Source organism: Anabrus simplex, chromosome 2, assembly GCF_040414725.1.
Source record: "Anabrus simplex isolate iqAnaSimp1 chromosome 2, ASM4041472v1, whole genome shotgun sequence".
Taxonomy (NCBI): Eukaryota; Metazoa; Arthropoda; class Insecta; order Orthoptera; family Tettigoniidae; genus Anabrus; species Anabrus simplex.
Genome location: NC_090266.1, coordinates 1,150,042,388 through 1,150,186,566, shown reverse-complemented (window position 1 = coordinate 1,150,186,566; position 144,179 = coordinate 1,150,042,388).

Genomic DNA, 144,179 nt, shown 5'->3' with positions numbered 1-144,179 from the left:
ATTTCCGTGTAACATGTTAGGTGAATAACCCTGTATTCGTAACAATTTGACTACAATCACGCAAGCGACAAGCATTGCATAATTGAATTGAACAATAATAATAATAATACAATAATAGTAATTATACAGATAAAATAACAATAATACCGACACAACAACAACAACAACAACAATAATAATAATAATAATAATAATAATAATAATAATAATAATATCACAGATGAAATAATAATAAAAATACAGATATCATCTTGTAACGGGATTTGAACCGTTACACACCATAGCTTCTTCACAGACATGTTATTGTTACGATTGTCGTTCAAGATCAAAGAGTTTAGATCTACAATCCACACAGTTACCAGTACAAAAAGAAGAATGCAACAAAAAACACTAGATTAATCCAAAGAATAATACACATGAGCACTATAGTTACCAACACGTAAACTTAATATAGATTTCCTCGACCGACTGGATACCTCGCTGCGCTCCTTATACCGGCCTTGTCAATCGCTTGTGAAGCCCAGCATAAAACTGTTATTGGAAAGCTTCACAATAATGCCCCTGGAGCGCTGGCCACCTCTAAGTCACTGGCAGGAAGCTGTGTACCGCAAATGACCACATTTACAGTTTCATTTATGTTGTTTTGCTGTCGTAAGTGTTGGTAATGTGTTCGTAATGAGGTATTTGTTGGCTTGTTATGTAGAGTTGATAGTTATGCGGGAATTAGTTTATTTTATGTTGTGTAGTGTGGTGATTTGATATTTTAAAATTGGGTTTACAAACCTTGGAATATGAGATATTGTTGTGCGCCTTTTTTATAATTCGAACAGAAAGTTTCTGCAAAAAAAGAACAATTAATGTAATGAGTGGCTCAAAGTGATATCTCACCGTAACTTCGTCCTAAACAAGAATTCTAATATATGCGCTAATTCGTTTTTTAAATATTGTGTAGTGTAGGGATTTGTTTTTCTTTAACTATGTTTGGAAATATTCGAACATGTATTTCCTTGTGCCTTTTTGTACTTCCAACAGGAAGAAGAGCAAATGGACTCTATCATTTCACGAATTCCCTGTAGACCAGGACAAAACTAAGGAGTGCCTCAATGCAATTTCTCGCGATAACAATGTCCCTAACTAATTCTGCTTCTTCTTCTGTTGTGTGTAGCCTTCATTTCAAAGAACGTGATCAAAGAACGTGATTATTCCATTGTAGGTAAAAGTATAAAAGTACTAAAAAAAAGGTTTTGTACGATCAGTGTTCCCTAACTATCCTAGTTATGAGGGGACTAGTACCAATTTTCCTCGAAGAAAAATGTTATAACCGCATCACACTCACCCAAGAAACGCAAAAGAGTTGAAGCTGCTTATCATTTTCAAAATCCTGATACAAGCTGTTCAACAGCCAATAACGAAGGTGCAGGCAATTTTTCAAATGTCAGTTTCACTGTAGAAAAACTAGCGTAAAGTGATGATATGCCTGAAGCAGAAATGACATTACAAGCACAAGGATGACTGGAACACTTAAGTTTGTATTATTGCTTCCTACAACCACCCTTGAATTAGTACCTTCATCTTCATCTACTATTTAAAATTATAGTGCAAGGCATGAATAAAATGTTATTTGAAATTATACATTGACGTTCAAATTAAACATGTTTGAGTCAAAATATTTATGTTATCCATACACCGAAGGAAACAGAACGAAACTCTTAGAAAAACTGGATGCCATGATAAAAGGAGGAAATGAAATCATATCAGATGTTAAAACATTTTTTACTTTCAACAATTTGGAAAAAAGGGATGGAGTAACAAGATCACGAGAGATTACCCAGACAAATGGGGTTTTATAAGGAGAGTCAATGAGTCCTTTATTTTTCAATATCGCAACTGCAGATATTACAAAGATTTTAGAGGCAACAAAATCAGTATCCTTATATATGTATGCAGATGATATGGTTCTGGGCTCATCAAACAGGTATGAACTACAAGAAACATTAAATGCTTTATATCTCTAGGCTGATGAAAATGACTTCACCATCAATTTCACCAAAACATTGAACATGATCTTCCGAAAAGGGGGAAAAGCCTCAGCAGAAGACAAAGTGACCCGAGGAAAAACATACATTGAGACTGTAAATTCATATAAAAATCTTGGCATTGCCATACAGACTTCATGTAATTAATTCCGGCTCTACATAAAGGAGAGAGCTACAGCTGCTATCAGAGGGATATATACTATTAAGAACATTACCAGATTGTCTTTACAAACAGCCCTAACGCTATTCCACGCAAAAATCTCCCCAATACTAACATACGGCATGGAATTGATTTTAACTGATTTAACAACACTGGAAAAAATAAAAGCAGCATGCCTGTAAAGAGTGTTGGGAGTCTCAAGAACAGCATCTTCTCGTCTAGTTTATGAACTGGCAAGAGAACAATTCTATTTAGAAGATCTACAGCTGAATGTACCACTACCTGCTACTATTCTTGCAACTAAAGTGACTGAGAGAAGAAAACAAAAACGTGCAGAAGTACCTCAAGACTTCTACGTTACTGACGCAATGATTGGCAGGAGATGGACGAACGAAAACCAGCCATTAAGATCTGTTTTAACGAGACTCGCAATTCATGACTTTCATCTTAAATTGTGTACTAATAAGAAATTGCATGAGCCAAATATTGAGTGCGTGTATGTATTATGTGGAAATCACTGTGACAAGTATCATATAACTATTTGCAGCAAGAGAGTCAGATCGATAGTCGACTACAGTAAAGACTGACTTACTGTACATAAATTGTACTTGCATATTTGTGCGCAATGCCAAATACATATAATAAAAGTGATTGCTATTATTCCTCACAGTTATGGAACGTCAGTTGGGCTACTCCATCTCTCCGCAGTTTCATTTCACAACGTTATTTTGGCAAATATCAACGAAAGTAACCTTTAGGATTAATCATTTTAACAGTATTAGTCAATGTAACATACTCCTTCAATCCTCTCAATTAAGATAAATCGGCAATCAAAGTCAATATAGAACGTCAGCTGGACTACTCCATATCTCCGTAGTTTAATTTCACGACGTTATTTTGGCAAATATCAAAGAAAGTAACCTTTAGGATTAATCATTTTAACAGTATTAACCTATGTAACATTCTCCATACCTCTAAATTACGATAAATCGGCAATCAAAGTCAATACCTTTTCCATAAATGAGGCATTTCTACCGCGAAAACTTAGGCAGCCAGCGCCGCGTGTCGAGCTATGAAGCTACTCCTATTACAGTGCGTGGACGCCATTGTCAAGGCTGGTAAAGAGCTAGCTAGAGCGACGCATCACGTCGGCCGTGATATTTTTTACAACTATAATCAAATACACTATAGAGTGTGTGCCGGGTATCTCTCTTTGTTAATGTTCTTTTTTTGTTGTTGATAATATTCGTTTAACAAATGTAGTTCAGGAATAATGGTGTGTTGAGTGTAAGATATTTTCTTTTTTTTTGCTAGTGGCTTTACGTTGCACCGACACAGATAGGTCTTATGGCGACGATGGGATAGGAAAGGCCTAGGAGATGGAAGGAAGCGGCCGTGGCCTTAATTAAGACACGGCCCCAGCATTTTTCTGGTGTGGAAATGGGTAACCACAGAAAACCATCTGCAGGGCTGCTGACAGTGGGATTCGAACCCACTATCTCCCGGATGCAAGCTCACAGCCGCGCGCCCCTAACCGCACGGCCAACTCGCCCGGTAGACATTTTCTTGTGTCTGTCTGTCTGTCTGTCTGTCTGTCTGTCTGTCTGTCTGTCTGTCTGTCTGTCTGTCTGTCTGTCTGTCTGTCTGTTAGGTTGTCAGCCCAGAGGCTGGTTGGATCCTCAAATAGCACCACCAAAGGTTATGCGGTTATAAGGAAACCCCAAAAACCAATGGCAGCACCAAAATGAGGCGTACTAGGCAAGATGAGGAGTGAGGTAGTTTGCCATTGCTTTCCTCACTGGGTCAGAAAGTACTATTGCAGCATGGCTGACCCTGTGAGCAGCACTTTTCATAACACTCAGATGCACTAGTCGTGCTCTGAATGTCATTACTCAGCACCACCCATACCCCAGCAGCTTCTATATTGTCACAGCCATGGATGTTGACTGGGACTTCGGTGGAAGCTACACTTTACTCTGGCCTTGTACCAAATATTAAATGGCAATAATTCTTCTAAATTTTTGAGATGGTTTTGACATTTCAGCTAAGACTGCATTATTTGGAGAAGATGTCATAGCTCCAATAATTATTTTGATAATTTTTATCTGTAGGTAGGTAAGGGTTATTCTGCCCAAAGGCCGGTCCGAACCTCCGCAGAGGTGTTCCTGAGCCGGAGTTTACGTGCGGTAGAGTGGCCAGTTCCTTTCCGCTCCTCCATTCCCTTACCCCCCACCAACAGCGCGTGGCAACCCATCCAACTCCTGACCACGCCCAATGTTGCTTAACTTCGGAGATCTCACGGGATCCGGTTTTTTATCTGTAAATAATCTAATTTATTTTTATCAAACCCCGCAGCGGTGTCTAAGAAACTACTGCCAGAAACAAAGATAGACCTAATGATATTTTTGTACAACATTAATAGGATAAGAGGATCAGCTCCCCAGCTTCCTTTTGACAACGATTTAAATATATTACAGTTTAGAATGATTTTTAAGCCAATTTTATCTGTTTGGTGTTTCCGTAATAATTTAGTATCTAAGAAGATTCCCAAATATTTAGTTGAATTTTTAACTGGGATCTCATCCCTGCCATATCGCAATGGAGAATTGTCGTAATTACGATGGTTAGTGAATATGACTGCAACTGATTTTTTGAATTAAGTTTTCAAACCATGATTCAAATTCTATATCTGTGCTCTCTCTGATACTTAGATTATTGTTTGAAGTGATTGATCTACTGATATATGTGGAGCATATATTACTATATCATCTGCGAACTGAATGATTCTGGCATGCTTACTTACTAAATATTCTAATTGCAAAGTATATAACTGTTGTGTAGTGGTTAGCATGATTAACTGCCACCCGCGGAGGTCCGGGTTCGATTCCCGGCTCTGCCACGAAATTTGAAAAGTGGTACGAGGGCTGCAACGGCGTCCACTTAGCCTCCGGAGGTCAACTGAGTAGAGTGGGGGGGGGGGGTGCCGATTCCCGATTCCCGCATCATCCATCCTCGAAGTGGTGTTCCGTGGTTTCACCATTTCTCCTCCAGGCAAATGCCGGGATGGTACCTAACTTAAGACCACGGCCGCTTCCTTCCCTCTTCCTTGTCTACCCCTTCCCCCTACAAGGCTCCTGTTCAGCATAGCAGGTGAGGCCACCCCATTTGTATCCCCCGACCCAAAGTGTCACGCTCCAGGACACTGCCCTGGAGGCAGTAGAGGTGGGATCCCTCGCTGAGTTCGAGGGAAAAACCAATCCCGGACTGTTAACCGATTAAGAAAGAAAGAAAGAAAGAAAGAAAGAAAGAAAGTTATATAATAAATATAAAATAGAACTTAAAATATCGCCCTGTGGGAAACCATGAGATACGAATCTTTGTTCCGTTATGTTATTACTATATTTTAAGTATACCTTACACTTAGTAAATAGGCTTTTTTAGAGATTAATAAACTGTGCCGGTAACTTCCATATTAATAATTTGTTACGCAGTATGTTTAAATCTACATTATCATCCTTTTATGTCTAGAAAGGCTGCTGTTATTATCTCTGATCGCGCTTTCGCTAGCAGAATGTCTGTGACTGGAATATTAATAGCATCTGAAGCACTTCCTCCCTTTGCAAATGCAAAGGAATAAAATTATGATATTCTAGACACCATAGTAGTCGTTGTAGTAAAATTCGTTGAAATATTTTCCTTATACAGGAGCTTAAACAGATGCCTGTATAGTTGAGAGGATCCTGATAGTGTTTATCTCTTTTAAGAATGGGGATTACTATAAATTCATTCCATGAAGGAGGAATGTTTCGATATTCAGGGATTTCATTAAATTTCTCATGTATGTAATATTTTGCTATCTGGGGCAGAGCTTTTAACATATTGTAAGAAATGTCGTCTTGATCGGAATAAGAATTCTACATAGAATCCAATTCACTCTCTGTTATAGGAATTAATCATATTAGAAAAACTGTCAGAGAAATTGAACAGTTAATAATGGAAAGAGGGTTCGACGAAATCCGGTGCGATGTTTCGATGACACTGAAGTAATATTAGGCTATTGTATAAAAGAGACGGGTTCGAATCTATCAGATTATGACTATATTTCTAATTGCTCCCCAGATTTCTCTTGTTGGTGTTTGCCTATTTATAGGTGTTACGTACTCTTTCCAGGAATTTCTGCGCTTAAAAAATACTTTGGATTGTCGCTACTGAATCTGTATATGTTAAGTATGTGGTAAACGTCCCTTCTCTTTTGTAATTTTTACAAACCTGTCTTCTATTCTTAACTAAAGTATCACATGCTTTGTCGCACCAGTTAATTTTGTCACGGGTTGCATTAGGTTTTGTTCAATGGGATAATACGTGTTTAAATACAGCTGTATCATATGTAATACATCCTCATATATAAAAGTATCCTTACTTCGAAAAAGTCATGATTGATCCAATGACCGAATATTTCTTACTGCTTGAACTAATCTTGATTGATTACAACCTGCTCTGTTCATATCAATGATAATAGGAAAATGGTCACTTTGGCACGTATCAGTAGTGACCCTCCATGTTATTTTATGCATAACATCTCAGTACAAACGGTTAGATCAACTGCGCATTTTTTAACATTGGGGGCATTAAGTCTGGTGACCCATCACTTAGTAAAGATAGATTCCGTTGAAAATTTATCAATCCTATATTATTACCTTTCGGACAACAACTCCACTACTCCAGATAGTGTTATGTGCATTGAAATGTCCGCGTATAAGTGCTGAGTGAGAAAACTGGGCAAGAAAGGAATCCCATAGTTGGTAATTTCCCTTTATCCATGGCGGATGGTATATAGATGCTATAGTTAATCCATTAATTTGTACGGCCGTCATCTGAGTGTCTGGTATAGTGTGCACTAATTGTATAGGGTTATAAATTAGGAATTTATGAATGAAAATGCCTGTACCCCCTGCACAAGCACCATCTGCCCGTATGAAATGTAAAGTGTGATTTCAACCATGTTTCATTTAAGAGAAGTATTTGTGGATCAAACATTTTTTGAGTCCTGTTAATTCATGTCACTTGCCTAAGATACTCCTACAGTTCCACTGTAAGATTCTCATGTTTCTGCCTCAAATGACTGTCCTAATAATTGAATAAATAATAATAATATTTGCTTTACGTCCCACTAACGGTTTTTGGAGACGTCGAGGTGCCGGAATTTTGCCCCGCAGGAGTTCTTTCACGTGCCAGTAAATCTGACGACGCAAGGCTGACGTATTTGAGCACCTTCGAATACCACAGGGCTGAGCCAGGATAGAACCTGCCAAGTTGGGGTCAGAAGGCCAGCGCCTCAACCGTCTGAGCCACTCAGCCCGGCAATAATTGAATTATATTATCGTGTAGAGTCTTAAGTAAATGTGTCCATTGGCTATAATGCCCAAGCTGCTCCATTAAGAGCTCGCATTTCTTGGTACATTCGCGATGTTGCGGATTTACCACCTTACTTTGACTAACAGGGTGTACAAGATTGATACTCGGTGCTACATCTGGAGTATAATCACCCCTCCCCCGACCTCCCTGCTCTAGTAATATTACTGAAGGTGACGCTGTTAATTCCAAAGTAGAATGTACTCTTTTATTTACCACTGTGCTGTTATAATTTTTTTTTGCTAGTTGCTTTACGTCGCACCGGCACAGACAGGTCTTATGGCGACGATGGGACAGGAAAGGGCTAGGAGTGGGAAGGAAGCGGCCGTGGCCTTAATTAAGGTACAGCCCCAGCATTTGCCTGGTGTGAAAATGGGAAACCACGCTAAACCATTTTCAGGGCTGCCGACAGTGGGGTTCGAACCTACTATCTCCCGAATACTGGATACTGGCCGCACTTAAGCGACTACAGCTATTTATTTTGGAGTTGCTAAGATGTTCTGATACGCCTGTCTGTCATGTCCTGGTTTCATTGGTTGTGTGAGAGGACTGGTTATGATTAGTGTAAATTTCCTTTTCCTACTAGAATTTTCTACAGTTTTAATAGAAGAACTACGAGGGAGGGGGGATTGTTGCGGAACATTTAAGGGATTAAACTCCTGGTTTGTAAATAAATCCGATTGAAGTATTGGGGAGAAAGACTTGTTTTCAGTGCTCATTGTTTTCTGCATCTCTCTTTGCTTTTGGTGCTCCGAACATTTTTCTGCCCCAGACAGGTCATTGCCCTCACAATGGATGCATTTGAAAAAAATATTGAGAACAGTCTATTGTATCATGAGATAAAGAACATTTTGCACAACGTGGTTCCCGAGGTCGTAGCATCTCTTACATAATAGTGGCATCAACTTCCAAACTTACATTAAATATACACGCTTTTTATGGTAGTTTATTGACTTTGGTGGAAATATTTCTGTTTAAACATTTAACAGCTATGACAGGGAAAGGGGACTCAATATACTGCAATATATCTCCTTCAGGTCCGCCTCTGTGGTGTAGTGGTTAGTGTGATTAGCTGACACACCCGGAGGCCCGGGTTCGATTCACGGCTCTGCCACGAAATTTGAAAAGTGGTACGAGGGCTGGAACGGAGTCCACTCAGCCTCGGGAGGTCAAATGAGTAGAGGTGGGTTCGATTCCCACCTCAGCCGTCCTGGAAGTGGTTTTCCGTGGTTTCCCACTTCTCCTCCAGGGATGGTACCTAACTTAAGGCCACGGCCGCTTCCTTCCCTCTTCCTTCTCTATCCCTTGTCTATATTCCCATCCGCCAGCAAGGCCCCTGTAGATCATAACAGGTGAGGCCGCCTGGGCGAGGTACTGGTCATCCTCCCCAGTTGTATCCACCGACCCAATGTCTCACGCTCCAGGACACTGCCCTTGAGGCGGTAGAGGTGGGATCCCTCGCTGAGTCTGAGGGAAAACCAACCCTGGAGGGTAAACAGATTAAGAAGATATCTCCTTCAGTAAGAGAAGATTGAATACCTCGAATGACCCCCATTCTATTCACTCTAGAAGAAGGAATAAATGCCTTTATTTTATTTTTTTCCGTTAGAATTGAGTGATCCAGAAAATCATTAGCAGCTTTCCTGCTGTTAACAGTTCTCTTGCTATTGTTTCCACTGAACCTGAGATCTTGGAGCCTCAGTGGCTCAGGTGGCAGCGCGCTGGCCTCTTACCGCTGGATTCCGTGGTTCAAATCCCGGTCACTCCATGTGAGATTTGTGCTACACCAAGCGTAGGCAGAACAGTATTTTCTCCGGTTACTCCGGTTTTCCCTGTCATCTTTCCTTCTTGCAACATTCTCCGATATCATTTCATTTCATCTGTCAGTCATTAATCATTGCCTCAGAGGAGTGCGACACAATTGCTATCCTCGTCGCTAAATGGGGCTTCATTCATTCCATTCTTGACCCGGTCAAATGACTGGAAAAGAGCCTGTAGATTTTTCATGACATCTTAGAAATAATCTGAATTATTTCATTCCCAAAATGTAAATGTTTAAAGTGATCTAGATTTAATGTGTTCTTTTCTGTTTTGTAGTGCTGTATTACATTGCTTCACCATATTAATATTATGCAATACTGTTTTCTTTTGAAGTAATTGGAATTTTAATGAAGATGATGATGATACTTGTTGTTTAAAGGCGCTTAACTTCTAGGTCATCGGCCCCTAATGGCACGAAATGAGACGAAATATAATGACCGGGCGAGTTGGCCGTGCAGTTAGGGGCGCTCAGCTGTGAGCATGCGTACGGGAGATAGTGGGTTCGAACCCCAATGTCGGCAGCCCTGAAAATGTTTCTCCGTGGTTTCCAATTTTCACACCAGGCAAATGCTGAGGTTGTACCTTAATTAAGGCCACTACAGCTTCCTTTCCACTCCTAGCCCTTTCCTGTCCCATCGTCACCATAAGATCTATCTGTGCCGATGCGACGTAAAGCCAAATGTAAAAAAGAAATATAATGACAATTTAAAAGTTAAAAATGCACGTACCGACCTGAATTCAAAACGTGATGATAAAGAATGAATGGATACATCAACATCATCATCATCATCTGTTTACCCTCCAGGTTCGGCTTTTCCCTCGGACTCAGCGAGGGATCCCACCTCTACCGCCTCAAGGGCAGTGTCCTGGAGCTTCAGACTCTTGGTCGGGGATACAACTGGGGAGAATGACCAGTACCTCGCCCAGGCGGCCTCACCTGCTATGCTGAACAGGGGCCTTGTGGAGGGATGGGAAGATTGGAAGGGATAGACAAGGAAGAGGGAAGGAAGCGGCCGTGGCCTTAAGTTAGGTACCATCCCGGCATTCGCCTGGAGGAGAAGTGGGGAACCACGGAAAACCACTTCGAGGATGGCTGAGGTGGGAATCGAACCCACCTCTACTCATTTGACCTCCCGAGGCTGAGTGGACCCCGTTCCAGCCCTCGTACCACTTTTCAAATTTTCGTGGCAGAGCCGGGAATCGAACCCGGACCTCCGGGGGTGGCAGCTAATCACGCTAACCACTACACCACAGAGGCGGACATGAATGGATACATAAGAATTTAAAATAATCAGCGGATCCAACTCAAAATTTTGAAAGTTAAAAATAATTCCAAAATTAATCCACTGACTTAAAAAAAAAAAAAAAAAAAAAAAAAAAACGATGAACAATGGTTATGAACTTAAAACAATCAGTGGATCCGACCCGCAATGCCCCACCTTTCCAGAAACTGTGTTAAAACAAAAGCGTATACTGACCAAGGGGCTGCTTCTAAAGCACAATCCTGAATCTTTGATGCTTGTTGTCAAAAAGGTACCAAAATCGAGGTCAACGGCCCCTCATAATGATACTTATCGCTAGAAAAGTAGAACTACTGTATTTCTCATGTAGTGGTACAGTATGCGCCAAAATATACAGTACTGGAAATGTTAGTGTTATTGCCATTACCTTACTGTCCGGCTCCATGGCTAAATGGTTAGCATGCTGGCCTTTGGTTACAAGGGTCCCGGGTTCGATTCCCGGCAGGGTCGGGAATTTTAACCTTAATTGGATAATTTCGCTGACACGGGGGCTGGATGTATGTGTCGTCTTCATCATCATTTCATCCTCATCACGACGCGCAGGTCGCCTACGGGAGTCAAATCAAAAGAGCTGCACCTGGCGAGCCGAACTTGTGCTCCATTGCTCTGTAGACAGTGTTCATAACGATCACGCAGATTTTCCAACATATTCTGGAACATAGGTTGCTGCAGAGTCCCGAAGAACGAGACGATCTTCTGACGTAATGCAGACACAGTTTTGGGTGGATCTGGACAATTGAAAATTTGTTCCTTTAAGATTCCCCCACACGTAAGCATCAGGTGGTGTGAAGATCGGGGGAACGTGATTGGTAGCGGAACTCAGCCCCGCGGGAAATTACTCGTCCTGAAAAGGTTTCTTGCAACATAGCCATAGTATGTCGAGCGGTGTGGCAGGTCGCCCCGTCTTGTTGGAACCACTGTCTATTCATCTGCATGTTCCTGGCACGACAAAACCTTCTTAGATCCTCAATAAATGGCCTGATCACCGTGTTCCTATAGCGTTCCTGGTTAACAGTAAGAGGTGCAGCATCATCATTCACTATGGAATACGGACCTAGCACACCGTTTCCTGACACTGCACACCAAATCGTCACACGCACACTATGTAGCGGTTTCTGGACTATAGCGTCTGTCCTCTCGAAACCAAGAAAGCGAGTTGTTTGGCGGTTGATAAAACCGTCCAACTGAATGTGACTTTCGTCGGAGAACCACACGTTGAACAAGAAATCTGGATCCTCGTACACCATGGCCAAAAATCGTGCACAATATTCCACCCTGACATGCCTACATGGTACTATTCACAAGTAGTCTCATAGTTATAATTCAATTATCCTTTGATCGCCCCTTTTAGTCGCCTCTTACGACAGGCAGGGGATAACGTGGGTGTATTTTTCATCTACGTCCCCCACCCACAGGGGGTCTGTGAGAGAGAGAGAGAGAGAGAGAGAGAGAGAGAGAGAGAGAGATCTGACACTTCGAGAAATGAAGTACCGGAGGCTTCGAATGTTCTAATACCGTCGGGGTCGGAAAAGAACAAGAGTTGACCAAGGGAGGTCGGGCAGGATAGTGAAAGTGAGTAGCCTGGCACAAGCATTTGTTTCACGACGCACCGACACAGATAAGTCTTATGGCGACGAAGGGATAGGAAAGTCCTAGGAATGGGAAAGAAGCGACCGTAGCCTTAATTAAGGCACAGCCTCAGCATTTGCCTGGTGTGAAAATGGGAAACCACGGAAAACCATTTTCAGGGCTGCCGACAGTGGGGTTGTCCAACTTGTATTCGGTAAGGAAATCCACCTATGTCTTTAAACAATCGTCGAAGTGACGTAGGGCTGATGTTTAATTTCAGGGCTGTTCGCCGAAGACTTCGCTTTGGAGACTGCAACACCTGATTGAGGACACGTCCATGATTTTCATTTGTGGACACAGCTACTGGCCTACCAGACCTTCCCTTGCGTTGACACAATACACTACCCGTACGACGGAATGTTTTAACAATAGATAGCATAACTGTGTTGCTAGGTGCTGGCTTATTGAAGTGTTCACGATATTGTTCCGCCACTAACTTTAAACTCGGCCCACCTTGATAACCGTTTCCGTACGAGCGAAAATAATACTCCACTATAAACACTTTTGCCTCCTTCGCGAGACCCATTGTCACTTCCAATCACAATTCATCATGGCGATGTAACAACACGCAGACGATCAGGCGTGCGCATGTGCACTGCGCGAAAATGAGTACTGTATATTTTGGCGCATACCGTTCTAATCTCAAGTAACGTAGTACTCACGGTGTTCCACACATTGTGGTACTACTCACAGGCAAGGCAAACCCATGCGTTTCCTTACTTTGATGTACTAATCACAGGGACCCGAACTATCCCGTAGTGTTCCTCACATAGTGGGTACTACTACTACTAATAATAATAATCGTATGGTCTCAGCTACCGTGTGCAGACATTTCAATTTGACGCCATCTGGCTGTCTGCTCGTCAATTTCGACGTTCCGTTTTACTCTAGTCCCACTAGATGGCAGACCGAGTAAACTGAAACTCTCTTGGGCGTCTATGGCTGAGATTTAATGAATTTTGTCGGGTAAACACCAAATGTGTCACCAGAGATCTTTTACATGCCGACATCGTACGACATGGAGTGTCGAATGAACTTTTTTCCGCCCTTCAAAAATCCGACTACCTCTGCCGGGTTTGAACCCGCTAGCTTGGGATCCGGAGGCCGACACTCTACCACTGATCCACAGAGGCACAAGCAACGAAGACCCACTGTGCCGCTCATATAGGGGTACTAATCACCGGTACTGTAAACCCATAGTGATCCACACACTATTGCTACTAATCACAAACCTATTGTGTACCTCACATAGTGGTACTACTCGCAAGTAAAGGCTACCCATGGTGTTCCTCGCGTCATGGTACTATTCACAAGTAGTCTCATAGTTGTAATTCAATTATCCTTTGATCGCCCCTTTTAGTCGCCTTTTACGACAGGCAGGGGATAACGTGGGTGTATTTTTCATCTGCGTCCCCCACCCACAGGGGGTCTGTGTGTGAGAGAGAGAGAGAGAGAGAGAGAGAGAGAGAGAGAGAGAGATCTGACACTTCGAGAAATGAAGTACCGGAGGCTTCGAATGTTCTAATACCGTTGGGGTCGGAAAAGAACAAGAGTTGACCAAGGGAGGTCGGGCAGGATAGTGAAAGTGAGTAGCCTGGCACAAGCATTTGTTTCACGACGCACCGACACAGATAAGTCTTATGGCGACGAAGGGATAGGAAAGTCCTAGGAATGGGAAAGAAGCGACCGTAGCCTTAATTAAGGCACAGCCTCAGCATTTGCCTGGTGTGAAAATGGGAAACCACGGAAAACCATTTTCAGGGCTGCCGACAGTGGGGTTCGAACCTACTATCTCCCGGATGCTAGCTCACAGCCACGCGCCCCTAATCGCACAGCCAACTCGCCCGGTGGAAGCAATGCCAAGACTCAGCTAAGGGCACCGTGGTCGCCAACTCACGCTCCCAAGTAGAGAGTCCTTGGGGCCCCTTTTAGTCGCCTATTACGACAGGAAGGTGGTACCGTGAGTGTATTCTTCGTCTGCATCCCCCACCCCCAGGGGGTATGAACAATGATTTGATGGTGTTTGTCTTTGTGAAGCTTTTTTATTAAAATTCGGGGATGAAATGAAATACTTGGTAGGAGGTATTTGTCACGGGGGCCCCAAAGAACTGATGATGATGATGCTTGATGTTTAAAGGGGCCTAACATCGAAGGTCATCGGCCCCGCCCAAAGAACTCGACTGCCTATGGGACCATATAGGGTTTAATCCGGCACTGTATAAGGTGCACCTCTGCAATCTAGCCATCAGTACAGATGTCTTTGTAAATAACATGTCGGAAAGATTTGTGAACCATAAAGATATTTTAAAGAACTTTTCGTCACTTTTACCTACAGAAAAATCCGAGGAGAAAGAAACAAGTTCATCGATCTGGCAACATTTTACCAGGGTGGTCTTGGTCACGGCAGCAAATCCACTCTTTAAGCTCAATTTGAACTACGTCACTTGTGTCAATAAAGCGAAGTAAAGAATAAGAGCTCAGAATATTACTTCATTTTTTAACATACGGGTGGGCCTTATTGGGGGTCAATTATGGGTCTTATTTGGATCAGATGTTTCTTATAAGGCCCATTAGCATTAGTTATTAATTTATTTTACTGCGGATATACACTGACTGACAGAGCAAATGCAACACCAAGAAGGAGTGGTCAGAACTTTATGCCAATTGCAGGGTAGACTGACGTCACTAAGGTATGCTCATGATGTGAAATGCGCCGCTGTGCTGCGCACGTAGCGAACGATAAATGGGACACGGCGTTGGCGAATGGCCCACTTCGTACCGTGATTTCTCAGCCGACAGTCATTGTAGAACGTGTTGTCGTGTGCCACAGGACACGTGTATAGCTAAGAATGCCAGGCTGCTGTCAACGGAGGCATTTCCAGCAGACAGACGACTTTATGAGGGGTATGGTGATCGGGCTGAGAAGGGCAGGTTGGTCGCTTCGTCAAATCGCAGCCGATACCCATAGGGATGTGTCCACGGTGCAGCGCCTGTGGCGAAGATGGTTGGCGCAGGGACATGTGGCACGTGCGAGGGGTCCAGGCGCAGCCCGAGTGACGTCAGCACGCGAGGATCGGCGCATCCGCCGCCAAGCGGTGGCAGCCCCGCACGCCACGTCAACCGCCATTCTTCAGCATGTGCAAGACACCCTGGCTGTTCCAATATCGACCAGAACAATTTCCCGTCGATTGGTTGAAGGAGACCTGCACTCCCGGCGTCCGCTCAGAAGACTACCATTGACTCCACAGCATAGACGTGCACGCCTGGCATGGTGCCGGGCTAGAGCGACGTGGATGAGGGAATGGCGGAACGTCGTGTTCTCCGATGTGTCACGCTTCTGTTTTGTCAGTGATAGTCACCGCAGACGAGTGTGGCGTCGGCGTGGAGAAAGGTCAAATCCGGCAGTAACTGTGAAGCGCCCTACCGCTAGACAACGCGGCATCATGGTTTGAGGCGCTATTGCGTATGATTCCACGTCACCTCTAGTGCGTATTCAAGGCACGTTAAATGCCCACCGCTACGTGCAGCATGTGCTGCGGCCGGTGGCACTCCCGTACCTTCAGGGGCTGCCCAATGCTCTGTTTCAGCAGGATAATGCCCGCCCACACACTGCTCGCATCTCCCAACAGGCTCTACGAGGTGTACAGATGCTTCCGTGGCCAGCGTACTCTCCGGATCTCTCACCAATCGAACACGTGTGGGATCTCATTGGACGCCGTTTGCAAACTCTACCCCAGCCTCGTACGGACGACCAACTGTGGCAAATGGTTGACAGAGAATGGAGAACCATCCCTCAGGACACCATCCGCACTCTTATTGACTCTGTACCTCGACGTGTTTCTGCGTGCATCGCCGCTCGCGGTGGTCCTACATCCTACTGAGTCGATGCCGTGCGCATTGTGTAACCTGCATATCGGTTTGAAATAAACATCAATTATTCATCCGTGCCGTCTCTGTTTTTTCCCCAACTTTCATCCCTTTCGAACCACTTCTCCTTGGTGTTGCATTGTCACTGTCAGTCAGTGTACTACTTAAGTTGGACAACTCTTGATGCTTACATTTAATGTCGCAAACACCGGAGTATATTTTACTGTTTTTTCAAAAAATGTCGTCTCCCTTGGATGAGAAATAACAAGCGGCTAAACGTAAGGTACAGATACCTTTATTATTATTATTATACAGAAAACTACCCTATTGTACATGGTATATTTTTTACAAGAGACACTATATACTTTTACCCAAGATTCATCATCATCATCATCATCATCATCATCATCATCATCATCATCATCTGTTTACCCTCCAGGTTCGGTTTTTCCCTCGGACTTAGCGAGGGATCCCACCTCTACCGCCTCAAGGGCAGTGTCCTGGAGCTTCAGACTCTTGGTCGGGGGATACAACTGGGGAGCATGACCAGTACCTCGCCCAGGCGGCCTCACCTGCTATGCTGAACAGGGGCCTTGTGGAGGGATGGGAAGATTGGAAGGGATAGGCAAGGAAGAGGGAAGGAAGCGGCCGTGGCCTTAAGTTAGGTACCATCCCGGCATTCGCCTGGAGGAGAAGTGGGAAACCACGGAAAACCACTTCCAGGATGGCTGAGGTGGCAATCGAACCCACCTCTACTCAGTTGACCTCCCGAGGCTGAGTGGACCCCGTTTCAGCCCTCGTACCACTTTTCAAAATTCGTGGCAGAGCCGGGAATCGAACCCGGGCCTCCGGGGGTGGCAGCTAATCACTACACCACAGAGGCGGACTTACCCAAGATTGATTCTTTTAATTTACGTCAAAGGCTCGAATTTCAAAGGTACCGAGCTCGATAGCTGCAGTCGCTTAAGTGCGGCCACTATCCAGTAATCGGGAGAACGTGGGTTCGAGCCCCACTGTCGGCAGCCCTGAAGATGGTTTTCCGTGGTTTCCCATTTTCACACCAGGCAAATGCCGGGGCTGTACCTTAATTAAGGCCACGGCCGCTTCCTTCCACTTCATAGGCCTTTCCCATCCCATCGTCGCCGTAAGACATATCTGTGTCGGTGCGACGTAAAGCAAAAATAATAATAATAATAATAATAATAATAAATCAAAGATAGAAACATTCCAAATAATGCTGCTGTAAATTGTATTAAATAAGTTTTTACAAGGTATAACCATTACCTGTAGGCCGTCCTGGGGCCTCAACTTTGAGGCACTAAGAGTAATTTACCACACAGCTTTCATACCATTGCTTCTTCATTCCGCTCTACATTGGATAAGAAGTGGGCTCAAAGAAAACTGATGCAACTTCAACGGGGTTTCCTGATGCTTCATTTGTCATCGCAGGAATTGAGCCTCTATTTCTAACTGCAATTGGTAAAGCTGAGCTGGCACTACTCAAGAAAAATAAAACATCACCGGCGACAAATGTCTCCGGTCTAGAAAGCCAAGAATAACGGCCGAGAGGATTCGTTGTGCTGACCACACGACACCTCGTAATCTGCAGGCCTTCGGGCTGAGCAGCGGTCGCTTGGTAGGCCAAGGCCCTTCATGGGCTGTAGTGCCATGGGGTTTGGTTTTTGGTGCCAAATGTCGAGATTACATTTGAAAAAAATGCAGTTTTCTTCAATCTGGACATCCTAGCACTTTCTGAGCTGTTATTCTTTACTTCGCTTTATTGACAAAAGGTAAAATAGATTAGCCTTAGAAATAATTTTGAAAAACGCAAAATCGGCATTTTGAGCCCTTGACGTAAATTAAAAAAAAAAATCGTGGTTAAAAGTATATAGACCGGGCGAGTTGGCCGTGCGTGTAGAGGCGCGCGGCTGTGAGCTTGCATCCGGGAGATAGTAGGTTCGAATCCCACTATCGGCAGCCCTGAAGATGGTTTTCCGTGGTTTCCCATTTTCACACCAGGCAAATGCTGGAGCTGTACCTTAATTAAGGCCACGGCCGCTTCCTTCCAACTCCTAGGCCTTTCCTATCCCATCGTCGCCATAAGACCTATCTGTGTCGGTGCGACGTAAAGCCCCTAGCAAAAAAAAAGTATATAGTGTCTCTTGTGAAAAAATGTCTTGATTTATTTATTTTAGAACGAACAACAAATTTACAATGCTTCCGTAAAATATATAGGAAGATAGAAAATTACCATATCTTAAATGAATTTTCATTTCACGAACACCAGTCACCGGGAGAGTTGGCCGTGCGGTTAGGGGCGCGCAGCTGTGAGCTTGCATCCGGGAGATAGTGGGTTAGAACCACACTGTCGGCAGCCCCGAAGATGGTTTTCCGTGGTTTTCGATTTTCACACCAGGCAAATGCTGGGGCTGTATCTTAATTAAGGCCACGGCCACTTCCTTCTCGTTCCTAGCTCTTTCATGTCCCATCCTCGCCATAAGACCTATATGTGCCGGTGCGACTTAAAGCAAATTGTTACACCAGTCAATAATTCTCTTATCACTCGAGAGACACATGAAATTTGGAATTGCGTCCTTTCCTGCTATTCCCACCCATTCTCCATGAACATATTTTAGCAGGTTTTACAGATACTCTGTCAGATAATGTGTCTCCACAATAGATGTGGAAAAACCAGCTTAATAATTTATGCTTCACCCCATTCGTAGACTGAATAAACTCACCTTGATTGGTGTTACCAAGTTCTCCTTCGTGCTGAGTTTTCTTGAGACCTTTCTCTTTTCTAGAAGTGGTCAACATTTCTTTTTTGAAACTAACGTTCTTAGGATTTATCTCAAGATCTCTTTCACCAGAATTATGTCTAGTTTTGTCACCGGTATTTGCATTACGCTTTGGGATTTTGTCACCAAACAACGTCTTTGTGACAACTTGAGGCTCGTGAGTGTGAGTTTTCCTCTTAAATTCAGGCGTTTCCAAAATATCTCGGAAAGAAGATTCGAGTTTTTCCTCCTTCTCCTCATCATCATTGGAATCTATATCATTCGAATTGTCGTGAACTGAACACTGTTCACTCACGCTTGAGCTGGAATCGTTTCACTTGTCAGTAGGACGTCTCCTTTTGCTGGAAGCAGCCGCTCGTTCTTGATTTCGCGAGTTTTCTTCTGGCTGAGGTTCAGTTTGCAAGACTTCTGGCGGAACACGTTCCTGCGTAGGATGTTTACAACTTGCTTTACTTTGCACGGACACAGGTAGATCTTATGGCGACGATATGACAGGAAAGGGCTAGGAGTGGGAAGGAAGCGGCCGTGGCCTTAATAAGGTACAGCCCCAGCATTTGCCTGGTGTAAAAATAGGAAACCACGGAAAACCATCTTCAGGGCTGCTGACAGTGGGGTTCGAACCCACTATCTCCCGAATACTGGATACACGCCGCACTTAAGCGAATGCAGCTATCGAGCTCGGTGAGCATAGGATGCGATGGAGCGAAGGCACTTTCAGGAATTATGTTTCCGTCAAATGGAAATACCTGTTGCATGGAACCTGGAGATAACATTTGTTGGGGGCACTTCTTTCGGCCACACTTTACTGAATATCTTGCCGAACACTAGGCTGCTGATTGCTTTATTTTAATCTGCTTTGCTATTTTGGACGAGGGGAGATGGATTTCGTCATCCCAGTGTGATGCTTGTTGTTTAAAGGGGTCTAACATCTAGGTCATCGGCCCATAATGGTACGAAATGAGACGAAATGGTATGGCAATTTAAAAATCCAGAATCCTCCACTGACCAGAATTCGAAAACGTGAGGACGAAGAATGAATGGAAGGATATGAAGTTAAAACAATCAGTGGATCCGACCCGCAATGCCCCACATTCCCAGAAAGTAGCGTTAAACAATAGTATTACTGACCAAGGGACTGCTTCTAAAGCACAATACTGAATGGATGATGCTTGTAGTCGAAACGGGTCCAAAATCCAGGTCATCGGCCCCTCATAATGGTACTTATCGCTAGGAAAGTAGAACCATGGTATTTGTCATACTGCGGTACTAATCAAAAGTAACGTAGACTCGCGGTATTCCACACATGATGGTACTATGCACAGGTAATGAAATTCGTACATGTAACACAGACCTATGGTGTTTCGACACTGCGGTGCTATTTACAGGCAACGAAAACCCATGGCGTTCCTCACAAGTGGACTAAACACAGGGACCCGCACTATCCCGTGGTGTTCCTCACAGAGTGGGTACTAAGCATAGGCAAGGAAGAACCATGGTGTCGCTAATCCCGTGGTGTTGCTCATATAGGGGTACGAATCACAGGTATTGTAAAAGCTGGCAACGCACTCTATTGCTACGAATAACAAACCTATTGTCTACCTAACATAGTGGTAGGCCTACTACGCGCAAGTATATGCGACCCATGGTGTTCCCCGCGTGGTGGTACTAATCACAAGTAGTGGCATTGTTCTAAGACAATCATCCCTCGGTCGCCCCTTTTAGTCGCCTCTTACGGCAGGCAGGGGATACCGTGGGTGTATTCTTTATCTGCGTCCCCCACCCACAGGGAGTTGTGTGTGGTCCGCGAGAGGTATTTTATTTCCCTCAAGTCCGCCGGCAAGCCGGTTAGGACCCCCTATCCGCCACCTGGAACGCGCCACGTGGGAGTATCACCTTTCCCCCTGCTACGCCAGCGTAGTAGGTTCGTGGTCATCCCAGTGTGATTCAAGTGGTTTGAACACTGATTTGTCCATAGGTGAGTAGTGTTTCTGGGCAAGCAATAGTGTCTGATGTCATGTTCATGAACAGCATCGCAAATATCTGGAGCTAAATGCGATGACGTTCCATCGAAAATCAATAGCAATTTACCTGCAGGCTTTTACTTTGCAAAATGACGCAACCATTTTATAAAGGTTGCAGTGTTCATCTAATCCTTATCTGTTGTTCCGGGTTTACGGCGTTCGAGGTTGACGACGGACGGACTTTGGCTGTAACTGGATAACCTACTGTACTTCCGCAAGACGAAAAATCCTCTGGCAAAGTTATTTTTCCTGTGCGTGATTCAAACAAGCTTTCTGTCCTAGTTTCTTAACAGCATCTCCAGAATCAACATGATTGCATAATGTTTGCCTGGGGATATCAAAATCCTTTGATGCTGTCCTGACAGACATTCCTTCTGGAACAGCCACCACAGCCCTCTTCAAATCATCTTCACTCAAACATGCACGTATTTTCATGAGTGAATTAATCTAAAATAAGAAGGATTGTTCAAATTCACAAACGGTAACGGTTATTTAATAAACGTTACGATAAAAAATTATGCTAAATTACCTTTTTCAAATTTTGTTTGATCCCCATGACCCCCTCCCCCACCAGAAAATTAGTTGAAATGCCCTTTTACCGTAATACCGTGGGTTAAAAACACCAGAATATATTTTAATGCTTGAAAAGACTATACATATCTAACAAGGCTCACCCGGGCCTTATCTGGAGTGTGTGCTATGTGTGGGCCTTAATGGGAACTACGAAGTTTGAATATAGTTGCAACACAGTAAATTTTAAATGAAAACTTATTTCAATAACTACTGTAAACCCACAGTCTTAAATGGCATAATTTACTCTAGTGCTAGACATAATTACAACGGCAACACTTAAATGAAATCGTGTGTTATGAAGTATATAAACATACCTTGCAAATAAGAACAGTGCTCGTCTTTGTTGAGTGCTGTCACAAAACTGCCGATGAAGTGACCGGCGAACGAGGTGTCTTGGAAGTAGTTCCTGCCGTTCTCAAAAGGTGTCAGGAGCTAACGGAGTTGCGAGGAAATTTCGTTGTAGTTCCATTCACGACGCCAGGGTGGTGGGGTGGGCATTATATGGAGGCGGGCCTAATTTGGTACAGATACCTTAATAATAATAATAATAATAATTAGGGCTCGGATGTTTAAGACCTAAAAATAGCCCAAATAAGCAAGCAAATATGACCTCAAAAGTGATGAAATATGACGTAAAAATGACAAAATATGACCCGAAAGTGATTAATCTAAATATGGCCATTTTAAAATAAGTTATAAATCGAAACGTCAATTCCTTTGATACGTATTTGTTAACTAAATTCTTTATTCTTACTTTCATATTAATTTTCTGAATATACACGTTTAGCAGTTATTCACAGTGTACTGTCCTTGATTTACTTATCAAACATTCGTGAATACATACCTAGAAAGTACTAAGTTCGCTAAGATTATAGATCACACAACATTTTAAAAGTCAAAATATGTTTGTACCCTTCATTGGTGGTTTGAAATACGAAGAAAACTAGAAATCAATCTATTTTTTAAAAAATATTTTGAAACGTTTAAGCCCAGGTTACATTAATATTACTCAAATGCGTTAAAGTTTAAATTGAGCACCACGAAACCAATTAAGTAGATGTCTTTCGATACATTATGGTAGGGCGACTCAGCATATAGTGCAAATTCGCATAACTTTTTCATCCTTCTCCGCGGGTGGTATTAAAGTGTATGACAAGATTCATCTTCAAAGCATCAGGCGCAAAAGATCTCCGATTATCACTTAACACATTCTTTAAGAAGGGAAGCTCCTTTCTACGTCACAAGACGCTGTTGGTGCATATTTGAATAATATGTATGCACTCATCTTGAAATGCACTGGTACATTCTCCTCTAAGAACATCATTTATCTTGCACGCACAGCGAAAACCGTCACTTTGATTAAGCAAATTTTAAAGTTTCCATATTACACTGACGCCAACTATTCCATGTGATTGTTGTGCTGGAAGTTCAACACTTCTCACAATTTCAATACTTGTATGTATTTCTAAGCTAGCAGATTCTAAGCGAGTAATTGCACTCGATATAATTCTAAAGTTCGACTTGATATATGTCCGACTTGCTGACAAACTGTAGGAAAACAATTCCTGCGCAATCTTGACAGATGAGTCAGAGTATTCCATTTGATACCGGAAAGGAGTTTTGTAAATACTAATTCTCATTCGTAAAGTTGACGATGACTTTGCACAGCTACAGTTGTCGCCAAACCACCGAAATATGACCGAAATATGGCGTTTCTACGAGAATAGCTCAAAATATGACCTTATGACAAAAAATAGCCAAAATATGCATTTATATGACAAATAAAAATCACTTAATTGTGACTATAATCACCTAATTTGCACCAAAATCCAACCAGCCAAGAAAATAGAGACAAAGAAAAAATATGACTTTTCCTAAACATCCGAGCCCTAATAATAATAATAATAATAATAATAATAATAATGATAAATTGTTGTAAAGAGCATTCATTTCCCAAAGTGTATAAGTTGCTGACAGCCTGTTTATACGAGCACCATGGAACACCCCTTTTCATTACTTTCTCGAATCAAGATGTACCTACGTTCGGGAGGGGGCTGGGTAGAATATTTCGGCATGGCCGCGGGAAGGCGCTCCAACGATGGGAGTGATAGAATACTCCCACGGTATCCTCCGCCTGTCGTAAAAGGTGATTAAAAGGGATACTTGGGGCTCTCAATTCGGAAGCGTGGGTTGGCAACCACGGTTCATCTAGCTGAGTCTATCATTTCTTACTTATGTCAGGCTACTCACTTCCATCGTTCTTATCCTACCCGACCACCCTTGGTCAACACTTGTTTTCTTTCGACCCCGGTGTTAACAGCTTTGCAAAGCCTAGCAAGTTTTTCATTTTCACCCCCTTCGTCGTCCGCCCCCGTAGCGTAACGGTTAGCACCAGTGGCGTATCCTGGAATCTCCACTGAGGCATACAACTAGTAACCATGCAGTAACACAATTTATTAAGTAAATTTCATTTCTACTCGCCCTAATTACATGTAGGTGAACTCGACCCTGCGATTCTTTTTGCAGAATTCCTTGATGATGTCACTATAGAACTCCCCACGTGTTTTCATCTCAACAAGAAGATCCTTTTCTATAGACATCATTCTTAATGCAGAGACGACTTTGAGAATTGTGGATGAAAGATTGTGTTCGCCTTAGGGCCGAGATATAGCGTTCTAAAGATGAGTATAGCGGGAATAGTTGTAATCAATGTGCACATCTTATAAAGCTCGGGAAGACCGCTGTGGAGACCACTGGTCAATAGGAATTTCTGGATCTGAGTCTTATCTTAGAAGTGGTCAGAAGTGAACATTGCTCTCAATTCGGATTAAAGTCGTACTATATCAAAATATTTTCTATAAACTTTAATCGATTTACTGAATTGCTCTTCAGGAAAATCACTAGAAAAAAATGAAAATTTCTTACAATCAAGCATTTCAATGAAGGACAGATCTTCTACTGAACAGAAGCGATATTTTAAGTGTGTTAGAATAATATCTTGTACCGGGCGAGTTGGCTGTGCGGTTAGGGGCGCGCAGCTGTGAGCTTGCATTCGGGAGATAGTGGGTTCGAACCCCACTGTCGGCAGCCCTGAATATCGTTTTCCGTAGTTTCCCAAATTCACATGAGGCAAATGCCTGGGCTCTACTTTAATTAAGGCCACGGCCGACGTAAATCAAATTGTAAAAAAAAAAAAAAAAAAAAAGTAATATCATGCACTTTCAGGTAAACCCTCCTACATTCATCTTTAACCGAAAATGAAGTTTCTTCCATTCTTCTCTTCCTTGGTGGATCAAATTTCTTTTCTGTCCCAGATGTTAGCAAATCTACTGTTTCGCGTTATAGATACTTTAGTTTCTAAAGAATTCACCTCTCTGGTGTAATATGCAATGTCTAGGTTCCTAGATTGAAGGATGTTATATGTAACATCAATCAATGAAAATATTTCATTAAAAACATTCAGAAAACATTGAACTGAAATACCATTAACTTCGCGAGAAACCCACTTGCCTCATTAAGTGTATTGTTATCCCAGTTCCCAGGTTCCTGCGAAATACTTTCGTAAAGTTTTTGTAGAGGAGCACGATATTCCGCGATGGTCTGTACTAAACGGTTAGAATAGTTCCACCTTGTTGGAGCTAGCTAAGAAAACCTTTTCTTGAGGATACTATCTATCAGGCTAGTTCTCTTAGAAGATTCGCTAAAAAATGTCGCAAAGCCACTCATCGTTGCGAAGAATATACGACATTTTTTTGTGCATGACACGATTTGAGAGAGGACTAAATTAAGCTTGTGAGCGTAGCAGTGGGTGAATACAGCCTCAGAAACTACTTCTTTTAATTTAGCTTGCACACCATTCAGCTGACCTGCAAGCACCGCCGCTCCATCGAAAGTCTGCGCAACTAAATTTTCGCGGCAGTCAAAGTTATACTTACACTCAATCGCAAGTCTCACCAATGCATTCGCTGTCCTATCAGAACTCATATTATAGAAACCAACAAATCTTTCAACAACATCACCATTATGAACGTATCTGAGGACAATTGATAACTGTGAAAAGTTCGAAACATCAGCAATCTCATCGATCATTATCCCTACGAATTTAGCTTTCCCATCCTGAATCTTTATTATTTTCAGCGGTCATTACGGTGCAGATAATTTGAATTAAATCGTTCTGAATGGGTGGAGAGAATCCTGTAAATACACTCGCTGCTGTGAAGTGACTCTAATTTATCAAAAAACTCGGCTAACAATATTTAATTAGTTCTGTGTAATTCCCTCTGTTGTTGGACTCGCTAGTCTAATTGTGCTCACGGAATAGTAATTCTTGCTTTCCAAAAAAGCATGTCACCGTAATCAGCCGTTTCAGAATTTCCCTATTTTTCTTAACGGCTTCGTTGTTCCTTAGAACATTTTCCTGCTTCTGCTTACCCAACTGCAAATCTATTCTAGTTTTGGATATCCATGCGTGGATATGACAATGTGATTTCTCATGCCTCGCAATAGCAGTGAGCAGATTGTTTAGATCTGCATATCCACGTTTCTTGCTGTTCCAAGGGGAATTTTCAGCAACAAACAATAAACAAGGCCAACAGAATACTTCGCTTAGTGACTCATAGCCTCAGAGCCAAATAGTGTTACTGTAAGTTTCTGGATTGAACGTGCGAACACAATTCCTCTTTTCTGTTTTTAAATTTGCGAGGGAAGGGAGAGGTCTCCCGGCTTTAACTATTTGTATCTTTTCATCAAACGAATGGCCAGTACATGGCTTTTCAAACAGATTTACAATTATGTCCATTTTAGACTCGTCTATCGTTAATACCACATATGCAAAACATATAAGAAAACACCGAAAACGACGAAAAGCATAGTATCAGAACACAAAGAATGAACTCAGTAATCCGCAAAACACAGAATGAATGAACTCATTAGTCAGCCACAACTCAAGCGCTGGAGGTAAGTTACCCCAGAGGCATTGGTCACTTTCGTCACGGTGGGTTCTCGCTACGGGGTAATCCGTGGGTCCCGTTCGCTGTAAACTTGGACATGCCGACTTTTTCCAAGTTGCTAATAGATGGCAGAGGGTAGCACGTGTAATGGGTGACAAAGTCTGACCAAGTTTCAATTTCAGCGAGATCATTCGGAGGGTTTCAGAACTATGTCTGCCACTGAATGCAATTTTAAGATTGAATGCAACGAGCTAGAAAAAGGACGGCGAGACTACACCAGCACCACACGTAGTCAAGCAACGGAACTAGTACAGTTGCGCGGAAATTCTGAACTTTCGAGAGATGAAATCGTTAATACTTGTCTTGAAACAAACTAAAATCGTACTTCAGACAATTCTTTGCGTTTCATAACGCATACAAGGAAAATACGCCACTGGTTAGCACTATTAGCCGCCGTCCTCGGGGGCCCGGATTCGATTCCCGGTACTAAAAGAAATTTAAGAATGGCAGGAGGGCTGGTATGTGGTGAAAATGGTACATGCAGCTCACCTCCAATGGGGGTGTGCCTAAAATGAGCTGCACCTCTTCTGGGCGAGGACACGAGTTCACTTTTTTTACCCCCTTCGTCGACCTTTGTTTTTTTGCTGATACCTTCATTCTTCTAAGGTCGAGCATCTTCTACGTTCCTTCTGATTAGTGTAAATATAGGCTGGTTGTATTATTATTATTATTATTATTATTATTATTATTATTATTATTATTATTATTATTATTATTATTATTATTATTATTATTATTATTATTTGTTCGTATCGGCCCACTAAGGACAGTAGTTATTTTTGGGGGGTTTTGCCTCCACCGCCACAGCCGGCCCCCTGGACAAGGCCTCTACCTCATGGAATGTGCTGACTAAGACTGCATGCTTAACCTCACATGACCTTATTTGGCGGGCGATTTGAAAAGTAAGGCGGTTGGCTAAACTTCACCCTTAACCTCACTACGTGTTCGGGCTTAACCTCACAGACCTCGGATTCGACCCTAGGCCTAAGGGCCTAATACCCAAGTTTGATGCCAAAAAGTGCAAGCTGAACCCAACTGCTAACGTAATTATAGTCAAGAGTATAAGCTTAACCTAACAAGTACGGATTCGACTCCACGCTTAACCTCACAGGTCCTGGATTCGACCCTAGACTTATGGGCGTTAGCTTTACATTCCCATGTTTGATACCCAAGAATGCCAGCTTAACTTAACTGCTAACGTGATTATGGACAAAAGTGCTAGCTTAACGTAACGGGCATGCAGTTGACGCCAGGCTTAACTTTACAAGGGCGTTACAGTCTCAAGTTTGAGATTCGATCCCAGGCTCAACCTAACTAGACAAGATGCGACATGGTTTAGGGGGTTTTGGAGCTGAGCTTGGCACAAGATGACGGCTGCACCTAGGACTAGGGATATGGATAAGGCGTAATACATATGCTTTATTCATAGGGGTGTAACGTTGGAAGGCACCCTTAGGGGGCTTGGAGCTGAGCTTAGCACAAGATGGCGGCACGGGACTACGGAGATGGTGTAAGGTGTAATACATATGCTTTATTCATAGGGGGCGTAATATTGGGAAGCATCTCTGAGGCTCTAAAACGGAGATCGAGATTGGGTCTGCCTTGAACTCAAATAGAACTACTGCGGGACTAAATTCCGGCACTTCGGTATACCTCAAAAGCAGTTAATAGGGAACAAACATTATTAATAGTTGACCAAACACAGAGATCGAGTCTGAGAGGACCTTTTGCTGCTGAAGTCAAGTCGCGACAGGAAATGCGTTTTTAGCAAAAATTGACTGCATGACCAAGATGATTATTGTTGGAAATACTTGTTGGAAGTATTTGCTGAGACATGAAATACCAAGTTAATTGATTTTCACATTTAGCCTAGCATGCACATAAAAAAAAAAAATCTAACTGCAAGTGCAAGTTGACTAGCCTTGGAAGTATTTGCTGACACAGGGAATACAAAGTTACTTATTTCCACAAGTTCGCGACTTAGGTACAATCACGCAGGAAGACCCAACCTATCTTCGTACTGAATCCTCAATATAATACCGTACGTAAAAATAATGTGGTGCCGGAATTTAGCTCTGCAGGATTTCGCGTATTATCAGAATTCCCAAATAAAGAATAAAATCCCCGACCCAGCTGGGAATTACAAAATCTAGAATAAAGGCGTATTTATCACTCACATTGTTAGAGACCAAAGCGGTTACTGTGTTGCAACTACAAGGCTCGCAATTATACTAACAAGCAAACAGGAAGATTGATGTTACAGCATTCTCGGACCTTGCAAGCTGGATGCGCGCAGGAATCATCGGCACTGTTAGAAAAAATGTGCAAATGTAGCTTTTTGTGCAGATGTTCATCTAACTACAAGGCTCGCAATAATGCTAACAAGCAAACAGGAATTTTCATGTTCAGCTAGCTTTTTGTACATGCCATTGTCCAGTCTGCACGTGGAAAAATGTATTGTTTGAACTTTGGAATGCTCTTTAAGGTCGGGGGTTATCAACCGCGCGTCTGTCAGTACTCTAAGGAAAGTTGATAAGGTAAGTTATTCTTCTTATTATTATTATTATTATTGTTACTGAATCATGTTTGACGTTTCTCAACATTACGACTGCGACTAACTCTTTACTCTTACATTTAACCTCTAATGATAAAATGTTGATCTCTTCTATCTTGAAAGTCGCGACGATGTCTGACCTCTATTGGTCAAAACTTGGTTTCTTCCGATTTAACTTTCCAACTATGTTTGACTCTTTACTCTTACATTTAATCTCTATTGGTAAATGTCGGTCTCGTCTAACTTCAAACTCGCGACAATTTCTGACCTCTATTGGTCAAAACCTGGTTTCTTCCGATTTAAACTTTGCAACTATATGTAGCCCTTTAATCTTACATTTAATCTCTATATTTTAAATTGTCGGTTTCTTCTAACTTTAAACTCGCGACGATGTCTAACCTCTGTTGGGCAACACTTGGTTTCTTCCAAGTTTAAGTTGGCAACTATTGGTAACACGTTTCTCTTACGTCTTATCTATATTGATAAGTTCTTGTTCTCTTCATACTGGTTACCGTATCTAATTTTCGTTTTTTCTAGTTTTTAACCTTGCGACTCGACAGGACATTCACCTGAAGAGCGTCAGTTAACGAGTTAGCTGAAGTTTTCACTGCGGCGACACCCTTATCTATTGTTATCTTCAAGAGTGCTTCTACTTTGTTAGGTATGGAAAATTAATCTCTGTTGGTAAATTGTTGTTGGCGTCTTCTAACTTCAAACTCGCGACGATGTCTGACCTCTATTGGTCAACACTTGATTTCTTCCGATGTTAAGTTTTCAGCTGTGTTTGAATCTTTACTCTTACGTCTAACCTCTATTGATAAATTGTTGTTCTCTTCTAACTTCAAACTTGTTACCATATCTGACCTTTATTAATCTAATTTTCGTTTCTTCTAGTTTTTAACCTTGCGATTCGACAGAAGGACATTCAACTGAAGAACGTGAGTTAATGAGTTAGCTGAAGTTGTTACATCGTCGACAGCGGCAACACCCTCATTCATTGTTATCTGCAAGAGTACTTCTACTTTGTTAGGTATGGAGAATTAATCTCTATTGGTAAATTGTTTTTGGTCTCTTCTAATTTCAAACTCGCGACGATGTCTGACCTCTATTGGTCAACACTTTGTTTCTTCCAATTTAAAGTTTGCAACTATGTTTGACTCTTTACTTTTACGTATTGATAAATTGTTGTTCTCTTCTAACTTCAAACTGGTTACCGTATCTGACCTTTATTAATCGAATTTTCATTTCTTCTAGTTTTTAACCTTGCGACTCGACAGAAGGACAGTCAACTGAAGAATGTGAGTTAACGAGTTAGCCGAAGTTGTTCCATTTCTGACAGCGGCAACACCCTCATCCATTGTTTCCTGCAAGAGTGCTTTTACTTTGTTAGGTGTGGGAAATAATATAAAGTGTTTTATTAAATACCTCTTTCATGAGGTAGCCTACGAATAATCATTTAATTTATTTATTTTTGCAGAAATTCAACAAGCTGTAGCAGTTAACTGAAGTACTGATATTAGCATCTACTATGTTTAAACGTGATCTATGTATTAAGGGCTTTGCAAGGCGTGACGCTCTTGCTAGATATAAAGATGCTGAACATAGTCACACTATGTTCCCCCGCGAGCAGTGCGAGGCTACGTTTAAAAGACAGGATTACCGCACACATCATATTAAAGTCAAACATCCTAGCATTACATCTGCCTTATGTGAAGTTTGTGGGGAATATTTTGCTAATGTAGAACAGTACCAGGCTCACTTACTAGAAGTACATCAGCAAGCTCAGGCATCTACTAGCCCTCAGGTTATGCGAAGAAAGCGTGTAAACTCTGATGTAGGTGAAGAAAGCTGTAGTAAGGAAAACCTAGGAAAAATAAAGTAGAACACAGAGAAGAACTTCAACACTGTAACACTAATGTACAATCTTCACATTTTCAGGGCCACTTAAGAACTAATGCACATAACAACAATGCTTGTAGAACTGCAGCTAATACAAACATCGAAGTAATTGACAGTGCATTCAGAAGTAGGATTTGAGTTGCAGAATTCATACTAGTGAGAAGTTTCAAACAACTGAAAACTTCTTTAATTGCTTTAAACCAGATGTGCAACAGCTTCTTAACAAAACATTGTCTGATCATAATTTATTGAACATTAATTTTGAACTTTTGCGTTGTATATTAAGAGCACAGATGAAAGTGAAATAACATATATTAAATCATTTAATACTAAGAATATAGTTGTGAGTGAACTGAATTTAGTAATATTTTTGGAGATATCTCAAACGTTAATTCAAATAAAAGTGAAGAGTAAAGTGGGCTTTAGTTGAAATTTTGTATCTAAAGGTTAATATCAATAAGTACAATCCATTTCGAGAATCTTCGTACATCGAGCTACCGACATGGATTAAGCATAAAAAAGCTGTTGTAAACGTCGAAAACAATGACGGGGCGTGTTTTTCATGAGCTGTTGTGTCGGCTTTAAACCCTGTGAAATCGAATGTAGCGAATAGAACATAATCGTATCCTCACTATTTAACACAGCTAAATTTAGATAGTATAGAATTTCCTGTGCAGTTCAGGGACATTAAGCGCTTTGAACAACTAAATAACATTAACATTAATATGTATGGCGTAGATAGAAAGTCTGTGGTAGGACCTCTGTATTATACGAGTGAAAAGAATGGCACACGTGTTAATTTACTCTGTGTAGAAAATAGTGATTGGATTAAAAATTTGAGTACACTTGTTAGTAGCCAGTTGTCAAAACATTAATGTATGAAGTGGCTATGTGATGGCTGCTTGCAGTATTGTTTTGAAATTTACAAATTATAACAAGCAACTGTGGGTGCCTTTTGTTATCTACGCAAACTTCGAAGCCATCCTCAAACCATTTAACACATGCGCGCCTCATCCAGACATCTCTTTTACTAATAATACACACATGCATGTCCCGTATAGCTTCGCGTATTATATCAAGTGTAGTTATGATAGTTCGCTTAACACGTTAGAGCTGTACAGAGGACCTGATGCTGCTAAAGTATTTTTTGAAAGGGATGCAGTGCGTCTTAGCCGTATTCTAAATCCTAAATTTCCTAGGAAACCACTGACTGAAGTTCAGTTACAAGAACATAAACGTGCTACAAAATGTAGTATTTGTGATGGTGAATTTTCAGAAAATAACACTAAAATTTTCGATCATGACCATTTAACTGTCTTGTACAGATGTCCAGCGCATACTAGCTGCAATGTTAAGTACAGAGTTCTTAAATTCATTCCTGTAATTCTGCATAACTTATCTGGTTACGACTCACATTTTATTATTACAGAATTTGGAGCTTCAGATGAAAAAATAGATCTAATCCCTCAGATCAAAGTGCATTTACAAAATGCGCAAAAAGCAGATGAGAAGCATACTAAAAAATTGAGATTTCTTGACTCGTTTCGCTTCATGGCGAGTAGCCTTGATAAACTTTCAAGTAATTTGCAACCAGAATAATTTACAGACATTCGACGTGTTTTTCCGGAAGAAAAGCAGTTTAATTTAATTAGGCATAAATGTGTATTCCGTTATGAATATATAGACTGCTTAGAACGTCTCGAAGAACGCTCCTTACCATTAAAACAATCATTTTACAGTTCGCTGAATTCAGATGAAATTAGTGACGAAGACTATTTACATGCACAACGTATCTGGGAGCAGTTCCACATTCAAACGCTAGGCTAATACTCTGACTTATATTTAAAGACGGCTGTACTTTTGCTAGTTGATGTTTTTGAAAATTTTCGCTGTGCATGCAAGAAAACATACAACCTTGACCCATGCCAGTATTTTACAGCGCCTGGGTTAAGTTGGGACGCTATGTTAAAATATACGCAAGTGAATTTGGAACTGCTAACAGATATCGATATGGTGTACTTCATAAAATCATCTATTCGAGGTGGCTTAAGTCTCAGGCAAATAATAAGTACATACCGAGTTTCGACTCTAGTCAACAATCTCAGTATATTGCTTATCTTGATGCTAACAATCAGTATGGGTGGGCAATGAGCCAGCATCTACCGTTAAATGGCTTCCGATGACTACCTCAATGCGAGATTGACGATTTACAGCTGCACATCCTTGACGATGAAGCTAATAAAGGGTATATTCTTGAAGTCGACTTACATTATCCTAAAGCTTTACACACTTCTCATAGTGACTTACCGTTCTGGCCTAAAAATACGAAGTCTCCGTACATCACATCAATAACAAACATGCTAATCGCCAATTTGTATGACAAATTTAATTATGTCATTCATTATCGGAATTTAAAACAGTGTTTGCAACATGGTTTGAAGTTAACAAAAATTCATCGCGTACTAGAATTTCATCAATCACTGTGGCTAAAACCATATATCATTCTCAACAATGATTTAAGAACAAATGCAGTTAACGAGTTTGAGAAAGATTTTTATAAGCTCATGAATAACGGTGTGTTTGATAAAACAATGTAAAATGTTGACAAACGCGTTGATGTTAAATTGATTACAAATTGGGAAATATTCGAGAGAAATAGGGCGCTAACAATTTAATGAGTAAACCTAATTTCCATAGCTGTACTATTATACATGAAAATTTAGTCATTATACAGAAGAATCGTGTTAAGGTCAAGTACGACAAAACTACCTACGTTGGTTTTGCTGTACTTGAATTAGCTAAAACGTTGATGTATGAATTCCATTATGATTGCATGATGAAGTATGCCGATAATGTAAAATTACTCTACACAGATACCGATTCATTTATTTACGAACTCAAAACTGATGACGGTTACAATGATATAAAGCCAGACTTGGGTAGGTTTGATACTAGTAGCTATCCTCTAAATAATGCCTATAATCTACCACTGGTCAACACAAACGTTCCAGAGAAAATGAAAGACGAACGTGTTGGAAATATCATAGATTCATTTGTACGCACTACTCGTAAATCTAAATCATATTGCATAATGCCCTTAAATGAAGAACAAATAAAGAGATTAAAGGGTAATAAAAAGAATGTAGTTCAGAATGAGCTAAGTTTACAAAATTATGAAAATTGTGTACATAATAATCCACCTATTTTACATAAGCAAATGGCTGTTATTAGAAGTAAGAAGCATCACTTGTACACTCATTTAATTAATAAAGTAGCACTTAAGAATGAAGACTGTAAACGGTTTGTCATTCCAAATTCTACCAACACTCTAGCCTGGGGCATAGTAGTATTGATAGGTACTACTTCACATTACGCAGTTGATCTAAGTGTGTGTGTGTGTGTGTGTGTGTGTGTGTGTGTGTGAATAATCTTTGTAAATATTACGCTAGAGCTATGTACTTCGTAGTAAACGCTAATTTTAAGCTGTCTTAATTAAGGATGACTGTATATATCTTGGCATTTAATACATAATTTTGTAAATATACTGTATATATTAGGGGCTGCCTGGCCGAGGCGGTAAAGGCGTGGTCGGTTCGCCCGGAAGGACGTGGGTTCGAATCCCCGTCAGAAAGTCGTAAAATTTAAGAAACGAGATTTCCACTTCCGGAGGTGCATATGACCTTGAGGTTCACTCAGCCTACACCAAAAATGAGTACCAGGTTAATGCCTGGGGGGAAATGCGGTCGGGCGTAGAGCTAACCACTCTACCCCATCACGTACCGCGGTTAACAATGGTGGAAGCCTTTACCTTCCACTCCTCCAAGGGCCTTCATGGCCTGTATGGAGGTGACTTTGTCTTTGTTTTGACTGTATATATTGCATAAAAGATCCGTAAAGATAGTAAGCTAGTGCTACTATACTTTGTAGTAAATGCCTTTTTTTGTTGTATCACAGTTATTATAATATATACTGTATAATAAACTAAAACATTATTAATTTATTTCTTTGTTCCAATAAGCCTATCCGTTTAATCACCACTCCCATTCCCTCAATTGAATTTCTACTTTCATCAACGAACATATGTACAGTTATGCAGAAATAATTTTCTCACTGTGCTACAGGTATTATTCCATGCAGAAGTTTTAAAAGATTAGCCTGGCATCATATCCGTGCCTGTTAGGTTAAGCTAGCACTCTTACCCATAATCAGTTTGGCAGTTAGGTAAACCTAGCACTCTTGGGCGTCAAACTTAAATCTGTAAAGTCTTTACAAGGTTAAGCCTAGAATCGAATCCAGGGCCTGTAAGGTACAGCTTATAGTCGAATCCGTGCCTGTTAGGTTAAACTTGCACTCAGGAGGACGATAAGATAGTCATACGCTACTAAGTCTATGAGGAGGAGAAGGTGGTGGAGGAGGAAGAAGAATCACTTTGCAGTCGCTCAGCATCAAGCCCCAAAAATGCTTCCCAATGTTACGAGGTTAAGCTTGGAGACGAATCCGTAGCTGTTAGGTTAAGCTTGCACTTACTGTAGGAGGAGGAGGAGGAGGAGGAGGAGGGATGACTCCACAGTCGCTTAGCTTCGTACCTTAAAGATGCTTCCCAATATTACGCCCCCTATGAATAAAGCATATGTATTACACCTTACACCATTTCCGTAGTCCCGTGCCGCCATCTTGTACTAAGCTCAGCTCCAAGCCCCTTAAGGGTGCCTTCCAACGTTACAACCCTATTAATAAAACATATGTATTACGCCTTACACCATATCCATAGTCCTATGTGCAGCCGTCATCTTGTGCAAGCTCAGCTCCAAAAACCCCTAAACCATGTCGCATCTTGTCTAGTTAGGTTGAGCCTGGGATCGAATCTCAAACTTGAGACTGTAACGCCTAAGCCTGGTGTCAACTGCATGCCCGTTATGTTAAGCTAGCACTCTTGTCCATAATCACGTTGGCAGTTAGGTTAAGCTGCCATTCTTGGGTATCAAACATGGGACTGTAAAGCTAACGCCTATAAGCCTAGGGTCGAATCCAGGACCTGTGAGGTCAAGCGTGGAGTCGAATCCGTACTTGTTAGGTTAAGCTTACACTCTTGACTATAATCACGTTAGCAGTGTAGGTTCAGCTTGCATTTTTTGGCATCAAACTTGGGTCTTAGGCCCTTAAGCCTAGGGTCGAACCCGGGGTCTGTGAGGTTAAGCCTGAACACGTAGTGAGGTTAAGGGTGTAGTTTTAGCCAACCTCCTTACTTTTCAAATCGCCCGCCAAATAAGGTCATGTGAGGTTAAGCATGCAGTCTTAGTCAGCACATTCCATGAGGTGGAGGCCTTGTCCAGGGGGGCGGCTGTGGGGGTGGCGGCAAAACCCCCCTAAAATAACTACTAAGGACCACGTTCTTCTCTGGGCTTTGATCTTCGCCCAGTGCTGCTTTATTCGTTGCCGGCGTTGCTCTTTTCTTTCCTCCGTCCACGTATATCTCGTCTTCAACTTTGTCCTTTCTTGAAAACCCTGGTGGTCTTTTGGTTTCCCCCTGAGTCGGCTACGTTCTTACATCTTCATAAGTTATCCCCATTTCCTGGAGGTTCCTTTCCACCTCCGTGAACCAAGTTGGCTGGGTCTTCTTATCTTCAAAATAGGTAAAGATCTGGTTCCATAATCGTTTTGGTTTCATTCTCGATAGCAGCAGTCGCTTAAGTGCGGCCAGTATCCAGTGATCGGGAGATAGTGGGTTCGAACCCCACTGTCGGCAGCCCCGAAGATGGTTTTCCGTGGTTTTCCATTTTCACACCAGGTAAATGCAGGGGCTATACCTTAATTAAGGCCACGACCGCTTCCTTCCCACTCTTGTCCCTTTCCCATTCCATCGTCGCTATAAGACCTATCTGTGTCGGAGCGACGTAAAGCAAATAGCAAAAGAAAACCTTCAGATCGACACCTGTCGCTAGCCACCAGCATCAGTTTTAAAACCAAGTGCAATCAATACGTGATGACAGCTTTGACGAGTCCCATGGTGCTGCTGCTGAACGGACATGTTTCAATTAAATCTACTTATCAGTGGTCCGCTTGTGTGGTGTAGTGGTTAGTGTGATTAGCTGCCACCCCGTGGAGGCCCGGGTTCGATTCCCGGCTCTGCCACGAAATTTTAAAAGTGGTCGGAGGGTTGGAGGTCCACTCAGTCTCGGGAGGTCAACTGAGTAGAGGTGGGTTCGATTCCCACCTCAGCCATCCTGGAAGTGGTTTACCGTGGTTTTCCACTTCTCCTACAGGCAAATGCCGGGATGGTACCTAACTTAAGACCACGGCCGCTTCCTTCCCTCTTCCTTGTCTATCCCTTCCAATCTTCCCATCCCCCCACAAGGCCCCTGTTCAGCAAAGCAGGTGAGGCCGCCAGGGCGAGGTACTTGTCATCCTCCCCAGTTTATCCCCTGACCCAAAGTCTGAAGCTCCAGGACACTGCCCTTGAGGCGGTAGAGGTGGGATACCTCGCTGAGTCCGAGGGAAAAACCGACCCTGGAGGGTAAACCGATGAAGAAGAAGAAGAAGAAGGAGAAGAAGAAAAAACCTTGCAAAAAATATCTTTCGAGATAATCTGAATGATTTCCTTGCCAAAAAAGGAAAGATAATGTTTAAAGTGATGTTCGTCTGTTTAGATTTAACACGTTCTTATCTGTTCTGTAATGCTGTATTATATCGCTTAACCACGTCAATATTATGTAACAGTGTTTTCCTCTGAAGTAACTGGAATTTTAATGAAAACTTGTAGATTTAATAATGTTTGGCTTTGTTAGCCGTTGTATTAAAATTTGGAGGTGAAATTAAATACTTGGTAGGAGGTATTTGTCTAGAGGGCGCCGAAGAGCTCAGCTGCCGATGCGCCGGCACTGTTTACACTACTTTTGCGGTATATCAGAAATCGCGAGCTGAAGCGGCTGTGTGTATCACTTCCAGAAGTCTAGTTAACACTGAAAGTGAAGACATGTATATGTGCGTCTCTTTACCTCTCACCTTTGTTGGTTTCTACCACAAGCCATTTGACATTACTAAGGCGACTATCATAGCAAGTCCACTCAATGTTACCAACCAAGGGCGGATCCAGGGTGGAGGTTAAACACCCCCTCCCCCGAAATAAAAAAATGGCATGTCAAATTTAAACAGCACACATGGGTTTTCGAAAATTGAACCCATTAAATCGAAACTACTAATTATGAAATCAAGAATTTGGAAAATAAAACAATTGAATATTTTAACCTATAAAACTGCGCCATCATTCAATTTCTCTCTATGAATATTTGTCAACTTAACAAATTTGCTGAAATTTTTAAATTTTGATGATATTTCTTTCGCAATCAGTTTATCCTCCAGGGTTGGATTTTTCCCTCGGACTCAGAGAGAGATTCCACCTCTACCAAACCAAGGGCAGTGTCCTGGAGCTTGAGACTTTGGGTCGGGGGATACAACTGGGGAGGAAGACCAATACCTCGCCCAGCGGCCTCATCTGCTATGCTGAGCAGGGAATCGAACCCACCTCTACTCACTTGACCTCCAGAGGCTAAGTAGACTCCGTTCTAGCCCTCGTACCACGTTTCAAATTTCATGGAAGAGCCAGCAATCAAACCCGGACCTCCGCGGGGTGGCAGCTAATCACACTAATTTGGTGAGATTGGCTTGTTTTTAATATTTTTAGTACATTTTGCACTATCATTCAATTATTTACACTTCATGTTATTGTTATCTAAAATGTTCGCTTGGGCCTTTTATTAGCGCCATATATAAACACATAAAACGGAAAATATGAGGCATATTGCTGAAATACTTACAGGTATACCTGAATGGTTATATGCCTAGAGACTTACGATCATCTTCACATTTTGATGCATTTGTTATCAGTTCATCAGGATCATGTTTCCGATATACTTAAGAGATTCTCGTACTTTCCTGGTCTTTTCCCCAGTCATCTGAGATCGCTACTAATGTGGATTAGGCCCTGTTTTATGGATACCGGATATCCTTCCTGAAGCCACCCTTATGTGGGCGGATTACGTGTGCCAGACTGAATAGCTCGGACGGTAGAGCGCTGGCCTTCTGAGCCCAACTTGGCAGGTTCGATACTGGCTCAGTCCGTTGGTATTTGAAGTCGCGCAAATACATCAACCTCGGGTAGGTAGATTTACTGGCACTTAAAAGAACTCTTGAGGGACAAAATTCCGGCACCTCATCGGTTCCGAAAACTGTAAAAGTAATTAGTGGGACGTAGAAAAACAATATTATAATTATTATTACTTTAACGTGTTGGTGTGGTGGTTGGTAGTGTGATATATTGTGTGTAGGGGAAGATAAATCAGGACGATTACAAAAACCCAGTCTCCAAGCTAGAAGGACTAACCAAACGAGGTTAATATCCTCGGCCGGCCCTTGAAATGAACCATGGGATATACGTCAATACGCTGACAATTTATCCTGGAAGCCGGGCCTTTAGATACAGTATATTTAAAAGCCTGAAATAAACATTGTTAAGATAATTTTCGATAATTTATAGCAAAGAATTCAAAAACTGATTTGTTGTTTGTAACCAAAATATCCTGTTTCTAATCTCAAATTTTCCAGGGTCGTATTAGATTTCGTCCAGAATAGTAGCCGCCTATTCGGGCTTATACATAAATATTAATTACTTTTAAACAGTTCGTGTTATCACTAAACCACATAATAATTTGGAATTTTCCTTGGAACAATTGCATTTTGTAAAACCCTTACTTGTGTCAGCCTATTAACAAAAGGCCAATCCCTGATACAGAAGCAGAAAAATTGAAACTCGTATAGGGAGCCCCTTGCCTGAAGGAAACAAAAAAGAATTGTGCAGGTTCAGAGCTACAAAAATTGGAGGAAGAACCTAGCCTAAACTTTTTAGTTATTTTTGCTTTCCCCACCTGAAGGGTCACGTTTTCAGTAAATGGAGCGAAGTTAATTAGTCTAAAATCATATTCGGACATCACAAGTCTCACCGTCGTATCGTTCTGACTGGCAGTTCACTTGTTGATTGTTAATAGTTATAGTTTGATAGTGATCTCTCGAGTTACTTATTCTATTTGGTGGGAATAAAAGTCATTGTAAGCCCACCGGACATAAAACTGGTCACCCTAGTGCGCACACACAGATGGCGCAGCGAACGAGTCCCGTGTACGGCCTCTACGTGAGCGATCAGTGGGACATCGATGTTTCAAGCGAACAGTGTATGTCAACATGGGTAGATGTAAGGATGTGACAGAGTGGTAGAAAGGGGCAACAGTGTTTGACCGTGCCCATAGCCATACGGTGCGTGAAGTTGCTGGAGTTGTTAGTGTTGCGCAGCGAACTGTTCAACGTGTCTACAAGCAGTGGTGTACTACACGTGGTCACGAGACACGACATCAGAATTGTGGTCGGAGAAAGATCCTGACTGAGAGGGACCGGAGATGCGTTTCACGGCTTGTGAATCAAAATCGCTTCGAAACCCGACGGGAATTGCTGCAGCCAACCTGTCAGAGAGGGGAACTGCATGCAATGAACATTTGGAGTCTGTCACCTTGTAAGAGGCCATTGCTCACACAGGCACATAAAGGTGCGTGTTTTCAATGGGCTATAAATCATCGAACGTGGACGGTAGCTGACTGGCGGAACATAACGTGGTCTGATGAATCACGTTTTTGCCTGCATTTCAATGACGCACGTCGTCGAGTGCACCGAAGGCCAAATGAAGCATTTCATCCTGAATGTGAGCAAGGTCAGGTACAAGCCGGAGGTGGGTCTGTGATGTTTTGGGGGTGTTTTTCGTATCACAGGTTGGTCCCGCTCACTGAGGTGACCATTGACATGGACTAGCATGTTTATTTAAACATTCTGGATGATTAGGTAGCCGGCCCCGCGGTGTAGGGGTCCAGGGTTCGATTCCCGGCCAGGTCAGGTAGTTTTACCTGGACCAGAGAGCTGGTTCCAGGTCCACTCACTCTACTTGAATAAAATTGAGGAGCTGTCTGACGGTGAGATGGCGACCCCGGTCTAGAGAGCCAAGAATAACGGCCGTGAGTATCCGTCGTGCTGACCACACGACACACCGTAATCTGCAGGCCTTAGGGCTGAGCAGTGGTCGCTTGGTAGGCCCAGGCCCTTCGGGGCTGTTGTGGGGTTGGGTGGGGGGTGATTAGGTGTTGCCTTTAAGTCAAGATCGGCATGATGAGTATGCTACTGAAAATCAAAATCCACAGCCTGATTCCAGTCATTCGACCGGGTCAGGAATGGAATGAATGAAACCCCCATCTAGCGGTGAGGATAGGCATTGTGACGGCTGCCGAAGCTTGTCGCACTCCTCTGGGGCAATGATAAATGAAATGAAATGATATTGGAGAGTGTTGCAGGGAAAACCGGAGTACCCGGAGAAAAACCTGTCCCGTCTCCGCTTTGTCCAGCACAAATCTCACATGGAGTGACCGGGATTTGAACCACGGAACCCAGCGCTGAGAGGCCGGCGCGCTGCCGCCTGAGCCACGGAGGCTCTAGTATGCTACTGATACCCCGATTTTTCAAGATGACAACAGCGAAGTTCATCGGGCTGGACGCATATGTAACTGGATGTATGAACACTTCCCCACCCTATTACATCTCGATTGGCCTGCAAAATCACCTGACTTGAACCTCATTGAAAGTCTGTGGGACATGTTGGAATAGCGGGAAAGGGCCGACATCAGCATCCCCGTAATTTGGTGGAATTGCGCGATCAAATCCTCAACGTGGATGTGACGTGTCTGCACGAGCTTGTAGACTAACTTCCTAACCGAATCCCAACGATTATCAAGTCCAGAGGCGGAGTTACACGGTGTTAAATGATGCTTGTAATGATTTCTCCACGGAAGACTAATTTTTTGTCCGGTGAATTCATCACCATTTAGAACGCCTGGAACGTATGCATGCTTCTTAACGGCATGAATGTTCAATTTGCCCACGTAACTCCTAGCTAATTCAGTGCAAGGACATCCGTGTTTACATTTTCTCTATGTTAATAGGATAGAAGGTGTTAATCTACCAAAGTAAACTTTATTTCAGTAGACTGTCGGGGAAGCAGTTAAAAGGAAACACAAATGCATTTATTGACATCTACATCAAGGTGTAAGCAAAATTATTTCCAACTCTCTAAGTCGGTATTATTTCATCGCACAAGTTTTATTTTGTACAGTACTCCACATGTTGGAACATGTAGGAAGAGACAGACAGGGAAAAGAAGATATAATTGGCTCCTATAGTTATGGAAACCAAGATGAAGAAGGAGATTTGGTAGTAGATTTTTGTAGAAAGAATGGATTAATTGTTGTCAGTACGTGGTTTAGAAAAAGGAACTCACAAAATATAACTAGATATGGTTGGGGAGACAGAAAAACAAAGACAATGATCGATCTTATTCTGGTGGAGAAGGAGAAACGTAGACAACTGGAAGATGTGACAGCAATGCCAAGAGCAGATTTCGAAGGAGACCATAAAGTGGTGGTAGCCACATTAAGACCTGGTAAAATAATGAAGTTAATAGAAATAAGGGAATGAAAAATAAAGGGATGGATGTTAAAAGAGAAAGAAATAAGGGAAAAGTTTCAAGAGGGTCTGAAGAAAGAAATTCCCAAAGATGACTTGACATACCAAAAAGATGGGAAGAATACTTCTCAGAATTGCTAAATATTATATACAGTGAACTGGTAGATGGGAAGGAGCAAGAAGAAACAATGAGGAAAGAAGAAGAACAAGAACAGGAGATATCGATGTTAGAAATAGAGGAAGCCATACAAAAGATGAGCGGTAAAGCAGCAGGAGTGGATGAGGTAACTACGGAAATGATAAAAGCAACAGGACCAATAGGGCTACAGTGGATGTATAGATTATTTAGAATAATCTGGAGGAAGAAAGAGATCCCAGAAGAGTGTTTAACTATCCCGATATTTTAAAGAGGTGATAAAAAGGAACAATAACTACAGAGGGATCACCCTTATTGCTCATGTAGGTAAGATATTTGGGAGAGTATTGGAAGGAAGACTGAGGAGGAAGCTAGAAGGAGAAATGGAAGAAGAACAGTGTGGTTTTAGGAAAGACAGGTCAACGTTTGACCTGATCTTTACTTTAAGACATATGATTGATAAAAGATGGGAGTTTGGAAAAGACATAGTAATGACATTTATTGACATTGAGAAGGCTTATGACAGTGTGCCCAGACAGTTGGTATGGGACACATTAAGGAAAAAATAAGTTAACAGTGTGGAAGTGCAAATGATAAAAGCTATGTACAAAAATTGTGTTAGTAGTGTGAAGACTATTATAGGAAAAACAAAATGGTTTAAAGTTGAAATTGGTCTCCGACGGGGAAGTGTACTATACCCCATACTATTCATCATAGTGATGGATGAAATTCATAAGAACATTAACCAGATATTCGGAGACAGGCAACAAAAGCCTTGTTGTTTGCAGATTATGTTGTGATATGGGGTGAAGATGAGACGGAAGTGCAAAAACAAGTAGATGTATGGAATTAAGAAATAGAAAAATTTGGGATGAAAGTAAGCACAGAGAAAAGTAAAACAATAGTGATGACAAGGGGAAGGAAGGAAGGAAGGAAGGAAGGAAGGAAGGAAGGAAGGAAGGAAGGAAGGAAGGAAGAGGAAAGATAAAAGTGAATGGTAAAATTCTGGAAGTGGTTAAAAGTTACAAATACTTGGGAAGTTTGATCACAGAAGATGGAAAGATTACCGAGGAAATTGGAAAAAGAATACAACAAGCAAACAACTTCTACCAGAGTGTAAGGGATATTTTGTGGAACCAAGATGCCCCGAGGAAATGTAAGAAAGTATTATATTCAACCTATTATGAACCCATACTATCCTTTGTAGCTGGATCGTGGACTACAACAGAACAAGGGGAGAGTAGAATACAGGCAGCGGATAAGAGGTATCGAGGGCAAGACCAGAAAGGATAGAATTAGAAATGAAGAAATAAGGAAAAGGATAGGAATCTTGAAACTTAAAGACAGGATAGAAACAACAAATCTAAAGTGGTATGGGCATATGATGAGAATGGGAGAAGAGAGAGTGCATACAAAAGCTTTTTTCAGAGAAGTTAACAGGAAAAAGACCACGAGAAAGACCCCGAAAGTGGCGGACAGATTCAGTGCGGGAGTGTATAGAGAAGAGGGGAGGAAAACCACAAGATGTACTTAAAAAAGGAGAAGAGTGGTGGAGAGACAGGCAGCGATGGAGGTCCTTGATTCACAACCCGACCCGGGAAGCTGGAAACGGGAAATGAAGACGATGATGACAGTACTCCCCATTATTATTAAGGATTTTGCCATTTTCCGGGTAGCTTAAAATATCAGTACCGTGCGAGTTGGCCGAGCGGTTGGGACGCGTAGCTGTGTGCTTGCATTCGGGAGATAGTGGGTTCGAACCCCACTGTCCGCAGCTCTGAAGATTGTTTTCCGTGGTTTCCCATTTTCACACCGGGCAAATGCTGGGGTGGACCTTACGCCGACGGCCGTTTCGTTTCCACTCCTAGCCCTTTCTTATCCCATCGTCGTCATAAGACCTATCTGTGTCGGTGCGACGTAAAACAATTTATATGTATATGGAAGGATATATACATACCAGTTTTCCATAAAGTTGCAAGTGTTTGTTGGATGAACAACGGTTCGATGGTTCTTTTGCTGTTGTCCAACGAAGCAAGGCGTTTACCATTCAGAAAATTCTGCAGAGATAGAACCAGATGGAGAGATATCAGGGCAGTAGGGCGGGTGAGTTAACACTTTCCAGCCAAAAGACCACAACTTCTGACGAGTCGAAATGGACACGTGTGATCACTTCACTGTTTGTTAATTCTGTCCGTTTCTCTTCAATGGCTTCTTTCAGATGGTCTAGCTGAGAACAATATCTCACTGAATTGATGGTCTGTCCATTAAGAAGCAACTGCAAAGCAGTGCTCTTCTGGAATGGAGACTTAGTTTAGCAACTGTCAGTGGAAGTTCACCTTTTATTTGCCATGACTTACAATGTTGTCAGATATGATCCACTTGTTTAAAAAATGGATCATGTTCATTGCGCCTTGCTAAGGAGTCACAAACATACACGCTATGTACCAAATTCCGTTCACTGAGTTCATGTGGCATCCAAACATCGAAACAGAGTATGTAACTAAGTCCTTCGGGCGTTTCCTCACATTACGGGGCGATATATTCAGCACATGAGTTTTTTTTGTTGCTATTTTGCTTTACGTCGCGCCGGCACAGATAGGTCTTATGGCGACGATGGAACAGGAAAGGCCTAAGAATAGGAAGGAAGCGGCCGTGGCCTTAATTAAGGTACAGCTCCAGCATTGCCTGGTGTGAAAATGGGAAACTACGGAAAACCATCTTCAGGGCTGCCGACAGTGGGATTCGAACCCACTATCTCCCGAATGCGAACTCACAGCTGCGCGCCCCTAACCGCACGGCCAACTCGCGCGGTAGCACATGAGCTATATCTCCCTCTGTCATTCTTGGGTTAGGTTCAACCAACTCCTTGAGTCTTTCTTCGTCTGTAACAGTGGGTCCTCCGGTACGAGGTATGTCCTTTCAGGAAATAATTAGAAAATAGAAATTTAGGTAACCATTTCTAGCATGGACGATCGGTTACCGCATCTTCACCGTAAGCAGCACAAATCTTCCTCCGAGTTTGCAAAGCATTTTTTCCCTTGAGATAGTAAGCACATAAGGTGTTTAAAATGCTCATTTCAACTTTCCGTAGACTATTGCACACGAAGTGCAGCAGACGCTTGCGAGGTACTCACTGAACAGCTGATTGTGGATCATTCTGCTCTATCGCTGCTGTAGAGTGGGTTGTGGCCTACTCAAGCTGCTATATCAGCGGCCCGCGAGGGCTTAACAACATTATTTTAAGAAATGTGAAGAAAATTTACAAGAACGATTTCATAGCTCGTTCAAGAATGTATTAATTTCTATATCGTTTATAGACCCAAGTCAGAACTAATTAATTCTGTTTTTAAGTATTCACCTGGGATGAATAGACTATTTTTAATTTAAAAAATTAAAATCCAAGCTTCGGCGGAAAATGAGCGCTCACAAATGCCAGTGCTAGGTCTTAACCGTTATAAAAAATGCGTATGGGATCCATACCAATTCTTGAATTCCATGCCGACCTCAATGTGGACATTTTATGCAAAAATTGTCCTCCTTTAAGTTTTGTTTTCACTACATTATTAATTTGAGTTTGTCATTCGGTATTTTCTTAATTTTTGCTTTTTGTCATTTGTCAAATATTAATTCAAAAGAACTGACAGTGTTTGGAGCTCTTCTTCAAAATTCAATTGTCCTGGATATAATAGTGTTTATTTTTAATTTCACTCTTTTATGCAATTGTAGAATAGTGTTTTAAGCAATTAAAACGGTACCGGAGATACACTTTCTCCGTCCAATTGAACTGCGCGCCTTCCAGAATGCTATCTGTGTTGTGAACCCTGAACTGTCCATCTGAAGAAACTTGGAACTTTAATCTTCAGAGGTCTCTACTATCGACTCATGTGCACCCTCTGGTGAGAGGACGGACAGTTGAGGGGTTGCCGGCAAGAACCCCACTAGTAAAAAGAAAATAATCGAAAAACGAGTTATAGGCGCCATGTTGTAGTGTTCAGTATTACCAAATACAGTAGAGACAATACGCGACACTCTGCGAGATATCGAGTGACAGCTATTAGAGATCTCTCTAGCGGATTGACCTGAGAACTACTGATTCTGTCATAAGAGCACGTGTATTTGTGTGCGAAGTTTTGGGTGTTATTTATGCGCTTTCAGTGAGTTGACATAATTAAATAGTAGCGTGTGTCATTTCTTGATATCTCCTCTCAACATGAGGGGAAAGGTATGTGCTGTGTTTGGCTGCAGTAACTATGAAGTAAAGAAGAATGCGCGGTCTTTCGTCCGTTTACCTCGTGACAAGAAAATGTAAGTAATATTGTGTTTGCATATATATTCTTCAAGTGACTAAGAGATTTTTATAGTACTTCATAAAGTTCTGACCTGCTTGACTCATATTTTAACTGGCTTAAAATATAATACGCATATTTTATTGTATAGTGCAGCAGTTAACCTTCAATACCGATGCGTTGTTGTAGGTGTGATCTGTGGGTTTGATTTAATTCAGGAAAATACATATGCATATGAGTGTGGCTGGTTGTGTTCCAAGTTACCCCATTTGGAATGCCGTAATGCGTTGTCAAGCACTAAAGAAAATATGGGTGATATGGGGGAGACCTAGCTTAACAAAGGGAAAAAATAGGTTAATATCCATTCGATTGTTATATATGCTACAAACGTTGATCACAAATGCTGCACATATCCCAGGATTGGCATGCTTCCTGGCAACCAGAAGTAACTTCAATAATGTCAGAATTTTAAAAATGTTAATATTTTAAAATAAAATGTTCAAAATTTCCCGCCTTTTTAACAATATATCACTGTTTCCCTTATAAATTCCAAGTGTATAAGAATGTTCATACTTTTCCTTTTATAAAGTGTGTATCAAACTTCCAGCTACAAAATGAACCTCAATCACTAACATAGACTCTGATTTGGATTTTTGTCGGGTTTTTATTCCGAGCACCAAACAATATTAATACTTTTGTAAATAAATATGTTATATAAAATCTAATTTAAATCCTATTGATGTGAACGAGGTACAAATTGTAGTACAACACTATGGGAGGAAACTCTGAAAAAATCATAATTATCCGTGAAACAGTAAGAGAGTTATGAAGGAAACCGTGATATATTGTTAAAAAAGTGGGAAATTTTGAACATTTTATTTTAAAATGTTATAATTAGAATTTTGACATTACTGAAGTTGCTTTTGATTGCTCTGAAGCATTGCAAGCCTGGGATATGTGCAGCAATTGTGAACAACGTTTGTAGCATATATAACAATCGAATGAATATTGGCCTATTTTCCCCGTATTAAGCTAGGTCTCCCCCCGAAATGTATATATTTTGTTGAAACAACTTGATGATACAAATTTGCTTTACACTAATGTAATGGCATTATGGTAAGTATTACTTGTACGGAAAGTTTGAATGTTTTTGAGGCAAAATTTATAGATTTTCTTTCTGTTGGTAGGCTTCAAGTTAAAAGAAAAATTGTCCAGCTCTTAAATGTAAATTTATTGAATCATGTGTGAAAGGAATGTGCCGATATTTTTGTTGACAAGTGTTTTAATATGATGATACAATGCTTTTAAATGAGAAAAAAGAACAATCTAGCCGTGCACGTTCAGGCAGGAATTCTAAAGCTAAAAAAGTAATGCATAAATGAAAGATCAAGCCCTTTCACAGCAGTCCATTTCACATCTTGATTATATGTCTAATTTCAGTCTTTAAATAATAACCTGTTAAATAATACTTCATTCATTTATCCAGAATTGCTTTAGCAACTTTGAAGTTAATATCTTAGTAACACTTTCTTTCTAGACGTAATTTATTTATCAGTTTCCGTATATACATTTCCATTGATATTTGAATTTAGCGCGAATTTTCAGGTTAAGTCACTAGGAGCGCCACTTGCGACTTGTCTCCCATTTAAACAAGGCTAAATCCGGAAGTGTCGCGTATTTTCTCTACTGTATTTGGTATTACGCACGTGATTACACAATCGATTCTGTCAAAAACACCTCAAGTCGTACTGTATTAGCCTCTAAACATACGGCGATTCGGCAAAACTCCCACAAGTCTGGACTGTTGCTAGCGAGAACACCACAGGTCAGTGATACTTCAGGCAGGTGCTGCGAGAGCGGTCTGCTCAACTCCCAATAAACCACTGATAAGCTACACTTTCGTTCACTACTGCCCGCGTTCCTCTAGGTTGTATTCCTGTTCTCCAAGGTTTTACGTTAAAATGGACACAAATGGTCCAATGAGGTTATCTCAATGCTGCTACATTTCATAAATAGCATCCCACACTCCGAGTTAACGGATGAGCTGGTTTTAATACGTGACAGCTGTCCTGGGCAAAACAAAAATAAAACAATGGTTTACTTCCTCTTCTGTGTAGCGCACATTCTCACACTTTTTAAAAGGGTTACATACTTTTTTCCCGTTCGTAGTCATAGCTACCTACCAAACGACCAGGACTTTTCACTTATTTCTGCTCAACGCAGGAAGACTAGCATCGCCGAAATTCCTGAAGACTGGGATGAAAGAATGCTGAAGACCCGAACGCGTCCATGTTCATTAGGTTTGGAGATATATTCACCCGCCGCCTCTGTGGTGTAGTGGTTAGCGTGATTAGCTGCCACCCCCGGAGGTCCGGGTTAGATTCCCGGCTCTGCCACGAAATTTGAAAAAGTGGTACGAGGGCTGGAACGGGGTCCACTCAGCCTCGGGAGGTCAACTGAGTAGAGGCGGGTTCGATTCCCACCTCAGCCATCCTCGAAGTGGTTTTCCGTGGTTTCCCACTTCACCTCCAGGCAAATGCCGGGATGGTACCTATCTTAAGGCCACGGCCGCTTCCTTCCCTCATCCTTGCCTATCCCTTCCAATCTTCCCATCCCCCTACTAGGCCCCTCTTCACTATAGCAGATGAGGTCGCCTGGGCGAGGTACTGGTCATACTCCCCAGTTGTATCCCCGACCAAGAGTCTGAAGATCCAGGACACTGCCCTCGAGGCGGTAGAGGTGGGATCCCTCGCTCAGTCCGAGGGAAAAGCCGAACCTGGAGGGTAAACAGATGATGATGATGATGATGATATATTCACCCACCATGATTTCAAGGATTTTAAAAAGCAACTGACTGTTTTGTAAAAAAACCAAAGCCAGCATTCAGGCTTCAGTGTGTTCGATCTATGCGGTGTGTATATTTGCAACAAACGTACCGTGGTCCTTGGAGCCGTCACATCATCACAGATCCGAACTTCAAAACTCCTGACACAATCAACTTACCAGGAGCTTTCCCAGCCCCTCCTGCAGTGAAACCTGCGAAGGCTAAGGACGTATTAAAACTTGCCGAATACCTCGCAAATCCTGCAAGCAAAGAGTACTGCTCAAGCCTCTTTGGCACAGCTGCATCAGTGGAAGTACATACAACCAGTTGTGACTATGAAACAGACAATGAGGGCAATAGTGCTGGATGTGAATAGTTGTCATTGTATGCTGTATATCACATTTTCCTCCACTTTATTTAATAAATAATCATTTATATTTATCATCATCATCATCATCATCTGTTTACCCTCCAGGGTCGGCTTTTCCCTCGGACACAGCGAGGGATCCCACCTCTACCGCCTCAAGGGCAGTGTCCTGGAGCTTCAGACTCTTGGTCGGGGATACAACTGGGGAGAATGACCAGTACCTCGCCCAGGCGGCCTCACCTGCTATGCTGAACAGGGGCCTTGTGGAGGGATGGGAAGATTGGAACGGATAGGCAAGGAAGAGGGAAGGATGAGGCCGTGGCCTTATGTTAGGTACCATCCCGGCATTCGCCTGGAGGAGAAGTGGGAAACCACGGAAAACCACTTCGAGGATGGCTGAGGTGGGAATCGAACCCACCTCTACTCAGTTGACCTCCCGAGGCTGAGTGGACCCCGTTCCAGCCCTCATACCACTTTTCAAATTTCGTGGCAGAGCCGGGAATCGAACCCGGGCCTCCGGGGGTGGCAGCTAATCACGCTAACCACTACACCACAGAGGCGGACATTTATATTTATATCGTATATAAATATAATATTATTAGGCATTATCTTAGTGGTGTTGTATTGAATTCTGCACACACAAAAAAAAAAAACACTAGTCCAATCCATTTTCCTCCTTCACATCCAGAGAATATAATTTGGTATCACTCAATGAGTACTGATAACATCCCTGATACCTACAGAGTATTTAGACAAAACCAAAAAAAATACCTATTTATGGGGCGAATATATGCGGTTTTGTCCGCCTCTGTGGTGTAGTGGTTAGCGTGATTAGCTGCCACCCCCGGAGGCCCGGGTTCGATTCCCGGCTCTGCCACGAAATTTGAAAAGTGGTACGAGGGCTGGAACGGGGTCCACTCAGCCTCGGGAGGTCAACTGAGTAGAGGTGGGTTCGATTCCCAACTCAGCCATCCTGGAAGTGGTTTTCCGTGGTTTCCCACTTCTCCTCCAGGAGAATGCCGGGATGGTACCTAACTTAAGGCCACGGCCGCTTCCTTCCCTCTTCCTTGCCTATCCCTTCCAATCTTCCCATCCCTCCACAAGGCCCCTGTTCAGCATAGCAGGTGAGGCCGCCTGGGCGAGGTACTGGTCATACTCCCCAGTTGTATCCCCCGACCAAGAGTCTGAAGCTCCAGGACACTGCCCTTGATGCGGTAGAGGTGGGATCCCTCGCAAAGTCCGAGGGAAAAACCGAACCTGGAGGGTAAACAGATGATGATGATGATATATGCGGTTTTTCTTGTTTTCCCACAATTGTGATTTTCTGACTAGTGGGGTTCTTGCCGGCAACCCCTCAATTATTTTTTTCAAAGCAAATTTCTATTCTATATGGTTGTAAACATTATGTGTACATTTTTTTTGTGTGCTGAGATTGTCAGCACTACTACGGCTTACTTCTTCCTTATGTTATGGACCAATCAGCAATTTTTGTATATATTTTTGCAGCCAATTAAAATTGGAATCCGGCCCCGCGGTGTAGGGGTAGCGTGCCTGCCTCTTACTCGGAGGCCCCGGCTTCGATTCCCGGCCAGGTCAGGGATTTTTACCTGGATCTGTGGGCTGGTTCGAAGTCCACTCAGCCTACGTGATTAGAATTGAGGAGCTATCTGACAGTGAGATAGCGGCCCCGGTCAAGAAAGACAAGAATAACGGCCGAGAGGATTCGTCGTGCTGACTACACGACACCTCATAACCTGCAGGCCTCCGGACTGAGCAGTGGTCGCTTGGTAGGCCATGGTCCTTCGGGGCTGTTTCGCCATGGGGTTTGGGTAATTAAAATTGGGGGTGTGTACAGGCATTCTGCCTCGGTCAACAGAATTCGGTAACCTTTCCCCTGAGTTGCTGTATAAGCTGGGCGCTTTAGGGCCGTTTTGTCATCTTTATCGCACCGATCAAAGTGTGTACTGCATAATAGGGGGCAGGGGCAGCCTTGCCCGTCTTCGGAAGGCCCAACAGCTTAAGGTAATGGCAGACATCTTTTAATATGTCATGGCTCCAGGCAGATAACTTGAGGGGAAGGTTTCACACTTCTTTCTCAATGTAAAATTCTCAAGTTTAATATCACCTTTTAAATGTAAATTTTCAGGCAAATCTAAAGACTCTATTCAAATCCCTGCTGGGAAATATGTAACTTACGGAATAAAGAGTGTTCACCCTCTATTAATTCCCATTCAACTTGATATGGGGTGACTATGATTTTCTGAAACCCTAAATCCTTGAAACCATTTTGGAAGTTAATTTTTCGCATCTAGTCGCCCCTCTGTAGTGCAAGTGTTTCGCCTCCTAGCAGTTTGTTTATGGCCGACTTCTTAAACCTCTTCTTTTGTACACTAAGGCCATTTAGAATGGGCACTTACTGCCCCTGTTTAAAGTGTCATTAGTTATTGACGAGTGTGCATTAGACTGTTGAGCTGAAATGGCAGTAAACACTGTTTTAGAGGTTGTCTAGTGTAAAATTTGACAGAAAACTTGTGCATCTGAGAGGCTGGACTGTAGTAAAATGTTGGAATGTAAGTGAGTGGAACAAATGTGCTCTTTGCAATAGTGTAACCTTAGAGCTACAAAGCTCATTTCTTGTAAATTATTGTGTCGATAATTTTCTATATTATACCTCATTTTTGGACTTATAGTCCACTCTTTTATCCGAGCTGACGAGCTCTTTAACTGTTACTTGCTGTTGCTGATTCAGATCATCTATCGATGTCCGACTCGTTGGCTGAACGGTCAGCGTACTGGCCTTCGGTTCCGAGGGTCCCGGGTTCGATTCCCGGCCGGGTCGGGAATTTTAACCTTAATTGGTTAATTTCTAAGCAACGGGATCTGGGTGTATGTGTTGTATTCATCATCATTTCATCCTCATCACGACGCGCAGGTCGCCTACGGGCGTCGAATAGAAAGACCTGCACCTGGCGAGCCGAACCCGTCCTGGGATATCCCGGCACTAAAAGCCATACGACATTTCATTTCATCTATCGATCTTTAGTCAGACAAAAAAGGAAAGAAATAAAATTTCAGAATTTAGTGTTTTAAATTATTCCTTGATCTTTTCTTTATCCACCCATTCACCCTAGCACCTTTTTACACCTCTGTAAACCACGGAATTCCCGTAACAAAAACTATTAAACCTTCATTTCGATTGATCTATGCATACTATTTTATACAGGTAGCTCTGTTCTATACGTATACGTATTTAACGAAAATTATTTTATTATTAAAGTCTTGCCCGCGATCATGCTTAAGGTGGCCCTCGAGTCCTTACAAATTGGAAACCCCTGTGCTATATGAATTAAAACGTGAAAGGACTTCTGTCCCCACCAGAAAACATTACAACACAGTTTTACGGAAACGTATTATAAACTATAAAACATGCCATATTAAACATAGTTTATAGTTGTTTATTTCCGTGAAGTTCTACACTTTATTGGAGTGTAAAGATAAATTAATTTTAAACTGAATTTATCCTACAATATACATACTGTATGTAAGTGGAAGTAATGAAACGGTTAAATTTGCTGCATAATAATATTTATACGTTTATTTTCGTAAACGATTAATTAAATATTAAAATTTTCTTTACTAAGTTTCTTCTATACGCAGAGAAAGTGTAACCTTTCCCATTTAAAAATACGTATTATTGAATATATTTACATACATCTCAAACTATATGAACAAATTATTATTGCTTACTAGAGTATGTCAAAGACAACATTTGGTACTTACAGGGAAAGAAATGTCCTCATCTACACATTTTTTTGAAGAACAATTCGTGACGGATAGACTCTTGAAGAATCAAGTGAAAAAGGTAATAAATGAGTCAAAATATGTGAATTGGCTCCCATTTACACCAACATTATCGAAATGCAAAAATGATATTTCTCTCTTTGATTCCAACACTTCGTAAGGGTGTAGTGGCACCACGCGACAATCCTTGTGGTGATCTGCCTCCAGGGCGTGGTGACTTGCTTGCTGTAAGATCATCCTGGTCGTAACAGTGCACGTCATCTAGGCCTTCGATCGTCGACTTTTCCCTCCTATGTATTTCCATTGCCTCCTGTCTTCTGGCAATGTCTGTCTGTTAGGTCATCAGCCCAGAGGCTGGTTGGATCCTCAAATAGCACCACTAAAGGTTATGCGGTTATAAGGAAACCCCAAAAACCAATGACAGCACCAAAATGAGGCGTACTAGGCAAGATGAGGAGTGAGGTAATTTGCCATTGCTTTCCTCACTGGGTCAGAAAGTACTATTGCAGCACGACTGACCCTATGAGCAGCACCTTTCGTAACACTCAGACGCACTAGTCGTGCTCTGAATGTCATTACTCAGCACTACTCATACCCCAGCAGCTTCCATATTGTCACAGCCATGGATGTTGACTGGGACTTCGGTGGAAGCTACACTTTACTCTGGCCTGTGCCAAGAGATGGATACAAAAGTACTGTATCCATCAAGAAATGACAGCAGGCAGCTTCTGGCAGTATGACCAACATATCTGATTTGTTTTTGGTTGATAAGTGTCGACAGCCTTGTTCTGATGCCGAGCTGTTGTAGGATCGATTCATTAGTACGGTGTGCAGTCCATGGTATTCGCAGTAATCTCCTCTAGCACCACATTTCTAGAGCATCAATCCTGCGGCGATTTAAGTAGTAAATGATGAACATTAATATTTTGGCAAACATACTTTGTAAATTTAAAATATTACAATAATTATAACCGGGCGAGTTGGACGTGCGCGTAGAGGCGCGCGGCTGTGAGCTTGCATCCGGGAGATAGTAGGTTCGAATCCCACTACCGGCAGCCCTGAAGTTGGTTTTCCGTGGTTTCCCATTTTCACACCGGGCAAATGCTGGGGCCGTACCTTAATTAAGGCCACGGCCGCTTTCTTCCAACTCCTAGGCCTTTCTTATCCCATCGTCGCCATAAGACCTATCTGTGTCGGTGCGACGTAAAGCCCCTAGCAAAAAAAAAAAAAAAAAAAACAATAATTATACGCATATAGTTTCTTATACAGTGCTTAAAAATGTAAGTGCAAGTTGTAAATTAATGAAATTCGCGTACAATATACACTATAAACAAGAACGAATGATTAAATATGATACACGGGTGGCATAATTTTCAATAAATATACAGAAATGTGTTCATGTCATCGAGCCGCTGTATGATTTTTCAAATATATCAAAAATTTAAACATCTTTAATAATAATTATAGAGTAAAATAATTGGTTTCCTCTATTTTTAAACAAATGGCAGAACTCTGTCTCGTGTTGCACGCTCGCGATGTAGCGTGCGCAGCGTACTAGACCGCAGAAACTTTGCTGTATACTTAACCCGTTGAGTTGTCAATGCCATTGTTCTAAAAATATTGTCCGGCTCCATAGCTAAATGGTTAGCGTGTTGGCCTTTGGTCACAGGGGTCCAGGGTTCGATTCCCGGCAGGATCGGGAATTTTAACCATAATTGGTTAATTTCACTGGCACGTCTTCATCATCATTTCATCCTCATCACGACGCACAGATCGCCTGCGGGTGTCAAATCAAAAGACCAGCATCTGGCGAGCAGAACTTGTCCTCGGACACACCCCGCACTAAAAGCCATACGTCATTTATTTTTTCTAAAAGTATTTAACCATTTTTATTCGATAAAATCTATTTTATAACTAAACATATAGCAGTTTTTTTTGCTGATGGTGGTGGTTATTACATTAAGAGCAAGTCCAACCGTGCAACGTCGAAGGGCGCTGACTGCGGGGTGCTACACCACTCGAGCACCCGCCAGACATTTTCTGGACGTGATAAGCCCCCACTCCATGGCACTACAGCCCTTGAAGGGTCTTCGCCTACCAAGTGACCGCTGCTCAGCCCGAAGGCCTGCAGATTACTAGGTGTCGTGTGGTCAGCACGACGAATCCTCTCGGCCGTTATTCTTGGCTTTCTAGACCTGGGCCACTATCTCACCGTCAGATAGCTCCTCAATTCTAATCACGTAGGCTGAGTGGACTTCGAACCAGCCCTCAGGTCCAGCTAAAAATCCCTGAAAATCCCGAACCCGGGGCCTCCGCGTAAGAGGCAGGCACGCTACCTCTACACCACGGGGCCGGCGATAAGAAGCCCCCACCAAGAAAACAGAGAGAGAGAAGGATAAAAAGAGATCATATCAGAAGAAAATATTATTTCGCTCGTAGTTTAACGTCGCACTAACACAGTGAAGGTTTTCGGCGACGCAAGGATTTGGAAGGTAGCGGCCGTGGTGTTCATTAAGGTAGAGCCCTAGCATTTGCCTGGTGTGAAAATGGGAAATCACGGAAAAGCATCTCTAGGGCTGCCGACTGTGGGATTCGAATCCACCATCTCCTGAATACAAGCTCACAGTTACAGTCAACTGACTTGATCGGTGAAGAAAGAAAGAAAAGGAGGGAAATCTGAATTCATCGTCGTATTTCTTAACACTAGCAATACCATGGTATTTTTGTCCGTGCATTACCAACGGCGAGGTCTGAGGAGCCCACTAAGATATGTGTACCGTATTTACTTTATTATTATTAATTAGAACTGATTCATACAAAACTTCATCAAGGTTAACTAATTATTTTGTAAAAGTTGTTTTATATCACGCCGACACAGGTAGGTCTTATGGTGAAAATGGGACAGGAAAGGCCTAGGAGTGGGAAGGAAGCGGCCGTGGCCTTGATTAAGGCCTGGTGTGAAAATGGGAAACCACGGAAAACCATCTTCAGGGCTGCCGACAGAGAGATTCGAACTCACTATCTCCCGGATGCAAGCTCACAGCTGTGCGACCCTAACCGCACGGCCAACTCGCCCGGTTGTGACGGAAGCGACTGTGGCCTTATTTAAGGTACAGCCCCAGCGTTTGCCTGGTATGAACATGGGAAACCACGGAAAACCACCTTCAGGGCTGCCGACAGTGGGGTTCCAATCTGGGGTTCTCCGCGTGTGGAGAAATAATTTTTTTCCATTTTTATATTATTATTTCCATTTATTTTATTTATTTGTATGCAAAAGGCATATAGGATGTGATTTTTTTTAATGCGCGCACAATTGTAGAAAATTTGGAGTTGCGAACTTTCCCAACGTGTTCAAACATGTGGTTTTTTTTTTTTAATGTCCCCTCATTGGGAAATGTGCCGTAAACGTGAATAGTCGTTTCGCTGTAAGATTCGTTTTCAGATGACAAGTGAAGGTTGCTCCTGGCGGCTGTTCACAAACAATAGATTCTTGGCGCAGGTAGGAAAAAAGTCTGACAATTAAATCCCAATTTACCGGGCGAGTTAGCCGTGCGCGTAGAGGCGCGCGGCTGTGAGCTTGCATCCGGGAGATAGTAGGTTTCGAACCTACTATCTCCCGGATACTATCGGGAGATAGTATCTGCCACTATCGGCAGCCCTGAAAATGGTTTTCCGTGGTTTCCCATTTTCACACCAGGCAAATGCTGGGGCTGTACCTTAATTAAGGCCACGGCCGCTTCCTTCCAACTCCTAGGCCTTTCCTATCCCATCGTCGCCATAAGACCTATCTGTGTCGGTGCGACGTAAAGCCCATAGCAAAAAAATCCCAATTTTTTACCTTGTCTATGCCTTTTGCGTATAAATAAATTAAATAAAATGAATTATTCACCTCTTTGCTTAATTGGAAAATTAATAATATAAAAGATGACAGAAAAAACCAGTCTCAACAGAGGGAGTTGAACCCACGACCATCGAATTACCAGTCCGAGTTCTTACCGCTACGCCAACTGCTCGGCGTGCGCAGTAACGTAAGTGGCTTATACAGTGCGAGAGCCGCGTCAACATTATTATTTTTATTTTTATTTTCTATACGCTTGGCCATCTGGTATTCTCACTTTGGATACTTTCATTTCTAGGCAAGCCCTGCATGTTATACAAATTTGAGCGAAATCGGTGGTGACGAGTAGGGAATGCCCCCTTGTTAGATTACTCCTAACAACTCTTTCAAATACTCCTCATGAAGGGAGTTTCCAAATCACACGTCTTCCAACTAAAAATACCTTAAAAAAGCTTTTCTTCAGTTTATCCCAGGTATTTCTAGCGTCACTGGAGCCATGCAAACTCATTTTGGTTTTGACCGGTTATTTTTAGGCCGAGTGAACTTCCTGACACTACATAATTTTTGAGACGAAAATTTCAACTCGGAATCGATGGGGATTCGAACCCTCAGCCTTCTGGGGGAGGGGAGGAGCCAGCAGCTAACTGCAGTGGTACAAAAGCTCCTCTTACACCCGAGGGTTTTGTTCTAATTTCTATATAACGTACAGGCACACAGATACACACTTCCTCATTACAGACTGTTACGTCCTTCAGCGTTCAGCCTTAACAGCCACCACAATTCTCTACTCGTGGCCTCGTTTAATACCACGCCTCTTATCACTGAATCATTAAAAACTGAGTCTAACCATCATCACCCTCCACTTCTCTTTCCTTCCGTGGCCAAGTCCAGTGTTCTCCATTCGCCTCACATGACTCCACCACCGAAGCAGGTTTATACGTACAGCTTCATCCATAGAGTTCTTTCCTAACTTAGTTTTTATGTCCTCAATTCGAGTACCCTTCTGCCTTTGTTCCCACCTATTTGTATCAGCAATAATCCTCGCTAATTTAATGTCTCTTTTCTAACTTTTGGATAAAATATCCCGACTATACCCATCTTTCACTCCCGTACAATAAAGTCGGTCTGAATATAGACTGATGTGAAGATAGTTTCGGCCGAGAACTCACTTCTTTCGTGTAGAATACCGCTGGTCGCAACTACAAGCTCACTGCCTTAGCTTTGCTGCACCTTGATTCAGTTTCACTTTTAGTATAGTACCATCCTGGGAGAATCATCATCATCATCATCTGTTTACCCTCCAGGGTCGGCTTTTCCCTCGGCGAGGGATCCCACCTCTACCGCCTCAAGGGCAGTGTCCTGGAGCTTCAGACTCTTGGTCGGGGACACAACTGGGGAGAATGACCATTACCTCGCCCAGGTGGCCTCACCTGCTATGCTGAAAAGGGGCCTTGTGGAGGGATGGGAAGATTGGAAGGGATAGGCAAGGAAGAGGGAAGGGCCTTAAGTTAGGTACCATGATGGAGGAGAAGTGGGAATTCACGGAAAACCACTTCCAGGATGGCTGAGGTGGGAATCGAACCCACCTCTACTCAGTTGACCTCCCGAGGCTGAGTGGACCCCGTTCCAGCCCTCATACCACTTTTCAAATTTCGTGGCAGAGCCGGGAATCGAACCCGGACCTCCGGGGGTGGCAGCTAATCACGCTAACCACTACACCACAGAGGCGGACTCCTGGGAGAATACACATCCTAAATACTTGACGTGAGGCACCTGCTTCAGTTTCATATTCCCCACCTAGCATTCAATCATTTTAAATTCCTTCCATACTGACACAGCTATAGTCTTTGCAATACCAGGCGAGCTAGCCGTGCGGTTTGAGGCGCGCAGCTGTGGGCTTGCATCCGGGAGATAGTGGGCTCAAACCCCACTCTCGGCAGCCCTGAAGATGGTGTTCCGTGGTTTCCCATGTTCATACCAGGCTGTACCATAATTAAGGCCACAGCCGATTTCTTCCTACTCCTAGCCCTTTCCTATCCCATCGTCGCCACAAGACCTATCTGTGCCGGTGCGACGTAAAGCAAATTGTAAAAAAAAATCTTTGGAATGCTAATTTCAAATTACTTCAATCGTTTGTCCTTCAAGTAGATAACGTTGGGTTCCGTGAAGTGTAGCTAATCAACTAAAAATTTTAATTCCTGTAGGAACAGCAATAATTAGGCCTTTAGCAGAGTCTGCCATTAAGACCAAGTCATCTGCAGAGACGAAACAATTAACTGCATTTCTACCAAACTGAATCCGTCTCTGCCATTATAACCCTCAGCAAATGATCCATGTGGATTGTGAACAAGAAAGGTGAAAGCTTGCAGCCTTGTCTAAACCCTGTAACTAGTCTGAACCAAGAACTCATTCTCATCAATTCTCACTGCAGCCTTATAGTGAACATAAAAGTCATGGATTGCTTATCCCTAATCCCATAATTCCCCATTGCGGTCCGGCTCCATGGCTAAATGGTTAGCGTGCTGGCCTTTGGTCACAGGGGTCCCGGGTTCGATTCCCGGCAGAGTCGGGAATTTTAACCATAATTGGTTAATTTCACTGGCACGGGGGCTGGGTGTATGTGTCGTCTTCATCATCATTTCATCCTCATCATGACGCGCAGGTTGCCTACAGGCGTCAAATCAAAAGACCTGCATCGGACACTCCCGGCACTAAAAGCCATCATCATCATCATCTGTATCTGTTTACCCTCCAGGGTCGGCTTTTTCCCTCGGACACAGCGAGGGATCCCACCTCTACCGCCTCAAGGGCAGTGTCCTGGAGCTTCAGACTCTTGGTCGGGGATACAACTGGGGAGTATGGCCAGTACCTCGCCCAGGCGGCCTCACCTGCTATGCTGAACAGGGGCCTTGTGGAGGGATGGGAAGATTGGAAGGGATAGACAAGGAAGAGGGAAGGAAGCGGCCGTGGCCTTACGTTAGGTACCATCCCGGCATTCACCTGGAGGAGAAGTGGGAAACCACGGAAAACCACTTCAAGGATGGCTGAGGTGGGAATCGAACCCACCTCTACTCAGTTGACCTCCCGAGGCTGAGTGGACCCCGTTCCAGCCCTCATACCACTTTTCAAATTTCGTGGCAGAGCCGGGAATCGAACCCGGACCTCCGGGGGTGGCAGCTAATCACGCTAACCACTACACCACAGAGGCGGACACTAAAAGCCATACGCCATTTAATTTCCCCTAGTGCGGCAAACATCTTTTCCTTCGGTACTCTGCCATATGCCGTCTCTAGATCTACCGAGTATAACTTAAACCTAGCTGTTTATTCCTCTCGTAGCAATTTTTCAATTACTTGACACATACTGAAAATCCTGACAGCCCCTCGGTGGTCTGAAACCACACGGCTTTTCATGCAAATTATACTCCACCATTTCTACAGGATGTTGTGAGAAAAATTTAAGCCTGATGTGATCTTTATCTGGCCTCTAAATATCATATTAAAGCATCCGTTTTACGATATGATTTTAACATAAAAGGTCTCTGATAATCATAAAAATGTAGTTAGCGAGACCTAAAACTAATAACATTGATATTCAACATAAAAGTCTTTAACCGATTCTATCTGGGACTTACGGCTTCACTGTGTTCTTCTTGCCAGTTGTTGGTGACGATGGGACAAAGTGTAGTGGCCGTGACATTAATTAAGGTATTGTCGCGGGACTTCCTGGTCTGAAAATGGGGAAATCACGGAAAACCATCTTCAGAGATGTCGACGGTGGGTTCGAAATTAGACTTACAACTACTCGGTTATGTTATGTTGCGTTATGACCGAGCAAGCTGGCCATGCGGGTAGGGTATCTCTGGGTGATTTCCGACAAAAGAGTAGCGTTACAAAAATGTTGCAAATTTTTGGCTGGGAAGACTTGGGAGAAAGAAGACAAGTGGTATGTTCCCATCTGTTAAGGGAGAGATGGCGTGGAATGACATTAGTAGACGGATAAGTTTGAGTGGTGTCTTTAAAAGTAGGAAAGATCACTATGAAGATAAAGTTGGAATTCAAGAGGACAAACTGGGGCAAATATTCTTGTATAGTAAGGGGAATTAGGGTTGGAATAACATACCAAGGGAGATGTTCAATAAATATCGAATTTCTTTGAAATCATTTAAGAAAATGCTAGGAAAACAACAGATAGGGTATCTGCCACCTGACTGTCCTAAATGCAGATATTGATTGATTGATTGATTGAGTGATTGATTGATTGATTGATTGATTGATTGATTGATTGATTGATTGATTGATTGATTGATTGATTGATTGATTTTGTTGCCAGCTTTATGTTTGTTATAAACTGAGTTTTCTGAAAGAGATTTGAAGACCTGCTTTTGTTGCACTTGTCTTAACAAGGCTCATTTAGTTTGTAGCTAGCGAATTGGAAGACTGCGTGATGATCTGCAAAAGTAATACAGTCAATTACAACGTTCGTGTTCCTGCCACCCAGTCTAACACCACTGTCGACCCCTTCATTTCTCATTTCTTTGCACCGCTCGCGGATGACTTTCTCTAAAACATTGCCGGACGCCTGTGATTATGTCAAAAGCATCTGAAATTTCTCCTCTGAACTCCAATTCTGAAATAGTGTCTGTCAAGGCCTGTTAAATGATTGCTCTTGTTTGGTTCTCCAAGCCAAATTCTTACAGGACCTGTATCAGGACATCTCGATAAATAGAGTTATTATTATTATTATTATTATTATTATTATTATTATTATTATTGCTGCTATTGGCTTAACGTCTCACTGACTACTTTTTCGGCTTTCGGAGTCGCCAAGGTCCCGGAATGTTGTCCCGCAGGCACTTTCAGTACCATCTTCTTCTTCTTCTTCTTCCCTCGCATGATGAATGTATTAGATAAAAAGAGATGATGGCTCTAGAAAGGCCGAGACTGTCTCGGACTCTAGAATCCTACCATGTGCACAATACCTAGGTATGTTCATCCTGTTTCAGACAAGAGGATTTTGAAAGAAAGTCATCTTCTGCGAGGACCAGTTTTTGTGTAATATGATCTACTATGCTAGACACTAATTATATAATTAGAATATGTCCCATTACTAGTAATATAAACTAAGAGTGAAGGTTCCACACATTTGCATAGGTAGGAGTTGAAACCCGCTTTGACGTTTCTGTACAAAGACTTCAGTTATTTCTCTTGGATTAACATCAGTGTCTTGGTGTATGTGCAGAAGTACCTAGCCATTTAATATCTCTTCAGTCACAGTTGAACGAGGATAAGTCTTCACTCTTCTGAGAGAAATCACTGCCCAAAATGCAGATCAGTAGTGATTGATTGTAATGGATTGATGGAGAAGTAAAAGACTGTTCTGCTGAACACGTAGTTACTGGTAAAATAGCAAATATTTATTAATAATAATAATGTTATTTGTTTTACGTCCCACTAACTACTTTTTAAGGTCTTCGGAGACGCCGAGGTGCCGGAATTTAGTCCCGCAGGAGTTCTTTTACGTGCCAGTAAATCTACCGACACGGGACTGTCGTATTTGAGCACCTTCAAATACCACCGGACTGAGCCAGGATCGAACCTGCCAAGTTGGGGCTAGAAGGCCAGCGCCTTAACCGTCTGAGCCACTCAGCCCGGCAAAATATTTATTAGGAGAAGTCGTACTGTATATTATGGTAACAACCAACCATTCCCAGTAAATGAAAACCTATCGGCAGCTGTTAACGTTGTTCTTCCTATCTGACATAGTTCTTCAGTATGATTGTCAATAAATCCATTTCTCCTTGCATTTCAATGATGGTGCCAGTTAAGTCACCATCGTACTGTATTTCCCCGCTGATATTAAAATCCTTGCAACATCAACAAATGATTTCGACCAGTAGGCTGGTAGAAGTCTTCGTAAAACAAACATTTCTTTCTTTCTTTCGTGACCTGTTTACCGTCCAGGGTTGGTTTTCCCCTCGGTCCCACCTGTACCACCTTAAGGGCAGTGTCCTGGAGCGTGAGACTTTTGGGTCGGAATACAACTGGGAGGGTCAGTACTTCGCCCTGGCGGCCTCACCTGCTATGCTGAACAGGGACCTTGTGGGGGGATGGGAAGATGGGAAGGCATAGACAAGGAAGAGGGAAAGAAGCGGCCGTGACCTCAAGTTAGGTACCATCCCTCCATTCGTCTGGTGGAGAAGCGGGGAACCACTTCAAGAATGGCTGAGGTGGGAATAGAACCACCCTTTGTTCAGTTGACCTCCCGAGGCTGAGTGGACCCCGTTCCATATTTCGCGGCAGAGTTGGGAATGGAACCCGCGCCTCCGGGGGTGGCAACTAATCACACTAACCACTACACCACAGAGGCGGACCACTTCTTACTCCCTAGAAAAAGGCACTGTTGGCCAAGGTTCGAATTAACGGGGGGATGTTGCGGATTTCCTCCTCTCATAAAGTAATTTTCCCGGCTCGTCAAATAAAAATTCGTTCCTTGCCAGGAATATATTTTTCTACTTTTCATAAACGTCATTTTGAAATTCCAATACAGTTACAAGAAATATGCACTTACGTTTCTTCATAACGCCGTGTTTCGGACGTGCGCAGCTACATGAAGCGTTAGACGTGCACAATGTAACGGAAGCGCGGCAATGGTCATAGTATCAGGTTTATACCACAGTCACGAAGCTCGTTAGTGATGCAATGGCATGCTGTTGATAGACGGAACGACGCCAGTGCTCGCAGCGGCCAGCAAGCCACAACTGTCAGGAATTAAGTTCTCGACGCAACAGCTGATTGTAGCTTCCCACGTACATAACCTCAACAACTATATTAATAGTAAATTGTTAATAAACTCGTTGTCAAACTAGACTACATATTTCTACAGCATGGTAATAATACCGAACGAAAGCGACGGGAGTTTATTTTCGAAGGAGCAACTGTTCACATCATGGTCTTAGCCGCCCATTTTCAAAGTCCTAGTATTGAAATGAATTTTGAAATTTCACATAAATCAGAAAAGCAGTACCGTAGTGAATTGCAAACAAATAAAATAATATTCAAAGACCTCAGCAACCTAAATGACTGAATTTTAGGGACTTCGTATTTTTTCTATGGTTCTGAGAACTTGCAATGCAAAATTCTGCAGTAGGGAAGACAATAGCTGTTTCAATAGCTGTCGCTACAGAGTGGCTTAGCAGTACTGACCTTCATTTCTGTAAAAGGTTGCAGCTCTACAGATTTTATTATACGTTTCTGTGGAATTTTATATATATTTAATTTTAGTGTCACTTTCATACACGTGTTCCACATATTGCCATCATGCAGTTCATATTTTACCACTGTCTAAGCTGTACACCACATTACTGTATATTAAAAAAATGTTCCTAATGCTTTTTATTAAATGAGGTGTGTCACAGAAGAAAAACAAGTATTGTTATCACCAAGTGTTGTATACTGTATATGGCTTTGACTCAGTAATGTTCAAGCTCTTTCTCCATTCCATAAAATTAGGGCCTTGATCACATACACAGGTCTCAACAGTTAATCTACAATAGTCAAAAATACGTTTGTCGCGTGCATGGCATTTATTCCATCCTGACTAAAACCATATAATAACGGCTTCCTGAACTTGCTAAAATCCCATTGATCATCATAACAAATGCACTATCTGCAATTTTTGTATTACGTTCACAACCTAAATCTTGAAACCCCCTAGAAGGATCATATGCCATGTTCCACATTAATGACATTTCACCAATGAAATATTCACCAACGTTCTCGAAAAGTTGTTACTTTTTCTTTCAGTAGTTGGAAAACACCTTAATTTAATATATATTTCAGCCGAACACCCTCCGTGTATTTCTGCAATGTTCGCACAGAGGGAAGGCAAAATACTGACGGTAGCTTTGCGTGTTACAATGTAACATGCTTAGAGCGAATAAATTTCATCATCCCGTCTAAGTCCACATTTACTTCTTAGTGGTTTCCAAATTTGATGTAATAATACCTTACGTGCCTCCTTCGACAAGTATTTAGAGGAGCCCATACATTTCAATTTGTCTCTGTTCGAGAGGTCACTTATTACTTATCACCTTATGCTTTCTACCTTGACATTTGAATGTACAATGCTCATATACTTAGCTAGCTGGATTACCGCCGCAAACGAACCACTTCATCTTCTTCTTGGGACTATCAACAATTTCGTTCAATGTATGTATTTCTTCTGCTGCTGACACTTCCGCTGGATTACTCAATTCAGATGGCGCGATGTCTGAAGCAGTCTCTGACCTAACAACAGCCCCTGTTCTCTCAAGGCTTCTTGACTTCCTGCAAGATAATTTCTGCTTCTTTGACAAGGGTTGAGCATCTCTAATCAACAAGTTTCGCTTTGAAGGAATCTGCGGAGGTTTATCTGGAATGTCGAACACTATTGGAACTGCATTTCACATAAATTTCTTCTTCTTTGCTGACATAAAATGGCTGTCTTCAGAATGATTCGAACATAACTTTTTGTAATTGCACGAATAGTTCGCATCTTTCTTCATTAAATCAGCCCTCCTACTATTTGGAAGCCATTTTCTTTCTTTCTTTCTTTCTTTCTTTCTTTCTTTCTTTCTTTCTTTCTTTATCCGTTTACCATCCAGGGTTGGTTTTCCCCTCGGACTCAGCGAGGGATCCCACCTCTACCGCCTCAAGGGCAGTGGCCTGGAGCGTGAGACTTTGGGTCGGAGGATACACCTGGGTAGAACGACCATTACCTCGCCCAGACGAACTCACCTGCTATACTGAACAGGGGCCTTGTGGAGGGATGGGAACATCGGAAGGGATAGACAAGGAAGTGGGAAGGAAGCGGCCGTGGCCTTAAGTTAAGTACCACCCCGGCATTTACCTCGAGAAGAAGTGAGAAACCACGAAAAACCACTTCGAGGATGGCTGAGGAGGGAATCGAACCCCCTCTACTCAGCTGACGTCCCGAGGCTGAGAGGACCCCGTTCCAGCCCTTGTGCCACTTTTCAAATTTCGTAGCAGAGCCGGGAAACGAACCCGGGCCACCCGGGGGGGCAGCTAATCACACTAACCACTACACCACAGAGGCGGACGGAAGCCATTTTCTACCTCTACACCTGAACGATTAAAATACCACTACGTGTTGGAAGTTACAATTGAGTTGAAACGTTATTTAATTATTCCATAATCAGATGGATTTCCCATTGAGTTACATTTCTGGATGACTAACAAACCAAAATACCTAGTTGTTTGAAGTTACATTTCCACACCTTAACAATATTGGTCTATTATCCGAAAATGCCAACAGAATCTTTAGCAAACTTAAAGAATGATAGCTCTGATGTCGTCTTCTTGTAATTGGAGAACTTCGTTGCGTTACACACATCCTGTCGTAAAAAACTATGTTAATTCAATAGAAAACCAATCATCTGTAATGGAACTGCTACACGCGAACCTCGCAAAACGCACAACAACTTACACATCCCAATAGACCACGTTGAGCGCTGCAATCACATGGATTAAAAACTGAGCCAAGCTTCGCGACTGTGATTTATGTTACTATTTTGTGTTTTTGCCGGCAATAACACGGCTTAAGAATGTGTGCAATAGTGATTGGTGTTCTGTGGTAGTTCTGTCGAGCATGTCTTTTAAGGAAAGTGAATGTTCTTGAAGTTGGTTAATGACATGGATAAACTTTTAATAAGAAGCGTAAGCTAACAGAGTCCGAAACGTCTATGTATTCTACTATTTTATTGTTATTTAATCCGTTTGCCATCCAGGGTTAGTTTTCCTCCGGGGATAAAACTGGGAAGGAGGACCAGTAACCCGCCCAGGGGGGCTTCACCTGCTATGCTGAACAAGGACCTTGGAGGGGATGAATGATTGGAAGGGATAGACAAGGAAGAGGAAAGGAAGCGGCCGTGACGTTACCATCCCGGCATTTGCCTGGAGAAATGGTGGGAAACCACGCAAAACCACTTCGAGGATGGCTGAGTGGACCCCGTTCTAATCCTCGTACCACTTTTCAAATTTCGTGGGAGAGCCTGGAATCGAACCCGGGCCTCGGGAGATGGCAGCTAATCACACTAACCACTACATCACAGAGGATGACACGTCTTCTACTAAACAGGTAAATATTCCAGCAGTGGCAGTGGCAGGGACAAGTGATAGTGAAATATACCGTATAGTGGGAATTCATCTTCATTGGGGTGATAACGTTAATGAGGTTGTAAAGAAAGGTTATAGTTAAACGTGGTTATGAAGGTGTTTAGAGGTTGTAGTAACTATGTAAAGGGGAGGGCGCGTATGTCTCTAGTATGTATGTATGTATGTATGTATGTATGTATGCATGTTTAGTCCTCAGCCCGAAGGCTGGTTGGATCCTCAACAGCTCCGCCATCAGCTGTCATAGATGGCCTAGGCATCACTGAAGAGGCGTACTAGGGAAATGAGGAGTGAGGTAGTTTCCCGTTGCTTTCCTCACCGATCCAGAAGTTACTATTACATATCAGTCTGCCAAGCCCACTGAAATGCATGCACCAACCGACCCTATGAGCAATATTTTCATACCATTCATAGCAGGGACTGGCTGCAGAAGGAATGGCATTACTAGCATCGCTCATACCTCAGTCACTTTCATTTTGTCAAAGCCAAGGATAAAGCTGACACAGATCAATGAAAGTAACAAGATTGCTCTAGCCCATACCAGAAGACATAGTGCACTGTAAACACTAGGTCCCGCCAGCAAAGGCATATGTCTCTAGTAAGACCGCAAATAGACTATGTTTCCAGTGTATAGGACCTACACGCGGACTACTTGATATGAGAACTGGAAGAGATCCAAAGGAAAGCAGCACAATTTGTTCTGGATGATTTCAGTCAAAGGAGTAGTTTTGCGGACTTTGCGCTGGGAAGACTCGAGAGTGAGTGGTTGGTATAATCCGAGCTGTCAGTGAAAAGATCGCATACCGAGTGAGTTGGCCATGCGGTTAGGGTCGCGCAGCTCTGAACTTGCATTCGGGAGATAGTGGGTTCGAATCCCACCATCGGCAGCCCTGAAGATGGTTTTCCGTGGTTTCCCATTTTCACACCAGGAAAATGCTGGGACTGTACCTTAATTAAGGCCACGGCCGCTTCCTTCCCACTCCTAGCCATTTCTCGTCCCATCGTCATCACAAGACCTATCTGTGTCGCTTGGTCTTCTTCTTCTTATTATTATTATTATTGTCCGACTCGTTGGATGAATGTTCAGCGTACTGGTCTTCGGTTCAGAGGGTACCGGGTTCGATTCCCGGCCGGGTCGGGGATTTTAATCTTTATTGGTTAATTCCAATGGCTCAGGGGCTGGGTGTTTGTGCTGTCCCCAACATCCCTGAAACTCACACACCACACATAACACTATCCCCTACCACAATAACACGCAGTTACCTACACATGGCAGATGCAACCCACCCTCATCGGAGGGCCTGCCTTATAAAGGCTGCTCCCGGCTAGAAATAGCCGCACGAAATTAAATTATTATTTAGAATGTTTATATATTTAAAAAGTCTCCTTTTCAGCTGTCTGGTATTACTGTGTCCGCCTCTGCGGTGTAGTGGTTAGCGTGATTAGCTGCCACCCCCGGCAGAGCCGGGTTCGATTCCCGGCTCTGCCACGAAAATTTGAAAAGTGGTACGAGGGCTGGAACGGGGTCCACTCAGCCTCGGGAGGTCAACTGAGTAGAGGTGGGTTCGATTCCCACCTCAGCCATCCTCGAAGTGGTTTTCCGTGGTTTCCCACTTCTCCTCCAGGCGAATGCCGGGATGGTACCTAACTTAAGGCCACGGCCGCTTACTTCCCTCTTCCTTGTCTATCCCTTCCAATCTTCCCATCCCTCCACAAGGCCCGTGTTCAGCATAGCAGGTGAGGCCGCCTGGGCGAGGTACTGGTCATTCTCCCCAGTTGTATCCCCCGACCAAGAGTCTGAAGCTCCAGGACACTGCCCTTGAGGCGGTAGAGGTGGGATCCCTCGCTGAGTCCGACGGAAAAGCCGAACCTGGAGGGTAAACAGATGATGATGATGATGATGGTATTACTGTATTTACTTATATATGTGGTTTAATATAACTGTGTTAGTAGATTTAACTCCTAGTCCTCGTCAAAACGTTTGACACACGCCATATGGTCTACAGTAGAACTGGAATGTGCATTGCGTTACGGTTGTATGTCATCGGGTCACTAAATAGACGGTTAGCTCCATGAATTTGGCTGATTCCTTTTCGAGGCACTGACACACACATTTCGATTTTTTTCACTTATTGTAACTGCTCTGGATACATTGCTTCAAATTTTTCTCGAACTGATGTTCTGTAGTTCTTCAGTGTGCCATTTGTATGAAATACTGTTTTATTTGCATTGATCAGTTCAAGTGAGGTATACTGAGGTTGGCGGGACAATGCTAGGGTTAGTAAACAAAATATCTAAAACTAATTTCAGTGTGACAATAAATTAAAACTGTGTGATGGCAGATAACATACCATTAGCAAAAGCCCTGACTGTTTCTTCTTGAAAATCCACAGCCTGTTTCCAGTCATTCGACCAGGTCAGGAATGGAATGAATGAGGCCCCCATCTAGCGGCGAGGATAAAAATTGTGCCGGCTGCCGAAGCCTGCAGCATTCCTCTGGGGCAATGATTAATGAATGACAGATGAAATGAAATGTTGTCTGACTCACTGGCTGAATGGTCAGTGTACTGGCCTTCTGTTCAGAGGGTCCCGGGTTCGATTCCCGGCCGGGTCGTCGGGGATTTTAATCGCTTCTGATTAATTCTTCTGGCTTGGGGTCTGGGTATTTGTGTCCGACCCAACACTCTCCTCTTCATTTTCAGACAACATAGCACACTACCAACCACCACAGAAACACGCAATAGTAATTACATCCCTCCATATTGGGGTTGGCGTTAGGAGGGGCATCCGGCCGGAATACAGGGGCAAATCCACAAGTGCGACCCAGTTCGCACCCATGACCCCACCGGTGTGGGAAAAAGCGGTAGGAAAAGAAGAAGAGGATGAAATGAAGTGATAATGGAGTGTGTTGCTGGAATGAAATATGGCTGAAAAAACCGGAGTACCACCGGGCGAGTTGGCCGTGCGGTTAGGAGCGCGCAGCTGTGAACTCGCATCCGGGAGATAGTGGGTTCGAACCCCACTGTCGGCAGCCCTGAAAAGGGTTTTCCGTGGTTTGCCATTTTCACACCAGGTAAATGCTGGGGTTGTCCCTTAATTAGGGCCTCGGCCGCTTCCTTCCCACTCTAGGCCTTTCCTTCCCATCTTCGCCATAAGACCTATCTGTGTCGGTGCGACGTTAAGCAACTAGCAAAAAAAAAAAAAGAAAGAAAAAAAAAGAACAAACTGGAGTACCCGGAGAAAAACCCGTCCCACCTCTGCTTTGTTCAGCACAATATGAACCACGGAACCCAGCGGTGAGAGGCCGGCGCGGTGCTGCCTGAGCCACTGAGGCTTTATTGTTGCTTCTTATTCTTCAAAAATTTCTTCAAGGAAGTGAATAATCGCAGGCAACATACACAGGAAAATCAATACGAAATCATTTATCTCCATCCAGCGAGTCTCGAACAGTAGCTTGATCCGTTTCACTTTAAACTCAGAGAAGTGATTTTGAGTTTTCTCCTTCCAGCAATGTAATTCATTTGGCATATTTCGTGGTGAATTTAAACACTTCTTATATTGACCTTAAAATATTCCTTATTGCTTGAACATTGCAGGCTTTTGATATAGGTAATTGTAAACAGTGATAAGCACACTGACTGCAGATTGCTAATGGTAGCAACGCGATAATTCGTGCCTGCAAATAGACATATAGGACCTTGCTTGACTTGTCCTCGTAGGTCGCCCAGGCAGCACATTCCACATCAGCTGTTTACCTAGACTTTTCTTAAATTATTTGTAAGAAGTTGGAAATGTATCTAACTACTCCCTTGGTAAATTATCCCAATCCCCAATTTTTTCCTATGTGGCCCAATTTAATGAGATTTCCACTTCCGGAGGTGCACATGACCTCAGGTTCACTCAGCCTGCACAAAAAATGAGCATCAGGTTAATCCCTGGGGGCAAAGGCGGCCGGACGTAGAGCTAACTACTCTACCGCATCAATAATAATAATAATAATAATAATAATAATAATAATAATAATAATAATAATAATAATAATAATAATAATTGTACCGGGCGGTACACCTCTACGCCGCAATTTTAAATCTTCCGCCAATAAAGTACTTCTCTACCGGAGAAACTCTGAACTTTAACAACTGAATTAATTCAACAGTTCCTCAGAAGATGCCAATGCGTGTATTTCGATTTGTTTTTGTTCTTTTGGTGGATCAAGAAGTGTGGACATTCTCTCATAGATGTCACTGCCTAAAAAAACTAGGATCATGCACCCTGGTGCGAAGGAATGAACTTTCTCCAAGAAATTTTGTATTCAAAAGTTTTTGTCTTTACTAAATTTTGTTCTTTCATTTGTGGGTTGGCAATATTAAGCTTTCTTTCTGCCAGTTTTGAATTTAGCCAATCAGTAATTTCTGTAATTAATTTTCCTCCAATCATAGCTTTCTTCTTCGAATTTCCATGCGTAATTCTTAGCTACCCAATAAAGTTGAGTGGGTGTGTCTTTATTATTCATGAAAGGTCTCGAATCTTCCACGAGGGTTTAAAACTGCTGATTTTCTCGGCTCTTCGCCACTCGAACAACATCTAGCTCTGTGTGTGAATATGTAGCAGGGGGCGGGAAGCACCCTTTCTTCTGGCAGCAGTTCTTCAACAAGGTAATGGCCGTTTAACATCTTTATTTCTTGCCAGCTCAGCAGTTTATCTCTCGGGGCAGGTCCGAAAACTTTAATATGTAAACTATCCTTTGAAACATGTAAATCTTTCCGGTCTTTTCATATAACTTTAACTGTAAATCGGGGATAGAGAGTGCCTTACCCTCTCGAGCTCCCCTTCATCTTGAATTTGAGGTGACTACGTTTTTGAAACCGTTCTTCTATTCCTTCTTAATGTGTTAAATTTATTCTGTATTCGTGTCACCTCCGTAGTATGGGAATAGCCCCTGCTTATCGGCCTAGCACCACTTAGGTTTTAACAAGCTTCATGTAGGAGTGCAAGGTTACGCCTCCACTCATCTTGGTATTGTGGGGCCATTTAATTAATCTGTTCTTTTCCACGAAGGCCCAGTAGATTGGGTACGAGTTACCCCTGTTTATATTTGTAAGTTGTGCCTTGATGGCAGTGAATTATGAAATCTAGGTAATGCCTTTAATAGGCTTGAAAAATTGAGAGCGGGTTAGCTCTTTTCTCTGGTGCTAAACGTGCCTCAGAGAGGCTTGAGATTTAAAGGTGGGAGCAAACGCTCCATTGTATTGAGGGAATTTCTGCCCTTTGGTAAGATGTCGATTGTGAGCTGAGTGCTCAGGAATTGTAAAAATTAGGGCTTGTGGCCCAGATTGCCAAAGTCTATCTAAATCTTGGCTTTCTTGATCTTGTACCTGATTTAACTTGTGGTTATTTGTTGTTTGTTCAAAGTCTATATCAATCTGTTAAGTTTGGATGTTCTGAAAATATAACCGTTATTTAAATTTTAATTCATCTTTCGAACTTGTAGTTAGACCCATTCCAGCCCGCACCTTCTTTCACCTCTGCTGATCCACCAAAACCTCGGAATAATAATAATAATAATAATAATAATAATAATAATAATAATAATAATAATAATAATAATAATAATAATAATAATAATAATAATAATAATAATTGTTACGGAGTTATCCGTGGTAGTTAGAGGTGAAAGAAGGTGCTGGCGGGAATAGGTCTCAACTACAAAATTAAAGTTAATTTAAAACTTTAACAAAGGTTATATTTTCAAAACTTAACAATGATGACATAGAATTTGTAAACTTAACAAGTCAACAACAAGCCAAAATTAGATACAAAGAAATCACAGATTTAGGGGGTTATTACAAGATCTGGGCTTCGAGCCCCAAAAATAATTTCTGAGCTCTCAGCTCACAATAAAAAGATACCAAAGGGCAGAACACCCTTAATTACATGGAGCATTAGCTCCCAATTTTACATCTCAAGCCTCTCTAAGGCACTTTTACCACAACACTATAAAGAGCTGTCCCGCTCTCGATTTTACAAGCCTATCAAAGGCTACAACAACCTTCATTTCTATCTGCCCTTAAGGCACACAAGGAAACAGGGGTAATTAATACCCAACCTACGGGGCCTTCGCATGAAAAAAAAAAAACAGGTTAAGAAAAATGGCCCAAAATATACCAAATGAATGGAGGCGATAACTTGCACTCCTACACCAAGTTTTTGTCTAAAAACCTATGTGGCGCTAGGCCGATGATACAGGGGCTAATCCCAATCTATGGAGGTGACTAGTCGGCAAAATAAGTTTAAGACTTTAAGAAGGAAGAGAAAAACGGTTACGAAAACATAGTCACCTCAAATTCAAAATGAAGGGGAGTTCGAGAGGGTGAAGCACTCTCTATCCCCGCTTTACAGATTTGTAATTTGTAGATAGACAGAAAAGAATTTACATTTTAAAAGGGTACGTTACATACTAAAGGTTTCGAACCCTCCCCGAGAGTTAAACTGCTGAGCTAGCAAGAAATGAAGATGTTAACAGGCCATTACCTTGTAGATGAACTGCTGCTTGGAGAAAGAGGCGCTTCCCGCCCCCTGCTACATATCCACACACTAAGAAAGATGTTACAGAAGTGGCACCGAGACAAGAAAATCAGCAGTTTTTATCCCTCGTGGAGAATTCGAGACCTTTCAAGAATGAGTAGACACACCCCCTCAATTTTATTGGGTCGCTAAAAGTTACACATCAACATCGAGAAGGAAAGACACTATTGGTCAGAAATTAATTACAAAAATTAGTTATTGGTTAAATTCAAAACAGGCGGAAAGAAGGATAACTGTTGCCAACCCCCAAACCACAGAATAAAATTTAGTAAAAACAAAACTTATGAATGCTAAATTTCTTCAAGAAAGTTCATTCCTTTACACCAGAGTGCGTTATCAAAGTTTTGGTAGAGACATCTGTTAGAGAATGTCCAAACTTCTTGATACGGAGCAAAGAAACACAAATCAAAATAGACACAGTTCAGAACACTTCAAACTTACCAATTTTACAGTAGTGACATATTCCGAAAAACCGTTGAGTTAATTCAGTCTGTTAAAGTTCAAGCTTTCTCCTGTAGAGGACTTTCCACTGGCGCAATATTTGAATTAGCGGCGTGGGGGTGTACCACCCGGTACAATAATAATAATAATAATAATAATAATAATAATAATAATAATAATAATAATAATAATAATAATAATAATAATAATTATTATAATAATAATAATAATAATAATAATAATAATAATAATAATAATAATAATAATAACGTCATTTGCTTTACGTCCCACTAACTACGTTTTTCGGCTTCGGGCTCGTTTCCCAGCCGAGACGGGACGAGGATTTTAACCTTCATTGGTTAATTCCAGTGGCTCGGGGGCTGGTTGTTTGTGTTGTCCCCAACATCCCTGCAACTCACACACTACACATAACTCTATCCTGCACCACAATAACACGTACATGGCAGATGCCGCCAACCCTCATCGGAGTGTCTGCCTTACAAGGGCTGCACAATGCTAGAAATAGCCACACGAAGTTAACCTTTTGGAATGAAGTTGCGCCACCTGTTGCGTAGACGAAGCAAAGAAATGAATTTCATCCCATAGCCTGGCTGAATGCCTCAGATGGTTGAGGCGCTGGCATTCTGACCCCAACTTGGCAGATTCGATCCTGGTTCAGTCCGGTGGTATATGAAGCCTCGTGGAGGTAGATTTACTGGCACGTAAAACAACTCCTGCGGGACTAAATTCCGGCACCTCGGCCTCTCCGAAAACCATAAAAAGGTAGTTAGTGGGACTTAAAGCCAATAACATTATTCTGAATTTCTTCCCGATAAAGAACATATCCATCACAATGAGACTCAAGGTAAGGAAATGTCAGTTGTGGCTAAACATGCCAAATAATGTCATTGGTTTTACGCCCCACTAACTACTCTTACGGATTTCAGAGACGAGGTACCAGAAGTTTACCCCGTAAGAGTTCTTTAAAGTGCTAGCAAATCTACAGACAGGAGGCTGTCGTATTTCAGCACCATCAAATACCGCCGGACTCAACCGGCTTCGAACCTTCCACTTGAGCCACTCAGTACGGCGCTAAACTCAGACCAAAATGAGTTCTCCTTCAATAGCAGTAAGACTTCATGAACCGTTTCTTGGTATCCGGAGAGAAAAATCAAAGAAACTGCTGAAATGAAAAGAAGAAATCAGCCGAACAACATGTACTGTATTTAGAACTATCTAAGATCAGCAGCCGGTTCCGTGGTGTGAGGGTAGCGTGCTTGCTACTTACCCGGAGGCTCCGGGTACAATTCCCGGCCAGGTTAGGGATTTTTACCTGGATCTGAGGGCTGGTTCTAGATCCACTAAGCCTACGTGATTACAATGCAGAAGCTATTTGACGGTGAAGTGGCTGGCCCATTCTAGGAAGCCAAAAATAACAACCGAGAGGATTCGTTATGCTGACCACACGACACCAAGTAATCTGCTGGCCTTCGGACTGAGCAGTGGTCGCTTGGTACGCCATGGCCCTACGGGGCTGTTGCACCATGGCGAAAGGGTAATTTTCTAAAATCAGCAATTTATAAATGACTAAAATTCGAAAATTACCATCAAGTACGATAGAAATTATCTAAGACACAAGTACTTTGGTCACATTATCAGAAGACTCAGTGGACTAGAAAAGACAACCACTGAAGGGGAGTCGCTGGAGGATGGCCAATGAAATGAGTGGATCAACTCAAGAGCTTAACCTAGAACAAGCCATTCTCCATTCCCAGGAGAGACTCGTGGAGACAGTTCGCCAAGATGCCATGATGCCACTACACCAGTACGGAGGGTTAAAATAAGACTACAAGGAGATCGAACACAATGCTTTTACACCTATCAGTTTCACAACTGTAACAGAAGACGGCTTGTTACGCAACATCCGCACACCGGTGACGTCATCGAGATAGGGTTGCCAGATTTTTGAAATGCCAATAAGGGACAGGTCATGTCGACATGACGTAACGGCATTTGCTCAAGAAAACACTGAGATATAATTTACTCTTCTATAATATTACATTGTAGGCACAAACTTTATTACAATATTTTACCGTTTCATTTTCTACATAAAAACTATAAAACCGGTATTTTTCTTCACTTCTACCCTTTTTCAATAATGCTGAATCTCCCTCAATCAAGTTATGCCGTTTCTGACAACTATGATCTTTTTTTTTTTTTTTTTTTTTGCTATTTGCTTTACGTTGCACCGACACAGATAGGTCTTATGGCGACGATGGGACAAGAAAGGCCTGGGAATGGGAAGGAAGCGTCCGTGGCCGTAATTAAGGTACAGCCCCAGCATTTGCTTGGTGTGAAAATGGGAAACCACGGAAAACCATCTTCAGGGCTGCCGACAGTGGGATTCGAACCCACTATCTCCCGGATGCGAGCTCACAGGTGCGCGCCCCTAACCGCACGGCCAAGATGATCAAAATTAAGTGAGACTTGAATTGTTGACTTTATCGGAGTTGCTGAATGTCTATTCCTTTCATCATTCCATTGTCCGACTCGTTGGCTGAACGGTCAGTGTACTGGCCTTCGGTTCAGAGAGTCCCGGGTTCGATTCCCGGCCGGGTCGGGGATTTTAACCTTAATTGGTTAATTCCAATGGCACGGGGGCTGGGTGTGTGTGCTGTGTTCATCATCATTTCATCCTCATCACGACGCGCAGGTCACCTACGGGTGTCAAATAGAAAGACCTGCACCTGGCGAGCCGAACCCGTCCTGGGATATCCCGGCATTAAAAGCCATACGACATTTCATTTATCATTCCATTTTTAAGAATTGAAAATTCTCTTTCAATACATGCATGCGAACCAGGTATACTTAATAATAATGTTATTTGTTTTACGTCCCACTAACTACTCTTTTACGGTTTTCGGAGACGCCGAGGTGCCAGAATTTAGTCCCGCAGGAGTTCTTTTACGTGCCAGTAAATCTACCGACACGAGGCTGTCGTATTTGAGCACCTTCAAATACCACCGGACTGAGCCAGGATCGAACCTGCCAAGTTGGGGTCAGAAGGCCAGCGACTTTACCGTCTGAGCCACTCAGCCCGGCCCAGGTATACTTAGAACATAAGATACCAACATTAGTATATTTGGAGCAGCATCTAAATTAACTTTAGAGAAACGAAATCACCTCTGATCAGTATCAGTACACGTATATCTAGCTCCAGGGTCACGTAATTCCATGTTATGGGAAGAAAACTCTTCATAAAAGCTATCCAAATTAAAAGCTGGACAAATTTCAGTAAATTTCAAAAAATGAATCATTTCTTCAAAACCAGACAATGTAACATCTTTCAAATGCAACATCACTGACGTCATAAACCTTTTACATACAATATACTGCAGGATTGTAAAAGGCTCTTTAGGTTATATTCCACTTTATTCTGAAGGTTTGAAAAGAGTTAATCTATTAATGACTTAACATCCACACCGCAAAAATATCATCTTTCCTAAAAATTAACTTGGACTTCAATTTTGACACTGTATAGGTATTATAAGTTTCAATGCCGGCCCCGCGGCGTAGGGATAGCGTGCCTGCCTCTTACCCCGGGTTCGATTCCCGGCCAAGACAGTTTTTTTTACCTGGATCTGAGGGCTGCTTCGAGGTCCACTCAGTCTACGTGATTACAATTGGGGAGATATCTGACTGTGAGATGGTGGACCCGGTCTAGAAAGCCAAGAATAACAGCCGAGAGGATTCGTCGTGTTGAGCACACGACACTTCAAAATCTGCCGGCCTTCGAGCTGAGCTGCGCTCGCTTGGAAGGCCATGGCCCTTCGAAGCTGTTGCGCCATGGGGTTTGGTTTTATTATAAGTTTCAATAATAGTAAGTTTATTTTTTCAAGCTCAAGTATTGATTCATTAAAATGTTTCGTTAACAGTTGGGTTGACATAAACAAGTGTCCAGCGCTTGGTGTTCCACGCCGCCGGTTCGCTCGCCGGGTACACGTTTCGATCATAGTGCAGAAGAATAATGAACTGAAATAGATAATTTTAAACATGGCAGAAGTGAGTTGTTTACATATGGGCGAGAAAAGGGCGTTCCTTATGTTGTTAAAACGGGGCAGTACTTCAGACCTTGAAATATGGGACATCCCGTATAATACACTACAGAGGGACTCCCATGAGTCGGGGTGGATTTCTACTGTTAGGCAGAAACGGAAGGATCGGCAATGAAGTAGATGAAGTAGTTGCGTATTACCTCGGATCGAGGAGGGATATTTCAGTCACTTTGAAAATGAATCCTGCAATGTATTCGAAACGTCACCAATATCTACATAATGTAGATAAAACTACAACACGGTCCAACCCATAGAAGACAGTTCGGGTTTAGGAAAGGTTATTCCACTGGAGCTCAACTTGTAGGATTCCAGCATGATATAGCACATATCCTAGATTCGGGAGGTCAAATGGACTGTGTCGCGATTGACCTATCAAAGGCATGTGACAGGCTAGATTATGGGAGACTACTGGCAAAAATGAGTGCAATTGGACTAGACATAAAGGTGACTGAATGGGTCGCTATATTATTCAAGATAATAGAACTCAGAGAATTAGAGTAGATGAAGCTTTATCTGAGTATATAATCATTACGAGGTGAATTCCGCAAGGCAGTATTATTGGATCTTTGTGTTTTCTTATAAGTGTATAAATGATATGAGTAAAGAAGTGGAATCATAGATACGGCTTTTCGCGGATGATGTTATGCTGTAGAGAGTAATAAATAAGTTACAAGATTGTGAGTCACTGCAAAATGCCCTCGATAATGTTGTGGGATGGACAGCAGACAATGGTATGATGATAAAAGGGGATTAAAAGTTTGGTTGTGAGTTTCACAAATAGGATATGTCCTCTCATGTTTAATTACTGTGTTGATGGGCTGAAAGTTCCTCATGGGGATCACTAAGTACCTAGGTGTTAATATAAGGAAAGATTTTCATTGGGGTAATCACATAAACGGTATTGTATGTAAAGTGTACAGATCTGTGTACATGGTTATGAGGGTATTTAGGGGTTGTAGCAATGATGTAAAGGAAAGGGCATATAAGTACGAGTATCTTGTCTTGTAGAGTATGGTTCCAGTGTATGGGACCGTCATCAGGATTACTTGATTCGAGAATTGGAAAAAATCCAAAGAAAACAGCTCGATTTGTTGTGGATAATTTCCGACAAAAGAGTAGCGTTACAAAAATGTTGCAAAATTTGGGCTGGGAAGACTTGGGAGAAGGGAGAAGAGCTGCTCCGACAGTAAGTGGCATGTTCCGAGCTGTCAGTGGAAAGATGGCATGGAATGACATAAGTAGACGAACACCGGCGAAGCGTGAACTAAGTAAGGGGGGAGACAGATTTTAAAAAAAATTTAAACTATTTTAATCACATTAGTGTATATATGGAATTTTGTTTTCGACGCATACAGATCTGCATTCAATATTATATTAATGACTCAAACTAAGACAAATCCTATAACAACCTATAATCCTACATGCACTCGTTTTATTTTTAAATATAGACTAAATGGGCAGTGGGAGCTGTCATATGTTGCTATGTAGATTTAATAAGAGAAATAAGAAATAGATTTTCGTACAAGTCACCTTAAACAATATTCTTGTAAATGAGTTCAATCCGCCTGTCCTTCATTTCAGCAAATATATCTATTACCCTCGTCTTGAAGTCTCTGGTTGGTCACTGAATTCCTTAAATAGGTTTTTAATTCGTTTCAAGGCATTAATAGCGCGTTCACTAGAAACTGACGTTAACGGAATATACGGCATCTAGCAATTTTGTTGTTTCCGTGTGCACACACTGGAGTTCATTATTCAGAATGTAAGCCAGTAGTTGTGGGGGTTATAATACCTTAACTAATAATGGCGGGCAAGGAAATGCGTTAACTTGAAGGGTTTTCATGCTGTCATTCATTTATTAGGTGTACGTTTGCTATATTTCGTATTTGAATATGATTATTTTATTTTAGACTGTCTTATAATAAAATAAATTCAAATTAACTACATTAAAAGCATGTCTGAGATGATAGCCAATAAGAGCACCGGTATACCTGGGATCCAAATACTAGCCAGAGAGCAAGAAGAGACGCTGGCAAGTCTGTCTACTGGGCGGAGAAATCTCGCTATAGGAAAGTCATAGTTCCACAGTCAGCACCTACAGATAGCGTTAGTGTTGCTCTATCTGAAATCAAAGGGATCATACACAGAATGGACAGCGTCTACTTTCGCCTACGTGCTTCGTGTAACTGACGCGAGCATTAACATTGCCGAAGTGAGACGGAAATAAGTAAAGCGGGGAATACGATAATGTCATGAATGTGAAAATAACTAATGTTCTAAAAATAATTGAATTAACTAGACAGTATTTCGTTCACAAAATGTTAAGGGTACACGCTGTCTACCCTGTCTCCCCTGACGCTTCGCCCCTGTAGACGAATAAGTTTGAGTGGTGTTTTTAAAAGTAGGAAAGATCACAATATGAAGATAAAGTTGGAATTCAAGAGGACAAACTGGGGCAAATATTCGTTTACAGAAAGAGGAGTTAGGGTCTAGAATAATTTACCAAGGGAGATGTTCATTACATTTCCAAATCCTTTGCAATTATTTAAATAACGACTAGGTAAGTAACAGATAGGGAATCTGCCACCTGGGCTACTGCTCTAAATGCAGATCATTGGTGATTGATTGACTGATTGTAACTGATCATCATCTGGCTTTTCACGACCGCGTTATTGGTCTTGTAAGTCTATTTGGTGGGCTTTGAAGTAGGGACACGGTATGAAGTTCTCGAGCTAGGGATTCCAGTATGCATTTGCGAAATGAATGGTGGGATAATGCAACACCAGTAGAGGACAATGAGATGGTGGATTCATCTTGGCAAAACTCCACTTCTAAATGCAGTTGTCTGCAGAGAGCGGAGCGAGTTAGACGTGCCAGTTTTGTCTTACGTACAACAAGAACACCGCAGTGATAAGTGCACTTTTACCAACAAGTCTTGATAATATTCTCTGTGATTAGTGTTTTTGAGTTAGTAATTGTTCAGTTTGAAAGTAATCATGCAAAGCATTCGAAAAAATACGCTGAAATTCAGTTTCCAGCGGAATTATACAAGGCCAACAGCAGCGGAAATACACACCTGGGTTTCAGAAACACTGCAAGTAAACATCGACCAGCTAGCAGCTCTCCAACTGGATGCCCCGGCTAATGCAGTATACATAAAGGTAATTTCATCAACCATTATGGAGAGAATATTACATAAATTTGAAACAGGTTGCACGCTCAAACTTTTTAGTGGAGAGACAGTACCGGTAGTTATTGAAGCAGCTGGAATTGAGGCGACTAGAGTTCGTCTGTTTAATATACCTCCGGAATTGCCGAACGAAAAAATCAGGAATTATTTCACGAAATACGGTCATGTTAAAGACATTTATGATGAATCGTGGTCTCAGCTCTATCGTCTACCAGTTCCCAATGGTATCCGACAAATAAAAATTCAATTAAAACAGCAAATTCCATCCTTCGTAACCATAGAGGGGTACAGGGGACAAGTCACACATGAGGGGCAAGAAAAAACATGCGCTATATGCAACGCCTCGGATCATCTGCGTATTGACTGTCCCCGTCGTGCGGGTAATATTTTGAGACAACCGACATCACTTGCCACACTATTTCGTCCCTATGTACCCACAACAAGAGCCACCACTCTCCAATCTGACTTACAATTGACGAGTGGAGCCTTTCCTCCCCTCGTAAACAGGTCTACCACAGATGACCTCGCCACACTGGACTCCCAATCGCAACCTGTTGTAAACACCTTACTTGCTGGGGAACAACTTGACCCTGAGAGCGAAAAAGCTGTTCATGTGTCAACAGATGATATGCACACACTCACCACATCAGAGCCGGCTCCAAGCCACGTAACACAACACACTACAGACCAACACATGGAGGTTACAGAGCAACCAGATTCACAACTGAAAGTAGATCAGTCCACAATACAGGACGATCCCGTTAATATTGACAATACTGCCCAGTTAAGTAAAGAGCACGTCACACACAAGAAAATTAAATTGGCGGAGGTAGTTAACACCCCCACGATCGATACACCAGCTGATACTTCAGAAGATTCCGATAGCTCTCTAACAATTAAAACACGTAAATGCCAATCGCAGCAAGTTAGTCCTAAAGACCCGCGGTTGTTTAAGGGAAACCCAACTTCTGGGAATCGAAATAAACCTAATTCCACCAAAAGCCTTTCGACCAAGGACACGCAAGCATTGCAGCGTAAGGAGAAGATCGGTCATTGAAGAACTGGATACAGCTCTTAGTTGCCAATTTACAGAATACTCTCCTTTCAAATCATCACGGTCGCACTATGTTTCGGATCTACAGCTTGTTCACACTTTTTAGTCTCCTGGCCATTGTGTTCCAGGACCAGCACTCCACCAAGACCGATTCACCATATCATCCTGACCTTACCCGTGCACAGAGCACATGTGACACCTACTTTCCAGAGATGATTCTGCGTACTGTTGCTACGGCAAACATCTGTGGCATTTTGAGTATCACGAAGTGGGCACTCATTAAGGAGTTTATTAGAGACAATGACATTGATATTTTATTTCTCCAAGAAGTGTGTACCTACAATTTAGATATATTAAGCCCATATGAATACTATGTTAACTTAGGAGAGGATACTCGAGGAACAGCTATTGTATATAGACCTGGTCTTGACATTCATGACTTTGTTGCACATCCAAACGGTAGAGTGCTCTCCGCTCGTTATGAAAACTTCATACTCATTAATATATATAGTCCATCAGGAGCGCAAAACCGATTAGAACGAGAAAAGTTCTTTCTCGAAGACCTCAATATTCATCTCACGCGAGGAACCAACATTGTACTTGCAGGTGATTTCAACTGCGTCCTCCACCCGAAGGATCAAACCGGACCCAACATTAACAACTCGGTAGCGCTCTCAGAACTAGTCCAGCAGCTCCGTTTAAGAGATGCTTGGGAAATGAAACACGGGAATTATGCTGAATTCACATTTTTCCGCCACAATTCAGCATCTCGACTAGACAGAGTTTATCTCTCTCATTCAATGTCCACAAGTACACACAGAATATCCGTCATCCCAGTTCCTTTCTCTGACCATCAAACAGTACTCCTTCAATTACGTGTTGACACGCATGTTCCAGTGATAGGAAGAGGATATTGGAAGTTGAACAATAACCTTTTGAAGACTTCAGATGCTATAGAAAATTTTCCTACGATGTGGGAACGATTAGTCGACAGGAAACGGCATTATTCCTCACACCTCCTCTGGTGGATTCACGCGGCTAAACCTGCCATACGACGTTTCTTCCGAAATTTGTCCTTTCATAAAGCTCTAGAACGAAGACACACACAGCAATTCTACGAACAAGCCTTACACGACTACAGTCGCGCGCAACAGCACGGATATGACGTGCAGCATAAATTAACAGAAATTAAACATGTACTCTGTCGGCTGAAAGAACATGATATACAAGGTGTAGGCCTACAGGCACGCACACGTATTCCTTCCTTAGCCGAAGACGAAAGGACGTCGTTATACCATATTGCCAAGGAGAAGGGTAGAAATAGGAAGAAATTTATCTACAAACTACAAATCACAGGGGGGTCCATTACCGGCACTGACAATATTATTCAAATGGCAACCACTCATTTTGAATTAGCTTTCGCTCAGGACTCGCCTCAACAAAACACAACAGTCCAAGTCTTTTTGCAAGCTATACAGAAACAACTATCAATAAATGACGCCCAGCAACTATAGAGCGACATACACCAAGATGAACTGTTACAAGCTATTAACGACGCATGTTGTAAAAATCTCCCGGCCCTGATGGTCTGTCTTTCGAATTTTACAAATCCTATTGGCAATACATAAAGGACGACTTACTGTTACTTTTCCAAGAACTATTCACAAGTGAAGCACAGATGAACAATTTCGCTGAAGGAATAATGGTGTTAGTACCTAAGATTAAATCGCCCAAATCCTTGTCGGATTACCGTCCGCTGACACTAATTAATACAGATTACAAGTTGTTTGCAAAAATTCTTGCCAGACGCATACGACTCACCTTGCCTCATATCTTTGGTTCCGAGCAACATAATGTGTTGAATACCTCCAACATCATACATGGACTCTCAACTCTACGTAACTTTGTGCTGCACATGTCCTCTCAACCCAACAGCTCTGCCGTTCTCGTCAGTATAGACTTTCAACAAGCTTTTGACCGTGTTAGACATTCTTATCTATGGTCTGTCCTACGAAGATTTGCTTTCCCCGACAGGATATTCACAACACTACGAAACTTATACAACAATGCAACATCCAGATTACAAATTAATGGCTTTCTCTCCAAAACAATCCACATTCACAGATCGATTCGACAAGGTTGTCCACTCTCTGCAGTTCTTTTCGCCATCAGTGTGGAGCCATTCATTAGACAATTAACTTTGAAGCTTCCAGGAATACAACTAGGTGCAACGTCCTTACAAGCGCATGTCTATGCGGACGACATCACTGTTATCTTGACACAGCCCAAACAGCTTGAAGACTTAAGATTGGTCACCGACGACTATCAACATCATACTGGAGCGAAAATTAATCCACATAAATCTGCCATACTACCATTTGGGCCCTGGCCGACACAAGATCACTGGATTCCCTCTGCCGAAACACATAAAATCCTGGGAATAATATTTTCTGCGAATTTGACCCAGATGATAGATGACAACTGGAGAAAATTGCTCAATACAGTTCACGCTGTACTATTTGCTCAACACCTTCGAAACCTCAATATATGTCAAAAAGTCTGGACAGTTAACACCTTTGCACTAAGCAAACTGTGGTACGTCGCACAGATTTTACCTCCACCACCTATAATAGTCAAGAAAATGGATCTAGTTATAGGGTACTACCTATGGAGAGGACACCACTACAAGATAGCCAGAACACAATTGTACCAAAGCATTAAGTGTGGAGGGTTAGGACTAGTTTCTGCAGAAGCTAAATGCACTGCACTTATCGCGCGAAATATTATTAATTGTGAGTGCAGACCATATGACGATTATGCTAAGGCGGTTCTGAATAATATTATCCGAAGCGTGGCCTTTCTCACTTCCCATCATAATTTGCCACTGCATTTCAAACGAGTTTTGAGCTTTGTAGATAATCTTACAAGAACTTTAGTAGATCCAACTTCAGTTGTAACAACAAAATCCATCTATAACCATATAATGAACCAGAATATTAAACCACCTCAAATACAGGCAAAGTATCCTTCGCGACACTGGAAACTAGTATGGAATAATATTGCTAATAAATGGATTCCTCTTCAGTGGAAAACAACTTTATACTTAACAATAAATGAAACTATACCAACAAAGGATAAGTTATTTCGACATGGACGGTCTGACTGCAATATCTGTGAACATTGTCAACAAAGAGATACATTAATACATCGTGTTAAGTCTTGTGTCAGTGCGGACATCGGCGTGGTCTTTCGTGAAAATATGCAACATACTTCACATGACTCCAAATCCCATCTTAGAATATCGACTTCTCAACATAGAATATGCTTTCCTCCCGGCCACGGTCAACAACGCAGTTCTATGGCTCACTGCAGCAACCATTCACTTCATTATGGAACACCGACGGAAACCAAGACAACTGAACTTACGATCGTTTCAGCAATACATACGGATGGAAAGGTGGACATATAAGTCCAATCAGAAGATGTCAACAGGTTTTGGTTCATTCTTATATCAGTTTTAATTCATGGCGTAACAGTGTTTGCATTTTTTAATTATTAGATCAGTATAAGGTGTTAATGTGCCACAGACTACTTAAGGAACCGACAAAAATAACCAAAGTTAAAATGTGATCAGTGTTTGACAACATTTGTTTAGCATTAAGGAACTAGGACAATGAACTTTAGGAAGTGTATGTCATCAGTTTTTGTGTATACATTATACATGTTTATTGTAAAAGGTTGATAGAGTAATAAAAAGGTGTTTGATTTAAAAAAATGCAGTGCAGTTAAATCACAACACAGCGTTTATGGGATCCTTGCATAGGATTCGAAACTCCTAGAGAAAAATGTATTCTTTATACAGCCCATGCATTCATAAAACTGATTGAGAGTAGGCTACGCATGACACTAATCTGGTTATGTAGTAAAAAGTGAGGGGTCCATTTTAAATCTAAGAATGACTTTCTGATGAAACGGTTTACATTTACAAAATCAAACCATTTTTCATTGTACTGCACAATTCAGAAAATTCAGGATGCATTCAGTTACTTTGCCCTACACGAAATTATATTTTAAAACGTTTTAAAGCAAGAGACCCAAAGAATTATGTAATCTATGGGCTGTTTCTATTTTGCCCTTTGTTTCTTTTTTCTTAATCTCTTACCCTCCAGGGTTGGTTTTTCCTCAGGCTCAGCGAGGGATCCCACCTCTACCCCCTCAAGGGCAGTGTCCTGGAGCATGAGATATTTGGTCGGGGATAAAACTGGGGAGGAGGACCAGTAACTCTCCCGGGGGGGGGGGCTCCTCACCTGCTATGCTGAACAGGGGCCTTGTAAGGGATGGGAAGATTGGAAATGAAGGGCAAGGTACGGGGGAGGAAGCGGCCGTGGCCTTAAGTTAGGAACCACCCCGGCATTTGCCTGGAGGAGAAGTGGGAATCCACGGAAAACCATTTCGAGGACGGCTGAGGTGGGAATCGAACCCTCAACTCATTTGACCTCACGAGGATGAGTGGATCCCGTTCTAGCCCTCGCACCACTTTTCAAATTCCGTGGGAGAGCCGGGAATCGAACCCGGGCCTCTGGGGTTGGCAGCTAATCATACTAACCACTACACCACAGAGGCGGCTATTTTGTCTATTATCCCAAATAACTGAATGACAGCAGTGAAATAATATTTGTAATTCCTTGCCTACACGTTCATAAGGTAAGGTAAGGGTTGTTCTGCCCGAAGGCAGGTCCGGACCTCCGCAGAGGTGTTCCTGAGCCGGAGTTTACTTGCGGTAGGGTGGCCAGTTCCTTTCCGCTCCTCCATTCCCTTACCCCCCACCAACAGCGCGTGGCAATCCATCCAACTCCTGACCACGCCCAATGTTGCTTAACTTCGGAGATCTCACGGGATCCGGTGTTTCAACACGGCTACGGCCGTTGGCACACGTTCATAAAGTGTAACTAAAAGTTTGGTGTTTAATGGCATTGTTATTACATTCTTGTTCTACCGCTTTTCCCACACCTTGTGGGGTCACGGGTGCGAACTGAGTCGCACTTGTGGATTTGGCCCTGTTTTACCGTAGGATGCCCTTTCTGACGCCAAACCTATACGGAGGGATGTAATCACTTGCATGTTTCTCTGGCTGTTAGTAATTTGGTTTGTTTTCTGAATATGAAGAGGAGAGTGTTGGGACAAATACGAACGATGAGTGCCCGAACAAAAAAGAATCACACACGATTAAATTCCCCGACCCAGCCGGTAATCCGACCCGCGATCTTCTGAACCGAAGGCCTCAAAACTGACCATTCAGGCAAGGAGTCATACGTCATTGTCATTGCTATTACAATGACATGTAGAAAATGGACCTTTTTTTTTGTTTTGTTTTGAGAAATGCAAATGTAATATACTAAAATGATACTAGGAATGAAATATATCTTCATAATTTTTGTAAGAATCATTTATTACAACGCTGTTGAGGCGAAGAGCTTAATGTTTATAAAATCCCTTGCAATAATGGAACTCGTAGATAGATGTATCCAGCATTCGGGAGATAGTAGGTTCGAACCCCACTGTCGGCAGCCCTGAATATGGTTTTCCGTGATTTCCCATTTTCACACCAGGCAAATGCTGGGGCTATACCTTAATTAAGGTCACGGCCGCTTTCTTCCCACTCCTAGCCCTTTCCTGTCCCATCGTCGCCATAAGCCCTATCTGTGTCGGTGCGACGTAAAGCAATTAGCAAAAAAAAAAAAAAAAAAAAAAAAAAAAAGAACTCGTAGATTGAGTCCTTTTGGCGATAATTACATTATTATTTCAATGGCCCTATTTTAACTTATTACCGAGCTCGATAGCTGCAGTCGCTTAAGTGCGGCCAGTATCCGGTGAAGGCCCTTGGAGGGGTGGAAGGTAAACGCTTCCACTATCCGTAACCCCGGCACTTGTTGGGGTAGAGTGGTTAGCTCTACGCCCGGCCGCCTTTGCCCCCAGGAATTAACCTGGTACTCATTTTTGGTGTAGGCTGAGTGAACCTCAGGACGATACGCATCTCTGGAAGTGGAAATCTCGTATCTTAAATGTTTTTGACTTCCTGACGGGGAGTCGCCTCGGCCAGGCAGCCTCTGTATATGAATGGTAAATGTATAAATTACTAATAAACACATCCAATATTGTTTTATTATAACGGAGCTCTCTTTCATTAGTCGTCTCCGGTCATTGACAGTAAAATCTTACTTAAAAAAGAAACCTCTCTGCCTCAACGGATGAACAGCCAGGCTGAGTGACTCAGACGGTTGAGGCGCTGGCCTTCTGATCCCAACTTTACAGGTTCGATCCTGGCTCAGTCCGGTGGTATTTGAAGGTGCTTAAATACGCCAGCCTTGTGTCGGTAGATTTACTAGCACGGAAAAAACTCCTTCGGGACAAAATTCCGGCACCTCGGCCTCTCCAAAAACCGTAAAAGTGGGACGTAAAGCAAATAACATTATTATTACGGATGAACAAGGAACCCATATATATTTTAAAACAGAATTTACAACGTTCAGGTGCACTGCTTTCAATGCTTGCATTGACTGAATTATTTCAATTTTTCTTCAATTTTTTTAGCAGAATATCTTTAAAAGCAAGGTATCCAGCAGTAACATCAGACTGGTTCAACATTTTAAAGCCAGACAATTTTTGTACTTTTTCACCCACTGCCGGAACATTTGTATAGTTTGGTTGTATTACAGGATTTGGATGAAATAAATGATTAAAAGTCCAAGCAACATGTTAGCATCACTTGGGAACATGTGCATTTCAATTTTGTTTACAACTAAAACCCTAACATTTGGTGAGAGGAAAGTCGCTTCACTTTCTGACAGGTCACTAAACCCTTCAATGATCTCACTAACTACTATAGTTGACCCGCATGACCTGAAGCAACTGCATCCATCCTACCCCGCAGTTCTGTTAGTTTTGAAACCGGCAAATGAGATTTCCAAAACAACGTCTGCAATAAACTTAGAATTTTCAAAAACAAAAGCTGCTTGGGATTTCATTAGGTTGCCAAATTTGGCATTTCTGCCAACTTATTTACCAGAGGAACAGATTTTAGTGATAATTGTTTAAAAATGAGGGGAGGATATCTAAATTTGTATGTATGTAAGGGTTCTGTAAAAGTTGCGCCGAGTAAAATTTGCGCCTTGGAGATTCCCCGCCGGGAGTAGAAGTGGTTTGACAGCTGTCTTAGGCAAGTGCTACCTGCGCTGCACCGCAGGGGCTTATTTCCAGGTCCAGCGAATGGTGTGAATATCTGTAGTGGCGTACTGAGATTTTGAAATTAATATATATGAAATGTTATTCACTCTATCAATGTTTTTTTTTTTTTTTGCACATTTAGAAGACCTGCATCGTATTTATATCAGTGAGTGGAATGTGTATAACTACGTAGTTTGACTTTATTTACAAACCAAGTGTCGAAACATGAAGAAGAATATCCACAGCTTATTTGTAGCTAACTGACAGGGTCAGGAATAGAATGAATGAAGGATGAAATACCGCTAAAAGAAGAAAATGCTGCCTAATGCGAGGTCTGACGTGCTTTTCCGGATAAAGATTAATGGATGGCAAATGAAATGAAATGATAGCGAATTTGTTGAATAAAGAATGACCAGTGAAAACAGAAAAAACTGTCTCACCCTACGTTTCCCCCGACATGCAGTGATAGGGGCCAAGAATGAGCTATAGCTACTGCCAAGGAAAGGAAATTGTATGCCCTGGCGATGCCTGTCGCATTCCCTGGGGTATAAAAGATTAATACATGACAAATGAAACTGTTTCAAACAGTGATGTTCATATAAAGATGAAGAAACCAGAAATAATACTTTGAACGCCAGCCTTGTCCAGCATAAACGCTACCTAAAGTGATCGGACATTGAACCACCGAAGCAGTGATGGGAGGCCTACGTTCCACCATCAGCGTCGTGAAGAAGCTTTTTCAATCTTAACAATAACTGAAATTTACAAAAGTATTGTAAACATTCGAAACATCGCCGTAAATTTTTCAGAATATTAAATTTAACATGTATTACATTGAAATTTAAAATTTTCAGTTGCAAATGTTCATTAGATCAGCGTTGTTTCATTATGTCTTATTGAGACGATCTCCGTTGAATTTGAAACAGCCGCTTAAGTATTACTTGAATGATTTGACATTATTTAACAAACCAAGTCCAGCAAGTGGCTGGAAAACACTGATGAGGGGTCACTGTCACATTCTGAAACACGAAACTTCCCTGTAGAATTCCCAGACAAACAAGACCTCTCGCTAATAAGATCCTAGAATGATTAATGGCCACGGCGCAAGTTTTACTGATTTTAACTCGGCGCAATTTTTACTCGGCGCAACTTTTACGACACCTGTGCAAGAGGCGTCTTTAAACCAACTTACCCATCTACTCAGCACAGGCTCAGGGACACAGTGAAAGTGACATATGTGGAAATTTTTCGACTAGGTATGAACGAAACATGTGTTTGATTTTCCTTGACATATGAAACAGTTCTTTATTTTCGACACAATATCATTAAGTTCTTTCAAATTCTTTTGCAAGCATCAGCGAATAAGCTGAATTTATGAGCCCAGCAAGTAATGTGAATTAAATGTTCTTTCATAATTCCCTTCAGTAGTTCACAACATTTTAAAATATATGGGGCACAATCACATATTTTACATTCTTATGATTAATTTCAAAAGTATGCAAAGCACTGAGGATTGCTTGAGGAACACATTCTGTTGTTCGCGGCATCTAGAAACGCACATTCTAACAAACATATTTCCTGTTCAGATACTGGATCTTGCATTTTGATCAAGATTGCGAACCCACAGTTGCCTTAAGAGTCGAAAGTTTCGTCGCAGATTAGAGCTACGTCCGTTTTCTTTTCCAAAGACTGTTTTATGCTTGCTGGTATTTCGGTTGTGCAACGTGGGATGTATTGTTTCCTTAGCGATCCTATAGAGGAAAGAAAAACTCTATATCAGAAAGAGATATTAGAAATAACTATTACGGATCGTTGATTGTGGAGGTTTTATTGATAAACGATAGACAGTACATACCTGGTACATACTTTTGAAGCCATTTCCGGATTACAGGGTCGTCTACCTCCTCCAGCGGGATGTTAGCTTTGAGTAGCCTCGCTGTTGTTTTGTGAATAAATTCTGTGTTTTCACTCTCAGATTTCTTTTGCTTATCTACTGTATTGTTGCCTGCTGTTTCACCGTTTGCAGTGCTTACTTTACGTGCTACATGTTTCTGCGTGTTTGTTTGTTTGCTTGCTTGCTTGTTGATGGCAAATAAATGAGAGTCTCAGGGTGAAAATTATGCCCTTTTACACACCTGTTTCTGAGAATACACGACGGGTCGGAAAACATCTCTGTTTACTGCACTGGCGGGGGAAAATCGACCTGGTTGAGAGGCGGTATCTTGCCTTCCGTCACAGAAGGAACCCCCTCATCGCTTAATTTTGTTTTGAAATTTTGAGATTGGAATGTTTGTATCGGAGGGGGGTGGGGTGAGGGGTGGAGGTAAAACCTCCTATTTAAACAGGTCGTAAGTTAGCCAAGGGCAGCGGCGGAGTTTGAAACGTGTGTTCGTCTTCTTGGTCCTTACGACCCATTTTAAGAGCAGGACGCCAGGGTTGGTCGAGTGACTACGGAGGATTCTAGCTTTGGTCATCTTTACTATTTTTTGAAATGTGAGATGTAATAAACGGAATACGAAGTTCGGTTCGTATCTTTTTTATTTGTTAGATTTCAGTCCAAGGGCTTTCATCATCATTCTTAGTGTCTTGTTTTGAAAACTTGTAATTTTGAAAGTGGAGTTTTAGAAATATAACCGAAGGTCTCACAACCATACAGCAGGATGGGTCTGACTATTTATTTTTAAAACAATATTTTGACACAGGATCTCTTTCCTCCCGCTTTACACGAACATTAGAAAATTCATACAATAAAATATTGCTTTCCGAAACGTATAAACCTTCATTGCAAACTCTTTATCTCTGCTGCGCACCGTGATACTTGCCCATCGACTCATCTTCGCTACTGATTGACTTGTGGTCACTTAATTTATTTTACCTGAACCAGGAAGCTGAAATACACCAACATCTTGTATTCACAGTCAGCCCTACAGCAGATAGACGTCATCAGGGATCTCAGGATTTCCGAGAATCCCACCTTTGTGGCGCAAAGAGACAGGCTGAGGTGGGGCTACTCACTGGCGTAGCCATAGGTAGGGGGGGTTCAGGGGGGTCATCCTCCCGAAACTAGAGCGAGGATCAGCCGTTGTTTTACGTATGGTACAAACAACTTAAAAACTTACGCCGAAATGTTAAATTAATGTAGCGACAAAGAATCTACTAGCCAGGCTCAATAGGGCCATACATAATTCTCCATATTTTTACTGCTCGAATGAAAGGGAAATATTTAGGATTGTGATGCGCGGGAATATTTCCGTGTAGAGGCCTCAATATTGGGAATGTAACAGTGTGTTGGCAAATGTCCAGAGATGAGGAAAAGGGCAGTTAGCAAGGGATTAGTCAGTAGGGGGCCGGAACGTGACCACCGAGATCACGGGGGCCACGGCCAGAAACAGTTGCAAGCTTACGACATCGTGTCAGCTTTTGCACATCGGTTCTAGGAAAGAACAATGCCCTAGGGATCCTGGGGCTGTACCGTGGTTGAGAGATGTGCTGTATTTAAGTTGCAACGTTGGGAAGACTGTGACATGATTGTGAGCTGCATGTTAGTTCCTCATTTTGTGCCAAATAAGTACATTTTTTGAAGATGGGCCGTTTTGTCAATAAGAAGCCAAAACTATGTGCATCCTCGGTAAGTTATGAAAAAGTTTTGTTATTCTAATTGTAGCCAGACAGATCGCGGATGCGTGTCTAAGTTCTATAGGTAGGCCTATATACGAAGGCCATCCGGAAAGTGGTACCCGTTTGCGCAATAAAGACACAGGAGTAAATATTAACAAATATACACATTTTTATTGGGAAGAGCATACTTTACACTACTTCTCCACATAATCTCCAAGCAAATTTAGGCATTTGTCATAACGTGGGACTACTTTTTGTATTCCAGCGTCATACTCCTCCGCCGCCAGCGTATTGAGATACGTAGTCACGGCTTGTTTAAGTTCTTCATCGCTGTCAAATCTTTTTCCCGCCAGAAAGTCTTTAAGCTTCGTAAAGAAATGAAAATCCGAAGGGGCCAAGTCCGGGATATACGGGGGATGGTCGAAGGTTTCTCACTTGAATTGCTGCAAAAAATGTTGTGTTATCGCAGCTGCATGAGGCCTGGCATTGTCATAAAGGAGAATGACACTTGTAGACAATAGACCTCGCTGTCGATTTTGTATAGCCCGCCGTAATTTCTTTAATGTTTCACAATACGCATGAGCATTAATTCTGTCTCCACGGGCCATAAAATCAATGAGCAATACACCTCGGCGATCCCAGAAAACGGTTGCCGTGAGTTTCCTGGTGGTGGACAGAACTGTCTTGAATTTTTTTGGTTTGGTTGGTGAATGAGCATGATGCCACTCCATTCACTGTCGTTTACTCTCAGGTGATGCACAACAAAATCATGTTTTGTCCCCGGTAATGATGCGAGTCAGGAAAGAGTCTCCTTCATCGGAGTAACGTCCCAGAAACATCAGTGCTGCAGCCATACGCTTGGTTTTGTGCTCCTCTGCAAGCATGCGAGGGACCCACCTTGCACAGATTTTTGAATAATGCAGATGGTCTTTGAAAATTTCATGAACAATTGTTCGAGACACATTAGGAAAAGGTTCACAGAGTTCATCAATTGTGACGCGCCGATCGTTCCTCACGCGTTCGTCTATTGCGCTCAGTAGCTGGTCTGTAATGACAGATGGTCTCCCTGAACGCTCGTCATCGTGTGTATTCCCCCTCCCCAGGTTGAAGTTGCGACATCAGCGCCGAACAGACGACTCGTCCATCACATTGTCTCCATACACCTCCGTTAATTGGCGATGAATATCACAAGGTCGAACGTTTCATGCATTAAGAAATTTAATCACGGCCCTCACTCAATTTGTTTAAACATTTTGAACGATCACAGACACAACACAGGCAATGTTAGCGTCACGCAATCTCGCACAGAGCAGGCAGACAAGCCACTGACGCGGTCTGACTTTGCCCAGCGGCTACCCGAGTCGTCAGCGCTTCATGCGGCGCTAACGGGTATTAATTTCCGGATGGCCCTCGTATTTTGTCAAGTGCCCGGGGACTGCTTGGAACCTCAAATAGCACCATCAAAAGTGCGGGTAACTATTTTGTAATTAGCGGGCGTGATAACTCAGTTCCAATGGTTCTATCTTCTCATCAAGACGGCTGAGGCTTGAATCGCAGTTGATGTATGAAACATTTTTAAAATGGGAAGTCACGTTCTATTGATTCGGATTCTACTTAAAACATTAGATTCCGTCCCTTATCTTTCTTACTTTCGAGCCATAACCGCATCATTTATGGTGGTGTATTTTGAGTATCCAACCACACTTCAGGCTTACCTTGTGCCTTCAGTGGTGATTGGATGCAGTGGCGTACCCACAAGATAATTTCAGTGGGTGGCGCATAAGTCCAGGCCAGGAGCGTGGATACAACTTTTCCTTGGAAGGTTGTGGAAAGACTTTTTATTTTTTATTTAGAACTTGCTTTACGTCGCACCGTAGGTCTTATGGTGACGATGGGAAAGGAAAGCGCTAAGAGTGGGAAGGAAGCGGCTGTGGCCTTAATTAAGGTACAGCCTCAGCATTTGCCTGGTGTGAAAATGGGAATCCACGGGAAAATATCTTTAGGGCTGCCGACAGTGGGGTTCGAACCAACTATCTCCCAGATGCAATCACACAGCTGTGCGCCCCTAATCGCACGGCCAACTCGCCCGGTGGATACGAAAACAAAGCCGGTCCTACCGAGTGCGGTGACGGATCTTCAGTATATATTGATGGTTTTCATTGTTACCACGTACAATCATAGCTTCTGTAATCTTAACATAAACCGGCTGCATTATTGAAACTCTTCGTACAATTGATAATATCTTTCTTCATTTGTGAGGAAGTAGAATTTTCATTTAATTTGTCTTCTTAAAAAAGGAACAACTTTGGCACTACACCCCTTAAAGGTGACTACCTTCCAGGTCGTAGATATTTCGGTTACGGGAGACTCAAGGCCAACTCTATTGCACCCACTAACCCCATGTCTTTCTTAACTCTGTCAGTGCCGGGAATCGAATGCAGGATGCCTTAAGTCAAATTCTAAAATAAGAAGACCTAAAAGTAACCAGCCGGCCCCGCGGTGTAGGGGTAGCATGCCTGCCTCTTACCGGAGGCCCCAGGTTCGATTCCCGGCCAGGACAGGGATTTTTACCTGGATCTGAGGGCTGGTTCGAGGTACACTCAGCCCACGTGTTAATAGTTGAGGAGCTATCTGACGGTGAGATGGCGGTGCCGGTCTAGGAAGCCAAGAATAACGGCGGAGAGGATTACGACACCTCGTAATCCGCAGGCCTTCGGGCTGAAGAGCGGTCGCTTAGTAGGTGATGGACTTCGTGGCTCTAACGCCATGAAATTTGGTTTGGAAAAGTGAACAGAGAAGGAAGCGACACCCCTGCAAGGCTCTTTAGCTTCCAGCTAGTTCTTCCGTCAGCTCTCGTGCATTTAGGACAGTTGGAAAACGTACGCCTTAATAAATGCTCCTCATAAAACCTTTGTAAAAATATTAACTGCCTCCTTTTCGTGTGGCTCAGTTGGTTGAGTCGCTGTCCTTCTGAGTCCGAGTTCGCAGGTTCAAATCCCGGCTTGGGTCGATGGCCCTTAAAACGGTGTTTAAATGGTAACAGCTCCATATCATTGGTGTCTGTCACGTTAAAAACAATTATACATACGAATATTAGCGTCACAAAACTGTAACTTTATACTACTATATTCTGTATCCCAGACTTGCGAGGGAAACTAATTAACAATCTGCTTTACGTTGCACCGACACAGATAGGTCTTATGGCGACGATGGGACAGGAAAGGGCTAGGAGTGTTAAGGAAGCGGCCGTGGACTTAATTAAGGTAAAGCCACAGCACTTGCTTGGTGTGAAAATGGGTAATCACGGGAAACCATTTTCAGGGCTGCCGACAGTGGGGTTCGAATCCACTATCTCCCGGATGCAAGCTCACAGCTGTGCGGCCCTAACCGCGAGGGAAACTAATAGGAAAATGTAAACTCTACCTAGCATATATTGTGACGTGTATTTTTCTTTACTAACTAACAAAATATCTATACCCATACCACTTATATTTATTTATTTATTTATTTATTTATTTATTTATTTATTTATTAGTGCCTTTTTACAGTGGCGAAGTTAGGGTTCGAGGCCCTCTCGTACACTTAACTACGTACTAATTAAAATCTTAAATAAAATACCGAGATACTTAAAATAGTTAAAACTACATAAATTAATACAATTGAAAATAAATTTAAAGAAATTACTGGCTAAATTAATATTTAAAAAAATTCATATTAAATACTCTTAAAAATGACTAATCCTCAGGTACGCACACATTCATACCTCAACTATTCAGTCAGCTGTCGTGAGCAGATAGTCCCGGCAGGTGGCCTTAAATCGTGATTTAAAAAAGGTAGTTTCTCTGACCTGAGCTGGCAGGGAATTCTATAATCTGGCGCCGGTCACCACAAATGTTCTATTAATTTTATTTATGCGGTGCACTGGAGTAGAAAGAAAGGAACTAGAACGTGTATTTAAGTTGTGAAATGATGATAAAAATGTGAATTTAGAAGAAATATACAGTGGCTGACTTTCAGCTAACACTCTAAACACCATTGTTAAAGTGTGTAGCTGCTGCCGTTTATCAGGCTTCAGCATGAGACAGCCTGATAGTATGGGGTGCTATGGACATCGTACTCGATATTGTAAATAAATCGCTGGCTGGAATTTATTGCTCGTTGAAATTTAAGTGTTTCTTCACTCGTCATGTCAACTAAAACAACGTCACAGTAATCAATAATAGGGAGAATGAGTGTCTGTATTAGTTTGGCCTTTAGCTCAAATGGAAATACATCCCTCTACCGTTTAAGGGGATGAAGCACTCCAAAAATCTTTTTGCGTATTTCTTTCGTGTGATCAGACCAATCAAGTGTTTCATTCTCAATTACGCCGAGATTTTAAATTGTTTTACTGTAGGGAATAATGTTACCATTCAGTAAGACAGGCGGGATTGCGACATTGTTTGAGCAGCTCAGTAATTTTCGTCATCCAATTATGATTGCCTGAGATTTTGTGGAGTTTAGTATAAGATAATACCGAGCTCGATAGCTGCAGTCGCTTAAGAGCGGCCAATATCCAGTATTCGGGAGATAGTGGGTTCGAACCCCACTGTCGGTATCTCTGAAGATGGTTTTCCGTGGTTTCCCATTTTCACTCCAGGCAAATGCTGGGGCTGTACCTTAATTAAGGCCACGGCCGCTTCCTTCCCACTCGTAGCCCCTCCCTGTCCTATCGTCGCCATAAGACCTATCTGTGTCGGTGCGACGTAAAGCAATTTGCTTGTATTTAAAACTCCCTGTAAGAAGACGACAGTGAATGCAAGTGGGTATTATTTTCAAAAGAGCTGAGCGCGAGAGTCCGTTATCGCATACGATTCTTTCAGTGTGCTATGGCTCTGTATGTCTCGCTGCAGCGGAAGTTCGGCTCCCCGCCAATCTCCAGTGTACCGTTGATGAACCGTGAGTGTGTTGTGTCTCACTGATCCGTGAGTACGCTACTCAGCACTGTCTGCTGCGAGTCAGCTGAATCGTGTTCCGTGAGCTCGCCGTTCCTGTGAATTGATTCACTCGGACACTTGAATGAATCGATACACCGCTTCGAATCATACACTCAGTAGCCAACACTACTGGACATTGATTCCGTTTCACACGTTTTTTGTTTGTTTTGTTTTAGGTCGCACTGACTCAGACTGACTTATGGCGATGGAGGGATAGAATTGGGAAGGAAGCGACCGTCGTACAGCCTTTGTCTGCATTTGTCTGATGTGAAAGTTGGAAGCACCGATCAAGTTCCTGCGTTGTTTGCGTCACGTAGCTGTCAGCTTCCATTAGGGAGACAGTGGGCTCGGACTCCACTGTCGACAGACTTGAAGATGGTTTTCCGTGATTTCTCATTTTCACACCAGGAAAATGCTGGGGCTGACCTTAATTAAGGCCACGGCCACTTCATTCCTACTCCTAGCCCTTTCCTATCCCATCTTCGCCATAAGACCTACAGTATCTGTGTCGGTGCGACGTAAAGCTAATTGAAAGGAAGGCTACGTCATCGGCATAGGCCAAATTTCTTACTATATTTCCATCCAAATGACTCCCTTCCCGCGATTTTATACTTGCCATTTTATTCATGCAAACGACGAACAACAATGGTGAAAGGTAACAGCCTTGAAACATGAACTCATTCTACCATCAATTCTCACTGCGGCCTAGTTGTCAACATAAAATCAGAAAATAAATTGAAAAAAAAGTAAATATTCTTTACTGCAACTTTTATTATACCGGTACGTATTATTTAAAAATGTTGTTGTTTGAGTCTTCAGTCCACAGACTGGCTTGATGAAGCTCTCCATGCCACCCTATCCTGTTCTAATCTATTCATTTCTACTTAACTACTGCATCCTACATCTGCTCTAATCTGCTTGTCAAATTCATACCTTGGTCTACCCCTACCGCTCTTACCACCTACACATGTCTCAAAAACCAACTGAACAAGTCCTGAGTGTCTTAAGATGTGTCCTACCTTCTCTCTTCTTCTCATCAAATTTAGCCAATTCGATGACCGTTGTCGAAATATAGTGAAGCCCAGTTAAACGCGGTCCGATTCATCGCGGATTCGGGTTGAATGCGGTACAAAATATATCTCCAAGAAAAGTCATCAATAAAATTTCTATTTTCTAAAATGTAGTAACGAACTGCATGAGGGATTCCGCATTATAATCTGTAACTGTTACCGACTCCGCGCTAAACAGTACTTCAAGGGATGACTGGAAGGGGTTTTAAGAAACTGCGCGTCTGTCTGTTCACAGAAATAACGGGACTGGGGAATGTTAAGATAACCTTCCCTCAGCCGAATCAACAACTTAAACTTGTTTGCCTACACCCGAGCTACAAAACAAATGATGGTTTTTAACTTATTAGACAATCTTCTAGTTAAGTCGTGAGTCTTGAGTTTAGTTCCGTTTGTTCCTTGGTCGAGTCAACATCAAAGTACTTGCTCTTCGCACAGTGTGGTGTACGCCGGGCTTCTTATGCTTGCGTAGTTACCAATATTGTTGGGGCATAATAGGACTAAATACACTGAAGAAAATGGAAATTGCAACACCCAGAAGGAGTGGTGCTACATTGCTGCAATTGAACATGCAGGACGAGTATTCGGTTGTGCTTCGATGATTACACTTTCAGGCCCCTCTGACCGCAAGTTTGGACAACAATCAATACAGGATGTGCCCACCACGAGCTGCAATACATTGATGAATTCGTCGAGGCATGGAGTCGATAAGGCCCTGGATCGCTTCCTGAGGAATTGTGGCCCATGCTTGCTGCATTGCACGGGTCAGTTGTTCCAGAGTTGTGGGTGGCTGAGGACGGTTGGCCAGTTGTCGACCTACCATGTCCCAAACATGCTCAATAGGACTGAGGTCCGGGGATCTGGCGGGGCATTCTAAGGTTGTGATGTCGTGGAGAGCTTCTCTGGAGATGCGTGCAGTGTGAACCCGAGCATTGTCCTGCTGAAACATCCCATTAGCAATGTTCGCCATCATAGGGACAACCACTGGATTGAGTACCCTATCAACGTACTGTCGAACAGTCGTAGTGCCCTCAACAAGCACTAATTGTGATTTCACATTAAAGCCAATAGCTCCCCAGACCATAATGCTTGGTATTGACCCTGTGTGCCTCTCGACAATAAGATCTGGGTGGCCCCTCTCCCCGATACGTCGGTGCACACGATTCCGGTGATCACTGCGGGCAAGACAGAAGCGCGATTCATCACTAAAGACGACTCTATGCCATTCGTCGACCCACGTCGATCTTTCTCGACACCAGGCCAGCCTTACACGTCGCTGTTGTGGGGTCAATGGAACACCTTCTGCAGGGACACGGGTTAGTAAGCCAGCTCCACGTAGGCGATTACCAACTGTTTGTTGTGTAACGTGGGGTGCTACAGCTGCTCGAATTTGCGCTGCTGTTGCATGGGGTTCCATCCAAGCCATCCGAATGATGCGGCGATCCTCTCTCACAGTTGTCTGTCGCGCTGGGCCTGTGCCAGGTCTACGAGTGTGGGTACCTTCATTTGACCACTGCTGCCATACACGTTGTACCGTAGATGCCTGTCGGCCAACACGTGCAGCTACAGTCCTTAGCGATAATCCAGCCTCACACAGCCCAATTATCCGAACCCTCTCAAACGGCGACAGTTGTTGATAGCGTGCTCTTCTCTGTCGTCGAGGCATGTTTGACGGGGAACACTTCACTGCACAGACTGCAAGTCAACTACGCTACACAAGAGTCCGTATACTGGCGTTGATTCCTCCGCGACCAATCACGTGGGGAGACCTGTAGCAACAATTCAATGGGTCTGAAACTTTGATCGTTTACATACCTACATGGCATCGTTCCATATCTTGAAAATCAACACAAACGACCAATGCCTTCATGGTGTTGCAATTTCCATTTTCTTAAGTGTATATACAGGATGTATCCTTGATGATGTTACAAACTTTCACGGACGACGACAAATGGATCAATTTGTGATCAGGAACCGTAGTCCGGAAACGTTCCAGTCAAAAGTTATTAATAATGCAAGTTGTTTAACGTCCGTCCATTCTTAACAGACGCCGGGGTGTCAGAATTTCGTCCCGCAGTAGTTATTTAACGTGCCAGAAGCCAACGACATGGGGTTGTCACTTTTAAACACCTTTAAAAGCCACCGACCTCAGTCAGGTTTGAACCCGTTAACTTGAGATTAGTAGACCAACGCCGTATCCACTACACCACTGCGGCCGGCAGTCAAAATTAAAGCAAAAAATCGGTCTGATACCTCCGACTGTACTGTACACTGCATGTGCTATGAGTACGATATGGGAGACAATCCCGACGAGTAGAAGAGGCTACGATAATAACCACAACTCCAATGCAGATGACGTACTGTGTACTGACGTGATCGGTGTGCAATCTCTGTACTGTAGGCTTTAGTCTGTGTTTACGGGTTGAAGTGGTACGTTAATCAGCCCTATCCAAATGGAGTTGTACCTATTACGGAACTTAAAAATATGGTGTTCGTGTATCGGCAAGCAAATGGAAGCAGCAGAGAACCCGAACGGTTGTACAGGACCAAATATCCACGTAGGAGACACCCTGCTTACACCATGTTTCCACGATTGTTCCAACGAAAGTGAAACGGGGCAATTGGTACCACAGTACAATGACTGAGGAGGACGACGAATTACACGGGCTCCTGACTTAGAACATGCAGTGCTTACTCGCGTGGATCAGGCGCCTGTAATCAGCACTCGAGCAGTTGCACGTGAAATGAATGTTTCGTATATGACTGTGTGGCGAGTATTACGTGAAATGCAGATACACACCTACCATCCACAGGAAGCCCTGCAGACTCTGCACCTCGAGTCGTGTTCAGCCAATGGGTCTTGCAGCGCCTTGCAGTCGATCCTCACTTTCCTGCGTATGTGCTGTTCACAGATGAAGCCTGCTTCACCAGAGACGGAATGCTAAATAGTCACAATAGTCGTGTTTGGACCGCTGAGAATCCCCGCGCTACAGTTGTGAAGAGCCATCAGCACAAACTATCAGTCAACGTGTGGGCAGGCAAAGTCAGTGATTACGTAGTAGTCCGTTTCTTCTTCCTCCCCGTCTAAATGCATCAGTGCACCCAGTGATGCTCAGAGATGTAATACCCACGTTACTGGAACACATCCCATCTGTCCATCAACTGATGTGGTCCAAACATGATGGAACTCCACCTCACTTTGGACTGAGGGTTCATGAACACCTGGATCAGACATTTCCTGCAAAGTGGATAGGAGGAAGAGATCCTGTTTCGTGGCCCGCTCATTCACACCTGATCTCACCCCACGTGATTTCTTCTTGTCGGGCCATGCGAAAATCCTTGTGTATGAGACGCCTGTCCAAACTGAAGAGGATCTCTTGGCGAGAATTCTCACTGCTTGCGACGCTGTTCAAACGACACTGGAGATTTTCGAACGGAGCGACGATGCCATGCCTGCATTGACGCACCGGGACGCCATTTCGAACATTGTGTAAATGGAACAGCTTGTGAAACTTATGCAGGTAAACGGACTTAAATGAGTGGAAGTTTGTTTAACTTTTGACTGGATCGTTTCCGGACTATGGTTCGTTATCTCAAATTGATCCACTTCCCGTCCTCCATCATCCCTGAAAGTCTGTAACATCATCACGGATACAACCTGTATATTTCCATATTTAATTATTGCGCACGAGTGCATATATTATCTGGTCTACATTTATTTCCTTTCCCACTCCTAGCCCTTTCCTATCCCATCGTCGCCATAAGACCAATCTGTGTCAGTGGGACGTAAAGCCGATTGAAAAAAATGTTGTACCAGAAACGCTGGTCCAGCATTGGTGATGAAGTACAGTATTTCGAACTTAGAAATAAGCGCTGCGCGCCAACAGAGCAGCCGACTACAGCAAGCATGTGGCGAGTGACGTAGGGGCCAGCTCCAACTCGCCAAGGCTAAGTTACGTCATCCATAGAAGTTTCCATACCTTCTACCCCGAATAACTCGTATATGAATTATGATACGAATATGGGAATAACATCACCGTACACATCATTTTAATATCTCCAATACCCACCCAGTTTCATTAAAATCCACCTGGAATTTAAAGTTATTGAGAGGAATGAAACAGCTGCAATCTCCATGACTTCAGTATAAAAGAAACGCGAGAATTCGACACAACACAATCTTGTCCCACAGTCGAACCAGGACGGTTGGCTGATGGAAGCTGGTGCTACGATGTAATATTGCGGAATCAAAGTCTACGGTTTCAACTCTACTAAATTACTGTGAGAGTAACTTTGAAACATTTCAGTAGTCGCTGCGAACTCAATCGTAAAATCGAGAAGTGCGATACTTTAAATATCTCAAGGTGATTGAAATATTTCTGCTGATAGAAAACTTAAAATCTTAAACAGCGCATCAGGACTTGTATTTTCTCAAGTGGAACTTGAATGTTGAACTTTAAAACTACTTCACGTGTGAATCAATCTGTGATTTCACGTTGTTCTTAAAGGAACCTAGGACTATCAGTGAACGGAACTAATTTTTACGATCAAATTATTATTTATAGTCTTACCAGTATTATTATTCGTGTTTGAACATAAACATTACAGTGTGAATGAACGGGACTAATTTCACATGCAAAGCATTTAACTTCTTCTACCAATGTGAAGTAACTGCCATTTATAATGTCAGTTAAATAAACTTTGTAAATACATTCAAAACAATCATAAAACGGTAGAACTCTACAAATAGTTGCGTTATCTTCTTCGAACATTAAAAAGCATAAGTGAACTATTTGTTTCGTGTGAACAATCTTATAATTTGAGCCAAGTGTAACTTACGTTAAGAAGAATACGCGTTCGATTCTATTGACATTCGGCCGCATGAAAGTTAATTTCTTTATTTTCTGAAGTCAATAGCCAGTTTATTTACCTTAAAGAAGCGTTTGTTTTCGATTCGATTAACATTCGACACGGCATTTTTGCACTTTTTAAAATCCCTTCATGGGAAATTAAAAATTTACACCTCAGACTAATCCGTCCAATATGTCAAAGGGGCTTAAATGTGTATGTGTTCACGCTATCCTTCTGAGTGAGTGAGTCCGGCGACCCAAACTCCTTAACCTTCAAGATCTTCAAGAACTTCTAGAACTTCAAGAACATCTAGAGCTGCTCTCGTTGGAGTATACGTGGTCCCATGAAGCCGGGAGCTTCTCCATGGTGAGGACGGGAGGAGTAGCAGAGCAACGCGGGACATCACCAACCACAAGACGGAGAAAAGTCACGCGCAATCCGTCTTCCACTGTAGTGAGATGATATGAACTTGACTTTATACAATAAATATGCATTTTAAAAAACTCAGAACTTCGTTCAAAGCAAATACTCTCACTCTCTGTACCCATTCCAATTTTATGAGCCGTACACACCCTGCGTACCATCTCATGCTCATCAAGCTATTGAGTACGGGCCTGGTACAATATACATATATAGACAATACAATTTCCTTTCATTTATGTCTTATACAGTTTTACCGTACCGATTATGATAATTTCATGAATTTAGACTTTTGTTGGTCAGTTCATATCAACACCGAGCATTGCTAACATGGAAATAGTGTTTAATCGTGTTAACTGGCGATGGTTTGTGTCTTAAGGTGTGAAACCGGGTGGTCATCGGTCCCTATCAAGAAGGAAATTTGTGAAGATAGTTATAAAATATGAGAAAAATCGTAAAGGAACGATCGCTTGAAGAATAAGACAAGAGGGAGTCAAGAACGAAGGAATGCCCTAATGTCACGGAGTCGGAAGAAAACTAAATGTGAGGGCCTACAAAAACGATAGCTCATAAAACTGACTAACAATAATATTATATTGGCTATTGTTTGTTGTGATGTAATTTGTCTCTTCTGCTGCCACTCATCTCCGATAGATGGTATTACCGTTGCGTCCCGAGTAAAACAGCCCACCTGTATATTGGCGTAAAGTAGCTGGGGAGTTAGATAACTTTTGCACTTTCTACACGATTGTCCGGTCAACGGCGGGAGCTACGGCTAGTTTCAAATGAATCCATCATCCAATAGTTAAAAATAACAACAGAAACTTGAGATTTTTCTTGAATTCTGAAATAACTTCGTTATGTTAATTTATTTTCGTTTGGGCTGATTAATTATATTTAATTTCAAATATCCAATATTCAAGTTTATTTTTTTGAAACAGTACACCAAGTAACTTGCGCTTTTTCTTTGAATTAGTAGCAAAAGCAAAGTAAAGCAGTCATCTCCGTACAGGCCATGAAGGCCCTTGGAGGGGTGGAATGTAAAGGCTTCCACTATCCGTAGCCTCGACACTTGATGGGGTAGAGTGGTTAGCACTACGCCCGGCCGCCTTTGCCCCCAGGAATTAACCTGGTACTCATTTTTGGTGTAGGCTGAGTGAACCTCAGGGCCATGTGCACCTCCGGAAGGGGAAGTCTCGTTTCTTAAAGTTTTGGACTTCCTGACGGGGATTCGAACCCACGTCCTTCCGGGCTAACCGAGCACGCCTTTACCGCCTCGGTCAAGCAGCCCCTCTCGAATTAGTAGGCCTACTGTATTTTACAGTCAAGTGTAAAGATTGTTTCGTAAATGAGTGAAAAAAGATGAACGACAGTGCAGGAAAAAAACAGAGAGATTCTTGAAAAATCTAGAAGTAGACCAGTACTTCCAATATTCAGACAGTAAGTGAAAACCGAATCTACTTCTAACAATGCGATCTTAAATTATTATGAACTGTAGTACCTTAAGTAGTAAATTACTGGCACAGATAGTGTACGTTATTGGCATCAGGTTAATATGCAACGCATATGGTAAGTTGGGTCGGGTTAGTGTGTGGACACCTTGGTGGTGGGAGAGGGGCGAGTAACAGCGTGTTCAGTGCATACAATATTTTTTCCAATCGTACGAATACGATCTCAAGTCGCCCAGAACTGCACACTTACACAGTTTCAGTCATGTCCGACGTGCACTGTCTCTCAACTACGAGCCTCAGCACTTGCTCGTTAGTCGTACACAGAGCAGTCGTCTCCTGCACTTTCACGGCGCTCACAGACTGTATTCTCGACGGAGCCGAACACGACTCCACGGCAGACACTCAAGAGGAACGCAAATCCAACTGAACTTAACGGCAGTAAACACACAGTACTCAGTACTCCAGGGCAGGGCACACACAGTAATCAGTACTCCACGGCAGTGCACACACAGTAATCAGTACTCCAGGGCAGGGCACACACAGTAATCAGTACTCCACGGCAGTGCACACACAGTAATCAGTACTCCACGGCAGGGCACACACAGTAATCAGTACTCCACGGCAGTGCACACACAGTAATCAGTACTCCAGGGCAGGGCACACACAGTAATCAGTACTCCACGGCAGTGCACACACAGTAATCAGTACTCCAGGGCAGGGCACACACAGTACTCAGTACTCCAGGGCAGGGCACACATAGAAATCAGTACTCCACGGCAGTGCACACACAGTACTCAGTACTCCAGGGCAGGGCACACATAGAAATCAGTACTCCACGGCAGTGCACACACAGTACTCAGTACTCCAGGGCAGGGCACACATAGAAATCAGTACTCCACGGCAGTGCACACACAGTACTCAGTACTCCAGGGCAGGGCACACATAGTAATCATTACTCCAGGGCAGGGCACACACAGTACTCAGTACTCCAGGGCAGGGCACACATAGTAATCATTACTCCAGGGCAGGGCACACATAGAAATCAGTACTCCACGGCAGTGCACACTCAGTACTCAGTACTCCAGGGCAGGGCACACATAGAAATCAGTACTCCACGGCAGTGCACACACAGTACTCAGTACTCCAGGGCAGGGCACACATAGTAATCATTACTCCAGGGCAGGGCACAAATAGTAATCACTACTCCACGGCAGTGCACACACAGTACACAGTACTCCAGGGCAGGGCACATATAGTAATCAGTACTCCACGGCAGTGCACACACAGTACTCAGTACTCCAGGGCAGGGCACATATAGTAATCATTACTCCACGGCAGTGCACACACAGTAATCAGTACTCCAGGGCAGGGCACATATAGTCATCAGTACTCCACGGCAGTGCACACACAGTACTCAGTACTCCAGGGCAAGGCACACATAGTAAGCAGTACTCCACGGCAGTGCACACAGAGTACTCAGTACTCCAGGGCAGTGCAAACACAGTACTCTGTTCTCCAGGACAGTGCATACAGAGTACTCACTTCTCCAGGGCAGTGCACAAACAGTACTCAGTACTCCAGGACAGTGCACACACAGTACTCCAGTGCAGTACACACAGTACTCAGTACTCCATGGCAGGTCACACACAGTATTCCAGGGCATTGCACACAGAGTACTCAGTACTCCAGGACAGTGCAAACACAGTACTCTGTTCTCCAGGACAGTGCATACAGAGTACTCACTTCTCCAGGGCAGTGCACAAACAGTACTCAGTACTCCAGGGCAGTGCACACACAGTACTCAGTACTCCAGGGCAGTGCACACACAGTACTCAGTTCTCCAGTGCAGTCCACACACAGTACTCAGTACTCCAGGGCAGTTCACACACAGTATTCCAGGGCAGTGCAAACACAGTACTCCAGGACAGTGCATACACAGTATTCCAGTCCAGTGCAAACACAGTACTCTCTTCTTCAGGACAGTGCACACAGTACTCAGTTCTCCAGAGCAGTGCACACACAGTACTCCAGTGCAGTGCACACATAGTACTCAATTTTCCAGGGCAGCGCACACACAGTTCTCCAGGGCAGTGCACACACAGTACTCAATTTTCCAGGGCAGTGCACACACAGTATTCCAGGGCAGTGCACACACAGTACTCAGTTCTCCAGGGCAGTGCACACACAGTACTGCAGTGCAGTGCACACGCAGTACTCAATTTTCCAGGGCAGTGCACACACAGTTCTCCAGTGCAGTCCACACACAGTACTCAGTTCTCCAGGGCAGTGCACAAACAGTACTCAGTTCTCCAGGGCAGTGCACACACAGTACTCAGTTCTCCAGGGCAGTGCACACACAGTACTCCAGTGCAGTGCACACACAGTACCCAGTACTCCAGGACAGTGCGCACACAGTACTCCAGTGCAGTGCACACACAGTACTCAATTCTCCAGGGCAGGTCACACACAGTACTCCAGTGCAGTGCACACACAGTACTCAATTCTCCAGGGCAGTGCACACACAGTACTCCAGTGCAGTGCACACAGTACTCAGTACTCCATGGCAGGTCACACACAGTATTCCAGGGCAGTGCACACACAGTACTCAGTTCTCCAGGGCAGTGCACACACAGTACTCAGCTCTCCAGGGCAGTACACACACAGTACTCCAGGACAGTGCACACACAGTACTCCAGTGAAGTGCACACACAGTACTCAGTTCTCCAGGGCAGTGCACACACAGTACTCAGTACTCCACGGCTGTGCACACACAGTACTCAGTACTCCACGGCGGTGCATGCACAGTACTCCACGGCAGTGCACACACAGTACGCAGTACTCCACGGCGGTGCATGCACAGTACTCCACGGCGGTGCATGCACAGTACTCCACGGCAGTGCACACACAGTACGCAGTACTCCACGGCAGTGCACACACAGTACTCAGTTCTCCAGGGCAGTGCACACACAGTACTCAGTTCTCCAGGGCAGTGCACACACAGTACTCAGTACTCCACGGCAGTGCACACACAGTACGCAGTACTCCACGGCAGTGCACACACAGTACTCAGTACTCCACGGCAGTGCACACACAGTACGCAGTACTCCACGGCAGTGCACACACAGTACTCAGTACTCCAGGGCAGTGCACACACAGTACTCAGTTCTCCAGGGCAGTGCACACACAGTACTCCACGGCAGTGCACACACAGTACCCAGTACTCCACGGCAATGCATGCACAATACTCCACGGCAGTGCACACACAGTACTCACTACTCCACGGCAGTGCATACACAGTACTCAGTACTCCACGGCAGTACACACACAGTAATCTGTACACCACGGCAGTGCACACACAGTACTCAGTACTCCACGGCACTGCACACACAGTACTCAGTTCTCCAGGGCAGTGCACACACAGTACTCAGTACTCCACGGCAGTGCACACACAGTACTCAGTACTCCACGGCAGTGCACACTCAGTACTCAGTACTCAACGGCAGTGCACACACACTGTACTCAGTACTCCGCGGCAGTGCACACACAGTACTCAGTACTCCACGGCAGTGCACACACAGTACTCAGTACGCCACGGCAGTGCACACACAATAATCTGTACACCACGGCAGTGCACACACAGTGTTCAGTACTCCACGGCACTGCACACACAGTACTCAGTTCTCCAGGGCAGTGCACACACAGTACTCAGTACTCCACGGCAGTGCACACTCAGTACTCAGTACTCAACGGCAGTGCACACACAGTACTCAGTACTCCGCGGCATTGCACACACAGTACTCAGTACTCCACGGCAGTGCACACACAGTACTCAGTACGCCACGGCAGTGCACACACAATAATCTGTGCGCCACGGCACTACACACACAGTAATCTGTACGCCACGGCAGTATACACACAGTAATCTGTACTCCACGTCAGTATACACACAGTAATCTCTACACCTCGGCGCTACACATAGTAATCTGTACGCCACGGCAGTATACACACAGTAATCTGTACGCCACGGCAGTATACACACAGTAATCTGTACGCCACGGCAGTGCACACAGTAATCTGTACGCCACGGCAGTGCACACAGTAATCTGTACGCCACGGCAGTACACACACAGTAATCGGTACTCCACGGCAGTGCACACATAGTAATCGGTACTCCACGGCAGTGCACACACAGTAATCGGTACTCCACGGCAGTACACACACAGTAATCGGTACTCCACGGCAGTGCACACACAGTAATCGGTACTCCACGGCAGTGCACACACAGTAATCGGTACTCCACGGCAGTACACACACAGTAATCGGTACTCCACGGCAGTGCACACACAGTAATCTGTACTCCACGGCAGTGCACACACAGTAATCGGTACTCCACGGCAGTGCACACACAGTAATCGGTACTCCACGGCAGTACAGACACAGTAATCGGTACTCCACGGCAGTACACGCACAGTTCTCAGTTCACACACGGTACTCCGTACACTACACCGACAGTCTGTCAATACTCTGACACTGAACTGAACTCGACTGAACGCCGTGACATACTACCTTCCTGCTTTATATAGACCGGCCTTAGCAGCCAACAATAACCCAGAAGGCGGATTCACTTGGTGTAGTCTTGATGTCCAGTCCACTCGAGGTTTGTAGTAGTCGACAGAGGCTTCCAGATATACGTCAGAGAGCAGCCGGTCTTTAATTTCTGACTTGTCTTTCCTGAGTATTTGCTGCGTGTCAGGGGGGCCAACAGTTAGCAGCGAAGTCAAGCGCTCTCAGGTGGAGCAACGCTAGATTGTTCTTGCCTAGACCCTGGCAATATCTAGCAAACAAAATGGAGGGCATCCCGTCACATCATGTTACGTTCAAGTTACGTGTTTACACTTATATGCCTTAAGGCTTGAGAACTCGGTTCCAGAATGTATTACATGCGACAAGGAAACAAATAATCCTTGGAGAAGGAGAATCGATACTAATATTGTAGAGAGGATGTTTGTGAGTTCTTTATATGGAGGGTAATATCGAGAATCAATCGACAGTTTTCAGCAATTCTTTCACCTTTTACAAAGCTTATCGTTTTAAATTTCTGTTACGTGGTAATGCGACAGTCAGCTCTCTGTGAAAGCCCTGGAAGGCATGAGTAAATCAGGATGGAGACCTCCCATCTGGCCCGCGGGGCGTGTTACAGCCTCTGCTTTTGTTGTCCGTTTAGTCTAGTGTTACCGCGAATTTTCTGGAGGGTGTAACTAGAACACTTCTATTCTGGCCGTGGTCCAAAGATACTAGAACTACTTCACCAGGTACAATATATAAAAGCAGGTTCGCCTCGAACTGTAGTAGTTGGTGTTATCTTGTAAGTAGTCTGTTACAAATCATGAGCTGAGATTTCAGTGTGCGAAGCGGTCACATGAGTTGTTTGTACGAGTTACCGGTCTTGTCTGGAGTCGAGCCATATGTACGATTCTAGCTACATAGAGTTACTGTCTGTAGTGTCCGTGGTGTGTGCGCAGCGATGTGAAAGTTGAAACCTCTACATCAAGATTACGGAAGATCGCCCGTTTCAGGTAAAGCCTGCCAGCCGAAGATCCGCTGGGAGGACAAGATACTCTTGTAAATGATCAGTAATTAGCGAAGTGTTGTCATTTGCAGTCGAGTACAATTGCGTTTGTGTGTGTATGCGTGTTGTGTACTGATTGGGCATTCTCTATTAAATTGCTTCAATAAAACAGCCAGTGTCTTATTCCTAATATTATTGTAGCACAAGCTACGCGAAATTATATTAGTTGCTCTTCAAACGAAAATGAAGCAAGTCAACAAAAATGTATATGCGCAATCCATGAAAATAAATACGCCGCCTAAACCATTGTCGATTCAACAAAGTTTTACGGGAAACACTTATAGCTTTTAATGAAATCTCCACAAATGTTCGGGTAACATACTTTTATATCCAGTAGGTAACTCGTAATAAGCACTTTTATATTTACTGTTTTACGGTTCATCATTAGCCAAGTGTATAAATCAATCTCGTAAAAATCTCCAAGAGCTTATGTAAATGAAGGACACAGAAATCCAATAGGAAGTGTTTCACGCAATCTGTCATCTCAGCCCACATACAAAGGTTCACATAACGTTCTTATTGAGCGCTGATGTCACATATCAAAGTTGATACTCAATAATATCGTTGCGCAAACTGAATCCACCAAACTTGTACAATGGCAGCAAATTACAGATCAAAGAAATGCGTAACAATATCAATAAAGCCACAATATTAGCAGGGTCATTAACTGGCACACATACCTCGGTTCCCCTTGATACCGTCAGAATTACCTTTTCCTTTCAAAATGTTCCAATTTCCAGTGAAAGATTCCTTTGCCACATTCTTTAATAACATAAAAGGACAGACGTTCAAGCGGTGTCCTGTCAATCGCCAACAGCGTCAGTCGCTCCCAGCTTAAAATGTGTGACAATCGCTCCCAGTCCATCAGTCCAGTCCAGCTGTTCACAATAGACTATCGCTCCCAGAAGTGGCCGTTCTCATTAAAGAGTATTCCTGAGGATTTTCCCCACCATCTCTCTTTAACATTTAATTCCAGCAGTGTTCAGAAGGACAGCTACATACGGGGAAAGAGTTACACTGACTCTGCGAGTCTATCAGATGTGTTCAGGACAACTAACTTATTAGTTTAGGTTAGGTTAGGTTAGGCTAGTGTTTCCTGTGATTGTTCGTTGAAGCTTCAATATCCAGCAAAACAAGAATGCACTAAATACTGATGACCAGAACACTATGACACTCGGAGCGAAAATGAGAGGAAGTGGGGCTAGCAGGAAGTGAAAGGGCTGGTTCTGTGGAATTTCCCGTGTTTATTCCCAGCGGTCATTATCTCAGGGAAGGGATCCGGACAGTGAGTCACGCGCAGGTGGAAACAATGCATGGACTGGGAGAGAACATCACACATTTTAAGCTGAGAGCGATTGTCACTGGTGGCGAATGACATATTCGTTCAAGCAAGAGGGTTAAGATGTTCTATCTTAGCCTCACGCCTGCTAATTTAGTTATTCTAGACACAACCTTCTTAGTTCATACATCCATTGTGGATTGTCAACTCTCACTATCAAGTGCGCTAACAACGCTTACACACTAACCAATGCTCATGCTCCTATCACTCAAGACAACTCCAGCAGTCCTGAGAAAGCCAAAACTTTCTGGATACAATGTGGTGATATTGTGTCTGGAATTAAGAGTTCAATCAATCTTTTACGTGACTTCAACGTCCAATTTGGTACGAATAGAAAGTTTAGATACACCGTAGGTGAACATCCAGTTCACGTTCGAACCAACCGGGGAACGTTTCATCGACACCTGCGAACAGATGAACCTTAAAATTATCTCAGCTCGCTGCAAAGAAGAATCCTCGTAAGTGAACGAAAGAAAAAAAACCACCAGGATGCCAGCCCCGAACGGCCAAGGCATACCAAGCGACCGCTGGTCAGCCCGAAGGCCTGCAGATTACGAGGTGTCATGTGGTCAGCAGTACGAATCCTCTCGGTCGTTATTGTTGGCTTTCTAGACCGGAGCCGCTATCTCACCGTCAGGTAGCTCCTCAATGGTAACCGTGTAGGCTGAGTGGACCTCTAGCCAGCCCTCAGACTCAGGTAAAAATCTCTGACCTGGTGGGAATCGAATCCTGGGCCTCCGGATAAGAGGCAAGCACGCTACTCCTACCGCGGGGCCAGCAGAGTGTATGACCTAGCATTCGCTTCATGAACTGATTGGTCAACCTTAGGTAGACCGCAGGTTCCGCGAAATGGGGAATATGAAAGTGCTTATAGAGGCTAATATTGATTTGGACCATTATCTAACTAAGGTTAGAGTGCGGTTTGTACCAAAGTCCAATCACAGATCTTAAACGGGTAAGATCCATAAATTTCCGATCATCGAACTCATGATCAATCAAAATGTTATCCGTGATTACCAGAAATAATTCGAGCCTCTAGAATGACGCAAGTGGGAAGTAAGGATGGGCACTATGTCCCTGTTTCGGCACGCTGTGCCGGTGTACAGTTGTGTTCCACTGTTCCGGAACATCGAGTGTCACTTGTTCCGAAACATTCTCAAGCGAGACCGAGAAAGTGATTCGCTATACCGTCCGCACCGCCACTATGCACTGCCCTTCGCCTACTATCTGACTGTCGATACCGGCTGTGTGCCGCTATGTGCTGAAGTATTCCGTGTTCTGTCATATCCTCTTTGTTCTGTGAGTTCCGTTGCACCGGCAACTGGCCTTCGGTACATGCGAATATCGAAATGTGTTCTGTTTTGGTTTCAACTGTTTTGTAAGAGTGTTTTCATTGAAGCCTAGTAATATAACCGTACGAAAGACAGTAAGCTTTGCATAATGTCGCACCGGAGTCCTGTTCAGGAAATGTTTACTAGAATAAAACCGGACAGAGTGAAATGCAATTTATGTTCTTTTATTTTGTCTCCAAAGGGATCTCAACTGGCACAATGACAAGACATTTTAAACTTAAAACATCCCACAATTTTTATTTTTAATCTCCTGTTCCGCTTGTATATAGCGTTTAATTTTTATCTTCGTGTTTGGCTTGTGTGGGTTAATTTTTATTTTCGTGTTCTGTTTGTATATTCTGTACGTAAATAGAGTACTGACGAATCTTTCTTCAACTGTGCGAGTATATTTTTAATTGGTATAAATAACATTGTGACATTGTAAACACATCTACTGCCAGTGTAATTGTGACAGATGTATTTCAGAATGAATGAAAACATTCTTATCCTAGAAACAACATTTAGACACGATCTTTTGGGTGCGTATTTCAGAGTTCCGACTGCTTTTTCACGTGCCGTGAAGTTTTATCCTGGCCCTAATTACTCACAATTCAGGCCGATACAATCAACTGGTGAAAATATCCTTGGATTAGTTAATTTTAAACACCTGTACTGCCAGTGTAACCGTGTTATTTGTATTTCATATTGACCGTAAAAAATCTTAACCTATCCGATTCTCTTTCTCCTGATTAGGAAGAGAATACCCAAATCATTGCATGTCTGCCCAACTACAAGACATCAGGCAAGGATTCCATAGTTGGCGAGATTTTGTAAATGGCAAGTACCAGTTTTCTTGATAAAATGGAAGAACTCTTTCATGATATGTAGAAATCTGAAACTATTCGTAATGCGTGGCAATTGCCTCTTTTACATCCTTTCCATAAAAGGGCAATAAAACAGTATATTTAATCATTCAGGCGCCTATAAAAACCTGTTGGGATCTCTCATAATCCAATTGCGTATAAAATCCTGTCAAAAGCACTTCGAGGTCACACTGAATCTGTTGTTGATCCGCAGATTGGTGAATATCAAGCCGGCTTGCGTAAAACCCTCTCCTGCAGCAACACAGTACAGACTACCGAGAGGCTGAAAAGTTGAGAAACTCCTTTTATGTTTATAATTGTATCTCTTCTGCGGTCAATGTGGAAGAATTATGTATGTTCATGGAAGAATCTACAGCATTGCTGGGTAAAGCGCGGTTCGAACTTCGTAACTGGGAGTACACATGTCTAAATTCTTCTTAGAGAGTTTCATCTTCTTCAGAGGTAAATTCGGTGTTAGGTCTTCGATGGAATAAAGTTAGAGATGTTCTTTCTTGAGACTAAATTAACGTATCGAAGATTGGTGAGAAGATCACTAGAAGAAATGTATTAGCTGCTACCCAGGGCATCTTTGATCCTACAGGTTTCACCTGCCCTGTCTCTCTAGTATCCAAGTTGCTGTTACAGGAAATTTGGCGGAAGAAAATGAGCCGGGATGAAGAAATGGAGGACGAAATGAGGAATAAGTTTGAAAATTGGCTTCAAGAACTGAACGCATTGTCTAATATTAAAATTCGTAGACAAATAGCACCTTGTGAAACATAGGAATCTTGGAGCCTTCACACATTTTGCGATCCGAGCGGCGTAGCATATGCCACAGTTGTATTTCTTTGATCACAAAGCAAAGCAAAGTCATCTCCGTACAGGCCATGAAGGCCCTTGGAGAGGTGGAAGGTGAAGGTTTCCACTATCCGTAACCTCGGCACTTGATGGGGTAGAGTGAACCTCAGGGCCATGTGCACCTCCGGAAGTGGAAATCTCGTTTCTTAAATTTTAAGACTTCCTGACGGGGTTTCGAACCCACGTCTTTTCGGGCGAACCGAGCACGCCTTTACCGCCTCGGCCAGGCAGACCCTTCTTTGATCACAAGATGGTCAAAACTCAAATGTAACCCTTATACAGACCAAATCTCGAGTAGCACCTCTGAAGAAAACTACTATTTCTCGGTTGGAACTCTTAGGACGTTCAATTGGAGCTCGTCTTGCTTCCTCCATAAAGGCAATTTTAGGAATTGGAGATCTTTCAACTTATTATTGGACGGATTCGACAACAGCACTCTGCTGGATCAAGAGGAATGAAGTCTGGGGAACTTTCGTGGTCAACCAGGTGAAGGAAATTAAATAGTTGTCGAGCCCTGATAAGTTGGAATCATGTGCGTGGAGTGAATAATCCGGCTGACCTACCCACTAGGGACTGCTCTGCTACCAAACTCCTGATATCGAAATGGTGGGAGGGCCCTCAGTGGCAGAGATATCCCAGTTCTGAGCGGCCTGTTGACGATGAAGAAAAGGTCAATGAAGAGAAAGAGAACGGGATTTATACTGTTTTAGTTTCCTCAAAACCAGAAGAAAAAGGGTATCTTCAATATTTTTCGAAGTATACGAAAATTGTCAGGATGGCAGCCTGGATTTTGCGATTCATCCACAACACGGCAGGAATGAGAGAATGTCTCACTTCAAAGGAACCTGAAGTGGAAGAATTGCAAATGGCTGAAAGGAGGCTATGGAAGATTGTGACGCAAGAGATGCTTGGAGAAAAGGAGCAGTCGTCCCTCAAATCTCTCAATGTGTTTGAAGATGAAAGTGGGTTACTTCGAGTCAAGACGAGGTTAATAAGGAGAAAGGATGAAGAATTATTCCTAACTCCCATTCTGATACCTGTAAATCATAAGCTAGTTCATACGATGATCATGGAGAAACATCTGGAATTGTCTCATGCTGGAGTACAAGCTCTGCTCTCTACTTTACGAGAGCAGTTTTGGATCGTCAGTGGTAGAAGAACTATAAGAAAGGTGATTTTTGGCTCTGTTAAGTGTAAAAGATACAAAGTGAAAGGAATTACTACAGAGGTCGCACCTTTGCCAGAGGATCGAATTCGAGACGCTTCTGTTTTCAGATTGAAGGGATGGATTTGGCTGGCCCATTATATATCCGAGGGGGTGAAAAGGCGTGGTTAGTGATATTCACGTGTGCTGTTTCCAGAGCTGTATACTTAGAGCTCATCGGGACTTTGTCTATTCCAGAGTTCCTTCAAGCGTTACGAAGATTCATTGCTCGGAGAGAGAGACCAAATGTTATTTACAGTGATAATGGAAGGAATTTCGTGGTAGCTGAAAATGCGTTCCGCGATATTGACTGGACAAAAGTGAGTGCAGAGGCTAGTTGTCTGAGAATTGCTTGGAAATTCAATCCTCCCACTGCTTTCGGGAACGTATTGTTCAGATGTTAAAGAAGTTGTTGCGACGAATGTTAGGTCATTCCTCTTTGGATTATGAGGAACTGTTGACAGTATTGATGGACACTGAAGCAGTTATTAATTCCCGACCATTGACGTATTTATCTGAAGAAAGTGATGATTTACTAGCGTTGACTCCAGCAATGTTTATTCGGGATATTCCTACGGTGGGAGTGCCCGATACTGATCACATTCATCAGATAAGCCATGGAAAGAGATTCAGATATATGCAATATCTGAGGACAGAATTAGGCAAAAGATTCAGGATAGAGTACTTAGGGCAACTTAAACCAGGGAAAGGTCGGGCGAACTCACATCGAGAGTTAAAGGTGGGGGAGGTAGTGATCCTTGGAAGTGACGGAGCACGTAGAATGGACTGGCCTTTAGGAAGAACGGTTGATGTACTGTATATCCCGGGAAAAACAATGTCGTCAGGGTGGTCAAGGTGAAGACTGCTGGTGGTGAGTTGGGCTTGCTGTGCAGAACATCTATCCACTGGAAGCAACTCCCATTATTGGTGGCAGAATGAAGAAGACGTTCAGGAGAAGAGCTCTGCTGTGCCTGTTTCTAGCAGAACTGTTCCACGAGTGGTTACTACAAGATGTGGGAGGAAGATGCGAATTCCCTCTCGTCTCAGTTTGTAAATTCTTTCTTTGTTTGTTTTGGTTGTGAGTTTAGTGGTTTTAAGCATAATACGATTAAAAGGTGGGAGGATGTTATGAAAGTGTGGTTAAGTTTATTTACTCCTGGCCTCAAAAATGGTGGACACTGGCAGGAGATCAATGTTTTACTTGGACTCTATGGTGTGTGATGCCTGATGGAACAGTGGAGACAAAAGAGTGATGCGTAATGACTGTAGCTATATGTATGTATGTATGTATGTATGTATGTATGTATGTATGTATGTATGTATGTATGTATGTATGTATGTATGTAAGTATGTATGTATGTATGTATGTATGTATGTATGTATGTATGTATGTATGTATGTATGTATGTATGTATGTATGTTTGTGTCGTTATGCAATAAATAGCATTTCCTACCTTTGTGGTTAATACTAGTTCGGTGAATTAGTCCTTTGACGAAACAGGGAGTGCATTCCAGAGTCTCGATGCAGTAACTAGAAAATAATGATTGTAGTATTTCGTTCTATTGAGTGGGGATTTCGAGTAGGGAACCAGAACGGGTAATAACTTTATGGAATGAGGAAAGAAAACGAAAATTATAAGATAGGTAAGTAGGAGTTTTCGTTGAAAGTACTTGGTAAACACGTGTCATTAGGTGAAAATCCCTTCGTTCATTTATGTGTAGCCATCCCAGTGTTTCAAGATATGAGAGTCATATCGCAGTTGGAAGGCATATCATATGTAAGGGTTTTGTGTTCGTTGAAATCGCACAGCTGAAGAAAACTACTATTTCTCGGTTGGAACTCTTAGGTTGTTCAATTGGAGCTCGTCTTGCTTCCTCCATAAAGGCAAGTTTAGGAATTGGAGATCTTTCAACTTATTATTGGACGGATGCGACAACAGCACTCTGCTTAGATTGACTACTACCGTAACACAGTAGTCTAAAATTGGGAATGGGAGTGTTTGGATTAATTTTAATTTAAGGATTTGAAGGGGATATAGAGCTACATGAACCTCTCTACATACATTAGTTACATCTTCATTCCAGGTTAGATTCTCACTGGCGAGGGAGTTGGCCTTGCGGTTAGGGGCTCGCAAATGTGAGCTTGCATTCGGGAGATTGTGAGTTCCAATCCCACCGTCGGATGTCCTGAAGACGGTTTTCCGTGGTTTCCCATTTTCAAACCAGGCAAATGCTGGGACTGTACCTTAATTAAGGCCACGACCGCTTCCTTCCCAGTCATTCCTCTTTCCTGACCAATCGTCGCCATAGGACCTATCTGTGTCGGTACGACGATAAAGGCAATTGAAAACAAAGAAAGAAAAGGAAATGATTCTCGTTGATGGAGATTCTTCCAAGATTAGTTACATTCTTACGGTACGGTAAAGCAATGACACTGACGATGGTAGGAAGAGGATTTATATTTGTTATTAAGTGAAATAATTTAGAGTTGCCTATGGCAATACTTTGTGTTTTACGAGGATTTAGGATTAAGTGCTCCTAACACACAAAGCATTTTAATGTAGAAGAAAGATAGCGACCGGTAACAAGAGAATTTGTTCTTATATTTTTGGCTCGTCCGCTTCGGTGTTGTAGTAGTTAGTGTGATTAGCTGCCACCCCCGGAGGCCCGAGTTCAATTCCCGGCTCTACCACGAAATTTGAAAAGTGGCACGAGGGCTGGAACGGGGTCCACTCAGCCTCGGGAGGTCAAATTATTAGAGGGGAGGGGTTCGATTCCCACGTCAGCCATCCTCGAAGTGGTTTTCCGTGGTTTCCCACTTCTCCTCCAGGCAAATGCCGGGATGGTACATAACTTAAGGCCACGGCTGCTTCCTACCCTCTTCCTCGTCTATCTTTTTCAATCTTCCCATCCGCCCACAAGGTCCCTGTTCAGCATAGCAGGTGAGACCGCTAGGCGAGGCACGGGTCCTCCTCCTCAGTTGTATCCCTCCCGACCGAAAGGCTCACGCTCCAGGACACTGCCCTTGAGGTGGGGTCACTCTCTGAGTTCGAGGGAGAAACCAACCCTGGACAGTAAACGAATAAAGAAAGAAAGAAAGGAAGAAAGAAAGAAAGAATGAAAGAAAGATTGTTGGCTAACCGTTCAGTTATCTGTATTCAATATACATCTAGTGTAGTTGCTGTTGGGCTATTGCATGTTGAGACATTTTTATTTTGCAAGTAAATCGTGTTATTGTCATCGGCACGAATTTTCACAATACGCAGCTGCCCTGCCATCTAGTTTCAAATAAACATCGCGTAACCGTTCCCAACAGTAAGTGCAAGGAGGCAGGTTAACGGTATTGGCATCTCTGGAGAAATGTAGCCGAGTTACTGTTAGTCCGTGGCTATTCTGTAGCACGAAGCGCATCAACACAGCACGTTGCATTAACTGGTGTTTTTCTTTAAGTTTTTGTGATTTTTGAAATGGATTCGGCGTCTTCGTAACAAAAAGTTAAGCCGAGAAGCAAAATGGAAATTTAAAAGCGTACGTGCATATACGTACCCCCTGATCGCCAACCAGACGTTTTGTAAACTTTATGAGAAGACGTCAGTGTTCCTCATGGAGGATTCTTCGACGTGACGTCGGTGACGAGACACAACAAAGGCGAAGAATAAGGTGTAAGGGTGGCGGGCCGGCCTCTTAGCCGCAGGCTCCGGGTCCGATTCCGGGCCAGGTCAGTAATTTTTACCCGGATCTGAGGGCTGGTTTGAGGTTCACTCAGCCTACGTGATTACAATTGAGGAGCTATTTGATGGTGAGATAGCGGCCCCGGTCTAGAGAGCCAAGAATAAGGCCGAGAGGATTCGTCGTGCTGACCACACGACACCTCGTATTATGCATGCCTTCGGGGTGAGCAGCGGTCGCTTGGTAATGTATTTTTCTATGCTATTTAATTTTGGTCAAAAGGGAGGGAAACTGTTAACATTTTTGTCGTTTTAAAATTACAGCTAAAAATGTAGCTCTTCCCCAAAATATTGATAAGTCCCCCTTTTTGACTTCCTTGTCCCTCACGCCTTCCTTCAACAGGCACCCTAATCACATGTAATGTTTCTGCGTAGGTGGTTTCTCGTGAAAGTTACTTGCAGTTGGGGAAATGGCTCCACCGACTACTACAGTGTGGATGTACTTGACAAACACAGTGCAACCAATATTTTAAACACGTCAGATTCAGTGCAAAATAATAATTTCGTGTGGCTATTTCTAGCCGAGTGCATCCCTTGTAAGGCAGACCCTCCGATGAGGGTGGGCGGCGTCTGCCATGTGTAGGTGACTGCGTGTTATTGTGGTGGAGGATAGTGTTATGTGTGGTGTGTGAGTTGCAGGGATGTTGGGGACAGCACAAACCCCAGCCCCCGAGCCATTAGAATTAACCAATGAAGGTTAAAATCCCCGATCCGGCTGGGAATCGAACCCGGGACCCTCTGAACCGAAGGCCAGAACGCTGAACATTCAGCTAACGAGACGGACAGATTCAGTGCAAAGACAACACACTTTTGATCATGACCTTTCACACAATATTTTGATCGTTACACCTGATAGTTTTTTTAAAAAAATTGTGTAACTGAAAGTGTCGTGGTCCCAAATACAACGCAGTTCATTAAAGTTTCACGTCCTTATGTTAAAAATAAAAAATGATATCAAGACATCGGCACATCGAATGAAATATAGACATTTTAGTATATCGGAACTTCCCTACCTCAATCTAGGATTTCAAATCATTGGACGAGCTGGGAATCAAACCCGGGTCCTCCGCTACTTCTACACTACGGGGAAATGAAGTGACATGTCAAATACCAAAGAATTTGGTTGATGACGTTATTGAGCTGGTTGTCTCTTTACTCGCAATGACGTATCTCTACAGGAAATGAAGTGTGTCATGGTATCGGAAGTATCATCTTGCAACCTGGTCACCTGAGCTCAGCCTCGCGTACATATTTTCAGGAAAAGTCACCTCTCACTGGCAATACAGAGCTTGTACTGTATTTCCAACGCCTGCTCATAAATTATTGTGAATTTATTTTCCTAAATAATAAGTTCTCCAAAATATGGCATACGACAAATATGCTAAATAAGAAGTTCAATGCATTAGCGTCGCAGGTATGGTGCCATAATAATAATAATAATAATAATAATAATAATAATAATAATAATAATAATAATAATAATAATAATAATAATAATAATACGAAGAGACGTGGTGCAGGTAAAAATGAAATGGCGTATGGCATTTAGTGCCGGGAATGTCCGGGGACAAGTTCGGTTCGCCAGGTGCAGGTCTTTTGAATTGACTCCCGTAGGCGACCTGCGCGTCATGATGAGGATGAAATGATGATGAAGACGACACATACACCCAGCCCCGTGCCAATGGAATTAACCAATTATGGTTGAAATTCCCGACCCTGTCGGGAATCGAACCCGGGACCTCTGTGACCAAAGGCCAGCACGTTAACCATTTAGCCATGGAGCCGGACGTCGTGAAGGTCTTACGAGTTGACGCTGTATACAATAGGTGACCTGTGCGTCTATGAGGATAAGGCCCTACCTATGATGAATCCTAATGATGAAGACGGCACGAACACCCAGCCAGCGAGCCATCGGAATTATCCAATGAAGGTTAAAATCTCCGACCCGGCCGGGAATCGAACCCGGGACCCTCTGGACCCAAGCCCAGCACGCTAATCATTTAGCCACGGAGCCGGATATTTGCCTGGTGTGCCCACGGAAGACCATCTTCAGGGCTGCCGACAGTGTGGTTTTTCATTACATTTATTATTATTATTATTATTATTATTATTATTATTATTATTATTATTATTATTATTATTATTATTATTATTATTCATTTTGAAAACGAGTTAAACACGAGAACATTTCTTAAAATGCGAAATGTACTCTAAAATACTGTATAAATGCGAACCCGGCGATTAGAGTAAGCTCCGGAACCGTTTAACCCAGAGAAGAACGGCTATTAGTACAGTTTCCGGTCTAGAAAGCCAAGAATAACGGCCGAGAGGATTCGTCGTGTTAATCACACGGCACCTCATAATTTGCAGGTCTTCGGGCTGAGCAGCGGTCGCTTGGTAGGCCATGGCCGTTCGGGGCTTTTGTGCCATGGGATTTTATTAGTACAGTTAAGCCAAGAATGAATCAAATTATATCAATAATAATAATAATAAAAGGCCGCCTCTGTGGTGTAGTGGTTAGCGTGATTAGCTGCCACCCCCGGAGGTCCGGGTTCGATTCCCGGCTCTGCCACGAAATTTGAAAAGTGGTACGAGGGCTGGAACGGGGTCCACTCAGCCTCGGGAGGTCAACTGAGTAGAGGTGGGTTCGATTCCCACCTCAGCCATCCTCGAAGTGGTTTTCCGTGGTTTCCCACTTCACCTCCAGGCGAATGCCGGGATGGTACCTAACTTAAGGCCACGGCCGCTTCCTTCCCTCATCCTTGCCTATCCCTTCCAATCTTCCCATCCCCCTACAAGGCCCCTGTTCAGCATAGCAGGTGAGGCCGCCTGGGCGAGGTACTGGTCATACTCCCCAGTTGTATCCTCCGACCAAGAGTCTGAAGCTCCAGAACACTGCCCTTGTGGCGGTAGAGGTGGGATCCCTCGCTGAGTCCGAGGGAAAAGCCGAACCTGGAGGGTAAACAGATGATGATGATGATGAATAATAATAATAATAATAATGCTATATTCTTATCGTCCCAGTAACTACTTTTACCGTGCCGGAATTTAGTCTCGTAGGAGTTCTTTTACATGCTAGTAAACCTACCGACACGAGGACCGCGTATTTTAGCACCTTCAAATACAAATCGAACCTGCCAAGTTGAGCCACGCAGCCCGGCATTTTTCATAACCAATATTACTTTTTTATACCTCAGCTTTCAACAAGCAATGCTCTGAACTTTTATGTACGGTAGCTTCAGGTTACAATAATGATTTATTTCCTGTATTTTTGAATTAATACAATAATTTTGGCTGTTTCACATTTCATTCATTGCGGTGATCCCTGAATTGCTAAATAAAATAACATAAACATGTTAATACTACTACTACTACTACTACTACTACTACTACTACTACTAATAATAATAATAATAATAATAACAATAATAATAATAATAAGAATCGTATGGCCTCTTCTACCGTCTGGATATATTTTAATTGACGCCATCTGGATGTTTGCTCGTCAGTTTCGATATTAACTTTTACTGTAGGCCTACTACATGGCAGATTAAATCGAATCTCTCTTGGGCGTCTGTGGTTGAGTTTTAATGAATTTTGTCGGGTTAACCAGAGATCTATTACATGACGACTTCCTTCGACATGGAGTGTCAAATGGAGTTTTTCTACCCTTCAAAAATCCGACTACATCTTCCCGGTTTGAACCCATTATCTTCGTATTCGGAGGACAATATCTACAACAGAAGCACCTATAAATATATTAATAATTGTTTAATAACAACTTAACGGTCGTTAAATGAGGTTGTCATTACAATCGTGATATTTACCATGTTGTTTTTTTTTTTTCCCACAAATATTGGAAGTATAAAGGGGTACACTTAGAGAAGAGGTTAAGATACTGTTGTAGCCCGTGTTCTACTGTAGTTGGTTTGAATCTCCCGCTGTCTCACCGGGTGCTGTGCCCGGCATTTTCAAGTATTCACATTCCTGGGAAGTCAGTATCCCAGTTGAGCTAGTGGGGTGCTTCAAACACAATTGGATCACGGGTTACAGACCTCAGAAACTTCTATCATGCCCGTTAATTGGACACTCGATAACAAAATGAAAATTATTTTCTTTTCTTATTTTTCTACCGCTTTTCCCCCATCTGTGGCTCGCGGGTGCGAACTGTGGCGCACATGTGGATTTGGCCCTGTGTCACGGCCGGATTCACTTCTTGACACCAACCCTATATGGAGGGATGTAATCACTATTGCGTGTTTCTCTGGTGGTTGGTAGTGCAGTGTGTTGTCTGAATATGAAGAGGAAAGTGTCGGGACAGACACAAACACCCAGCCCCAGAGTCAGAAGAATTAATCAGACGCGATTAAAATCCCCGACCCGGCCGGGAATCGAACCAGGGACCCTCTGAACCGAAGGCCAGTACGCTGACCATTCAGCCAACGAGTCGGACACTGTAACACTGATGTACCATCTTTACATTTTCAGGGTCACTTACGGAGTAATGCTTATAAAAATAATGCCTGTAGAAGTGGTAGTAACACAAACATCGAGGAAATTAATGCTGCATTTAAAAGTAGGATTTCTAGTTGCAGAATTCGTGCTAGTCAGAAGTTTCAGAGTACTGAACACTTTTTAAATTGCATTCAACTGGATGTACAACAACTTCTTGCTAAAACTTTGTCCAATTATAATTTATTTAAAGTTAATTTCGAACTTTTTGCGTTGTATATTAAGAGCACAGATGAATCCGAAATAACGGACATTAAATCATTTAATACGAAGAATTTTGTAGTAAGTGAGTCGACTAATTTTGGTGATGTACTTAGGGATGTCTCGAACATTATTTCAACTAAGAGCGAGGAATTTCAGGAAAAGGAATCAGGGTGGGCTTTAGATGAAATTTTGTATCTAGAAGTTAACATCAATAAGTACAATCCCATGCGAGGTTCATCGTACATCGAGCTGCCGAAATGGATTCAGCGAAAAGAAGCTGTTGTAAACATCCAAAACAATGACGAAGCATGTTTTGCATGGGCGGTGATGTCGGCTTTAAATCCTGCGAAATCAGACGTAGTTAAGAGAACATAATCTTATCCACACTATTCAACGCAACTAAATTTAGATAGCATAGAATTTCCTGTGCAGTTAAAGGACATTAAGCGCTTTGAAGAACTAAATAACATTAGCATTAATGTGTATGGTGTAGAAAAAGAGTCTGTAGTAGGTCCTCTGTACTATGCCTGTCATAAGAAGAGTACTCATGTTAAATTACTCTATATCGAAAACAGTGAGAATAGCCACTTTTGCTAAATTAAAAATCTGAGCAGACTTGTTGGTAGTCAGTTGTCAAAACATGATGGTAAAAAGTGGCTATGTGATGGATGCTTGCAGTATTTTAGTACTGAAGATCAGTTAACGAAGCATTCCAAGAATGACTGCGATCATGTATATACAGAGATACCTACTACAGGCAAAAATGTTTAAAAATTTACAAATTTTCACAAGTAGATGTGGGTACCTTTCGTGATTTATGCAGACTCTGAAGCCATCCTCAAGCCATGCAGCACATGCTCACTTAATCCTGACAACTCTTTCACTAATACTACACACACGCATGTCCCGTATAGCTTCGCGTATTACATCAAGTGTAGTTACGATAGTACGCTTAACAAGTTAGAGCTGTATCGAGGACCTAATGCTGCTAAAGTATTTTTAGAAAGACTTGAAAGTGATGTAGTTCGTCTTGGTCGTATTCTAAATAGTAATATTCCTATGAAACCGCTCACCGAAATTCAGTTAAATGATCATGAACGTGCTACAAAATGTGGCATTTGTGATGGGGAGTTTTCCGAAAATGACCCTAAAGTTTTTGATCATGATCATTTAATTGGTTTGTACAGATGTCCCGCTCATAATAGCTGTAATCTTAAGTACAGAGTTCCAAAATTTATCCCTGTAATTTTTCATAACTTATCTTGTTACGACTCACATTTCATCATTTCACAATTTGGAGCTTCAGATGAAAAAGTAGACATAATCCCTCAGAATAAAGAGCGGTACATCGCATTTGCAAAGTCTGTAAAAGTAGATGAGGAGCATTTTATAAAACTGAGATTCCTTGACTCGTTTCGCTTTATGGCGAGTAGCCTCGATAAACTTTCTAGTCATTTACAGCCAGAACAATTTACGGAAACTCGACGCATTTTCCTGAAGAAGCGCAGTTTAATTTACTGCGGCGTAAGGGTGTTTTTTGTTATGAATATCTTGACTGCTTAGAACGCCTCGAAGAACGTGCTTTACCATCGAAACAATCATTTTACAGCTCGCTAAATTCAGCGGATATTAGTGATGATGACTATTTACATGCACAACATATCTGGGAGCAGTTCCACATTCAAACGTTAGGTGAATACTCCGACTTATATTTAAAGACGGATGTACTTTTGTTAGCTGATGTTTTCGAAAATTTTCGCTGTATTTGCAAGAAAACCCACAGCCTTGACCCATGTCAGTATTTACAGCGCCTGGGTTAAGTTGGGATGCCATGTTAAAATACACGCAGGTGAATTTGGAACTGCTAAACGATATTGATATGGTGCACTTTATAAAATCGTCTATTCGAGGCGGTCTAAGTCAGTGCAGTGGGCGGTATTCTAAGGCAAATAATAAGTACATGCCGAGTTTCGATTCTAGTCAGGAATCTCAGTATATTGTTTATCTCGATGCTAATAATCAGTATGGGTGGGCGATGAGTCAGCATCTACCGGTGAGTGGTTTCCGCTGGCTAACGCAGTGCGAAATTGATGCTTTACAGCTGCACGCCCTAGGCGATGAAGCTGATAAAGGCTATTTCTTCGAAGTTGCTTTACAGTATCCTAAAGAGTTATACACTTCTCATAATAACTTACCGTTCTGCCCTGAAAATATGAAGTCCCCGTACATCGCATCAACGACGAAAATGCTAATTGCTAATTTGTGTGATAAATCTAAGTATATCATTCATTACCGAAATTTAAAACAGTGTTTGCAGCATGGTTTGAAGTTATCCAAAATTCATCGCGTACTAGAATTTAATCAGTCACCGTGGCTAAAGCTATATATCGATCTGAACAATAATTTAAGAACAAATGCAGTTAACGAGTTTGAGAAAGATTTCTACAAGTTCATGAATAACAGTGTGTTTGGTAAGACTATGGAAAATGTTGACAAACGCGTTGATGTAAAATTGATTACAAACTGGGAAATATTAAGAAAAGGTATGGTGCTAACTATTTAATAAGTAAACCAAATTTCCACAGCTGTACCATCATACATGAGAATTTAGTTATTATACAGATGAATCGTGTTAAGGTTAAGTATGACAAACCTACCTACGTCGGCATTGCAGTACTTGAATTGGCTAAAACACTCATGTATGAATTCCATTACGACTATATGATGAAGAAGTACGCTCGTAATGCGCAATTGCTCTACACAGATACCGATTCGTTTATTTGTCAAATCAAAACTGATGACTATTACAATGATATAAAGCCAGACTTGGGTAGGTTTGATACAAGTAACTATCCTGCAAATAATCAATATCATCTACCGCTAGTGAACAAAAAGGTTCTAGGTAAAATGAAAGATGAATGTGCTGGGAATATTATCGATTCATTTTTAGGTACTAAATCCAAGTCATATTGCATAAAACTCTTAAATGAACTACACATAAAGATATTGAAGGGGATTAAAAAGAATGTCGCTCAGAATCAGCTAAGTTTTGAAAACTATAACAATTGCATTAAAAGTAATCCACCTATTTTGCATAAGCAAATGTCTGTCATTAGAAGCAAGAAGCACCAGTTGTACACTCATTTAATTAGTAAGGTAGCCCTTAATAATGATGATTGCAAACGGTTTGTCATTCCAAATTCTATCAACACTCTAGCCTGGGGGCATAGTAGTATTGATAGGTACTACTTTACGTAAATCAGATGTGTGTAAAAAACCATTATGCTAGAGGTGTGTACTTTGTAATACATACGTTAAGCTGGCTTACATCACAATTCATTGTACATATTGTATAAATATAGGGAGAGGTACGCTGAGAGCATAGTACGGCAACTTTAAACTTGTACATTCAAGAATTGTGTCGAGAATGGGAGAAGTACGCAAACATCACTACGGTAAAATGATTCGAGATAAAACTTGTACATACAAGATGTAAATAAATAATGTAGAATTGGCATATTCTTTTATTTTAGTTTAGGTATTACCTTCCTCCCGCTCCTTATTAGCAAGATAGAGTTTTGTTCAATAGTATATCACTCAAGGAAGGAGAGTAAGTATGTCAAGAAAGAAGGTGTTGAGCAGATTCGTAAGTATGTTATCGTCTAGCTCATGTTGAGGAGAGAATTTTTTTTCTGAACAGCGTTTGATTCTAGTCTTGCAATGCAGTGTTCAACAACATCGAACTATAGGTTTTCTAACAGCAGTATGTGTGTTCAAGTCTAAACATGCAGTTACGCGATACGTGCGCTGTCTTATGCATAAGATCGCGTTGTATTTTCGATAAAGCTATGCCTTGACAGAGCAGGACGGTGCTCTGTAGATTAAAGATGACGGATGTGGAATTGTCCGCCACCACAAAGAGTGCGTCACGATGCTCTGTAGATTAAAGACGGCGGTCGCAAGAGTGCGGCACGGTGCTCTGTAGATTAAAGATGGCGGATGACAGCTAACGAAATTGCCCACATGATAGCAGCACGGTGCTCTGTTGATTAAAGATGGCGGATGACAGCTGACGAAATTGCCCGCATGAGGGCAGCACGGTGTTCTCTAGTTTAAAGATGGCCGATGACAGCTAACGAAATTGCCCGCATGATAGCAGCACGGTGCTCTGTTGATTAAAGATGGCGGATGACAGCTGACGAAATTGCCCGCATGAGGGCAGCACGGTGTTCTCTAGTTTAAAGATGGCGCATGACAGCTAACGAAATTGCCCGCATGATAGCAGCACGGTACTCTGTTGATTAAAGATGACTGCTGTCAAAAAAGCACGTGAGTTTGTAAAGCACTTCGAATTTGCTGCCACCACAAAGAGGGCAGCACGGTCCTCTCTTGATTAAAGATGGCGGATGACAAAAGCACGTGAGTTTGTAAAGCACTTCGAATTTACCGCCACCACATAGAGTGCAGCACGGCGCTCTCCTGATTAAAGATGGCGGATGACAACTGTCAAAAAAGCACGTGGCTTTGTAAAGCATGTGGAATTTGCCGCCACCACATAGAGTGCAGCACGGTGCTCTCTTGATTAAAGATGGCGGATTTCAAAGATATGTAGCTAAAGAGGGCAGCACTGTGCTCTGTTGATTAAAGAGGGCGGATGTCAGCTGTCAAAAAAGCACGTGGATTTGTTTACCGATTCAAATCTCGCGCTAGTAAGGTTAAGTTGGTACCACTAAGGTTTACGCCCGTCAAGATGGTAGTACTGAGGTTTGCGATACGTTGTTGTCTGTCAAAAAGCACGTGGCTGTCAAAAAGCACGTGGATTTGTTTACCGATTCAAATCTAGCGCTAGTTAGGTTAAGTTGGTACTACTGAGGTTTAGGCCCGTCAAGATGGCAGTACTGAGGTTAGCGATGCGTTGTTGTCTGTCAAGAAGCACGTGGCTGTCAGAAAGCACGTGGATTTGTTTACCGATTCAAATCTCGCGCTAGTTAGGTTAAGTTAGTACCACTGAGGTTTAGGCCCGTCAAGATGGCAGCAGTGAGGTTAGCGATGCGTTGTTGTCGAAGACAGCTGTCAAAAAGCACGTGGCTTTGTTTACAAATTCAAATCTCGCGCCAAAATTCAAATTTCCCGCCAAAATTCAAATTTCCCGCCAAAATTCAAATTTCCCGCGGGAGGCGGAGGCGGCCGCCGAACTGTTCAATTATACTACTTGCGGTGATCATATGGGAGTAGTGGACAGAAAGTTTTCTTCACATGTTTATTGCCCAGGAAGGCGCTCACTGGTCAATTAGACCTAAACACACCTGTTTGCCGTCGTTGAACTTTACATCTGTAAATATATAGAAAATATAGAGAAAATATCATCTCGTCCGAGAGTCCCGTATTAAACCTTACAAGGCACTTGTAAAGATAAGTAGTAACATTGAAAATATAGCGAAAATGAATTATATGACTTCAACAGGTTTTAATCCTATCAGTCATTACCATCACAGTCTACGAAATCATAGTTGCCCGTAGAGGTATGGAGCTGGCCAGCATCGTTTCGAAAATAAATGTCCAGATCTGTATCTATCGTCCCTTTCTTTGCGTACTTCTTTATCTGTGAGGATACAGTAGAGTCCGATACAATAAGCATGTGTGCCATCAGGTCTAAGCACGTACTGGACCGAGAAGTTTTCCGTGTATGCTTTAACCTAGTGTGACGGAAGACTTCGTGGAGGGCTTCTAAAGGATCTTCCGAAAACAGCCCTACGGATAACTCAAATTAGGTACAGGTCTTTGGTATCGCAAATAAGACTTTTAAGTCTATCTACATCAATGACTCTGCCACTTGCAACTAACCGCAGAATCACAGATAGGTTCCTAATAAATCTTTCATCAATGCCTGTTGTTTCAGAAGCCTTCTTAGGATCAGTGAAGAACCTTCTGGCCATATTACCATCGTTGAAGGACCCAAAGCCTTGTTTGGGTTAATAAAAAAGTGAGGCCCATTTTCTTCTTAAACGCAGTTTGAATTCTCTTTCTTTCTCTCTCAAAAAGTACCTTTTTATCTGGACCCTTAACCTGCGAGGATTTAAAGGGTAGACGAAACGCGATATGTAATAAACATTAAAATGTTCTTATCATGGCATGAAGGGGAGATAGACCGAATGAAAAGAAAGATTTGTTTGCAGGCTTATCACAAGGTTTAGTAGAATTTCATTCCGTTACTTTCCAACCACAAATGAAACAATTTGAGGTTGCGTTGGTTCCACCTAGAATGTTACACACGTTGCCATCTACCATAGTTAAACGCATATCAAAGGTAAAATCTAATGTAAAATCACTAAGGACCAAGTTAGAGTTCACTACATTCTCTATACGAATCTTCAAGTCAGATTACTCTCGTAAAACCAACTCCGGCGATTCTTTTGAGAACATGAATCTAGTAGGTCTACAGTACAATTTTGATCCTGGACGATCGTTGCACCACAGAACTGTTCCCGATATTACATCAATCAGTTGAACAGGGATGAAGCCAATCAAACACGTATTCATCCGTATATTCCGAAACATTAATTTTCTGTGACCTCCACTGCCGTCAAAGCCCCATTTACAGATCAATTTGGTTGTTACATCCTGTTCTACATTCAACGAATTGGAATTGCTTTCAACAATTGTATTGAAAAGTTATTGTGCAGATGTTTCGGTGATTGAAATACATTGGGGGAAAATATTTTTTTTTTGCTTGCCTTACACTGTATAAGCTAGGCTAGGGAAGCAGTCTGCATGAATGCTTTTGACGACCGATAAGGCTTGCATAACGGATAGGCATTTCGACTGTTCCGCATTTCTTGGTGTGTTTTCTTTCGCTGCTGCCTGTTTAGCTTCTCTGCAGAGTTAGTCGCTAAAAGAGTCTTCGAACTGTTTACAGGGCCTACCGCGAGCAGTGCAAGCTCCATCGGTCTTCACTTTACTCTGGCAGTGAGCAGTTATCAATGTTTTTACATAGTCCGGGAGCGTACATGGACGATCAAGCCACTCTGCATGCTTAGCTAGAAACACCGTAACACGTAAATTCATAAGCTCAGAACCCTGCGGTTTTCGGATAATTATATCTAGAAACCCATTATCTACTGTACAAGCGGAAACCGGTAAATGAAATATCACATATCAGCGGGAGAATAAAGTATATCTTTGTATGTGACATTCAGATCCAGAAATGACATATACGGCAGAGGCCATGGAATGGTTTGAATGATGCAAGTTCAGTGATCAAGAAGGCGTTTATAAAATAATCGATTGTACAAGTTAAGAAGATAAAGCGAATTGTTAGGCGTGTTCCTTTGCATGAATTCTCAATTAAGAGAGTGATCTTGTCACAGAAGTAATTCCTCAAATGTCAAAAACACATGGAAAGAAATTACAGATCAGCGATTTGTTAGAAATTATAAAAACGCGAACCAATGTTATTACTGAAATATTAAAATTAATATTTAATTAAATTAATTTAATTAAATTAAATTAATATTTAATATTTATATGAACAATGATATGGTAAGAGATTGAAGGTCGAGTAAAAGAATTGCTACACACGTTTTAAGAAGGAGGCTGATCTAAAATTATAAAAAAACTGAAGAGTTGTATGGGAATACGGAAAGAATTGTAGTTATATAAGAACTAGCGTTTAACATAAGGAAATAAGGCGAGTTTTATAAATCAACGCTGCAATATTTATGTGTTGTGTATAAAGTCGTATTAATTCCAATTGTACAAGCTTCAAGTGAGAATGTCTACGATGATGAAAGATTGTCATTGTAATACTTCAGTCAAAACAACTATACAGGCTTAAGTCACGATTAGAGTCCTGACGGGCCTGGAATTATGTGGAATGAAATAAGTATCTGAAGTTCGAGCAGCCGAGAAGATGGTGCTGATCTACAAAAATCTGTCAACGATAAGTACTAAAAAATGTTGTCCTCCCTCTATTCTATCGTGTAGAATGCATTGTAGTAGTGTAGATTTTGTTTATGTTGTCATACAGTGACATAATTAAGATACAACTTGAGTAACATAATGTGATCGTCGCAAATGTTTCATAATGTCCGTGAATAGTAGTTAATTTCTTAATAAGGAATATTAAAGGTATAGATTTCCGTGCAATACTCAACTGGCGATAGACACGCAATCGTGGTAATTATTCCGGGATTTTCTAAAGATTGTCCTTGTGTTCAGAAAATACTGTCTTTGTAGTTGAGGTGACATACTAGTTATTGCGTGGATAATTCTTATTGAGGTGACTAGAAATGATTAATGTGTGTCGATTTGAGATCTTCTTATAGGATAATTTTCATGTTACACGTGTGATTTTGTGAGAGATGTTTGCCATGTTAACATTAAGATGATTCTGACACGTATTTGGTTATGAGGTAGTTTCTTCGGATATATGTGCTTGTATATTTTTGGAAGGATAATTATGAATAGGCATGGTGCGCATGTAAAGTGATAAAGAATTGTGAATGATAGAATCGTCGATAGAATGATATGGGGATAAATGCGGTTGTTATAATAATATGGTTCATTGGAAATAAGCATTACGGAAATGTAGTGTAATCTTCAAGAATTTCAATGAATTTAAGGTTGAGAATAATTAAATAAGATGCTCATCATGCGAAGTCTGAAATGATACTGAAAGTAGACAAGCGTAATATTTGCTGATAGTGTTTTCAAATAACATTCCGAAGATTATGAGTATTTGAACGTGTTAAACAGTCGCCAAAACGTTAATGCATGGCACGGCAAGGAGGCGAATTTTACACACTTAAGTGGATGATCATTGTTAGAGGATCTTCGATACAAGACGACATCAATATGAAAGTAATGAGTTGTCTCATATTTAAACCGATGATATTGTCACATGAAGCAGTGCATAACTAGTATTTATTTTGAGTAGTTGCTTTTTAGTATTTGAATTCCGTAGACAGTAGTAAATCTTCATACTTTTCAGGAGAATCTACGGATGAGGCCAGATGCTGTGGTATCGTTTTCCAAGTCATCTTATTTCTTAATGAAGTTAGTAGCAAGATGTTGTCTATTTAAGTGCAGCAGAGCATAGGGTTCCAGGAGTGTGCTGTTCCTGCCGTGTAATTGAGATTATTGGTTGGAATTAACTACAATTTCTCTGAAATGCATAAGATTGTGTTATTATCAGGCGATAAACTTGGATGTAGGTTATTATGGCATACTCAAGTTGTCAGATAGATAATTAATTTATGCCATGAATTACGCTATCGATAGAGTATGGGAGGACAAGATCTTGGGTTAATGAGTGACAGATATGAGTGAATAAATTAAATGTTTCTTATTTTAATTTCGTTATTGGCGGACAGTAATAAATAATGGAATAATTCAAATTGTCTTGATAATCAAACCTTCAGCAGGTTCTATGTTGGATTGATAAATGATTGAGATTTTGAGTTAAAGTTAGTTTCAATGTACATGTTATTAATTTTATCATGTTCAAAACCAATAGAGCATACAATATTTGATTCAATTTTCTTATTTTCCAATCATGTTGTTATGTTAAATATTATAATTGTTTATATTTCATTCACAAATGATTTAATTAAATTGGAATATCCTTCCAAGAAACTAGAATTCTCGATATTTTCATTTTTAAATTAAGAATTAGAATAGCCTTACATAGTTATGTAAGATGGATTATCGCTGTGTAAACAAGAGCCTGATGTTAAGCAGAAATGAATTGTAACCAGTACTCATCGAACGTCCATGCCCGTGAGTGGAATCTCTTGAGACTTCGTTGAGACCAGTCGAGGCATACCTACATTATTTCGAACCCTTTATTAACGCGCCCACGAACGGTTACACTACTCAGAAGACAGTATATATATATATTCAAACTCAGTGTTTGTGAAATTCAGTTGCAGATATGGGTGCGAAAGAAATTTTGTGAAATTTTCGGATTTAAACTAAACGAATGTGGTAATCACGGACAAAAACAGTGTTTTTTAAGAAATGCGAAAATCGTTCGGTTATACTGGAAGTACAAGGTAGTCTTCAGTATCATCTTAAACATATTGATCATTTTCAAAGGGTATCTGCGTCTGCCAATGCCACTATTAGTTCATATTCTCAGCAAACGTCGGAGCACCTATTCCCTCTAATAAGGAAAATGAAATTGCCAAGAAAGTAGTAAAGTGGATTTTTTTCAATTTGCTTCACATCACATTGACACAGATAGGACTTATGTCGACATTGGGATAGGGAAGTCCTACGAGTGAGATTGAAGCGTCCGTGCCTGGTGTGAAAATAGAAAACACGGAAAACCATCTTCAGAGCTGTCGACAGTGGGGTTCGCTGCGCGACCCTAACTGCACGGTCAACTCTCTCGGTAGAAGTGGATTGTACAGTATAGTAGGGCGGTCAACATTTCTCTGACCGTGGTCTTCAAGAGGTTTTACAGGAAGCCCTCAGCTCTCACACTTACCATCTTCCCTGTGGAGACACAGTAAAAAGAAAAAAGAAAAGGCAACAACTTGCATGACGTAGAAAAGTGAAAATTAGTAGATGCACTGAAACAAAATTTTTTAGTCTCATGGGGGATTTTTGGTCTCCCACATCTAACCGTAGCTAGTTGGGGTTTAAAGCTCACTGAACTTATTCAAATTGGGAATATCGTCATTCAGCATTACAGACCGGGCGAGTTGGCCGTGCGGTTAGGTGCGTACAGCTGTGAGTTTGCATTCGGGAGATAGTGGGTTCGAACCCCACTGTCGGCAGCCCTGAAGATGGTTTTCCGTGGTTTCCCATTGTCACACCAGGCAAATACTGGGGCAGTATCTTAATTAAGGCCACGGCCGATTCCTTCCCACCAGTGTTGCCAACTTATATTTTCAAGATCCGCTAAATACTACTAAAAATCCGCTAAAATTCCGCCAAGAAATCCGATCTCAAATAATAATAATAATAATAATAATAATAATAATAATAATAATAATAATAATAATAATAATAATAATAATAATAATAATAATGAAATGAAATGAAATGGCGTATGGCTTCTAGTGCCGGGAGTGTCCGAGGACATGTTCGGCTCGCCAGGTGCAGGTCTTTCGATTTGACACCCATAGGTGACCTGCGCGTCGTGATGAGGATGAAATGATGATGAAGACGACACATACACCCAGCCCCAGTGCCAGTGAAATTAACCAATGATGGTTAAAATTCCCGACCCTGCCGGGAATCGAACCCGGGACCCCTGTGACCAAAGGCCAGCACGCTAACCATTTAGCTATGGAGCCGGACATAATAATAATAATAATACAAGTAAATATCTGCGCTCACCTGATGTGTGAGTTTCACTGGGATTAACCCCCTGCCTGCGAGCCGGCGAGCTAAAACTTGTAGGCGTTTTACTGCCGGGTGCAAACTAGGTGAATCCCCTATCTCACGGGCCACACACAGAACAGGCCAGTTCATTAAAAACGGTCTTCCTTCATAGCATAAATATAAATGCTACTCTCTCACAGTTTCATTAGCTGTCGTCATTCGTCAACTAAGAGATAAGTTGTTGCTAGTTGCTTTACGTCGCACCAACACATAGCCTATAGGTCTTATGGCGACAACTAAGAGATAAGTACCCTTTCCTCACGCATAACAAATTTATGATACCATGATCTCATAACATCAAATCCAAATAGCAAGTTTTCCTCATGTAACTGCTAGCTCCTGACAAGAAATACGGAATAACTTAGAGACAGACTGGGGTACAAGTTAAAAAAACGTAAAATGGATAAAACACTAAATTCCGCTATAATAAATCTGTCCGCTAAATAATATATTTCTCCGTCGACAGTCTTCTAATTCCGCCAAATTTAGCGGGAAATCCGCTAAGTTGGCAACACTGCTTCCCACTCCTAGGCCTTTCCTATCCCATCGTCGCCATAAGACCTATCCGTGTCGGTGCGACGTAAAGCAATTTGTAATCAAATCAACATTACAAGTGAAACATGTTACAGAAAACCACAATTCCGCTAAATGCACAGACGAGTTTGATGTAGTTGTTCGTGAATGGGGGTTTGGAAGATAAAGTTGTCGCTATTTACACTGACAAAGCAAGAAATACCGTTCTAAGAGTTGAAAGGGCAATGTACGACAATTTTCGACAATTAAGTTTGAATAACGCTATGAAGGATGTTGCAAAAAATGAAATGGCGTATCGCTTTTCGTGCCGGGAGTGTCCGAGGACACATTCGGCTCGCCAGATGCAGGTCTTTTGAACTGACGCCCGTCGGCAACCCGCGCGTCGTGATGAGGATGAAATGATTATGAAGACGACACATACACCCAGCCCCCGTGCCAGCGGAATTAACCAATTATGGTTAAAATTCCTGACCCTTCCCGGAATCGAACCCCTGTGACCAAAGGCGAAACATTAATTTCAAAGTGCAGGGAAATAGTGAAACATTTTAAACACAGCCCTTATCTAGAAAATCAGCTTGATAAAAAATGAAAGAACAAGGCCTTGAAGCATGTAAATTAAAATAGGACGTAGTTACTAGATGGAACAGCATAGGCTATTTCATGTTCTGGAGCCTTATGAAAGCTAAAAGGGGTTTTATATATATCCTATCGAACCTCTCTTCTAATATCAGACCTTTAACAACAATTGAATGAGAGATGGTAGACAAAATGTTTGTGCGTCTTAAGCCATGTTTAGAAATATCAGACCTCTTTGGTGGTAGCAAATTTGTGACAGATCGTGGTGTATTTCCTGCGCTAACACACTTGAAATTGTCTTTACGTTGCCCCGATGTCGATCCTGGGTACATAGCTAGATTGGAAAGGACTCTTGTTGAAGGTTCAATGGCTGGGATAAATGATTAGTGTAATTTGAAGACGTACCAGGCAGCTACTGCTCTCGATCCTAGTTTTATATATCTTATATCTACTTAAAAAGAGGTCTGGGAAACCGTGTGGAAAAGAATTTCGGAGCACAAGTTTCAGTAAAACCATCCAGCAAGAAGAGGAAACTGAATTTTGATAGTTTTGAAATTTTTTTTTTTTTTTTTTTTGCTAGTTGCTTTACGTCGCACCGACACAGATAGGTCTTTTGGCGACGATGGGACAGGAAAGGGCTAGGAGTGGGAAGGAAGCGGCCGTGGCCTTAATTAAGGTACAGCCCCAGCATTTGCCTGGTGTGAAAATGGGAAACCACAGAAAACCATTTTCCGGGCTGCCGACAGTGGGATTCGAACCTACTATCTCCCGAATACTGGATACTGGCCGCACTTAAGCGACTGCAGCTATCGAGCTCGGTGATAGTTTTGAAATAGGACGTACTTATTAGATATTGAGATTGCAGTCTACAAGTCATTGGTGGAACTAGAAGTTAACTTCACAGACTCTCTGCAATGGTGGAATGTACATTCACAGTCCAGCTTCCATATCTCGCACACACAGAGAAAAAATGCTTTGCATTCCAGCTACTTCAGTTCCCTGTGAGGGAGTGTGCAGTGATGATGTAAATATTGTTACTAAGCGAAGGACGTCCGTTAGTTTTAGAGCCCGGATGTTGAAACATCAATCAATCAATCAATCAATCAATCAATCAATCAATCAATCAATCAATCAATCAATCAATCAATCAATCAATCAATCAATCAATCAATCAATCAATCAATCAATCAATCAATCAATCAATCAATCAATCAATCAATCAATCAATCAATCAATCAATCAATCAATCAATCAATCAATCAATCAATCAATCAATCAATCAATCAATCAATCAATCAATCAATCAATCAATCAATCAATCAATCAATCAATCAATCAATCAATCAATCAATCAATCAATCAATCAATCAATCTCCATTATGGGCTGTCGCACAGGTGGCAGATTCCCTATCAATTGTTCGCTGTCCATCTCACAACATTGTCTAGGTCTTTTTGTAATCGCGCATAGCCTTGCGACTTATTTACTACTCCACACATTATAACATCATCCACAAATAACCTTATCTGTTATTTCTGTTCTTTACTCATATCATTTATATATTTAAGAGAACATGAATATCAGATAATACTGCCCAGTGGGACACCCCTCTTAATCATTACAAGATCAGGTAACACTTCACCTACCGGTACTCTTAATTCTCTGAGATCTATTTTCTAGAAATGTAGCCACCCATTCAATTATTCTTTTGACTAGCCCAGTACCCCTGATTTTCGTCAGTAACCTCTCGTGATCTACCCTATCAAAAGCCTTCTGTAGGGCAATAGCGATACAGTACATTTGACCTCCTGAGTCTAAAATATCTGCCACATCTTGCTGCAATCCTGCAAGGTTAGTGAAACTGGAATAACCTTTCTTTTACCCGAACTGTCTTCTGTCAAACCAGTTAGTAATTTCGAAAAGGTGCCTAACATAATCACATGTCAATCTGACTGGCCTGTAATTATCCGCTTTGTGTTTATCACCCTTTCCCATGTACACTGGGCCTACAAATGCAACTCTCCATTCATTTGGCACCATTCTTTCTGCAAACAGTAATCCAATAAGTATTTCAGATATGGCCCTATATTCCAACCCATTGCCTTTATTATATCCTCAGAAATCTTATCAATCCCAGCTGTTTTCCTGGCTTTCAGCGTTTGCGTCTTCTTGTAAATGTCTTTATTATAATAGAAAAATGTCTCAACAATTCGCCAGTATTAGTCGCCTCCTCTATCTGGACATTATCCTTATATCCAAGTGGCTTTACATACCGCTGACTGAATACTTCTGCCTTCTGTAATTCCTCACATAATACACTCGCCTTGTCCATTAATGATCCCTGGAATGTCCTTCCTGGAACCTGTTTCTGCCTTAAAAGTGTTTATATATAAATTTCCTTTGCTACCTAAAGTTCGTATGGCTGCCAATTATGTTTACCATCGTGTTCTCCTTAGCAGACTCTTTTGCTAAATTCAATTTCATAGTAAGCTCCTTCAGTCTCCCCGTATTCCCGCAACAATTCCTACCTCTATTTCTTTCTAATATGCACCTTCTTCTTAATCTCTTTATTGCCCTGCTGTGTCAACGCATTGACATGTCTGAATTCCTGGAGCAAAGATGTGAGACTGTAAGTTACTGTCAACTACACAAACTCTAGTACCATTAAATCATCAATCTTTTCTTTATTTCTTTTTCTACCACTTTTCGCACATCCGCGGGGTCGCGGGTGGGAAGTGTGTTGCACATGTGTATTTGGCCATGTTTTACGGGCGGATGCCCTTCCTGACGCCAACCCTATATGGAGGGATGTAATCACTATTGCGTGCTTCTGTGGTGGTTGATAATGTAGTGTGTTGTCTTAATACGAAGAGGAAAGTGTTGGGACAAACACAAACACCCAGTTCCCGAACCAGAAGAATTAATCAGACGCGATTAAAATCCCCGACCCAGCCGGGAATCGAACCCGGGCTGACCAACCAGCCAATGAGTCGGACACCATTAAATTATCAATAAGGAAATATATTACAAATATTAACGCGATTTCTTTTTATTTTCTTTATTACTTGCATGCCACCAATACGATTAAAACTGAGCATACATACTGCACCCATAAGGCGAATTGCCAAATGAATAAATAAATAAAATCATCAGTTCCAAATGTGAAAACTACAGACAGAAAATTCAGTCAAGATATTTCACAAGTTCGCAACAGAGAGACCTCCCAGAGGGAAGATACTTCTCCACCACTTGCTTTAGGTCACGTTCCGGAAGACCCAAGAGGAATAAAGAGCCACAAATAAAATTTAACAAGCCCCAAACGGGACATCCCAGCAAAACTTTCCCATGTGAAAGCAGACGTTAGAACAAAAGCAGCTGCACCTTAAAGAGAGACGAGGAAAGCACTATTCCTGCAAGAGACAGAGTGATACCTGACACCCCTTGAGAAAGTGGTTGAGTCCTTGTTGCAAAACTTCAGTAGAGCCGCAGGCAGTTTTCAGCCAATCACAAAATTAGAAAATTTAACCGCCCGACAAAAGTGGAAATATTAGGCAGTCGTTTTCGATAATGAGAAGAGAGTTAAAGAAATACTGTGCTCTCATCTTGATAAAATTAAGAAGAAACACAGTGAGGATTTAAGTGCCAAATTATGCCATAATTAATTAATTATCGGCAATTACGTTGTAGGACTGTGTAACATGAACTCGTCCGAAGGAAACAGATGCTTGGCGGTAGTCGTTAAAAATACACGAGAATAAATAACGCCAGTGACGTTTGTCAATTTATTCAAAAGTCTACGATCGAATTTTATAATCTTTTGGAACGATGAAACCGCACCCAATTTTGGATTCACTGGAAATAATTGAATAATTAATTAAGCCACAGACGCTAATAAAATTAACGTGAATTAACGATATAATCCCGCCAGACTGCCGCCAAAGTTCTGTTTGAAGGTGTGGTGTTGGATTTGCACAAAAGGAGCAGGGGAAGCAGAAGCAAGTCAGTTGAATTCTATGAGTTCTGTCAGAATAGTCAAGCCAGTGAGTTCCGTCAGTTCTATCATTTCGATATCAGAGTTAGTGTTGTGATAGTACATATATCACACCCCTGAATTATATGTAGAAGTTAGAGATATTATTGTCAGTATTCGATTTTTTATTATTATTATTATTATTATTATTATTATTATTATTATTAGTATGTCATTTATATATTTTGCCATTTATATTGGTAAGCTGGAAGATATCCACATATGTAGGTACGAGTAATTTGTTTTGCACGAGTGGGAAAAGATTGCTTTAATAACTCTGGTAATTTGAATGAGTCATATGGCTACCCCAGTGTTTGTTGTGATGTACTTGTGTTGGGAAATTCATGAGTCATGTATATATCCCAGCCTGATGAGATGAGCTTGTTGTTGTATTAGGAAAATTTGGTGACTCATGGAATATACCCCAGAGTTTGTTATTGTCTTGGGAGGAAGAAGTAGTTCAGGGCTTGGGCTTGAGAAGAGGACCACCCATGATTGGCTGGCAAGCACCAATCCAGACGTATCATCTGAGAGGAGGGGGATGTTGATGTCTATAAAGGTTGATGATACGGCGGCAACCTGGAACATTGTAAAGGGACATTGTGAGGGTGACTGTAGAGGTGATTGTAAAGGAACGAGAAGGAAGATAATTACAACTACAACTGACGCACTGTACGGGAAGGAAGTGGTGCTGATACACGGTACTGGAGTGACATGGCTGCAGTGGACTGGACTTCAAACGTTCGTGGAGCGTAGTCGTGTTATGTTCGTGGAAAGTGGATGATTGTAGAGAGTGCTTGCGCATTAAGTATGGTAGCACTTGTGGCGGCCTAGCATTATATGTTGGTGAAATCTATCTCAGACTTTCCATAAATTTATGTTGAGGATCGACAGACGTGTGTATATATCTTTACAACAAGTGTTAAAATATGTGAA